Here is a 135,114-nt window from a genome sequence, read left to right as displayed (position 1 = left end):
ATCCTGTCCCTTCCCAGGAACGCCGAGGAAGGGATGTGGGTGACCGTGCCGCCGGAAACCTTCAGTTTAACCATGAAGGTCCAGCCCCCCGACCAGATGCCAAATTCGTCCCTGTTCTTTTTGGGGACCTCGGTGACTTCCCCGTAATGGGAAAGCCACGTCATAATGTCCACGCCGGCAAGTGACTTGTTACAAGTGACCATGGTCACTCGCTTGACGGAATTTTGGCGAGACACCGCTTGCGCAACGATGTCTCGCCATCCGGGCTCTTCCCGCACCAGCTCATAGTTAGAACAGAAGAGCTCAAGCCCCTCTGGCCGCACAAAGCTGACGTCGAAGATGCGGGACGCCAAAGGATGTATCAGGGCAAAGATGTCATTCGCCCAGAAGCCCATCTTAAGGAGGAGCTCCACCACCTTGCTCCTAGGTGAACGGCTTCACTGCCCCCCCACCTAAGACGGACCACATTCCTCCGCCCCTGCCCGGCTGTGGGGAGAGACCAAACAGTCCCTCCCTCCCTTTGGTTTTGGAAGGCAGCAAGGCCGTGTCTCTCTATCCAGAAAGACAAGTCCACTGTCCTCCCCTCTACCACTATCGACCTTTCTCCTTTTTTGAGGGCCTCCAGGAAATGGTGGTGCAAAGCGCCGTCCCTGGAGCCTGGAGGCGAGGAGACCCCCACAGAACCACCCCAAGGACCACCCCGACCCCCAGCCGCGGCCCCCGCATAAGTATGTTGGGGTCTTGCGGCCGGGGGGGCAGACGGGCCAGCCCTCCCACCACCACTCGTGCTTGCACCCTCATTTATCCGCCCACTCACTCTCCCATTCACGCTTTTATTATTGGCATTCACTCCAGCACTTTCAGACCCATTCACACCTGCACTCACTCCCTCATCCATGTCACTCATATCTCCATTCACCTCTGCAAACATCTCTTCAAAAATATCCACGCCACTCTCATACTCACTATCACTCACACAAATGGTGCTTGCATTATTTACAGTATTACTTTTTTCCCCGCAGTTCTCCCTCCCACCTGCTGGGGGCCCTCTCTGGCTGCCCGGTGCTCCTGGTCTGGCCTGGACAGTGCTGCTGGCCAGGAGTGCTGCTGCTCCTTTAAGGGCCTCCATGTTAGCCTGCATGTTACTCTGGCTGGGCCTGGGAGCAGCAGCTCCTGGTTTCCCCAGCTCATTTTTTTTTCTTTTATCCAAAGCACCACAGTCGTCCTTTCCCGTTTGTACTCTCTGGGCAGGGACGGCCACTGGCACCACTCCCTGCCCTGCATCTCCTCTCTCCGCCCCCGCCACTGGCATCCCAGGAAGAGCCGGAGTCCCCGCACCCCCAGACAGGGTCGGACTGGGGTGTCTAGGGCCCACCAAGGGAATTAATTTTAGGGGCCCACCTACAGTAATGTACAACTCAACATTTAGGCTTTGAGACCGCGGAATTACACCATGGGTTCTTTTGCCGTATATCCCACGCCAAATCTGCATCATTTCAGCATCCTAATTCTACTAAAAGCTGCACCGTTGTTCATATGCTGCAGATCTTTCCGCACTACGATTCATTTAATCCTTTAGGGCCGCAGGCCTGTTTTCACCTTAATGCCCAGGCCATTTTTTGCAAATCTGACCTGTGTTACTTTGAAGTTAAAAAGTGACCCCATTTTGGAATCTACACCCCCAAGGATTGAAGTAGGGGGTATAGTGATCACTTTGTCCCAACAAGAGTTCCATGGTAGATGCTACACAGCCCAGCCAATCGAAGCGTTCGGATTTGCAGGGGGGGGGCTAAAATTCGCCCGGACCAGCCAGGCAGCATTGCTGCCTGCCGGTCTTAGCGGCGAAAGCCTCCCGGTACCCGTGCGATTAGCTGCCCCAATAGGCAGCACAGGTCCCCATAGGCAGCATTGGTCCCTATAGGCAGCACAACTCCCCAATAGGCAGCACAGGTCCCCAAAAGGCAGCACAGGTCCCCAATAGGTAGCACACGTCCCCAATAGGCAGTACAGGTCCCCAATAGGCAGCACAGGTCCCCAATAGGCAGCATTGGTCCCAAATAGGGAGCAAAGGTCCCCAATAGGCAGCACAGGTCCCCAATAGGCAGCACAGGTCCCCAATAGGTAGCACACATCCCCAATAGGCAGTACAGGTCCCCAATAGGCAGCACAGGTCCCCAATAGGCAGCATTGGTCCCAAATAGGGAGCAAAGGTCCCCAATAGGCAGCACAGGTCCCCAATAGGCAGCACAGGTCCCCAATAGGCAGCATTGGTCCCCAATAGGCAGCATTGGTCCCAAATAGGGAGCACAGGTCCCCAATAGGCAACACAGGTCCCAATAGGCAGCACAGGTCCCCAGTAGGTAGCATTGTACCCAATAGGCAGCACAGGTCCCCAATAGGCAGCACAGGTCCCAATAGGCAGCACAGGTCCCCAATAGGCAGCATTGTTCCCTATAGGCAGCATTGGTCCCCAATAGGCAGCACAGGTCCCCAATAGACAGCACAGGTCCCTATAGGCAGCACAGGTCCCCAATAGGAAGCACAGGTCCCCAATAGGCAGGCACAGGTCCCTAATAGGCAGCATTGTTCCCTAGTAGGCAGCACAGGTCCCCAATAGGCAGGCACAAGTCCCTAGTAGGCAGAAAGAAAGGAAAGGAAAGAGGGGAAAGGAAGAACAGAGAGAAAGAAGAAAGAAAGAAAAAGAACAAAGAGAAAGAAAGAGTGGACAGAAAAAAAGAACAGAGAGAAAGAAAGAAAGAAAGAAAGAAAGAAAGAAAGAAAGAGGGGAATAAAGAACAGAGAGGGAGAGAAAAAAGGGGAAAGAAAGAAAGGAAAGAGAGAAAAAGAGTTGACAGAAAAAAAGAACAGGGAGAGAGAGAAAAAGAAGGAGGGGAAAGAAAGAACAGAGAGGTAGAGAGAAAAAGAAAGAGGGGAAAGAACAGAGAGGAAGAGGGGAAAGAAAGAACAGAGAGAGAGAAAGAAAGAGGAAAGAGAGAACAGACAGAGAGAAAGAACAGAGACAGAAAGAAAGAGAACAGAGAGCGAAAGAACAGAGAGAGAGAAAAAAAAGATTAGAGAGAACGAACAGAGAGAGAAAGAAACAGAGAAAGAAAAATTCTATAAAGATACTATAGCAGCCCAGCTCCCATTGTAGTGCCTACCTGAGCCTCCTGGTGCAGGACATATCATGATCCGCTCACATGGCCGACATCCCCGATTCCAAGGCGATCTCGCTGTCCGCTGTCAAAGGAGGACACGGTGATGGATCTGAAGCATTCCATGAAGTGCCTCCATGGTTCCGTCACAATCTCCTACTGAAATGACCTAATTTCTGGTCAGCTTCCAGCACGTCACTTCCGGTAGAACGTTACGTGCAAGTTTTAAATTGCTCCTTGGGGCTCCACTGTGTACTCCTGTGTCCCGCGGGGAAAGTAAGCTCCCGGCTGGGGCAGTCTCTCTCTCAAAATCGGGACTGTCTCGCTGGATCCGGGACAGTTGGGACTCGGGAGGTATAAATGCTCCCCACCATACACCTCGTACACGCATGGCTCCGCTTTGTATGCCTCGTACATACACGGCTCCGCTCCGTACACCTTGTACACACGCAGCTTCACTCCGTACACCCCCCGGCTCTGCTCCACTCCATAAACACACGGCTCAGCTCCGTACACACAGGGCTCCGTTCCGTACATCTCGTACACACACGGCTCTGCTCCATACACCTCGTACACACACGGCTTCGCTTCGTACACACACGGCTTCGCTTCGTACACCTCGTACACACACGGCTCTGCTCCGTACACCTCGTACACACACGGCTCTGCTCCATACACCTCGTACACACACGGCTTCGCTTCGTACACACACGGCTTCGCTTCGTACACCTCGTACACACACGGCTCTGCTCCGTACACCTCGTACACACACGGCTCTGCTCCGAATAACTTGTAAACTCCTCCTGACCCCACCCAAGAACACACACGGCTCTGCTACATCCACCTTGTAAAACCCCTCCCTGACCCCACACAAGTACACACACGGCTCTGCTACATCCACCTTGTAAACCCCTCCTGACCCCACACAAGTTCACACACGGCTCTGCTACATCCACCTTGTTAAACCCCTCCCTGACCCCACACAAGTACACACACGGCTCTGCTACATCCACCTTGTAAAACCCCTCCCTGACCCCACACAAGTACACACACGGCTCTGCTACATCCACCTTGTAAACCCCTCCCTGACCCCACACAAGTACACACACGGCTCTCCTACATCCACCTTGTAAACCCCTCCTGACCCCACACAAGTGCACACACGGCTCTGCTACATCCACCTTGTAAACCCCTCTTGACCCCACACAAGTACACACACGGCTCTGCTACATCCACCTTGTAAAACCCCTCCCTGACCCCACACAAGTACACACACGGCTCTGCTACATCCACCTTGTTAAACCCCTCCCTGACCCCACACAAGTACACACACGGCTCTGCTACATCCACCTTGTAAAACCCCTCCTGACCCCACACAAGTACACACACGGCTCTGCTACATCCACCATGTTAAACCCCTCCCTGACCCCACACAAGTACACACACGGCTCTGCTACATCCACCTTGTAAAACCCCTCCTGACCCCACACAAGTACACACACGGCTCTGCTACATCCACCTTGTAAACCCCTCCTGACCCCACACAAGTACACACACGGCTCTGCAACATCCACCTTGTTAAACCCCTCCCTGACCCCACACAAGTACACACACGGCTCTGCTACATCCACCTTGTTAAACCCCTCCCTGACCCCACACAAGTACACACACGGCTCTGCTACATCCACCTTGTTAAACCCCTCCCTGACCCCACACAAGTACACACACGGCTCTGCTACATCCACCTTGTTAAACCCCTCCTGACCCCACACAAGTACACACACGGCTCTGCTACATCCACCTTGTAAACCCCTCCTGACCCCACACAAGTACACACACGGCTCTGCAACATCCACCTTGTTAAACCCCTCCCTGACCCCACACAAGTACACACACGGCTCTGCTACATCCACCTTGTTAAACCCCTCCCTGACCCCACACAAGTACACACACGGCTCTGCTACATCCACCTTGTAAAACCCCTCCCTGACCCCACACAAGTACACACACGGCTCTGCTACATCCACCTTGTTAAACCCCTCCCTGACCCCACACAAGTACACACACGGCTCTGCTACATCCACCTTGTAAAACCCCTCCTGACCCCACACAAGTACACACACGGCTCTGCTACATCCACCATGTTAAACCCCTCCTGACCCCACACAAGTACACACACGGCTCTGCTACATCCACCTTGTAAACCCCTCCTGACCCCACACAAGTACACACACGGCTCTGCAACATCCACCTTGTTAAACCCCTCCCTGACCCCACACAAGTACACACACGGCTCTGCTACATCCACCTTGTTAAACCCCTCCCTGACCCCACACAAGTACACACACGGCTCTGCTACATCCACCTTGTTAAACCCCTCCTGACCCCACACAAGTACACACACGGCTCTGCAACATCCACCTTGTTAAACCCCTCCCTGACCCCACACAAGTACACACACGGCTCTGCTACATCCACCTTGTTAAACCCCTCCCTGACCCCACACAAGTACACACACGGCTCTGCTACATCCACCTTGTTAAACCCCTCCCTGACCCCACACAAGTACACACACGGCTCTGCTACATCCACCTTGTTAAACCCCTCCCTGACCCCACTGTCCCACACATAAACGTTACCTCATCCATCCAGACCAGCACCATAATGAAAAGCGACCAGCACAGCAGAGTCCTGCAGCCACCCTGATCATGTGACCCGACTCCTCCCCTCCTGTGACCTCATCACAGGTCCTGTGCTGGCACCGCACACAAGATTACAGCCGAAGGAAGCGATGATTATTGCTGGCTGTAAGGGGCTGCGTCACTGCGTGGGTCCCTCGCGGAGGGCTCAGGATGGGGTCAGTACATGGGGGGCGTGGCAGAGGCCGGCGGGTATCCCAGACAGCGTGAGTGGGCCCTCCCATCTCGCCAGGGCCCCGGCACTTGCCCGGGTGCGCCGGGTGCTGACGCCGGCACCTGCCCCTGGGTACGAGCGACCAGTGAGTGACAGTGACGTTCGGGGGCGGGGCCCACCGAGGGATCCAACGGTACCTCGGTGGGCCAGTCCGAGCCTGCCCCCAGATGACGGTAGGTGGGCTGGGGACCCCGACAACTCCCAACCAGTTTCTTGGGGCCGTGCTACATTGCTGGGAAGGGTGGGTGGGACAGAGGGCAGCGGGCACGCCGTGGCAACGCCCCCCCGCCGGTCGCAGTCACTCCAGGCTGGGCAGTGACCCCTTGCGAGACCACGCCCCCGGGTGACTCAAGCACAGCGGGCGGAGCCGCGACCGCCGAGGCCATGCCCCCCCCCGCCAGCCACAGCCACCACGGGCAAAGCAGCGGCCCCTTGTGAGGCCACGCCCCCCCGGGTGATGCAGACGTAGCGGGCGGGACCATGGCCGAGGAGGACACGCCCCCCCGCATGCCGCAGCCTTTGCAGGCTGGGAAACACTCGGGGAGGCCTCGCCCCCCTCACGGACCACCGCCGCCACCCTGTGCCCACGGGCAAGGCCGGCCACTCCCCCTCGTCACCCAATGGCGGCAGAGCCCCCTGCACGGACCCCTTTTTGGGTCGACGTGCCGGAGACCCCCTCGCACCACGGGCGCCAATAGGGGAGCTACCAGCACCTTGCACCGCTTGAGCTGCGATTTAATTGCTGGATCGCCCTTTCTTGGCTTCTGGACCCCAACCAGCGATCCAGACCTAACGGATCCGTACGTGGGGGGCCCAGAAGCCCCAGCACTCGCCGCCGGAGGTGCGGCCCTGGCTGTACCAACTTTACCTGGTGCCAGGCCAGCCCCCCCTGCCACTGAGGGCTGAGCCTGGACACCAACACCACAACCAGCACCGACCTCCATGTCACTGCCCTGGTCTGAACTGTCACCAGATGCGACAGTCAGGTCACAACAGTCATCTCTCTCCCCGCTCCCTCGCTGCGGACCCACCACAGGGCCCGAGCCGGGGTGATTACCGAGTTCCACACAGCGGGACAGAGGGGCCCAGGGAAGAGGAGCAAAAACCAGTTGTTCCTCCACGCCTTCAGAGGCCTTACGCCTGCGCCTCCTGTTTCTCCTCTTCCCGGTTGCCTCATCCTCCGGGCAGACTTCATACCCAAACAACAGCGTGCCAAACCGTGCTGGGGATTCTGTCTGCCGTACTTGTTTAAGGATGAGGCAGCCTCCCTCAGAACTACTCCCGCTCCCTCCATCCTCCCGCTTTCCTCCGCGTTACTGGAGTCCAGCGGGAGGGCCACCTGCTCGGGGGCTATCCCACTGCATGTTACCTGGCTCACGCTGGTGTCCATCAGGTCTTCAGGTGGAGGCGGCCCGGGTGTGGTGTGGGCGCCATCTTGCTCTTCCTCCTCCTCGCTTTCCTCCACCTGGATGAGGACTCCTGACCCCCCAGGAGACCCACCGGCCATGGCCCTGAATCGGTCCTCGTTGTGCAGCTTCTCCTGGAAGGGGCCGCTGTCGGTCATGATGGAACTTCGCCGTCCTCCAGGGCCCGAATCACCCCTTTCAGCCGCTTGACCGTGGCGGTGACCTCCGCTCTCTTTGAGGCAGGGAGCCTGTTTTTACTGATGACCCGGGCTCCCTCCAACTCCCCCCGGAGTCTCCTGCTCTGCTTGCCGGCCTCCTCGTACTCGGAGAGGTGGGCATGGATGCGGGAGGCGTAGGTGGTAGCCGACTCTCCCGCAACCTTGGAGCCCCAGATGTTAAGGGGGGGCCCTGCCTCACCTCTGCCGGCTGCTGCACCTCCGGGGGAAGGGCCCGCCACAGCCTTCACTTCAGGTGTCCCGCACCCTGGAGCCTTGCGGCCCCCTGGGGTCTGCTTTTTCCCCATCCCTGGGACTGGCTGGCTGTGCCTTGGGCCTCCTGATGGTGGATGAGGCCCCCCCACCCCCAGCTGGCTTGCCGGGGGGTGGGAGCCAGGGGCACAGCCCCGGCGCTCAGTCCCAGGGAGAGTCCTCTTTCCCGGGAAGGGGGCAGATGGAAAGTCCTTGCAGGAAAACACCTCCCTTCCCAGGAGCTTAGCAAAACCCCAGCCTGCAGACGCTCAGCTGCGACGCTCCTCCTCTTCCTGGGCGTGTCCAGAGCTGCACTCAGTATGCTGCTGGTGCAGTCACTATGTACAGACATTACATTACTGATCCTGAGTTACCTCCTGTATTATACCCCAGAGCTGCACTCACTATTCTGCTGGTGCAGTCACTGTGTACATACATTACTGATCCTGAGTTACATCCTGTATTATACCCCAGAGCTGCACTCACTATTCTGCTGGTGCAGTCACTGTGTACATACATTACTGATCCTGAGTTACCTCCTGTATTATACCCCAGAGCTGCACTCACTATTCTGCTGGTGCAGTCACTATGTAAATGCATTACATTACTGATCCTGAGTTACATCCTGTATTATACTCCAGAGCTGCACTCACTATTCTGCTGGTGCAGTCACTGTGTACATACAGTCATATGTTAAAGTTTGGGCACCCCTATTAATGTTAACTTTTTTTTTTATAACAATTTTGGTTTTTGCAACAGCTATTTCAGTTTCATATATCTAATAACTGATGGACTCAGTTATATTTCTGGATTCAAATGAGGTTTATTGTACTAACAGAAAATGTGCAATCTGCATTTAAACAAAATTTGACCGGTGCAAAAGTATGGGCACCCTTATCATTTTCTTGATTTGAACACGCCTAACTACTTTTTACTGACTTCCTGAAGCACTAAATTGGTTTTGTAACCTCATTGAGCTTTGAACTTCATCGCCAGGTGTATCAAGTCATGAGAAAAGGTATTTAAGGTGGCCACTTGCAAGTAGTTCTATTTGATTCTCCTATGAAGAGTGGCATCATGGGCTCCTCAAAACAACTCTCAAATGATCTGAAAACAAAGATTATTCAACATAGCTTTTCAGGGGAAGGATACAAAAAGTTGTCTCAGAGATTTAACCTGTCAGTTTCCACTGTGAGGAACATAGTAAGGAAATGGAAGAACACAGGTACAGTTCTTGTTAAGCCCAGAAGTGGCAGGCCAAGAAAAATATCAGAAAGGCAGAGAAGAAGAGAACATCAAGGACAATCCACAGACCACCTCCAAAGACCTGCAGCATCATCTTGCTGCAGATGGTGTCACTGTGCATCGGTCAACAATACAGCGCACTTTGCACAAGGAGAAGCTGTATGGGAGAGTGATGCGAAAAAAGCCGTTTCTGCAAGCACGCCACAAACAGAGTCACCTGAGGTATGCAAAAGCACATTTGGACAAGCCAGTTACATTTTGGAAGAAGGTCCTGTGGACTGATGAAACAAAGATTGAGTTGTTTGGTCATACAAAAAGGCGTTATGCATGGACGCTAAAAAACACAGCATTCCAAGAAAAACACTTGCTACCCACAGTAAAATTTGGTGGAGGTTCCATCATGCTTTGGGGCTGTATGGCCAATGCCGGCACCGGGAATCTTGTTAAAGTTGAGGGTCGCATGGATTCAACTCAGTATCAGCAGATTCTTGACAATAATGTGCAAGAATCAGTGACAAAGTTGAAGTTACGCAGGGGATGGATATTTCAGCAAGACAATGATCCAAAACACCGCTCCAAATCTACTCAGGCATTCATGCAGAGGAACAATTACAATGTTCTGGAATGGCCATGCCAGTCCCCAGACCTGAATATCATTGAACATCTGTGGGATGATTTGAAGCGGGCTGTCCATGCTCGGCGACCATCAAACTTAACTGAACTGGAATTGTTTTGTAAGCAGGAATGGTCACAAATACCTTCATCCAAGATCCAGGAACTCATTAATAACTACAGGAAGCGACTAGAGGCTGTTATTTTTGCAAAAGGAGGATCTACGAAATATTAATGTCACTTTTATGTTGAGGTGCCCATACTTTTGCACCGTTCAAATTTTGTTTAAATGCAGATTGCACATTTTCTGTTAGTACAATAAACCTCATTTGAATCCATAAATATAACCGAGTCCATCAGTTATTAGATATATGAAACTGAAATTACTGTTGCAAAAAACAAAATTGTTATAAAGAAAAAAGGTTAACATTAATAGGGGTGCCCAAACTTTAACATATGACTGTACATTACATTACTGATCCTGAGTTACATCCAGTATTATACTCCAGAGCTGCACTCACTGTTCTACTGGTGAAGTACATGTGTGGCTCAGTGCCTGTCTCCATGCTTGCTGACTGTTTCCTCCAGTATTCCAGCTGCAGCTGGTGAGGCTCACTTTTTATCTCCACTGTGTGGGAGTGTCTGGCTTGGCTGTCTCGTCTCTATGGTCAAATATTTTAGCTACTCCTATCTAGGCGGTTCAGTGCTGAAGTGACTACTAGATCGGAGTTGATTCCACTGCAAACTCACAAATTACTAAGTAATGCAACCTACTGTGTTAAAACATATGTCTTTTTCTGTAAATGGACGTCAGAATGTGAACTCTGGTTTTATTATTCTACACAGCACGTGCCTCCATAGTACAATGCTCTCACAGCCCCAACCACACACAGTCCGATGCCCCCAGAGCTGCCCAACATAATTTGATGGCCCCACACAGACAGTATGATGGCCTCGTAGTATGATGGATCTCACAGCACCCCCATACACGGTTCGATGGTCATCACAGCCCCCCACACATAGTAATGGCACCCATATACCCCCACAGACAGTAATGATGTTCCTCAGCGCACCCCACACACAGGACGGTCCTCAGACAGCCGCACATGGTATTACTGTCCTCACAGCACCCCACATATTGTATAACGGTTCTCATGGGCCCCTATACACAGTATAATCCCCAACACCCCAGAAAGTATTATGGTCACCACAGCCCTCTATATAGCATGAGTCTTCACACACATAGCCACACTCACAGCCCCCCTATATACCAATGAGACCGCACACACAATAAAATACCTTGTTCCCATTCTCCTGCTGCTCTGCACCTGTCTTTCCTGTGTGCACGCACGTTTCGCACAGCAGACACAATGTAGTGACATTATTGCGTCTTCTTTCAGTTGCTTGTGCCGAATAGTGGGAGGATCCACCGGCGGCCTTCTCCTCCAATAGATTCACTCAGGCAGGCTTGCCTCTACCATATATTGGGAAGTCGGTAGGGTTCAAGAAAAAAACAAAAACAGGCAGAGATGCTTACCTGTCTAACTAGGCCTCAATATAAATGCACTAACAGGGTGCAGCGGACCCAAGTAAAATGGCAACTGCACAGGTGCAATAATGTCAAATGAGACATCCAGCCTACAATCAGGGATTGGCTGTGTGGCACACCAGTGCAAAAAAATATAATCCGTATGTGGCAATGTTCACACAGGGAATGCAGAGCATCTGGTTAACAGCCTTTTTGTGACGCCCTATGGCGGGCTGCCCAGTACTAACTATAATATATCCTGTGTGAACAGAGGCCACAGTAAGCAGAACCATTTGGGCCCAACTGCACCCTGAAAATATAAAAAGTGCACAAAAACATCAATATATGTTAGGTATTGGTTAATATTATGGCCATAATTCGTAAGCTGGCAACCAGCGTCAAGGGTCCTTACACTTGCCAGTCCTACTCTAACATAAAAACTGCAAAAAGAGGAAAAAATCCTCCAGTATTCAAGAAAATCCCAAAACAGGCAGAGGTGCTTACCTGTTGTGAGTTCATTCTCTGGTTCCCCTTCTGAACTCCCTCTGGTGGTGTCGGGAGGTGATGCGGCTAGTTTGATCGGTGGAGATCTGCCACCTGAGGATGGGGATGATGATTGGATCTCGGGATTCTCAGATTGGATTTAAGACAGCCGACGCCCTATTCAGTTGCTGGTGATTCCTTCTGGCTTGTCAGCTCTTGGTTTTCAGCTCTGTTCCAGTCATCTAAAGCTAAGTTTTTCTGCTATTGTTCACACTTGATTTTGTTGGTCTATTCATTTTTTTGTGTGGTCTGCCAGCCCCGGCTGGGGGCTGAGCTGAATTTCCACTCTTATTTATCAGTATTTTGCCAATTTGCTTTTTGTCCCATACTAGTTCGGTCTCTTTTTGCTCTGTCTCAGAATATTCCAGAGTGCTGATATAGTGGGAGAAGTCTAGTGACTTCAGGGTTAATTTTGCTATCATAAATGTTGGACATTATTTTTGTAGGGTTTTTTGCAGGTTGCAGACAGTGACTTGCCTTTCCTGTCTAGTTAGTTTGGGCCCCATCATTTGCTCAGCCTATTTTCCTGCCTGTGTTTGTGCCTTCATCTTGTTTCACCGTCAATACATGTGTGGAGGCTATCTATTCTCCTTTGGGGTCTGCACATTCCAAAATTGTGATATGAAGACAATAGCTGAATTCACTATAAAATTATGAGAATTAGTCAAAATTATCTGCATAAGTTTCTTCAGATTTTAAAAAAAAAAAAATTATGGCCACCTTCAATTTTTTTTTTTTTATAGAGAGGGCAAAAAATTGCCATGCTTTCATAGACTGTCCTGGAATTTCTGGACAGTTGGCAAGCTTGGTCGCCGAGAAATCAATTGCATGCGGCTGCAATTTTAGGACCCTTTGGCTGCCTCAGTCCACGTGCCAGACAGGAACGGTTAGAGGGCCGGATCTCCTGCGTGCTGCACTATGCCCAGGTCTAATGTATACTATGTACATAGATTTGAGTTACTGCAAATTACGTCCTTCTTGGCTAAAAAATACTCTTCAAAATGATTAAGAGGACTATTTTTACCCCTTTGTAAAATATGTAGTGTGACCTCTGGAAGAGTATGTGCTATGGAGCAGCAGGATCAGGCGAAGTCGGACCCGCAGCAACGCATGGCCCTTTAATAAACATCCATAAAAAAAAAGTCCTATATGACTTCTAAAACGGACCAGGTTGTATGGGTCACCGAGAATGGTGATAAGGGAAGGCTGACATGCACTGAGAAACACCGCTGGGACCTAAGATATTGGTTTCATAAGCGATTATCATGTTTTTTTATTTACTGTAGTTTTCACACCATAAGAGGCACCCCAAATTTTGGTGAGGAAAATAGAAAAAAAAATTTTTTTGATAAAATGAGGATCTTACATGGGAAGCGGTGGATTGGGGGTCACAGGAGGCAGAGCCGGTGTTGCACGAAACCAGCGGCCTTGGGACAGTGCTGTAGGCCCTGGGTGGGAGGAAAGGGTGTCCCAGCGCTGCAAGGCTGCGGATTCTCGGCTGAAAGAAGTGGTCAGGCTTCAGGAAAACGGCCACCTCAGGCGGTTCGCGTGTGCGGATTGAGATCTCGGCTGAGGTCCTTCAGCCTCGCCCCACTGCTGCTGCTGGCTTCCTGCAGCAAGGACCCTGCTACACATCTGTGCCCCCCCCCCCCTCCTATATTCAGACTATAAGGCACACCAATTTTTCTCCCAAACTTGGGGGTAAAAATTGCCTCTTCTATCTAGTTAGACAAATATGCTACATGCTGCTGAGGACAGGAAATAAATGGTCAGTGAGATGTGAACAATTTAGTGCTGGTCTAATGCAGATTGTTTCCCCAACAAATTGCAAGGTGTGAACATACCCCAAGCTCTAGAAATATACAAATAAAAATTAAATCCATAGTTCGCAAACAGTTTTATTAAAAACACAAATAAGTCTAACAAAAAGGAGAAAAATATAAATATATTTATACATACAAGTGTATAACAAATTTTACAAAACAATATTTAGAACTAAGCCACGTGTGAAATAAAAAGCACAAGAGTGACAGCACCCTCTCCCCCCCCCCCCCCCCCACACAGCCCCACCAACATGCAGCCTCACAAGTGCGACATGACCCACTTCCCGACACAGCCACAAGGGATTTCCAAATGTAAAGAAATTGCTACATTTATTGGAAAATAGATGAATAATGAAAACATACTAAATTGCAGAGACAGCATAAACGCATTTCAGATGCACATGGCCTGTGTTTGAAACGTGTTGTTATTCTGTCTCTGCAATTTAGTATGTTTTGAAATTTTCTTTTTCATTATTTCTTTTTTATTTCCAACAAGCTGGATTTTCTTCATATTTTACTTACATTTAGTCCCTGGGATTCCGTGCTTCTGTGTATCTAGAGCTTGGCTAAGCTGTTTTTTCTATTTTATGTACAAGGGAGTTACATCAATATTCACCATGCAGCAAACCAATATGTGTGATCTACCCTTCCCCACACAGCCCCCTCCTCCTCGTTACCTCCTTCCCCACACAGCCCCTCATCATCCCCAATTCCCTGAAAAGCTGATCACCCCCCATTCCCCACACAGCCCCTCATCACCCTTCTCCCCACACCCCCTAATCATCCCCCCATTCCCCACACAGCCCCTCATCACCCTTCTCCCCACACCCCCTAATCATCCCCCCATTCCCCACACAGTACCTCACCTTCCCTATGCAGCCCCACTCAAGTAACATCAACCCCTTTCCAAAATACATCCTCAGAGCGATCACTGCGTCCTTACTCCCATTTGTACAAGGGTCTATGGTGCAGCCCCTCATTCCTCTCCTCACAAGGCTCCATAGTGCAGCCCCTCATTTCCCACTTCTCTTCTCCAGCCGCCGCCAGTGCCTCAGGAAACCGCCTGCTATCAAATCTTCGCTGGACTGAAGGAGGCCCCGCCCCTTCCGGTGACATCATTACCACAAACTCCGTTTTAAGTGGATACCGTCACGTGATCTGTGGATGCCGGAAGTGGTTTCGCCGCCTTTGCGGCTGCTGGGTCTCTGGCTTGTTCGTTGTTGTCATGTCCAGGAAGCAGAGTGTCCGTTCCCGGCCCGGGAACAAAGCGGATCTTGAACGGAAGAGGGATGAACGAGCAGCGCGGAGAGCTCTGGCGAAAGAGCGGCGGAACCGGAGCGGAGAGTCTGGAGACCCGGAGGAATTCCTGAGCTTCGCCAACCAGCTGCAAGTTTTGGGACTGCGACTTCGAGAGGTGCCAGGAGACGGGTGAGGAGCATGCGCTGCGAGCTGAGGAGACATATTACTGCTCCCAGCGCCATATTGGTGCTCTTGTTTTTACTGCTGAAGCCGGAGCTGCCATATTGGTGCTCCCATAGGCACAGGATGCCTAGAGCCCTGCACTGTCTGCACATCCATACTGTCCCCATCCTGCAGCATCTACGCCTAGAGCCTGAGCCCTGCATTGTCCACACTTCCATATTGCAGCATCTACGCCTAGAGCATGAGCCCAGTATTGTCCACACCTCCATACAGCTCCCATACTGCACCATCTACACCTAGAGCCTGATCCTTGCACTGTCCGCACCGCTATACTGCACCACCTAGAGCCTGAGCCCTGCATTGTCCACACTTCCATATTGCAGCATCTACACCTGAGCCCTGCATTGTCTGCACCTCCATACAGCTCCCATACTGCACCATCTACACCTAGAGCCTGAGCCCTGCACTGTCCGCTCCTCCATACTGCAGCACCTACACCTAGAGCGCAAGCCCTGCACTGTCCGTACTGCCATACTGCTTCCATACTGCAGCACCTACACCTAGAGCCTGAGCCCTGAACTGTCCGTACTGCAATACTGCTTCCATACTGCAGCACCTACACCTAGAGCCTGAGCCCTGCATTGTCCGCTCCGCTATACTGCACCATCTACACCTAGAGCCCGAGCCCTGCACTGTCCACACCACCATACTGTACCATCTACACCTAGAGCCCGAGCCCTGCACTGTCCGTACCGCCATACTGCTTCCATATTGCAGCATCTATGCCTAGAGCCTGAGCCCTGCACTGTCCGCACCTCCATACTGCAACATCTACACCTAGAGCCTGAGCCCTGCACTGTCCGCACCACCATACTGCACCATCTACACCTAGAGCCCGAGCCCTGCACTGTCCACACCGCTCCCATACTGCACCATCTACACCTAGAGCCCGAGCCCTGCACTGTCCATACCGCCATACTGCTTCCATATTGCAGCATCTACACCTAGAGCCTGAGCCCTGCCTTGTCCGCACCTCCATACAGCTCCCATACTGCACCATCTACACCTAGAGCCTGAGCCCTGCACTGTCCGCTCCGCCATACTGCACCATCTACACCTAGAGCCCGAGCCCTGCACTGTCCGCACGGCCATACTGCACCATCTACACCTAGAGCCCGAGCCCTGCACTGTCCTCACCTCCATACAGCTCCCATACTGCACCATCTACACCTAGAGCCTGAGCCCTGCACTGTCCGCACGGCCATACTGCACCATCTACACCTAGAGCCCGAGCCCTGCACTGTCCTCACCTCCATACAGCTCCCATACTGCACCATCTACACCTAGAGCCCGAGCCCTGCACTGTCCGCACTGCACCATCTACACCTAGAGCCCGAGCCCTGCACTGTCCTCACCTCCATACAGCTCCCATACTGCACCATCTACACCTAGAGCCTGAGCCCTGCACTGTCCGCACGGCCATACTGCACCATCTACACCTAGAGCCCGAGCCCTGCACTGTCCTCACCTCCATACAGCTCCCATACTGCACCATCTACACCTAGAGCCCGAGCCCTGCACTGTCCGCACCGCCATACTGCACCATCTACACCTAGAGCCCGAGCCCTGCACTGTCCTCACCTCCATACAGCTCCCATACTGCACCATCTACACCTAGAGCCTGAGCCCTGCACTGTCCGCACCGCCATACTGCACCATCTACACCTAGAGCCTGAGCCCTGCACTGTCCGCACCTCCCATACTGCACCATCTACACCTAGAGCCCGAGCCCTGCACTGTCCGCACCTCCCATACTGCACCATCTACACCTAGAGCCTGAGCCCTGCACTGTCCGCACCTCCATACAGCTCCCATACTGCACCATCTACACCTAGAGCCCTGCACTGTCCTCGCTCTCATACTGCACCATCTACACCTAGAGCCTGAGCCCTGCACTGTCCGCACCTCCTACTGCTCCCATACTGCACCATCACACCTAGATATCCCAAGAAAAATGGAAGAATTAGGCACATCACAAGGAGAATAAATACAAATAGATTTTATTAATGCCCATATGGCATAAAAGCAAGAGAAGAAACATACAGGTGTGAACACCACATCAGTGATGCATCAATCCATAAAAAAGGGTCGCATGACAAAATTTTTTTGTACATATACACAATGTAGCAGATCAAGAATAATGACACATAGGCGCATGTGCGCTAAACAAAAAGTGCTACAAAGCAAACAAGCAGGGATAAAGTGCTGTGTGCATATCTGAGTAGTAATGTACACAATACATCCAATCTTAACAAAGGGTAGTGGCTGATTAACTGGATAGTTATTATTATCTTTCAGCCACTACCCTTTCTCTTTCAGGCGTGGTTCCTTTAAATTTTTACCATCGGCCGATCCGCTGTCCACCGTTTCTGTCAGTCCTCCTGCGGATCCATTTTCCGCTGTTTTGGCGGATTTAGACTGACAGAAACAACTGAAGTGTGAAACAGGCCTAAGCAGCTACCTTGGTGTTCACTAGTTCCTCTGATGGTGAGGTTAGACTTGTGCGGCAGGGAGCTGCCAGGTACCACTCCTGGGCGGTGTCTGGCTGTAGCAGCTGATCCCACTGGGGGAAGGAACACTAATGACAGGTGCGGGCAAGTACAGATTGGCACAACTGGTACTCTGGCAGGCGGGCATGGTTGGCACTCTGGTAGGCAGGTGGGCACGGCTGGCACCCTGGCAGGCACAGATAGGATAAAAGAACAGGTAGGAATCCGTTCAGACTGGAGGGAACGGAACCGTAGGACGCGGGACGGAAGCAGAGCAGAACCGCAGAGCCAAGCTGCAGTGTTGTGAACTCATTTTCTGGTCTTCCTCTGGTTTCTGGTGAGGGAGCTGGTTGTGCTGACAGAGGAGTTGTGAGTTCTCTTTCCGGGCTCCCTCTGGTGGTGGCAGGAGGTAGTGAAGGTGAGCTAATTAACAGAGGCCTGCCACCGGATAATGAGGAAGAGGATTGAACATCTGGAGTCTCAGAATGGATTAAAGACGGCCTACTCCCTATTCCCATGCTGGTGATTTTTTTTTTTTTTCCTGCCTCCTGAGGTCTTAGTTTCCAGCTCAGTTCCTGCCTTCTCAAGCTAAGTTGTCTTTGCTAATGTTCACATTTGATTTGGTTTGGTCTATTAAGTTTTTTGTGTGGTCAGCCAGTCCCGGCTGGGGCTGTGCTGAATTTTCACTCTTATGTCACTGTGTGTGCAAGTTTGCTTTTTTGTCCCTTATTGTTAATAATAGTAATAATAATAATACATTTTATTTCTATAGCGCCGACATATTCCGCAGCACTTTACATTTCAGAGGGGATTTGTACAGACAATAGACATTACAGCATAACAATAATCACATAGATTATAACAAATACCAAGAGGAATGAGGGCCCTGCTCGCAAGCTTACAGTCTGTGAGGAAAGAGGTAGACACGAAAGGTGGGTGGTAAGAGTTGCCCTGATTGTATGGACCAGCTATAATGTTAAGTGTGTAACAGTACAGACACAGAGGGCTAATGGATGCATAAAGCATGTGGAAACATGATGCTGGGAACCTTATTAGATTGGCCTCTTTTTGCTCTGTTCTCAGAATATGCCAGAGTGCTGATATAGGGGGAGAAGTCTAGTGACTTCAGGGTATTTTTTGCTATCAGAAGTGTTGGACATTTTTGCAGAGTTTTTTGGCGTGATTGCAGACAGTATCTTTCCTTTCCTGTCCTTTCTAGCTAGTGTGGGCCCCATCGTTTGCTCAGCCTATTTTCCTACCTGTGTTCGTGTTTTCGTCTTGTCTCACCGTCAATACATGTGTGGGGGCTGTCTATTCCTTTGGGGTCTGCTCTGGGGCAGTTTTAGATTTCCCCTTTTCTTGCTTTAAGCTTATTTAGTCCTCCGGCTGTGACGAGGCGTCTAGAATCATTGTAGGTACGCTCCACGGCTGCTGTTAGTTGTGTGGTTAGGATCAGGGGTCTGCAATCCGCGTAGTTACCAACCTCTCTGGTTTTCTGTGACTTGGCTTGGTCTTGTTTTCCTCCTCGGTGACCCATTCATAACACCGCAGGGTGCAGAGCAGAAGGAGTAGACACAAGACTACACACAGCTGAGTAGGGAAGGAAACAGACAGGGACACGAACAGGCACAATAAACGGACTTAGTACAGACAAGAACCGATACAGGAACAAGTACAGGACAAAGGATACAGGCCTGGGCATGCAGCCCCCAGGGAGGCGGAACACAAGACACACAGAGCGCAGAAATGGGTCTGGGTATGCAGACCCCAGAGAGGCAGAAAACAGGACAGGACCTGGCAACTTAGCAGCAAAGTAAAGACTTACAGAGTTTGTTGCTCAGGCATCTCCCTATGGGTGGAGACACCTTAAGTACCTGATACCTCTTGGCAATAGGTTGGGACCAAATTAAGGGTGTGCACTCTGTTTCTATAAAACTCAGGAAGTGCCATTGCCCTAAGCATACCGTCAGGAAGTATGCAGTGAGCAAGGACATGAGGCCCACAGCATGGAACAGGCAGAGGACAGAACTCACGGCATGGCCCGGAGTGGTAAGTGAGATGTGAAGCCATGCAGTGATGCCGGCAGGGATGTTACAATCTGTACCTAGAGCCTAGGTTTAGACTGTGAGGGATGAGGGAAACTCTGTTTTGGATTAAGTAATTCAGGCCCAATATATTGTCCAGAGATCTTCCTCCACTCCTTACAAGTGGCCCCCACCCCTGAGAAAAGTACACAGATCCCCACAAGAACAGAACTTCGCCATTTGGCCAGAGAATTGGAGGCTACGTGTTAATGAAGGCAAGGAGGAGCAGAGGTAGGATCGAAATCAATTACCTATGAAAGGAAACTCCAGACCGAGCGTCACTGGCATCTAAAGATGAATTATGAGAGTACTATGCATCTCAGAGTTAAGTCCAATATACCACATCTCCCTGGGAGCCCTCTGCACGCACCCCTACGTCTCATATCTCTAGTGGTCCCGGATAACGAGCTATTGAGAATGGCTCTCCAGAACCACTTAGCAGACCCAAGTTTGGACTCTCCATATCGGTCCAGCCCCAACAAACCCATTCATGTGTGTTTTCATTACATAGACCCTACCGTGGGACGTCTAGAACGTACCTGACAAGTCCTCATCCTGGCGATGTCCATAGCCTCAGTCCCGGCTCCGTCCAATCCCCGCCATTCCATTGTCTTCTGGTTATATATTTCCCTTGTGTCTTCACAGTAATTGCTTGTTTCACGCTCTGGGGGATCAGCTGGAGGGACATTCACGGAATCACCTGAGGCACCGACAGGAGACTGCCGATTACATGGTGAAGCATCGCCACGACTTTGAGCCCTTTGTGGAGGACGACGTTCCATTTGACAGACACGGTGAGAACCACAAACATTGCATCTTATCACCCCTCTTTATTCTCTTCCTTGTTGCTCCGCCTCCCCCTCTTCTTCCTCGTCGGTGCTCCGCCTCCCCCTCTTCTTCCTCGTCGGTGCTCCGCCTCCCCCTCTTCTTCCTCGTCGGTGCTCCGCCTCCCCCTCTTCTTCCTCGTCGGTGCCCCGCCTCCCCCTCTTCTTCCTCGTCGGTGCCCCGCCTCCCCCTCTTCTTCCTCGTCGGTGCCCCGCCTCCCCCTCTTCTTCCTCGTCGGTGCCCCGCCTCCCCCTCTTCTTCCTCGTCGGTGCCCCGCCTCCCCCTCTTCTTCCTCGTCGGTGCCCCGCCTCCCCCTCTTCGCCTTTCCCGGCCCCCCCTGCCTCATCGCCCTCTTCGCCTTTTCTGATTCCCCGCCTCATCACTTTCTTTTTTACTTCGTTTTTCTTGCTCTTTCTTGTAGTTCTGTCCTCACAATCTTTTTCTTTCTTTCTAGTTCAGAACCTGGCGCAGCCGGGAACCTTTGCTGGTAATGATGCGATTGTATCTTTTGCACGCAACAACCAAGTGAACGTGGTGATTCACCAGCTGAATAACCCGCTGTGGCAGGTAACGGATCTACGCTGCTTGGCATGGTTCATAGATCCTGATGCTGAGTCGACAGTCTTTTGTGTATTGTTTTGCTGCCCAGCATGAACGACATGATCACTTTACTGCTTGGCGATTGTAAATTTATATTATGTGTAAAAGCATTAAAGCAAAGAAAGAACCTCCTGCCGTTCATACTACACGGACGACGCCATAAACACTGAAAATACTTTGTTCCAATGCATACCATGAGCCGCTAAAGGCTGCCACGAAGAAACGGAAGATCAGCCTGCGGAGATATAAAAGAGGCAAAAACAGGTCCAGTTGCACCACATTCCTCAAGCATCGTGCTGGGTAAATGGAGGTTGGAGATATGTAACTTTCTTTTTCTGCCTTTTGGGCGGAGGGGCAGCTAAACCTGTAAGTTCTGCTGAACACTTACATGTCCCGAGCACTCAGCGGAGTCTGCTCTGTCCGTACAGATCCGAGGCTCTGACAAGGCCAATGCCCGGGAGCTGCACATCGCCTATCGCTATGGAGAGCACTACGACAGCGTCCGCCCCATCCACGACAACACAGAGACTCCGGCTCATCTGCAGACAGAGGTAGCCAAGACGACACGTTGTATCACTGGGGACGGCGACTAATTACATCGTAGTCTTTTGAAATAAAGAAATCTGATAGTACTCACCATCTCGGGTCCACACCCACTCTGCACAGCTGCGCCGAACATATCGTTGACATTGCTGTAGCCAATCACTGTCTCAGTGGCTCATATTGTCTAACCGCAGCAGAGGTCAGTTATTGGCTGCAGCGGCGCTGTCACGATCAATACACCGAGACCGCAGCAGTGTCGGGCAGTAGATGTTTCACCCAGGGAGGGTTAGAACTGTCTGATCTTGTTACTTTACATGTAACAGTTGGGTTCCTTGTTTCTTAAAGGTAGAAAACTCCTTTAAGAAAGGGCAATCTTCCTACATCACTGCCATCTTCTGCTCCTTGATTGTGGTTCTTCCTCCACGTACAGATGCTTTCCAAAGACGTCTCCAATCGGAAAGGAAAAACGAAGTCAAACTTATTGGAGGAGCGGGCAGCGCTGCAAGGAGACGCGGTGCAGAAAGTGCGAAACGCCACCGGCTGCGTGGTAAGATGATTGCGGAAACCAGGGAGGAAGTTCTGTGATATTTTATGTTTTGGAGTACCCTGAACGACGTCCATATCTGCTGTAACAAAGGATTAGAGGGCACCACACAAAAGGGATGCACAAGAAGTCTGTATACTACAAGCCATGAAAAATAGAGAAAAGCTACAGACTTAAGGCCCTTTTACATTTAGCAATGCACCAGCGGTCCGACGAGCGATCCGACCCGGTCAGGATCGCTGGTGCATCGCTAAATGATCGCTAGTGAGCTTTCACACAGAAAGATCTCACAGCGATGCAGCAGCGACGCAGCCGACGATACTCACCTTTCACACACAGCGATCCTGGCGTCCTCCCGCCTCCACGCGTCGCTCGTCTCACACAGCAGGAAGCTGACGACGAGAAATGGAGCCGCCCAATCTCGCGCGATCAGCGATGGACAGCGGGAGAGCCGGTCGTTGGTAAGTATCACACATAGCGATATCGCTAGCAATATCGCTATAACGTCACAAAACCGGTGACGTTATAGCGATATTGCTAGCGATATCGCTTAGTGTAAAACCCCCTTTAGACCAGGATCACCTGGATAAACAAATAATTTTATTGGATACCATAAAGACATAACCAATTAAAAACATTTAAAAGGTCATAAACATGACAAATAACAAAACCCTATTCGCCCAAAATGGAGCTAAAAACTCCCCCAAGCAATTGATGCACACATGCGGTTTATAATGGCTTATATCCCATATGACAATACAAAAATCAAAACCATAGATGTTAATATCAGTTATGATAACGTACACAGTATAGTCGGTAGATATAACCAATTCGCTCCACCCAAAAGGGAGTGAAACAACACCTAATTACCTGTCACCAACATACTAGTAAGAGCCACAGAAATCCACAATAGAAATTCCCAATGGCTCCAACCGCCATGTGTGGAGCTATAAGACACAGTCCACAAATAGAGGAATGAGTATTTCCCAGAAATACAAAGTTAAAAGGGCTACACGCGCCGGGCGTCTCCACAAGCTCCCCCAGTATCAGATATTCATAGATTACCGCATTAAGCTTTCATTTGGTGGGATCAGTACCCTATTCATGTGAATTGGTTTCCTCATGTATGTCATTTGTGACATTTAAACTTTGTATTTCTAGGAAATACTCATTCCTCTATTTGTGGACTGTGTCTTATAGCTCCACACATGGCGGTTGGAGCCATTGGGAATTTCTATTGTGTATTTCTGTGGCTCTTACTAGTATGTTGGTGACAGGTGTTGTTTCACTCCCTTTTGGGTGGAGTGAATTGGTTATATCTACCGACTTTACAGTGTACGTTATCATAACTGATATTAATATCTATTGTTTTGATTTTTGTGTTGTCATATGGGATATAAGCTATTATAAACCGCATGTGTGTGTATCAATTGCTTGGGGGAGTTTTTAGCTCCATTTTGGGTTAATAGGGTTTTGTTATTTGTCATGTTTATGACCTTTTAAATGTTTTTAATTGGTTATGTCTTTTTTGTATCCAATAAAATTATTTGTTTATTCAGGTGATCCTGGTCTAAGTCTGTAGCTTTTCTCTATTTTTCATATCTGCCGTATCCGCATGCTGTTTGTAGGACGTCCGCCTCATCCTGCAGAGTCTGGAGGCCGAGAGCTACGACATCGAGTCCACCATCCAAGTCGTCCTCCAGATCGAGGAGCTGAATCACATTGGTGAGTGCCCCCCCTACAAAATTGACCTATCAGACCAAACCGCTGACAGGTCGCTACAGTGTATCAGTGACGTCCATATTTTCTTTAGATGATGCGGACTGTGCAGCTGAAGGAAGCGACTGCTCATACTCATCAGCAACATCTGAGCTGGGTAACTGTGAAAGGCTAGACCCCCAAAGAAGACCCCAGCACCCTCCGGCCCCACAGAAAGAACAGGCCACGCACAGTATGCAGGGCCGGCAGCCAAGGCCCAGAGATGACCCACAGGAACAGAACAAGAAAAACATAAGCCAGAAGGTAAATGTCTTCCCTGGATGTTTCCAGTATCGGGTCCATGTACTCCGGGTCCTGAACACTGTCGCCTCACATTCCCAGACTCCTGATCTGCAGATCGGACATTTCCGAATGACTAGTTCTCCTTACTATCCCCCTGAAAAGCTGAATAATGGCAAGAATGGTGGCACGTCTGCTGTTCTCTTTACAGCATCTCTTGGGGTCATCACCCAGCTTTCCCAGACTCCTTAACAATAGATCCTGTCCAGCTCCTTGATTGCTGCATAACCTGCTGGTTTGGCGTTCGGGCTCCTGGGAAAGCTGAGTTACGGCTCTTGAGGAAGTTTTTATAGGGCCACACTGCAGCCTCGTATAATTAACCCCTTAATGTAGGCCTCGGCAAAGTGCAGCCCGCGGGCCACATCCGGCCCTCTGACTGTTTCACTCCGGCCCGCGAACCGATACAGCCGTGCGGCTGGAAACCAGAGGTCTGCGGGCCACACTGCCCAACCGCTGGCTCTCTCCGTTTTCTCCCTAGGCGCAGTCAGCATTGGTGGAGGAGGGACCTTCAGCCACTTCCTTCACCAATCAGCGTGTGAAACAGCTGACACTATGACGTCATCTCATCGCGTTAGCTGTGTACCGCCGGAGTGTCAGGGCAGCGGAGGTAGAGAGAAGAGCGGAGTGGGACTGAGGGGAGTATGTGGTGGTCTTTCTTTTTTTCATGTTTATGTACATGGGGATTCTATTGAGGTGACAGATTATATGGGGATTCTATCGGGGTGACACAGTACATGGGGAGGCAATGGAGCGGTCATGCTGCACATGGGGAGGCTATGGGGGTGACATGCTGCACACGGTGAGGCTATGGGGGCCTCATGCGGTATATGGGAAGGCTGTGTGTGGCTCAGGCAATATATAGGGAGGCTGTGTGGGGCTCAGGCAGTATATGGGGAGACTGTGTGGGGCCTCATTCAGCATGTGGAGAGACTGTGTGGCTCATGGTGTATATAGGGAGGCTGTGTTGGGCTCATGCTATATATGGGAAGGCTGTGTGGGGCTCATGCTGTATATGGGGAGGCTGTATTTAAGGTGCTGTGTGGGTGTTCATATGATATATGATGTATATGGGTTAAAAAATATATAGGGGGGTGTCAGCGTACTTAATCCTGCTCAATATTAAGTTATACAATTAATATTAATAAATTAATATTGAGTAGAATTAATTTCAAGCTATTAGTTCGGCCCTCCACAACAGTCATGGTCCCTCATGTGGCCCCTTGGGAAAATAAATTGCCCACCCCTGCCTTAAAGGGAACTGTCAATCATCAGGAGCAGGAATCCGAGAGGGGAGCGGTGTGCTCCTGCTGATTGTAGACAGGAATAACCTGTAATGGTTCAGTGCTGGTGGATAAGAATTTTTTATTCTCCCTGGAAATCTGTGTTGATAAAATTTTGTAGGTAAGCAACAAGCAGAGGAAAGATCAGCAGCGGCAGGAGAAGAAGAAGCGTCAGGAGAAGAGGCATCGGCAGAAGGCGCAGGAGCAGCTGGGCAATAACTTGGATAATAACCGGCAGGAGGAGGATGCCTCCGGGGTGACCATGGTGAAGGCGTTCTCCACCCTTAACATCTGAGCCTCTCCCCTCTTCCTGTGTCCACACCCTCGCTCAACCAGACTCCACCCCTGCGCAGCTTTGTCTGCTCTCTGGAGGATTGCAAGCATTCATGCTGCATGATGGGAGATCACAATAAATCCATTTACTCAGAGTAAAGGTTAGACGTGAGACTACAAGCCCCAGCAGCCGCAGGACTCATCCCCTGACTTTAGGGGGAGCTAACCTTTAGAACTTTTTCAGTATATTTTTAATTTAGAAAAAAAACTAAAATCTATGAGTATTGAATGATTTCTCCCAGGTTTTACTGATCTATGCAAAACTCACACTTTGACGGTACACCTGCTGGTGAGTAAGAATACAATGAATTGTTCTGTTATCAGCTCGACGCACAGTATTGCTCCTAACTGAACCTTATATTTAATCCACAAATGTTGAGTGACTTGTCCCAACCTGTGCTGCACTCCAGTCACCTCCAGAGCTGCACCAAGAGTGACTTGTCCCAACTTGTGCTGTGCTCCAGTCACCTCCAGAGCTGCAGCCGCCATTCAGCAGATTGTCATTGTTTTGTTTTTTCATAAAAACTGCACTTTATAATTGTATGTTCTGCATTTCTTTATTTCTCAATTTCTGAATACAGAAGCGCGTGGTGCCAACAGAAGGATAAGATTACACGTCGTCTTAAAATCACTGTACTTAATATGTTCTGATTCCAGTCACGGAACCCATCAGCAGGTAGGTATGGAAGTGGCGGCATGGCTGTGTACACACCCGCACCTAATAAAATTGACACCGTTAATGTAGAGATCCAACCTGCCAGTCATGAGAAATCCAGTATAGAAGCCATATGTAAATCAGGCTGGAAGTACACTGGGGGCCTGACCTGCCTCTCCCAAGCCACGGCCCCATGTTCACTTTGAGCCTCATTTGCATATGGCTTCTACAGTGGCTTTTTCAGGACTAACACATCCGCTCACTACAAAAAAGTGTCATTTTTATTGGGGGGGCCATACTGTGATTTCCATATGTAAAAACACCCTGATGTGGTTACCTTTAAATTTCCTCAAGTTAATGTAGGGGCAAAGGAAAAGAGGAGGAAACTTGTGCTTGGAGTTACAATAAAGGGTAGAAGGAACATAAAGATTGTACTGGGTGTTGCTATACATGCCGTACTTCTCTCCGAGTAGAACCCAGGAAAGGAGTGAATGTGGCCCAATATTGCCATATAACAGGGGAATGGGGTTGTATTGTGACCCCCAGGGGTCCACCACCGTCATTTGTGACTGTGGTTTGCTTGTCCCGGTTGCACTGTGATCCCATTCACACTAAGATAAAGGGGAAAGTGTGGGCCACACGACCTGTCACGGCCGACGTCGCCTTGTCTATTGTCTTAAAGTGCTTATCTGTTCCTGACGACTTTAATAAGAAACTCTGCTGGCTGAACACCCACCACGCATCAGCTTCACACAGAGAATGGCTTCCCGCAGTGCTCACATGGGGGCTGCGGCCCCTCGCATCCCTTCCTTTCCATGTTCTTGCTGTGGCACTTGGAAAATCGATGATCGAATGTCTGGAAGCAGAGGGCGGCCGCCCGGTCACACTCACAGCTCAGTCTCGCACATCCATGAAGATTCTGGTCATCTGTGCCAGAGAAAATAGTGATTATTATAAGGGGCCTGACCTAAGAGATGATGCATGATGGTACATAGAGTGGGGATGTCCCTGTATGACAGACGGATAATTGGGTCTCTGTTCAGCCTGGGCCTCCTGGGTATTGGACAGAATGCTAGAGCTGCAATATAGACTGACATATATAGGGGCAAATTATGAAGACCCATGTGTCTCAGCTCCGGGGTCTCTGACAATCAGGTGGGAGCAGAGGTAAGTATTACCGCATGAGATGTTTCCAGCAACACCCGAGAACATGTACGGCTCATACAGCGGGAAGCAGCCCATCTGGGATAGAGCACCGTAACAGCAGTCATGTCTCTGACAGCACCTGCAATTAACGGGAGCGTCACTGATACAGAGGAACGGAAATCAGCTGCAAACACAATCATCTGTTTACAGGAAATAACTTACAGTATGTGTGATACTGACAGCTGAGTCCTGTAACTAATCCTTTCCTGTGTGATACCGTCTGCTCAGTCCTATAACTAATCCTATCCTGTGTGATACTGACTGCTGAGCCGTGTATCTAATCCCATCCTGTGTGATACTGACAACTGAGTCCTATAACTAATCCTGCCCTGTGTGATACTGACAACTGAGTCCTATAACTAATCCTGCCCTGTGTGATACTGACTGCTGAGCCGTGTATCTAATCCCATCCTGTGTGATACTGACAACTGAGTCCTATAACTAATCCTGCCCTGTGTGATACTGTCTGCTGACCAATGTATCTAATCCTTTCCTGTGTGATACTGTCTGCTGAGCCGTGTATCTAATCCCATCCTGTGTGATACTGACAACTGAGTCCTATAACTAATCCCATCCTGTGTGATACTGTCAGCTGAGCCATGTATCTAATCCCATCCTGTGTGATACTGTCAGCTGAGCTGTGTATCGAATCCCATCCTGTGAGATACTGTCGGCTGAGCCGTGTATCTAATCCTATCGTGTGATACTGTCTGCTGAGCCGTGTAATCCTATCCTGTGATACTGTCGAGCCGTGTATCTAATCATCTCCTGTGTGATACTGTCTGCTGAGCTTTGTATCTAATCCTATCCTATGTGATACTGTGATGAGCCGTGTAATCCTATCCTGTGTGATACTGTCTGCTGAGCCGTGCATCTAATCCTATTCTGTGTGATGCTGACTGCTGAGCCGTGTATCTAATCCTCTCCTGTGTGATACTGTCTGCTGAGCCGTGTATCTAATTCTCTCCTGTGTGATACGGACTGCTGAGCCGTGTATCTAATCCTATTCTGTGTGATACTGACAGCTGAGCTGTGTATCTAATCCTATCCTGTGTGATACTGACTGCTGAGCTTTGTATCTAATCCTATCCTATGTGATACTGTGATGAGCCGTGCAATCCTATCCTGTGTGATACTGTCTGCTGAGCCGTGCATCTAATCCTATTCTGTGTGATACTGACTGCTGAGCCGTGTATCTAATCCTCTCCTGTGTGATACTGTCTGCTGAGCCGTGTATCTAATTCTCTCCTGTGTGATACGGACTGCTGAGCCGTGTATCTAATCCTATTCTGTGTGATACTGACAGCTGAGCTGTGTATCTAATCCTATCCTGTATAATACTGACTGCTGAGCTTTGTATCTAATCCTATCCTATGTGATACTGTGATGAGCCGTGTAATCCTATCCTGTGTGATACTGTCTGCTGAGCCGTGCATCTAATCCTATTCTGTGTGATACTGACTGCTGAGCCGTGTATCTAATCCTCTCCTGTGTGATACTGTCTGCTAAGCCGTGTATCTAATTCTCTCCTGTGTGATACGGACTGCTGAGCCGTGTATCTAATCCTATCCTGTGTGATACTGACTGCTGAGCCGTGTATCTAATCCTATCCTGTGTGATACATGTCCCCCACATGATCTTCGGACACTGCTTTGTGTTGACTTCATGATGTGGAAAATATTTACAAAGTCAACACCAATGTTTATCTGTAACTTGAGGCGGGTGCCATGTAACTTGCCGCAGTGATTCCAGGTTGTCCCACACAGTGTATGGACGACGGGGACGGGACAGGTAGCTGTTTCTCTGCTCTGCCCCTCACTGCTTTTCAGATGGCTGAGCCTCTCCACGTGGTAGTCGGGCTGAAACACATCGCCAGACCTTATGGCATTGCTATGACCTGCATTGTACAGATAGAATGCGTAACAATGTCTGACAACCCATTTCCTGCTCTATTCTTGGGGAAAAAAAACAGCAATTCCCCCAGTGGTTTTTGGGGATTTTGTTTGTACGTCTTTCATACACTCCCTGACAGAAGTTATGTCGCTTATCCATGTTATGTAAATAAAAGCTTATAACCTGACGCTAATTTCTTCCATTGGGTGTATAAATTATTCTTTTGAAAGCTGAAACCCTCTGACATGTGGTTTAGGTTAAGAAAATAAATTGGCATCAATGCAGAAATATTGATCATTTAATGGACACAGAATGGTCAGATTTTGGCAAGACAAAAGTTTTGTCGGCCACAGAAAGTAATGTGATATTCAAACAAATAATTAACTTAAAATACAAATATATGTTGCATAACATTGGTGAATGAAGTTGTGGTTCTATTAAAGTCATTTAATATTTTGTGTGACTTCCATGAGTTTGAAGGACTGCATCCATGTGGTTCAACAATGATTCATACAATTTATTAATGAAGTCATCAGGAATAGCAAAGAATGCAGTCTTACATGCCTCCCAGAGTTCATCTAGATTCTGGTTTTGTCTTCCAAGCTTCCTCGTTCATCTTACCCCAAACATGCTCAATTGTTGAGAGTTCATTTTCCCCTTCACCATTGAGGTCTGATGAACTCCCTCTTCTGGTGAAGGAAGGTAGTGAGGCTGATTACAAAGCACCTGAGCAGAATGATGATGACTGGGTGACTGGGATTGCTGACTGGATATAAGGCAGCCGACTCCCTTCTGCATTGCGAGTGATTACTCTGAGGGATTCTTGGAGACCAGTCTGATTCCTGCTCTTCAAAAGATAAGTTTTCTGCTCTACTTTTTGCATTTGTGTTTTGGTTTTGTTTTGCCTTGTTTTTCTGGATTTCTGCCTTTCCCTGCTGGGTGAGCTGAATTCCTTTTTGCTCTGTCTTCAGATAATACCTGAGTACTGATATAGTCTTTTTGAAGCCTAGCGTCTTCAGGGCTTTTTCCCTATCAGTCTGTTGGCTCTTGTTTTTGAGAGGGTTTTGGCGTATTGCAGACAGCAGCTTTTCTATTCTGTCCTATTTAGTTAGCTTGGGCCCCATCATTTGCTCAGCCTATCTTTCTATCTGTGTGAGTGTTTTTTCATCTTTCTTCACCGTCATCATATGTTGGTGGCTGCCTATTGCTTTGGGGTCTGCTCTGGGGCAGTTTAGATTTCCCTTTCTGTCTTTAGGCTATGTAGTTCTCCGGCTGTGATCGAGGGGTCTAGGGCACCGTAGGAACCCCCCACGGCTACTGCTAGTTGTTGTTAGGTTCAGGGGTCTGCAATCCGATAGCTGCCAACTTCTCTGGTTTTCTGGACTTAGCTAGTATTTCTGTTTTTGCCTCCTACGGTGACTCATTCATAACACTCAATGATCATGTCTGGTGACTGGGCTGGCCAGTCCTTGAGCACCTTGATCTTTTTTGCCTGGAGTAACTTTGTTGTAGAGATGGAGCACCATCCTGCTGCAGAATTTGACCCCTTTTATGATTTGGAATATAAGAGGTAGCTAATACTACTTGATATTTTAGGCTATTGATATTGCCTTCCACCTTGCAAATGTTTCTCACACCCCCATACTGAATGTAACCCCAGACCATGATGTTTCCACCACCAAATTTAACTTTTCTGGGTGTATTTTGGATCCATATGGGCTCCAGTAGGTCTCCTGCAGTATTTGCGGCAGCTGTAGTGTAATTCTATTGAAGATTGATCAGAGAAATCCACCTTCTGCCACTTTTCCAGCGTCCATCTATTTAGCAGGCTGTGGAACTTTGCAAATGCCACACGGTTTTTTATTTGCCTTTTGTTTAGTGCTGGCTTCTGGGTACTGATTCGACCATGGAGGCAATTTCGAGACAGAATCCTACAAACTGTTCTAGTTGACAGGGACTTGAGGTGACCAGGCCTGTTGGAGCTCTGCTGCAGTGGAAGAGGGGCTTGCTTTGGATTTTCTAACCAACAAACGTACCTCCTGAGCAGTTGTCTTGCAGGCTCTGCCGGACCTAGGCTTGTCAAACACATCACCAGTCTATTCAAATTTTTTTTTAATTCTTTGTACTTGACGCAGTGAATCTAGTCTTCAGCCTCTTGATCATCCAGGCTTTGGTCGCAGGGTGGATTTTTGACATGTCAGAGCTCAAGTTGCAGCTCAAGTGAAGGTCTGGGGTGCTGGGTTTCTTTTTTATACACACCCACTAATTAACCGATCATTTACTGAGCACAGGCAGCAAAACTTTTGTCTTGTCAAAATCTGACCATTCTGTGTCCATTAAATGATCAATAATTCTGCATTGATGCCAATTTATTTTCTTAACCTAAACCACATTTCAGAGGGTTTCAGCTTTCAAAAGAATAATTTATACAACCAATGGATGAATTTAGCGTCAGGTTATAAGCTTTTATTTACATAACATGGATAAGCGACAAAACTTGTTTATTGTTTGGACCAGCCCTAGTGTAAGGGGCCCGTTACACATTGCAATATCGCTGTAATGTCACCGATTTTGTGACGTTGCAGCGATATTGCTAGCGATATCGCTACATGTGATACCTCCGACCAGCTCCCCCGCTGCTCATCGCTGGTTGCGCGAGAACGTCCTGGACAATTTCTCGCTGGGCGCTTCCTGTGGCGACGCGGGCGGGAGGACGTCAGGATCGCCGCGTCTGACAGGTAAGTAGCGACCCCCGGCCCCTGCTATGTCGCTGGTGAGATCTGCCTGAGTGGCAGCTCACTAGCGACCACTTGGCGATGCACCAGCGATCCATAAGTGTAACGGTACCCTAAGAATCGGGTGTTCCTGTTGCTGCATGAACCAGTTAACAGTCTAAATATATAACAGTACAGACACAGAGAGCTATTAAATGCATAAAGCATGTGAACATGATGCGAGGAACCTGGTTATGGTAAAAGATTTTGAATGAGCCACACAGGGATATTTAGGTTATTGCGTAGAGGCGATAGGCCAGTCTGAACAAATGCGTTTTTAAGGCCCGCTTAAAACTGTGGGGATTAATCGTATTAACCTGGGTAGTGCATTCCAAAGAATTGGCGTAGCACGTGAAAAGTCTTGGAGACCGGAGTGGGAGGTCCTGATTAATGAGGATGTTAACCTCAGGTCATTAGCAGAATGGAGGGCACGGGTAGGGTGGTAGGCTGAGACGATGGAGATGTAGGGTGGTGCTGAGCCATAGAGTGCTTTGTGGGTGAGGGAAATCAGTTTATACTGAATTCTGGAGTGGATGGGTAGCCAGTGTAATGACTGGCACAAGGTAGAGGCATCGGTATAACGATTGGTGACGAATATGATCCTAGCTGCAGCATTCAAGATGGACTGGAGAGGGGAGAGTTTGGTAAGAGGGAGACCGATTAGTAGAGAGTTACAATAGTCCAGACGAGAATGAATACGAGAAACAGTAAGAGTTTTTGCAGAGTCGAAAGTAAGAAAGGGTCGAATTCTAGAAATGTTTTTGAGGTGCAGATAACAAGAGCGAGAGAGTGATCAGATATGGGGGTAAAAGAAAGCTCGGAATAAAGTATGACCCCAAGACAGCGGGCATGTTGCTGGGCAGTAATGGTGGAACCACAGACGGCAATGTCGGGCATAGGTACGTTAGCAGAGGGAAGAAACACAAGGAGTTCAGTTTTTGACAGGTTCAGTTTCAGATAGAGAGAGGACTTGATGTTAGAGACAGAGGTAAGACAATCACTGGTGTTTTCCAAAAAGGCAGGCGTAGTATCAGGAGAAGAAGTGTATAATTGGGTGTCAAGCATAGAGATGGTACTGGAACCCAAATCTACTAATTGCTTGATCAATAGGGGCAGTATACACAGAGAAGAGGAGGGGGCCTAGAACCGATCCTTGAGGAACCCCAACAGTAAGGGGAAGATGAGAGGAGGAGGAGCCAGCAAAAGGTACAGTAAAGAAGCGGTCAGAGAGATAGGAGAACTAAGAAAGAATGGTGTCCTTCAGGCCAATGGAACAGAGCAAAGTATAGGAGTAACCCCGGCACACTAATAACATGAAAGTAACTTATACACACACCTCAAAACCAAGGATCTAGTCATATCCCTGATGAAAGCTCGAGATGTAGAGCTGAAACGTTGGATTGTAACACCACCCTTTTTTTTCACAATCAATAAAATCACAACAATTAAAGACTGTCGTTGAGAAGACTTTACTTTCATGTTATTAGTGTGCCGGGGTTACTCCTATACTTTAGTCTTGTTTTTTCCCAGAGCACCTAAGTTGGGGTTTGAGCCTGTCATATCTACTTTATATAATGGAACAGAGCATAGTGAGGATGATCCACAGTGTTGAATGGTGCAGAGAGATCCAAGAGAATTAGCATGGAGTAGTGACCAATAGTTTTAGCTGTTAGAAGATCATTAGAGATTTGTGAGGGCAGTTTCAGTAGGGTGTAGAGAGCGGAAACCGGATTGTAGAGGGTCGAGGAGAGAGATAGTGGATAAGACGGGCGTGGACGAGGCGTTCCGTGAGTTTAGAGATGAAGGGAAGATTAGTGACAGGTCTATAGTTAGCGGCACAGTTTTGGTTGAGGGATGGTTTTTTAAGTAATGGCTGTATGATGGCATGCTTAAATGAGAAAGGAAAGATACCGGAAGAGAGAGAGAGGTTAAATATTTTAGTTAGGTGAGTGGTGACAGCAGGGGAAAGGGACTGGAGGAGATGTGTTGGAATGGGGTCACTAGTGCAAGTGGTAGGGCGAGAAGATGCAAGGAGCCTGATTACTTCTTCGGTTACTGGTTCAACTTAATTTTTCTATTAAAAAAATTTGGTTTGTGTCGCCATTTTCTGAGACCCCCAACTTTGGAAGCTTTTCCATCAACGAGGGCTCGTATTTCGCATGCCGAGTTGTACTCTTAAATGCTACCATATTGGGGTGCATACCTCATTTTAATCACTTTTTATTTAATTTTGTTGAGGGAGGTGCGTCAACCAAATACATCAATTTTGGAGATTTAATTTCATTGACTGTTACCATATGAGTTAAAAAAATTTATAGTTTGACAGATCAGACTTATAGTTGCATTATTGCTGAATATGTATTTTTCTCTTTATTTTTTAACAAGGAAAAGTAAACACATAACATTTTTATCTTTTGTTTACTATTATTTTTTATTTTACGTTATTTTTTCATAGTCAAGCACGACGTTGCGATCTTACGTCACTTAACTACAATCTGCTCTGTAGTTCCTCGGCATAAGATGCTTAATGACTAAGGCTGAATGTACACGGTGTGACCATCAGTGAACTCACCAGTCAATCTCGTCTACCGGCCAACCGCACCCTCCGATCCCACAATAGCAGCCGTAGAAAACGTAGGACTTCAGAGGAGACCGCCCTGTCATGTACTGCACCATCTGTCCAAACTCCAGTATTCCAGCTCGTGTTCCTACCGCCATCACTAGACACAGAGAGATAGAAAGCAGGGTCACATCTGGACTTCTGGATGACAACCGCAATCAGAACTGCCATGGAGACCTTACTGGTTGTCACACAACCTCCTCAGACGGTCGGAAAGACGACATCGTGCCCAGGACCTACAGGATTATGTCAATTTAACCTTTTCTGTAATGCACGGCACCCTTCTGTCAGCAGGTGCCAGCGGCGTTATTTAGCTGCACACTGCTATTAAACCCCTTAGATGCTGCAGTCAGTTACCGACCACAGCATTTAAGCAGTGTGATACAGCTAGTGCACCAATTCCAACACCAATCACACCTCCCTAAAAAACGTGATCATCCAATGCCAATAGGTTGCCATAGCAGCTGGGGGTATAGCGAAGACCCTGTCGCCTGCATCTTTAATCTTCTATGAACCCCAGACTGTGACCAGACATCAGAGATCAACAGAGTTATATACTGTAGTATATACTATAGTATTGCAGTATATACAGTGGTTTGTAAAAGTTTGGGCACCCCTTGTCAAAATTAATGTTATTGTGAAGAGTTAAGCAAGTTGAGGATGAAATGATCTCTAAAAGGCCTAAAGTTGCAAATGACACATTTCCTTAGGCAAAAAAATGTCGTTTTTTACATTTTAAAAATTACTAAAAGGAAAATGGACAGATGCAAAGTTTGTGCACCCTGCACGGTCAGTACCTAGTAGCACCCACTTTTGCAAGTATCACAGCTTGTAATCGCTTTGTGTAGCCAGATAATAGACTTCCTATTCTTTGAGGGATTTTCATCCATTCTTCCTTGGAGAATTCCTCCAGTTCTGTGAAATTCCTGGACCGTCTTGCTTCCTCTGCTATTTTGAGGTTTAGCCACAGATTTTCAATGATGTCCAGACCAGGGGACTGTGAGGGCCATTGTAAAACCTTCAGCTTACACCTTTTGAGGTTGTCTATTGTGGATTGAGGCATGTGTTTAGGATCATTCTCCATTTGTAGAAGCCATCCTCTTCTTTTCACCTTCAGCTTTTTTATAGATGTGTTATGTTTGCATCAAGAATTTGTTGAAATTTCATTGAATCCATTCTTCCCTTTACCCGTAAAATGTTCCCCGGGCCATTGACTGCAACACAACCCCAAAGCCTGATTGATCCACCCCCATGCTCAATGGTTGGCGGGATGTTCTTTTCCTGAAATTATGTGCCCTTTTTTCTCCACACATACCTTTAATCATTGTGGCCATAGAGTTCTATTTTATCATCATCGGTCCTCAGGACTTATTTCCAAAATGCATCAGGCTTGTTTAGATGTACTTTTGCATATTTCTGACGCTGAATTTTATGGTGAGGATGCAGGAGAGGTTTTCTTCTGATAACACTTCCATGAAGGCTGTCACGCTCGCGCCTTGGCTGAATGGCGCGAGCCGGGGGTTTGTGGCCCCACAGACTACCCTGGAAGGGGCGTGACTACGACAGCTGCCTCGGTCTTCACTGGAGCCTCTGATGGTGAGGTCAGGCTTGTGCGGCAGATAGCTGTCGGGTCTGGCTGTGGCTGCTGATCCCACACGGGGACAAGTCACTCGGACAGGTGTGACTAACAGGCAGGCTGAGACACTGGGCAAGAGGGCACGGCTTGGAGACACAGGACAGGCGGGCACGGCTTGGAGACACAGGACAGGCGGGCGTAGTAAGAGAAGGGGCAGGTAGGGACCTGTTCACACAGCAGGTATAGGCAGGAGGGAGTGGTGTATGAGAGAGCAGGTTTGGACCTGTTCACACAGCAGGTGTAGGCAGGAACGAGTGGTGTATGAGAGAACAGGTTTGGACCTGTTCACACAGCAGGTATAGGCAGGAACAAGTGGTGTATGAGAGAACAGGTTTGAACCTGTTCACACAGCAGGTGTAAGCAGGAGGGAGTGGTGTATGAGGTTTGGACCTGTTCACACAAGAGGTGCAGGTATGGATATAGGCAGGAAGGAGTGGAATATGAAGGAGGGGTTAAGACCTGTTCACACAGGAGGTGCGGAGCAGGCAGAGCTGCAGAGGTACGGAGCAGGCAGAGCCGCAGGAGTGCGGAGCCGTGCAGACAGAGCGGCTAGGGACCCGTGCAGACAGAGCGGCTAGGGTTCAGATGCACAGATAAAGCTGCGAGGGTGCAGATGCACAGATAAAGCTGCGAGGATGCAGATGCACAGATAAAGCTGCGAGGATGCAGATGCACAGACAGGGGGGACACAAGGAAAGACACGGCAGAGAAGGAACCACAAACAAGGAGACTGACAAACAGAGGTAAGACTGAGTTCAGACAGAGACACCGGGACAAAGACACAAGGACCAGGATATTCTGCCTCCTGGCAAGCGGACAGAGAACAGACAAGGCACTGGGAACAAGACTCAAGGGCCAGGATATTCAGCTTCCTGGCAGGCAGACAAGGTACAAAGCAAGACTAGAGTAATCCTCCAGAGAAGAGGACACACAGAACAGGGCCTGGCTTCCTCAGCAGCAAGGTACTAACTGAGTATAGACATTGCACAGGCCATGTTTCAGTGGGAGTGGCGAAACTAAATAGTCAAGGGCTCCAGGTGATTGGTCAGGGACAGATTACACAGGTGCACCCAGACTGCATAAGAACCAGAGAGTTCAGGCGCCGCCCCCCTATACACACAGTCTGGAGACACAGAGCTGGCAACAGGCAGAATTCACAGCATGGCTTGAAGCAGAAAGTAAGTTGGTGTGTGGGGGATGGGAGACCATGCAGTGATGCCAGCAGGGTTGTTACAAAGGCCATATTTGTGCAGGTGTCTCTGAATAGTAGAACAATGTACCACAACTTCAGAGTCTGCTAAATCTTTCTGAAGGTCTTTTGCAGTCAAGCGGGGGTTCTGTTTTGCCTCTATGGCAATCATGAGCAGCTCTCACTAAAATTTTGCTTGGTCTTCCAAACCTTATCTTGACCTCCACTATTACTGGTAATGGCCATTTCTTAATTACATTTCATACTTAGGAAAGAGCAAGTTAAAAATGCTTTACAATCTTCTTATAGCCTTCTGCTTTGCAGCCTCCACCATTTTCACTTTCAGAGTGCTCGGCAGCTGCTTAGAAGAACCCATGGCTGCTGTTTGTGGCACAAGGGTAGAGGAGGCTGGGTTTTTATAAAGCTGCAAAATTTGCATTACTTGGCCTTTCCTAACAATGATAGTGAACGAGACATAACCCTAATAGGCTAAGTAAGGTCTGAAACCTTGGTCATACTTACAGGTGCAACTCACAAAATTAGAATATCATCAAAAAGTTAATTTATTTCAGTTCTTCAAATCAAAAAATGAAACTCATATTCTATAGAGTCATTACAAACAGAATTGTGAGGAAACGAGGGGTCGGCGGGCGCCCAAGTCTGTTATCCGAAACCATGTGGACCAGGAATCGTCCTGCCTAACGCCCACTCTCCCGTTAAACGTGGGCATAATGCTACTCAAACAACGCAGGGTGAGGATAAAATAGTATGGCAATGCCTTATTGAACAACAAAAAAGTCAATTGTTCTTGGCTTGCAAAACAGTCGTCTGGGTAATTAAGATATAATCTGGTTTCTTCACAAGAATGATTTATTTCAAGTTTTTATTTCCGTTAATATTGATGATTATGGCTTACAGCCAATGAAAACTCAAATGTCATTATTAGAGATGGGCGGACACCTGGATGTTCGGGTCCGATGGACTCAGGTGAACAGTTACAAAAAGTTAGAGTTCAGGTGCCAGAACAATACAAGTGGGAAGAGCAAAAAAAGAGGAAAAAACATTCTGCCTACCGTACATCAGTGTCCATATAGTCCATAAGTGGTCTGATGCCAGGAGATGTCCAGTGCGGTTCAACTGGCGCTATAAATCCAAATCCAAAGGATAAAAGAGGGGGTCTCCAGCACCAAAATTAGTGAAAAAAGATAAAACATATTTATTAGGAAGGTTTTAAAATCATATTAATAAGCCACCATGACCGGCAAGGCTACCTTACGCGTTTCAGACAGATATTACATGTCCTTAGTCATAGGTATATCTTATCAAAACTAGGAAGCTTAAATAAATGAATACATGAGGAGACTGCAGAGTGAACACCCAGTTTCAGGTAATTAGCTCCACCCTAGTCAGACCTAAGCAATTAATGCTGCTAAACAAAGCTAACATATAAATAAGAAATATATGTTTGCAGACATAAATGAATACATGCAAGAACAGCAATAAATCACAATACACATAAATAGATGAGTAGTGCAAGAAAAAAAAAAAACATATTACATTATATATTGCAAACCTGATCAATAATTTAAACCCTTCGGTGCATGGGCATCAAGAAGCAGGATCCATTTAGCCTCATTTAGCTGACAATAGTGCAGCAAACCAATCACCACCTCGCTCCGCTCTGTTAATTCTCTCTATGCCCCTCACGGACAACGTAGGTAGATCACCTCCATGCACTTCTGAGAAGTGTTTTGATAAACCAGAGCTAGGTCTTTTATTGCTATAGCGATCAGTAGTCTCCACAGGGGAAGAAGCAGAAATATGTTCAGCTAATTGTTTCTTTAACTTGCGTGATGTACAACCAACATAATATTTACTGCATGCTTCACAGCTGGCTAAATACACTACATAAGTTGTTGAACAGTTTATAAATGTTTTTATCTTATAAATTTTACCATTATTATCCAAAAACTTTACAAGTAGTCATATATCTGCATAGATTACATCTGGAGGTACCACACCCAAATGAACCCACTGTGCTGAGCCACATATTACTGCTTCTAGGGGTGATATACAAACTTGGTGATAGCAAATTGCCCAAATTTGTGGATTTTCTAGCTACAAAGTTCACACCATTTGACAGAATTTCTTTCAGAATTGGATCCTGTTCCAACATAGGCATATATTTAAGAAAAGCCTTTTTTATGTTAATAAAATCCAGACTATATGGGGTAGAAAATGTAAGCAGATTTTTATCATCTGATCCTGGTTGATTATCCCTCCACAAATCTGATCTTGATTTCTTAGTAGCAATAAATAAAGCCCCCTTAAGAGATTCATTAGAGGACCCTCTCTGTTTCAATCTATCAAATATAACTCCACATTCTGAATGAAAGGAAATTTCAGTCGAACACAATCTACGTGCCCTCGCAAATTCTCCAATAGGTAAATTACGGATGGTATTAGCCGTGTGTGAACTAGTAGCATGTAATGTAGAATTACCGCTTGTAGATTTTCTATATAAAGCAGTGGTGACCAAACCTATCTTATCATCTCCATGTGGAAAAACATCCAAAAAAGGAGCAGAATTTTAATGAATATCCACCTCGAATTTCAAATTTAGGGGGTTAAATCATTCAGATATCTTTGAAAATCCACACAAGACATCTGTACATCGTGTTGTGAGTTAGTACGCCAGATAATCACCAAATCGTCTAAGTATCTGGTGTACCAGCAAATTTTGCCACAAAAAGGGTTAAATGACGAATGAATATGTCTCTTCCCACCATGACATATATAAATTCGCCAAAGATGGTGAAAAAGATGATCCCATAGGGCAACCACACACCTGAATATAAAACTGCTTATTAAAAATAAAAAAATTATGTTTAAGCAGAAAGTCGGCAACCTGTAGAATCTACTCAGTGTGGGAAGCCTCAAAATCCCCATATTGTTCCAAATGGAAAGTGAGAGCTCTGATAGCTAAATGGTGGGGGATATGAGAATATAGGGCTTCAACATCACAGGTAACCCAAATCGAACCTTTGGACCAAGACATATTTGACAGTGCTTGTAATAAGTGTTTCGTGTCTTTGATATAACCCACTGTTCTCTTAACAAATGGCTGCAAAATCTTATCCAGCCAGGCAGATAGTCTCTCTGTGCAAGATCCTATGCCAGCCACAGTAGGACGAAAGGCAGGAAGAAATACCTCTTTATGCACCTTAGGCAGGCCATGAAAAATAGCACACACAGGGTTTTCAGACACAAGATAATCAGTCATTTTTCTGTCAAAAATGCCCAAAGCTTCCCCTTCACCTACTAAACATCTTAATTTCCTATTAATTTCTGATGTAGGATCAGCGTCCAACTTTCTGTAAGTATTACAATCTGATAACATACTCTGAATTTCTCATATAAGGTATTATCCAAGATAACCAGAGAGCCCCCTTTATCCGCAGGGCGGATCACAACATTAGGATTACATGATAAATCATTTAAAGCCTTTTTCTCAGCTTTTGTTAGATTGTTTACAGCTCCTATGTCAGTAGTTAGAATATCTCTTATTTCCTTCTCCAACACATCCTGAAAGCTGTCCATGATGGGAACCCTTGCTGAAACAGGATAAAAGTCTGGATTTGGAGTTTGTATCGGTTTTAGTTCCATAGATTTAACAATCCTCCGATTAGTATCAAGGTCCATCAAGGTTTTAGATGCTATCTGTTCAGTCAAAGTCATAGATAGCGGAATAACAGGAAATTCAGACGCTGTATCAGCAATAGATGTTGACATAATAGCAGAATCCGCCACAGATTGATGAAAGTGTTTTTTCACTGCTAACAAGCAGACAAACTTATTGACGTCTTTAATAGTTTGCAACATATTGGCACGAACACTGGGTGCAAGCTTGATTCCTTTCTCCAACACTTTAATCTGAGTATCAGTACATATATTTGCTGATAGATTAATCACGGAGTATTTAGACACCTCAGACAAAGCTTTGTCTAATATCTGCGGCAATGTGACTGTCTCTTGGGGATTCTTTTTTCTCCCACTGTGCCTCTTCCCTGCCCTATGCCATCTCCGGCAGAATATTTTTTCCTCTTTTTTTGCCATTTACTTCTGGCGGTTTTTTCTTGCCTCTGTGTCAGTGTGCGGTGTTTTGAAAATACCTGTGTGCAGTTAGATTTTGGGCGATTATCCTCTTCCTTCGCTGCATTCTTTCAACATGGATTTAACCACAAAGGTTTTGTTTAATAATGAGGATAGACTTAAAAAACTGGATTCTATGTTCTCCAACTAATCTAATTCTGATTATTCAGCTGGCACAGATTTGGATAATATTTTCTTTGATCTGGAAAAAACTATGCAACAAAAACTGAGGACCTGGTGGGATTCAACTATTTTGCAAAAATATGTTGATAGATCAGTGATCCCTAGAGGTCTGAGAATCAGGAAAATGCCAACATATCCTTTTCCAGAGTCATTTATGACTGAATGGAATAAAATTCTTACGGATTGTTCATTGCAACTAATGAAACTTATTATTAAAGAGGAAACTAAGGCTATGTGCACACATAGTTTTTTGGGTGTGCGGATTTTGTTGAGAAAACCGCAGGTAAATCCGCAGGACAAAAGTCCTGCGGTTTATCTGCGGTTTTGCCCTGCAGTTTTACACCTCATAATGGATGAGGTGTAAAACCGCAGCGTTTCTGCACCAAACAATTGACATGCTGGGGATTGTAAACCGCAGCAAAACCGCGCGGAAAAATCCGCAGCATGTGCACAGCTTTTTTTTTTTATTTCCATAGGAAATAAAGGTACTGTACAACGCAGCAGAATCTGCTGCGGACCCGCAGCTGTGGAACGGCAACAGAATCCGCACCGTGTGCACATACCCTAATAAGATCATTGAGTTGGAAAAATCCATTATGGAATATCATAATTCATTGAAGGATTTTGCTGGGAACCCTGAATTCAGTGCCAAAAATGATAAATTGCTGTATAGAATTAATAAAGAAGAGGAGAAGATTATTAGTATTAAACATAGCAAATTTTCACCTGATTGTATTGATTATGAAACGAATAAAGTTTATAATTGGAAGTCTCCAAGAAAAATTAAACCTATTCTTAAGAACAAGAAGGGTCAATCTCCAAATAAAACAGTGGAGTTTGTTACAGATCAGGAGACAGCTGGTGATACTACTGATCTCTCAGATGTGGATACTAATCCCCCTACCCCTCCATCTGCTGGAGTGCCCAATTTAGGGGTACCGTCAACGTCTAAAAACGGAGATGGCACAGGGGGAGAAAAAAAAATCTCCACGAGACAGTCACATCGCCGCAGATATTAGAAAAGGCTTTGTCTGAGGTGTCTAATTACTCCGTTATTAATCTATCAGCAAATATATGTACTCATACTCAGATTTGGAGAAAGGAATCAAGCTTGCACCCAGTGTTCGTGCCAATATGTTACAAACTATTAAAGACGTCAATAAGTTTGTCTGCTTGTTAGCAGTGAAAAAACACTTTCATCAATCTGTGGCGGATTCTGCTATTATGTCAACATCTATTGCTGATACAGCGTCTGAATTTCCTGTTATTCCGCTATCTATGACTTTGACTGAACAGATAGCATCTATAACCTTGATGGACCTTGATACTAATCGGAGGATTGTAAAATCTATGGAACTAAAACCGATACAAACTCCAAATCCAGACTTTTATCCTGTTTCAGCAAGGGTTCCCATCATGGATAGCTTTCAGGATGTGTTGGAGAAGGAAATAAGAGATATTCTAACTACTGACATAGGAGCTGTAAACAATCTAACAAAAGCTGAGAAAAAGGCTTTAAATGATTTATCACGTAATCCTAATGTTGTGATCCGCCCTGCAGATAAAGGGGGCTCTCTGGTTATCTTGGATAATACCTTATATGAGAGAGAAATTCAGAGTATGTTATCAGATTGTAATACTTACAGAAAGTTGGACGCTGATCCTACATCAGAAATTAATAGGAAATTAAGATGTTTAGTAGGTGAAGGGGAAGCTTTGGGCATTTTTGACACAAAAATGACTAATTATCTTGTGTCTGAAAACCCTGTGTGTGCTATTTTTCATGGTCTGCCTAAGGTGCATAAAGAGGTATTTCTTCCTGCCTTTCGTCCTACTGTGGCTGGCATAGGATCTTGCACAGAGAGACTATCTGCCTGGCTGGATAAGATTTTGCAGCCATTTGTTAAGAGAACAGTGGGTTATATCAAAGACACGAAACACTTATTGCAAGCACTGTCAAATATGTCTTGGTCCAAAGGTTCGATTTGGGTTACCTGTGATGTTGAAGCCCCATATTCTCATATCCCTCACCATTTAGCTATCAGAGCTCTCACTTTCCATTTGGAACAATATGGGGATTTTGAGGCTTCCCACACTGAGTAGATTCTACAGGTTGCAGACTTTCTGCTTAAACATAATTTTTTTAGTTTTAATAAGCAGTTTTATATTCAGGTGTGTGGTTGCCCTATGGGATCATCTTTTTCACCATCTTTGGCGAATTTATATATGTCATGGTGGGAAGAGACATATTCATTCGTCATTTAACCCTTTTTGTGGCAAAATTTGCTGGTACACCAGATACTTAGACGATTTGGTGATTATCTGGCGTACTAACAACACGATGTACAGATGTCTTGTGTGGATTTTCAAAGATATCTGAATGATAACCTAAATTTGAAATTCGAGGTGGATATTCATAAAAATTCTGCTCCTTTTTTGGATGTTTTTCCACATGGAGATGATAAGACAGGTTTGGTCACCACTGCTTTATATAGAAAATCTACAAGCGGTAATTCAACATTACATGTTACTAGTTCACACACGGCTAATACCATCCGTAATTTACCTATTGGAGAATTTGCAAGGGCACGTAGATTGTGTTCGACTGAAATTTCCTTTCATTCAGAATGTGGAGTTATATTTGATAGATTAAAACAGAGAGGGTCCTCTAATGAATCTCTTAAGGGGGCTTTATTTATTGCTACTAAAAAATCAAGATCATGAACCAGGATCAGATGATAAAAATCAGCTTACATTTTCTACCCCATATAGTCTGGATTTTATTAACATAAAAAAGGCTTTTCTTAAATATATACCTATGTTGGAACAGGATCCAATTCTGAAGGAAATTCTGTCAAATGGTGTGAACTTTGCAGCTGGAAAATCCACAAATCTGGGCAATTTGCTATCACCAAGTGTGTTTATCACCCCTAGAAGCAGTAATATGTGGCTCAGCACAGTAGGTTCATTTAGGTGTGGTACCTCCAGATGTAATCTGTGCAGATATATGGCTAACTGTAAAGAGTTTTCGGATAATAATGGTAAAATAGATAAAAACATTTATAAACTGTTCAACAACTTATGTAGTGTATTTAGCTAGCTGTGAAGCATGCAGCAAATATTATGTTGGTTGTATATCACGTAAGTTAAAGAAACGATTAGCTGAACATATTTCTGCTTCTGCCCCTGTGGAGACTACTGATCGCAATAGCAATAAAAGACCTAGCTCTGGTTTATCAAAACACTTCTCAGAAGTGCATGGAGGTGATCTATCTACGTTTTCCGTGAGGGGCATAGAGAGAATTAACAGAGCGGAGCGAGGTGGTGATTGGTTTGCTGCACTATTATCAGCTGAGGCTAAATGGATCCTGCTTCTTGATGCTCGTGCACCGAAGGGTTTAAATTATAGATCAGATATCCAATATATAATGTAATATGTTTTTTTTTTTCTTGCAATACTCATCTATTTACGTCTATTGTGATTTATGGTTTATTGCTGTTCTTGCATGTATTCATTTATGTCTGCAAACATATATTTCTTATTTATATGTTAGCTTTGTTTAGCAGCATTAATTGCTTAGGTCTGACTAGGGTGGAGCTAATTAATTACCTGAAACTGGGTGTTCACTCTGCAGTCTCCTCATGTATTCATTTATTTAAGCTTCCTAGTTTTGATAAGATATACCTATGACTAAGGACATGTAATATCTGTCTGAAATGCGTAAGGTAGCCTTGCCTGTCATGGTGGCTTATTAATTATAGTGCTTTTGAAAAAAGAACTATATTGTAATCCGAACGCTGCTAACTTATTCTTCTTATTATTATTCAGTTGATTTCGGCAATTAATGCGGCCCGAACCGCTACACGCACAGACTCTGTTGAGGTGTCGTTTCGAAGCCAGCTGTCATGATCCAGTGTTGGATCTGGCAGTATTAAAAGCACAAAGTGAACTTTTTTTACTTTGGTTAAGTTCAAAGGTGTTTTGACTGTCCCCGGTGGTGGTGAGTGGTATCGCACCTTAGCTTTAGTTTTAGGTTAATGTGCACTTAATTATAATTCAGGTGTTGGACTCTATAATTGGGTCTCAGGGTGTTCACTCACGGCTGGTGATAATGTCATGATCACGTGTGTCAGGACGCAGATGATGTCGCAAGGCGAACCCATAACACACGTGACCCCGGATACAGCGCCTCCAGTGGGGCGAATTTAAATAATAATACGTGCAGATGGATACACTGCCTCCACCTGGCGAATTTAGGTATTACACGTTAATAAACATTCTGGAAACCCCACCTCCAGTATGGCAAATTTAAATAATAAGGGGGACCTGGGAAACATTAACAGTGGTGGGCCCTGCAATAGGGAAAAGGGAATTGGAGACCTCCTGAGCTCCCCTGAGCCAGTGTCCCTGCACTCCTAACGTTCCCTATGCCGGTTTCGCACCGGGCGCCGCACGCGTACCTCAACGCCCTAGCTCGCCCTGAACCTAAACCCTCACTAGGGAATAGGTCGGTGCGGAAACTAATCCCACCACTGCACTAATAACACACATGAGGGAAAGAGACAATACAGGGGAAACACCACTTAGCTTTATGCTCTGTGCTTATGCTCCTGCAACAGAGCCCTCCACCTGTGTGCGTCTTCTCCACCCGGATCCATCACCATAACAGGATCCTGCACCATAGTGCTGCCTAGGAGCAGAGTCCACCACCAGTTGCTGCAGCTTAATAACAGAGTCCCAAGGATAAGTTCAGCTTCTGCCACGAAGTCAAGCATGCTTGAGTCCAGCTCAGCAGCCAAGTCCCACATGGTGAGTGCCACTCTCCATAGTAACCACTCCACCAGACCATGCAGACACTTCCCGCTGACACCATCACTGCGACTCCACCACGCCATGCCAGCCCTTCGTCCAGACACCATAGCTGACACACGTCCCCCCTGGCTAAGCTGCGCAGGACTCCTCCTCAGCTCCATCCTTCCACCAGGCTCACACCAACTCAAATGAAAGAATCAATATCACCAGCCGTGAGTGAACACCCTGAGACCCAATTATAGAGTCCAACACCTGAATTATAATTAAGTGCACATTAACCTAAAGCTAAAGCTAAGGTGCGATACCACTCACCACCACCGGGGACAGTCAAAACACCTTTGAACTTAACCAAAGTAAAAAAAGTTCACTTTGTGCTTTTAATACTGCCAGATCCAACACTGGATCATGACACCAGCGGCCACGACTGGTGTGCTAAGTATTTTTCGTGTCGATCGGATTTGTAGTTTTTGCGCAATTTGCGTTTGAAAATTTTTTTTCCCGTCATTGGAATGCACTATCTCAATGCATTTCAATGGGAAATGGGAAAATGTTGCCACAGGGAAAACATTCCCTGAGGCGATTCAAATGGCAGTTAAGCTTATTGATATGTGTAGGCACACCCAGTTACTATGCCAACGCCTACGAACTTCACATGACCCCAGCAGGACACAGTTTCTGCCAAACCATTTCAGCTCTTAAAGCGAAACCCACAGCACGAATGCAAATCTAACTTCATCACATGACGCATGCCCCTGAGAGAGAATGTGCGCCAAAGTGGATTTAGAAGCCCAGTGAGCCAAACTGGCTCTTAAAGGGCCGACGCGCCAAAGTGATTCTAAAAGGGCCGCCGCACCAAAATGAGTCTTAAAGGGACGGCGCACCAAATCAAAAGCTGAGTGACCCCAGGCCCCAAATCGGAGGGTGATTGACCCCGGCCTCCAAATCGGAGGCTAAGCCACCCAGGCCTCCAAATTGTAGGCTGATCGACCCTGGCCTACAAATCAGAGGGTGAGCCACCCTGGCCTCCAAATCGGACCCAGAGTGGCCCTGCCCACCAAATCGGACCCTGAGGGGCCCCGCCCACCAAATCGGACCCTGAGGGGCCCCGGCCACAAAATTGGACCCTGAGGGGCCCCGCCCACCAAATCGGACCCAGAGGGGCCCCGCCCACCAAATCGGACCCAGAGGGGCCCCGCCCACCAAATCAGACCCAGAGGGGCCCCGCCCACCAAATCGGACCCTGAGGGGCCCCGCCCACCAAATCGTACCTTGAGGGGCCCCGCCCACCAAATCGGACCCAGAGGGGCCTCGCCCACCAAATCGGACCCAGAGAGGGGCCCGTTCACCAAATCAGACCCTGAGGGGCCCCGCCCAACAAATCGGACCCTGAGGGGCCCCGCCCACAAAATGGGACACAGAGGGGCCCCGCCCACCAAATCGGACCCAGAGGGGCCCCGCCCACCAAATCGGACCCTGGGGGTCCCGCCCACCTAATTAGACCCGGAGGGGCCCCGCCCACCAAATCAGACTCTGAGGGGCCTCACAGGCCAAAGTGTACCCTGAGAGGCACCCACAGTTAAAACGGATCCTGAGTTGAAAGTCTTGCAGGGGCAGCAGGCAAGTCTCTTTTAAAGGGGCAGCCCGGGCACCATTTCAAAGCCCTATCTGTACTTTCTTCAGGAAATACACATCTAGTATGATTTTAAAACCTTCCTAATAAATGTGAGTTTTATCTCTTTTCACTATTTTTGGTGCTGGAGACCCCTCTTTTTTCCTTTACAAGTGGGAAGAATCGGGCAAAGCGCCAGAATTAGCGCATCTAATAGATGTGCCTTTGTTGGGCAGTTGCGGGCTGCTATTTTTAGGCTGGGGGGGCGAATATCCATGAACCCTTACCAGCCTGAGAATACCAGCCCCAGCTGTCTGCTTTAGCAAGGCTGGTTGTCAAAAATGGGGGAATCCCATGTTGTTTTTTTAATTATTTATTTTAAATAACTTAAAAAAACATTATGGGGACCCCTCTATTCTTGATAAATAGCCTTTCTGAAGCTGACAGCTGAGGGGAACCCATGCCGTTTTTTTGTTTTTTGTTTAATTATTTACATTGCAGGAACGGCTAATGAATACTACCATCCGCCGCTCCTGCTCTCACTATAATTAGTGGTAGCAGGTGTCAGATGATGGGATCAGTAGTCCCATCAGCTGACACCAGTGACTGGAGGTAAACTTTATAACTCCGATCACAGCTGAGCGCTCAAGCTGTCTTTTGACAGCGTTTGAACTGCTGCTCTCTGACCGGCAGGGATGATTTCACCGCCGATCAGAAGCGGTGTTTGCCGCGCTGCCATACACATGACAGTGCAACAAACACCTGGTGTTTGGGCAGCCATACCCAAACAGTAACATGAACTTCCTGTTGAAGTCTGTGTTTGGTGTTCGTGCCCGAACAGTAGGTGTTCGGTACTGACGCCGAACTTTAGTGTTCGGGTTCACCCATCTCTAGTCATTATCTCAGTAAATTAGAATACTTTATAACACCAGCTTGAAAAAATTATTTTAAAATTCAAAATGTTGGCCTACTGAAATGTATGTTCAGTAAATGCACTCAATACTTGGTCGGGGCTCCTTTGGCATCAATTACTGCATCAATGCAGCGTGGCATGGAGGTGATCAGCGTGTGGCACTGCTGAGGTGTTATGGAAGCCCGGTTTGCTTTGATAGCAGCCTTCAGCTCGTCTGCATTGTTGGGTCTGGTGTCACTCATCTTCCTCTTGACAATATCCCATAGATTCTCTATGGGGTTAAGATCAGGAGAGTTTGCTGGACAATCAAACACAGTGATACTGTTGTTTGTAAACCAGGAATTGGTACTTTTGGCAGTGTGGACAGGTGCCAAGTCCTGCTGGAGAATAAAATTTCCATCTCCAAAAAGCTTGCTGGCAGAGGGAAGGAAGCATGAAGTGCTCTAAAATCTCCTGGTAGACGGCTGCGCTGACTTTGGTCTTGATAAAACACAGTGGACCTACACCAGCAGGTGACATGGCTCCCGAAACCATCACTGACTGTGGAAACTTCACACTAGACCTCAAGCAGCTTGGATTGTTTGTCTCTCCACTCTTCCTCCAGACTCTGGGACATTGATTTCCAAGATCTGATGTGAAGTACCCACAATCAGTGATGGCTTGATGAGCCATGTCATGTGCTGGTTTAGGTTCACTGTGTTTTATCAAGACCAAAGTCAGCGCAGCCGTCTACCAGGAAATTTTAAAATGGTCTCAATAAACACATCAGCTCAGGACAAAAAAAACAAGCCCTCACAGCGTTCCATCAACGAAAAATAAATATGCTACCGATCTCAGAACATGGCAATAAGATTTTTTTTTTAACAAATTTCTGAATTTTTGGTTTTTTAACCATTTTAATATTTAAAAAAAAGCCTATACAAGTTTAGTGTCGTCGAAATCGTCCCAACCTGGAGAATCATCTTACCTGGTAATTTTCACCAGTAAAAGCAAAACCCCAAAACTAAAGGCAAAATGGCATTTTTTTCACCCTTTCACCATACTTGGAATGAAATCATTAAAAATTACAACTCATCTCACACAAAAAAAAACAAGAGTTTATATTTCTATGGGGATGGAAAAAAAGTCATCTAATATATAAAGCTCAAGTGTGTGTATATATGTATGTATGTATGTATGTGTGTGTATGTCCGGGATTGGCATCCACACCGTCGCAGCTACAGCCACAAAATTTGGCACAGTCACACGTCTGGACCCCGAGTGTCCTAGGCTATGTTGTGAGGCGAAATTTTAACCCCACGCGTTCCAATTCACCAAACAATTTTACCCCTATCTACATAATGGGGAAAAAGTGTGTGTGTGTATGAAGCCCCGCCCCTCATTATGATGTCATAATGGTTGCCGTGGCGACGCTGATGTCATCATAGGTTGCAAGCCTCGCCGCTCATTATGATGTCATAATCGTTGACTATGGGATGGACTATGTGTGATGGGTATATGGGCACTGGAGTATGGGATGGAGGATATGTATGACGGGTATATGGGCCCGGGACTATGGGATGGAGGATGTGTGATGGGTATATGGGCACTGGACTATGGGATGGAGGATATGTATGACGGGTATATGGGCACGGGACTATGGGATGGCGAATATGTATGATGGGTATATGGCCATGGGATGGAGGATGTGTGATGGGTATATGGGCATGGGACTATGGGATGGAGGATGTGTGATGGGTATATGGGCACTCGACTATGGGATGGAGGATATGTATGATGGGTACATGGGCACGGGACTATGGGATCGTGGATATGTATGATGGGTATATGGGCATGGGACTATGGGATGGAGAATAATTATAATTTGCTATAACTAACCACAGTTAGTTACTATGCCCGGGCAGCGCTGGGCTCTTCAACTAGTGGCTTTTTAAAGAAAGAGAGAAAAAACAAAAACAGAAGAGAGAAAATTGAACAATGTCCTCTATATCTACAGGAGATCAATGTGCTGAATGTACAGGCTGTAAATAAAGTTTTTTGAAAGCAAGATACAGTAGATTACATACCTGTAGTAGTTTGATTACCATGTATAATAACAATGGCTTAATTTACTATTTACTAGGCCCGACTTACCATAGCAACCAATCACAGAGCAGCTTTCATTTTTTCATATTAGTTTACAAGTGGCAGCTGATGTCTGATTGGTTGTTGTGTGCAGTGTTTCATCTTCAATAAACTTTATTTGTAGAATTGTGGAGACACGCTTTCTAGCATAGGGCCGTACTCACAGATTACAAGGAGGGTGAGTTGTGAGGAAACCATGTTCTTCCGGTCACAGCAGACTGAGGCAGAGACGGGGTGACGATTCTGTAAAGGTGAGAAATAAACCAATCCGATTATGACATATATTGCTACTAAAGGCCATCATAGTGTCATACAGCGGGATCAGTCAACAGCAGAGCAGCAGCTCGGCAATGCCAGTTTGCAGCAGGGCCGCTCATGCAGTAGAATCAATATTATTATTGCAGTTGTACATTAGTCAGCCATACAATAAATTCAGTTGTACAGCAGAGTGACTCATGAGGACTCGTTCACATGGCCGTATTTTCGGTCCGAGACCAACAAAACATTGGATCACACTCAGACCAATGTTATTCTATGGGGCGGTGCAAATGTCTGCTTTTTTCCTCAGACCGAGCCTTCCCGAGGATAAAATCGTGTGCAAGCACAATTTGTATCCATTACTCAGATCACACAGCCATGTAAGTCAATGAGTTTGTGGGGCAGGGCCGCAGCTATAATGAGCCAAGTTGAGCCAGGTGCTGAAGCGGCAGGCAGCAGGGGGCGGCATTATGCGCTCCTCTACCCGCAGCCATTTAGCCTCTGCACGCTGGTGCTGCAGTCATGCAAGAGGCTGTAATTGATGAGGACACAGGTGGGAAGTAGTCAGGGGCCCCCTGATCATGTGACCCCTGACTCCTCCCCTCCAGTGACCTCATCACAGGTCCTGTAGTCGCTCCTCTCCTCATCTGTAGCGTCTTCAATCCGGATATCATGTGACCCTGACTCCTCCCCTCCTATGACCTCATCACAGGTCCTGTGCACATCAGCCCTTGTTTTATGCAGGACTCTGCTGTCTGTGCTGGCTGTCATAGTCCTGGATGAGGGAAGTTTATTTGTGGGGTCAGGGGGGTTTACAGGGTGTATGTTGGCAGAGCCTCGAGTGTGTGAGGTGTACGGAGCAGAGCTGCAAGTGTACGAGGTGTACAGAGCAGAGATGTGTACGGAGTGGAGCCGTGTGTGTGTGTGAGGTGTATGGAGCAGAGATGTGTACACGGAGTGGAGCCGTGTGTGTGTACCAGGTGTACGGAACAGAGCCACAAGTGTGTGAGGTGTACGGAGCGGAGCTGTGTGTGTGCGAGGTGTACGGAGCGGAGCCGTGTGTACGAGGTGTAAGGAGCAGAACCGCGTGTGTACGAGATGTAAGGAGCAGAGCCCTGTGTATACGAGGTGTAAGGAGCAGAGCCGCGTGTGTACGAGGTGTAAGGAGCAGAGCCGCGTGTGTACGAGGTGTAAGGAGCAGAGCCGCGTGTGTACGAGGTGTAAGGAGCAGAGATGTGTACATGGAGTGGAGCCGTGTGTGTGTACGAGGTGTACGGAGCAGAGCCGCGAGTGTGCGAGGTGTACAGAGCGGAGCTGTGTTTGTACGAGGTGTGCGGAGCGGAGCTGTGTGTATGAGGTGTAAGGAGCGGAGTCGCGTGTGTATGAGGTGTAAGGAGCGGAGCCGCGTGTGTACGAGGTGTAAGGAGCGGAGCCGCGTCTGTACGAGGTGTAAGGAGCGGAGCCGCGAGTGTACGAGGTGTGCGGAGAGGAGCCGTGTGTGTACGAGGTGTAAGGAGCGGAGCCGCGTGTGTACGAGGTGTAAGGAGCGGAGCCGCGAGTGTACGAGGTGTAAGGAGCGGAGCCGCGAGTGTACGAGGTGTAAGGAGCGGAGCCGCGAGTGTACGAGGTGTAAGGAGCGGAGCCGCGTGTGTACGAGGTGTAAGGAGCGGAGCCGCGTGTGTACGAGGTGTAAGGATCAGAGCCGCGTGTGTACGAGGTGTAAGGATCAGAGCCGCGTGTGTACGAGGTGTAAGGATCAGAGCCGCGTGTGTACGAGGTGTAAGGATCAGAGCCGCGTGTGTACGAGGTGTAAGGATCAGAGCCGCGTGTGTACGAGGTGTATGGAGCAGAACTGCGTGTGTATGAGGTGTATGGAGCAAAGCCGCATGTGTACAAGGTTTACGGAGTGGAGCCATTTGTGTACAAGGTTTACAGAGCGTGGCCACGTGTGTACAAGGTGTACGGAGCAGAGCCGCATGTGTACGAGGTTTACGGAGTGGAGCCATGTGTGTACTCAGTGGAGCCGTGTGTGTGCGAGGTGTACAGAACGGAGCCGTGTGTGTATGAGGCATAAAAAGCAGAACCGTGTGTGTATGATGTATGTGGAGCCATACGTGTACAAGGTGTATGGTGGGGAGCATTCATACCTCCCAGCAGGACAGTCCCGATTTTGAGAGAGATTCTGCCCCACTGCCCCGGCTGGAGCTTACTTTTCCCGCGGACACAGAAATACACGGCGGAGCCCTGAGGAGCACTTTAAAATTCGCACGTGACGTTCCACCGGAAGTGACATGCTAGAAACTGGCTGGAAATGAGTTAATTTCGGGAGTAGATTGTGATGGAACCATGGAGGCACTTCAGGGAATGCTTCAGATCCATCACCGTATCCTCCTCCAACAGCGCGGACAGCAGGATCACCGTGGACTCGGGATGCCTGCCATGTGAGCGGATCATGATATGTCCTGCATCGGGAGGCTCAGGTGGGCACTACAGTGGGAGCCGGGCTGCTGTAGTATCTTTATAGAATCTTTCTTTCTCTGTTTCTTTCCTTCTTCCTTTTTTCTTTCTCTGTTATTTCTTTCTTTCCCCTCTTTCTTTCTCTCTCTGTTTTCTTTTTCTCTCTGTTCTTTCTTTCTTTTCCTCAGTACAAGTCAGTGTGCCCACAGTACCAGTCGAATACGAGGGGTAGGAAACTAGGTGGCACTGGTCACATTGAGCCTCTCATACTCTTTACTGGTGTATAATCATATGCCCTGAGCACCCCCATAAAGTGGGCCAGCCCCAGACAACAGGGTACAAACAAATCACTATTACTATCAGTCCAAGGAAAAAGTGGTTTGGTACCGTGTTAGCCAGTAGAAAAAAATATATAAAGTGCTCTCAGTGAATCAGTCCAAGTGGACAATTATATAGGTAAAGTTAATGATGTCCCTGTGGCAAGCACTGCGGAGGATCAGAATACACTGAGGAGACCAGAACAGCGGGGTTTGGGTAGAAGAATTATATGGGGCCCATTACACTGTATGAAGTAATATATGGTGCCCATTATGCTGTATGAAGTAATATATGGTGCCCATTGTACTGTATGAAGTAATATATGGGGCCCATTATGCTGTATGAAATAATATTTGGGGCCCATTATACTGTATGAAGTAATATATGGTGCCCATTATACTGTATGCAGTAATATATGGGGCCCATTATACTGTATGAAGTCATATATGGGGCTCATTATACTGTATGAAGTCATATATGGGGCCCATTATACTGTATGAAGTAATATATGGGGCCTATTATGCTGTATGAAGTCATATATGGGGCCCATTATGCTGTATGCAGTAATATATGGGGCCCATTATACTGTATGCAGTAATATATGGGGCCCATCATACTGTATGAAGTAATATATGGGGCCCATTATGCTGTATGAAGTCATATATGGGGCCCATTATGCTGTATGCAGTAATATATGGGGCCCATTATCCTGTATGCAGTAATATATGGGGCCCATTATACTGTATGAAGTAATATATGGTGCCTATTATGCTGTATGAAGTAATATATTGGGCCCATTATACTGGATGAAGTAATATATGGGGCCCATTATACTGTATGAAGTCATATATGGGGCCCATTATACTGTATTAAGTAATATATGGTGCCTATTATGCTGTATGAAGTAATATATGGGGCCCATTATACTGTATGAAGTAATATATGGTGCCCATTATACTGTATGAAGTAATATATTGGGCCCATTATACTGTATGAAGTAATATATTGGGCCCATTATATTGTATGAAATAATATTTGGGGCCCAATATACTGTATGAAGTAATATATGGGGCCCATAATACTGTATGGAGCATTATGTGGGGATAGGGGATGACTTTCTGTTTGTTGTGGATCAGACCACTGGGACCCCCATGATCCTGGGAAACGTAGCTTTGAAGAGCACCATGTAAATGGAGCTGTGGTCAGTCATACGCACTGTGGTGCCATTCACATGTGGCTCTTCAAATAACTCCTTAAAGAGAGTTATATGGGGACGACAAAGTATAGCAAAAATTCACTGATCGGGGTGAGGAGTGTTATAGTTTGTGGGCTGGTGGGGTTTGTGTGGCAGGGCTGCATTTTTGTCCCAGTCCGGCCCTGTGCCAGGCCTACCATTGCCATTATTGACCCTTGTTCTGGATACTTACAGTACGTGTCTTGTATGTGCGTGTGATGGCGCTGACATCCTTGTATTTGGACAACTTTTTTTTCTATTTATCTAAATCAAAATGTCCACTACTGTACTCAGTTTTACAGGCTAGATATGAAAATTTACTTTGTGTGCGGGGGGGCGTCATTTTGCTGTTTGCCTCAGGCAGCAGATAAGCTAGGTTCACCCCTGTGTGGGGGGAAAAAAAAAAAATCAGACTGCACTTGGATGGTCCGATTTTCATGCACTGATACAATAGAGAAGATGGAGTAATTTTTTTCCCCATCTTCTCCTTAGTCAAGAAAATCATATCACGCTCTGATCACACTGATGAGAGAATATGTTCTGTATCCGCTCAGCCTTAGTCATACATTACAGTCAGTCATTTATTAGTCAGTAGGGATGAACAGACCCATGGAAGTTCGGGTTCTGGTACCCAACCTGAACTTTATTCAAACTGTAGAGAGAGAACTGTGCCCAAACTTGAACTACAACCCAAACCCCATTGAAAACAATGGGAACCCGGACATTCGAACTGAAAAAATCTCTCTATTAGTCAGTCATACATTACAAAACCTAAGAAAATGAGCAAATAACCTGTAAGTAAACAAATAGTAATAATGCATGTGAGCAACATGAGGGGACTTAGTCCTTAAAAGCCTTCCAACTGCGACAAGATGTAGCCATATGGATAGCACTGCCTCTAGTATTTACCCTCTCCATGTGTCAGAAGACCTCATTATTGATGTGGACAGGGCAGGACTCAGGCCGACTGTTCATACACCTGCCCGTGGGAAGCCATATGTATGAAATATCTTGCTAATAAAGGGGGAGCCTTGCCCCTGTTTCTACAAACTACAAAAAACTACCGCAAAACCAAAGAAATGAGCCGCAAGAAATGTTGGTATAAGTACAATGTGTAGTAATAATGCTATTTATTTATTTTCTTACTACATGGCTTTTGCTAAGTTTGTTTTTATCTTAGGTTATGTCTGTTTGCCACAGCGTGAACATGCACTTACACATTGCAATTATACCAACATATGTTCCGGCTCATGTATTTGGATTGGTCATACATTAGAGTCAGTCGAACATTACAGTAGTCAGTCAAACATTAGTCAGTCATCCATTTGTGACAGTCGTGCAATAGAATATCAAAAAGAATGACCGGCACATCGACCGGCACATCCATACAGAACAATACAAGTGTGAATAGGAGCAATCTGGGCTCTCACAAATTGGCCAATTTGTGCGCTAAAGGCCCCGTCACACTAAGCGACTTACCAGCGATCCCGACACCGATATCAAGGTGTCAGGATCGCTGGTAAGTCGCTATGTGATCGCTGGTGAGCTGTCACACAGACAGCTTCACCAGCGATCAGCACAGCGATGCCGAGCGTGCGGCATCGCTGGCCATCGCTGTAAAAAATAATAAAAAAAATAAAAAATATAGTTATTCTCACCTTCCGACGTCCTGTTCAGCCATCCGGCCTCTCTCCACGCTCCGGTCCCAGTGATCCTTTGCATGAATGACCGCGAGACTTTGTTATCCCTCGAGACCGTGACATCTCGCGGTCATTCATGCAAAGGATCACTGGGACCGGAGCGTGGAGAGAGGCAGGATGGCTGAACGGGACGTCGGAAGGTGAGAATAACTATATTTTTTATTTTTTTTTATTATTTTTTACAGCTGATCGCTGGTCTCCCGCCTGTCACACGCAGCGATGCGTGCTGGCCAGCGGGAGACCAGCGACCAAAGAAATGTCCAGAGCTTTCTTCCAGCGATCAGCGATACCGGCAGGGGGGGCCGCTCGCTGATCGCTGTCACACACAGCGATCTCGCTGGTGAGATCGCTGTTACGTCACAAAAGTTGTGACTCAGCAGCGATCTCGCTACCGAGATCGCTTAGTGAGACGGGGCCTTAAGTACATTCATTTTTTACATATTTTCTATAGCTGTAATGCAATTCCAATTTCATATATTCTATGTTTGCATAATATAGCATTTCAGAGCACAGCTGGTTTTTCTTAGTTGTACAGTCGAGTCAGTTATATATTAGTCAGTTGTATTACTCAGACATACATTAGCTTCAATCATACAAAAGTGTCAGTCATTCATCAGACACAAATTATGTCTCACGGTACTATAGAAAAGATCTTGTAGTAACATCTGGGAGGGAGGTGATTAGCATACCCTTCTAATATTTCTCATTGCCTGTAAAGCCCCCCATACACAGAAAATGGCTGTCGGCTGAACAATGGTTTGACGGTTTCGCAGGAGAGTGCGGCTCGGCTGATTCTTCTTGTGCTCTCTATGATAGATTCGCTGGTAAACTCCTTTGTATTTTCCAATCTCCTCTGACAGCTGCTAGTCTCAGGTTATGTGAAAATTCTCATCGGACTTAAATTGGACGCCTCCTTTCCCCCATTAGTCTGTTGTCTCGCCAATGTCAGTGGGTTCAGCCAACATTTGTCTAATGTGTACGGGGGGACTTTATATTTAGCGGAGAACCACTACTTCCCCCACATCATCTCTTATATGAGAGCCAGTCATGGGTCAGAGTCACTCATACATTAGTGTTGTACCATATGGTGTAATAGAAGTGTCAGTAATACAACATTATCATCAGGCAGTGTCAGTCGTACATCGTCATCAGTCAGACATTACTGTGACAGTGTCAGTCGTATACTAACGTCAGTCATACGTCATTGTCAGTTTCACGGAAGCATTGCCAAGTAATATTACCAGCGCTCTGAAGATCTGGTTATTCAGCACAGTGCCGCACTGTTACATGTATCAGGATGTTGATACAATGTATCCGGCAATCTCTTCTCTACAGGGAACTCCTGTCTTATTGTAAGTGATGAAAAAATCAGAAGAAATCAAAATGTAACCAGGAGTCCGACGTACTCACACCTAAGAAGTGCACGGATCCTAGCCAGTGAGGGGGGCACTCTGCCAAATTATCAATTTTCAGGTAGGAGGAGTCACTTTAAATGTCAGAACTTTTCTCTGCAGTTACAAAATCAGTAGTCTTTTGTCTCCACCAGTTCTCAAGAGATACAAAGTATATCGGGCTAATGTTATCATCAAATGGCAGATAACAGCGGCCAACAGCACACTTCTCACTCAATTTACTACCTTAAACAAAGAGAATAGTGTAAAGTCCTACACTAAAAAGTTTGCCTCATACTCTTTGGCCCCAATGGAAATACTTGGATCAGGGGGCAGACATATCACTGGTGCAACCACATAGGGGCCTGAGAGGTCAGGGGGCCACATCCACCTCCAAAATAGGTGGAATTATGCATTCTGCTGGGCTATTGGACTATTCTTGCACAGAAGCCTCTTCTGTCGGTGTCCCCAGTGACTGAGATACTTACTAATAGAGAGTTTGCATGGGACCTTGTGGAGGAACGCACACAGACCCGTTCCTCCCACATCACCACCGTGACGTAACTACACAGGCACAGCTCTTCGGCGCCCCCTTTGTCTCGCAGGTCAGTAAGGGAACTGCAACTAGAGCAAATGGTCGCCGGGGAGGAGGTCCTGTTACCCGCTGGGGGTTCTAAGATTCGTGATCAGAGTAAAAGCATCAGCCCAAGATTAAGTTTATAGTTTAATTGCCTTAAGGGCGCACTAGATAATTACAGAAATATACAGTAAATTTTCAGTCATAGAAAAGATATAACAATAATGGTACAAGACTTAAGATATTAAGCTGGAGGTCAATTTACCAGATTGTAGGGTCATGTGGGTGCTGGGGAGCTCTGCAGTCCACAGGTACAAGAATCTTAGTTGCCGGATAGATCCCCAAAGCATGGGCCACTGCTCCCCTCGGCAGGTCTGTCCCCAGGTCCTTCTTAGATCGTCATCGTCTGGATCTTCTGTGTGAAAGAATGAATATCTGCCAGGGGCTGCTAGTCCTTAAACACGCTAGGTTCCTCCCCCTGTGTCAGAGGGTGGGCTATTAATCCATGCTCCTAGGATGGAGCCAAAGCGTTTGGGACACACGAAGGACGTATATTCCTGCGTCTGCTAGCAGGTACATTCTAATTGAAGCCCTAGGCTTTTTTCCGGCCCCCTGCTGGCACGGCTCCGTACCTGAGCTTTGAAGCTCTGTTTTCGGCCTATCCTCATTATCACATCAATGGCCCTGGCTATTTAGCATTGGAACACTAAATCCTGCTTGTATTTACTAAGTACACTGGACCTGGGGGTATAGAAGCCGTTAACTGCCTGTAATTCCTGAACTTAGACCAAAATGGATGCCAAGCTCAGACATGTGGCCCCATATCTAAGATGGCGGCTGCTCCTTCATCACAGACCTCATTTATGTGACTTATTTCAGAAGTTTGTACAGTGACGTATACCAGAGTAGGCCGGTGTCACACTTGCGAGAAACTCGCACGATTCTCGTGCGAGTCTCTCGCATCAACACCCCGCATTGCCGCCGGCACTTGGACCGGAGCGTGCGGCTGCATAGAAATACATGCAGCAGCACGCTCCGGTCCAAGTGGCGGCGGCGAGAGACTCGGACCAGAGTTTCTCGCAAGTGTGACACCGGCCTAAGCCACATGAAGTTACACATTTTCCAGCATTTGTCTACAGAACATTGCTATGCAAACCCTTGCAACATCACAGGATCCATAACAATGATTAGCAACTTTTTCTGTACACTGTGCATAGGCAGAAAGCTGCATTTTCTCTGATTTTTGCAGCATTTTTTTATGCCTTTTCCCCCTTATTTGATGCGTTTTTGGTGCAGATGTGAAGCCGCCTTTTTATTTGCTTTTTATAGTATGGAAAACCTTTGATTCTGCACTTAATAAAGTTTTTTCTTTGTGTTTTTTTACACTCCACACAGAAGACAAGATAGAAACAGTTACACACAGCAGAATTTCAGTGCAAAAAAAGGAGAAAAAATGCATCATTTACACTACATGTGAACATGGTCTAGATGTCCAAGCAAAAGTGGATGTGACTCCATGAAATCTCCGCCCTCTGTGCGTCTAAAGATGCTGCTGAACTCTGCTGTTTTGGTGCATTTTTTCTCTATAGGCTTCTATATGGAACCTGAAAAAACACCAGTTAAAAAATGCTGTTGCATTTGTAGGCGCAAAAGCAAAGCTTTTCTGTAGTATTAAAAATGCAAATTCACATCTGCCCCAAAAAAGCATCAAATATGGGCGAACACACATATTTTTAATAAAGAAAATTAAAACTGAAATTATTATAATTGTTTTTGTAAAGAATATTGGAGATCTAATTCCATGTCAATCATTTGTATCCTATTTGGCATAGAATTATAAAAACCCCTTCAATCTGCATTTGTAACAAAACACCTAGCAGTAGGGAGGGGTCGAGAGTCATTGGGCTGTGAATGCAGATTTCATACTTTGACCAGCTCAGAGCAGAATAAAAGTCTTGCTTGCCATGTGTATACACAGGGCCGGCATTAGGGGCAGGGAGACCAGGCAGCTGCCTTGGGCCCCCACTCCTCCAGTGGGCCCATCATGCACATCATGCCGCCGCTATGGGGCCCCTGTAAGGCAGGGGGGCCCGCCTGCCCCCAGTGCCGACCCCCCCGCTGCCGCATTGAACTGTACCGGCGTCATAGACGCCAGTACAGTTCAAAGCAATGATGGAGGAGAGAGCGTCAGCTGACACTCCCTCTCCCATCATTCCCCACTCTGCCTCTGACACAGCGCGTGCGCAATGACGTCATCACGCTCTCACTGTGTGCCAAGCAGAGCAGGAGACAGGAGTCGGGAGCAGTGGGGGCATGAGGAGAAGATGAGGAGTGTTTTTTTAATATATCATGTGTGGGGGGGGCGTTATATACCATGTGGTGCTGGACTATATACCATGTGGTGCCGGGCTGTATACCATGTGTGGCTGGGCTATATACCATGTGGTGCTGGGCAGTGTACCATGTGGTGCTGGGCAGTGTACCATGTGGTGCTGGACTATATACCATGTGGTGCCGGCCTGTATACCATGTGTGGCTGGGCTATATACCATGTGTGGCTGGGCTATATACCATGTGGTGCTGAGCAGTGTACCATTTGATGCTGGGCAGTATACCATGTGGTGCTGGGCAGTGTACCATGTGGGGCTGGGCTATATACCATGTGGTGCTGGGCTGTGTACCATGTGGGCTGTGCTATATACCATGTGGTGCTGGGCTGTATACCATGTGTGGCTGGGCTATATACCATGTGTGGCTGGGCTATATACCGTGTGTGGCTGGGCTATATACCGTGTGAGGCTGGGCTATATACCATTTTGGGCTGTGCTATATACCATGTGCTGGGCTATATACCATGTGTGGCTGGGCTGTAAACCATGTGGTGCTGGGCTATATACCATGTGGTGCTGGACTATATACCATGTGGTGCCGGGCTGTATACCATGTGTGGCTGGGCTATATACCATGTGTGGCTGGGCTATATACTATGTGGTGCTGGGCAGTGTACCATGTGGTGCTGGGCAGTGTACCATGTGGTGCCAGGCTGTATACCATGTGGTGCTGAGCTGTATATCATGTGGGGCTGGGCTATATACCATGTGTGGCTGGGCTATATACCATGTGTGGCTGGGCTATATACCGTGTGAGACTGGGCTATATACCATGTGAGGCCGGGCTATATACCATGTGGGGCTGGGTTATATACCATGTGTGGCTGGGCTATATACCATGTGTGGCTGGGCTATATACCATGTGTGGCTGGGCTATATACCATGTGGGGCTGTGCTATATACCATGGTGGGCTTTGCTATATACCATGTGGTTCTGGGCTATATACCATATGTGGCTGTGCTATTGTGGCTGGGCTATATACCATGTGGTGCTTGGCTATATACCATGTGGGCTGTGCTATATACCATGGTGGGCTGTGCTATATACCACATGGTGCTGGGCTATGTACCATATGTGGCTGTGCTATATACCATGTGGTGCTGTTCTGTATACCATGTGGTGCTGTGCTATATCCCATGTGGTGCTGGGCTATATACCATGTGGACTGTGCTATATACAATGGTGCTGTGTTATATACCATGGAGCTGTGCTGTATACCATGGGGTGCTGTGCTATATACCATGTGGTGCTGGGCTATATACCATGTGATGCTGAGCTGTATACCATGTGGTGCTGGGCTATATAGTGGCTGTGCTATATACCATGTGGTGCTGGGCTATATACTATGTGGCTGTGCTATATACCATGGGGGATACATTTTACATTATATTCTATGGGGGAGGCTGTGTTATATAATATGGGGGGCTACATTATATTCTATGGGGAGGTGGGCTGTATTATATTTTATTTGGGGCTACATTATAATCTCTAGGGGGGGCTGTATTATATTTATTGTATTCTATGGGGGTTGATTGCATCAAACTCTATGAGGGGGATACATTGTATTCTATGGGGGAGCTGCATTATATTCTATGGGAGACTATATTATATTGTATGGGGGCTTCATTATACTTTATGAGAGGGCTACATTATATTCTATTAGGGCTGCATTATACTATATGAGGAGGGCTGCATTGTATTCTATGGAGGGGCTATATTATGCTATATAAGGGGCTGCATTATATTCTATGGGGGGCTGCATTATACTCTGAGGGGGCTGTCATATATTCTATGGAAGGGCTGCATTATATTCTTTTGGGGGTTACATTATATTCTGTGGGGTGGCTGCATTATACTATAAGAGGGGGCTGCATTATATTCTATGGGGGGGTTACACTATATTGTATGGTGGGGCTGCATTATACTCTGTGGGGTGGCTGCATTATGCTCTATGGGATGGCTGCATTATACTATATGTGGACTGCATTATACTGTATCGAGGACTATGGGGAATACTATGTGAAGTATACTATGTGAAGAACTATGGGGTGCATTATACTATGGGAAATGAATTGTATTACATGGATGACTGTCGGTGTATTATACTATATGGAGCACTATGAGGAGTGTATTATACGTGTATTATACTATATGGAGGACTGAGATACCAAAAAGAGACAAGGTGTAGATCCCATATACATAAAAGTACAATACTTTATTAGAAAATGCAATACAATATCATAAACATGATTAAATACATAAGACGAGGGAAAGGGTAAGCAAAATAGTATGTCACACCGGGTCTGGTACTAAGAATAACACGCATTGGGGCTGCGTGTCTTGGGACTCTGGGAAGAGGGACTATGGGTAAGAGCGGTATTATTAATATTCGTGACCTTTTCCTGTAATTTACTTAGATATTGTTCACCTTGAGTGGCTTGCTTTTAGCCATCAGGCCAATCTATTTAAAACCTTTAACACCGGTCTGTTTATGACCTGGATGTGCAATTGCTAGTTTGATATAGCATATATTTCTTAGCCATATGCAATGGGTGTTTTTCTTGAACCTTTATTGGTAATTACGACTGATTTATAGTATTTGCCGCTCTCCTACCTCTCTACATATATTCTTAGTACCAGACCCGGTGTGACATACTATTTTGCTTACCCTTTCCCTCATCTTATGTATTTAATCATGTTTATGAAATTGTATTGCATTTTCTAATAAAGTATTGTACTTTTATGTATATGGGATCTACACCTTTTCTCTTTTTGGTATCATAGTATCTATGGGTGTCCCGATTGTTAGATTTGGTCCTTTTTGGTTCTAGTGTATTTGACTCTGAGAATCAGTAATATGTCTACATAATGGAGTCTGTTCTAATTTGTTTCTATATGGAGGACTGAGCAGTGTATTTTAATATATGGAGGACTGAGTGTATTTTAGTATATGGAGGGCTATGAGGAGTGTATTATACTATATGGAGGACTATGGGGAGTGTATTATATATGGAGGACTGAGGAGTATATTATACTATATGGAGGACTATGGGGCACATTATATACATTATATTATATGGAGGACTATAGGGAGTGTATTGTAATATATGGAGGAGTATGGGGCACATTATATTATATGGAGGACTATGGGGTGTAAACTGTAGATGTGCTGCTGATAACATGATACTGTATGGGGGCAGATTGATCCATTAGTGATTGTTCTGTCCCCATCATTCTTTCTCAGATGGTGGAAAGAGGCCAGGAAACAAGTGTTGAATGACTTCAATATTGTCGATCACACTCATTTAGCGGCCTGAACTCAGCGCATGTAAATACAATCGAAATGATTCTGTGTGATGTGCAATATGTTAGCATTTGGGGCCCCATTTTAAACTTTGCCTAGGGTCCCACTTTGCCTAAAACTGGCCCTGTGTATACCATGAGGTATAAATTGCTTTATTAAGTCAGCTATAATTCTATAGGTAGTTATGGAGATACTATACGTCCTAGCCATATATTGTGTGTATTTCTGAGATCCCCAGAATCTGGCAAAAGTCCTCCTGATTTACAACCCCTTATAGCACCTAAGAGTAGGGAGATACATAGATTAGTTAGTAGGAAACAGATACAAAAGCTGTGCTTGGTCCTTATGCAAGGACCTGGCTGGATCCGATGGCAGCAAATCCGCCTCCTTAGGACCGTCCATTAAGGAGTCATGACCCATCTGAAGTTTTGGAGTTTTTAGATACCGGAGGCACAGGTAGGGGGCTTAGTTTCAGACCAAATGGCAGGAGAGGAGACCAGAAGAGGATAAAAGCTAGTGTAAGACTATGTGGTCTCTCTCTGATGCATGCGGCCCACATAAAATGGAGGGGCACGTTGAGAAGTGTGCTGTGAAGGACCTATGACCCAGCTGGAAGTCAATGCCCCTTGAGGCCCAGTGCACACATGGTCGGATGTCACACCGTTAATTGACATGATCCATCTGCTTATATCTTTTGTACTGTATCCTGTATTTGCATGTCTGACCATTCACATAATGCATAACCATTGTGTATCTAGTGTTTTGTCTAGTGTGCCCTTAAGGCAATTAAATATAGAATTTAACCTTCGGCTGCTCTTCTATCTCGATCCACAAATCCACATGATCATTTCTCGGTTTAACTTTCCATGCTACCGGGGCTGGTTTCTGGCCAGATATAATTCCTATGAATGGACCGGGCTTATATCGAACAAGGAACTGGTGGCAGTTCTACCAGACTGATAAAGTTCTGTTTCTCTTGGGCTATAGAAAGGGGCCTCTCAGCCTGTTTGGGTTGTGGGGTTAGTGTGGTGCCACGTCAGTGACTGTGTAGGGCCTCATTCTCTCACTCCTTGTGCCTTCCTGGGCTCATGTGGACAGGGGGTGTTGGTGTGAAACTGTACCAAGCTGACCATATGTGACCCCAGGGGGTGTGGAATGTCACATTGGAATAAATGGGGAGACCTTACCATGCGATCCCGCTGATGTAATGACATCAGGCGGGGTGGCAAGGTGCGGATCCTTCACAGTTTTTCATTATATTTTATAGGAAAAAAAAGACTTTTATTCTCTCTCTAGAAGCCAGGCAAATAGAAATACTATGCTGTGTACAATGTGTCAGTACATTGTGCCTGTGGAGTCAGAGCCTGCAATACAGATCAAGTATACAAAATTATTCCAGTGACATCACCAGAGCCTCTGGCTCAGTAGCCTTAGCTCTTGGCTGTATTGTTAAAGTGAACCTGTCAGCTGTTTTGTCCACTATAAGATATGGCCACTGCCTTTCAGGGCTTATCTACAGCATTCTTGCGGCGCCGCCCTCCTGCTTGCTTCATGGCTCCTCAGCATCGTTCTCCTTCACAGGCAAAATTCTCTGCCCTACTGAGGGCAGAGAAGTACACCTGCACAAGAGCGTGATGCCGGGGCTCCATGAAGCAAGCAGGAGGGCGGTGTCGGAGAAAGATGGGAAGCGCCGGACCCGGCCCTGCGACACCCATCGGACCAATCCGCACTAGACGGCCCCCCGGGTGAGTATAATGAAGCTTATTTTTCTTATCTTGCAGGTCGGATCGGGGCTTACCTACAGCATTGTAGAATGCTGTAGATAAGCCCTGAAAGGCAGTGGCTGCATCTTGTAGCGGCCAAAACAGCTGACATGTTCCCTTTAAAGGTTGTGTGTTTGAGACCTGGGGAGTCTTACAAAAAAAGAGAAAATCAAATTTTTGGAAATGCTTTTTATTATTTTTAGTAGTTTTATAGGAGTATATAAAGTCTGACTTTTTCTTCACTTCAGTATTTATGTACAAAGAAATATACTGTAAGATGAGGTGGTGCATAAAGATGCATCACGTGGCAAGGCCATTGTCATGAACCGGGGGTGTTTGGCTGCCCCAGTTTGTCAGGGGATTTATTATATCCCCCTTTCCAGTTCCAGTTTGGAACTTGAATTAATATTCCCAGTCTCAGGTGGGAAATACACATGTAAAACCTCCGTTCCGTCCCTGCCAGAGTCTACCAAATACCCCAGAACACACTTTGCTGTCACCAGCTCCTAGTTCTGATATTAGAATCAATATTGGGTCAGGAGCCAACCCAACAGTAGTGTAGTTTTAGCACAGAGGTCGGGGGGGGGGGGGTACGTTTAGAGCAAGGAGAACAAAGCTAGTAAAGCTTTATAGATTTTACTTAAAAAAGAATAGGTAGTGTTTACAAAAGTAAGATGTTACAAAGAGAGACAGATACAATATATACACCAATTATAAAATAAAAATAGACTAAAGATGAACTTACATATTTCAGTCAATGGCACGACATGTGGATTGGGGGAGGCGAACCTTCCCAAATCATCAGGTCAAAATGCACAGCCTCCCCTAGCTGGTTCCCTGGGCAGAAAGACACCCTCCCGGCCAGAAAAACATCACTGGGTGGGCGGAGCCGCGACATGCACTCCCCTGTTGAAAGTTACTAAAAAGCTCATGAGTGCCATATCTCTGGGTGAGATCCTTGGACAGAGACGACAGAGATATCATAGGTTTGCTTACGAGTTTTCCTTTCATTTAAGACTACACATGCCGTGGCTGGCTGGCTCGGTTGGGTCCAAATCCTTTTCTTGGCTCCTACTGGTCGCCGAAGTTTCACAACCCACCGGTGGGTCGCTCTAATTATGCTGATGCCAAAAATGTAGGTTTCCCACCTCTATCAGTAATCGGTATTATTAATTTTGATTTTTAAAGGAACACTGCACTAGATAAAGGGCCTGTCATGGTCACTGTGTGTCTGGACGCAGATGTTACCGCAAGGCGAACCCATAACACACGTGACCCTGGATACAGCGCCTCCAGTGGGGCGAATTTAAATAATAAAACGTGCAGATGGATACACCGCCTCCACCTGGCGAATTTAGGTATTACACGTTAATATAAATTCTGGAAACCCGCCTCCAGTACGGCGAATTTAAATAATAAGGGGGACCTGGGAAACATTAACAATGGTGGGCCCTGCGATAGGGAAAAGGGAAGTGGAGACCTCCTGAGCTCCCCTGAGCCAGTGTCCCTGCACTCCTAACGTTCCCTATGCCGGTTCCGCACCGGGCGCCGCACGCGTACCTCAAAGCCCTTGCTCGCCCTGACCCTAAACCCTCACTAGGGAATTGGTGGGTGCGGAAACTAATCCCACCACTGCACTAACAACACACATGAGGGAAAGAGACAATACAGGGGGACACCACTTAGCTTTATGCTCTGTGCTTATGCTCCTGCAACAGAGCCCTCCACCTGCGTGCGTCTTCTCCTCCACCCGGATCTATCACCATAACAGGATCCTTCACCATAGTGCAGCCTTGGAGCAGAGTCCACCACCAGTTGCTGCTGCTTAGTAACAGAGTCCAAAAGATGAGTTCAGCTTCTGCCACGAAGTCAAGCATGCTTGAGTCCAGCTCAGCAGCCAAGTCCCACATGGTGAGTGCCACTCTCCATAGTCGCCACTCCACCAGTCCATGCAGACACTTCCCGCTGACACCATCACTGCGACCCCACCACGCCATGCCAGCCCTTCGTCCAGACACCATAGCTGACACACTTCCCCCCTGGCTAAGCTGCACAGGACTCCTCCTCAGCTCCATCCTTCCACCAGGCTCTCACCAACTCAGAATCCATGAACGAATATCACCAGCAGTGATTGCACACCCTGAGACTCATTTATAGAGCCCCACACCTGAATCATAAATACAGAGAACTTTAAACTGAAAACCTAAGGTGCGATACCACTAACCACCACCGGGGACAGTCAAGTCACCTTGGCAACTTGCCAAAAGGAAAAAAAGTCCACTCTGTGCTTTTAAAACTGTCAGATCACTTCAGATCATGACAGTACCCCCTCCTTAATGAGGGGCCTCTGGACCCTCAAGACCACTCCTCATTAGGGAAACACCTACAGCGGGGATGCCCAGATCCTGAGTTCACCCCACCACTACCTGACACTTCAGGTTTATGACAAACGCACCGCTGGTATTGGCAAAGTATGTTCTGGAGGCACCACTCATCTCCACAGCGCCGACCTGGGGAACGAGTTTATGTATGTGTATGTTTGCTAAGAGCTGATCAGACTCCACAATACACTTCCACAAGATGTTTTTTGGTGGCACCCATACACGCTCGTTCACGCACAGGTCCAGACCTCAACGTTTATTGCCACACATTCGTTTGTCATATTTAGGTGAACTCATTCTGGACTCGACAACAGAGGCGTCCCCTGTGTCACCACACTCACACCCCCGCTATTCACCAAGAGACACCACCCTCCAACCCTTTCACCCTGAGGTCTGCGCCTCACAGGGTTGGTTAATGGCGAGGGTTGAGATTTGTCCCTACTCCCCCGCAGCACACTTGCTGCTCACACCTGGAGGAGAAGGGGACAGGAATATGGAGGAAATATACACTCGCTGGTCGCCATCCTCCAAACGACCAGGAGGGGGTGGCCTCTTCAATGGTATGGAAGATTTGGCGTAAACCCCGCAGACTATCACACCAGTCTGCTCACCACAGGGATGTACCCCTTCACCTCAGGGAATACCAGGCAGCTCCGTGGGGCACCATTCCTCCCACCTGCCTGGGTACCTCCCCCTGCATGAGCAAGTCCCGCTCCCCAGCAGCGACTCTAGGGGCTCTTAGCCAGATCACAGCTGCCATTTTTTTTTTAATTTTTTTTTTCTCAGCAGAGACCCCAGACCCAGATAACTGCTGCTGCAGCGGCTTAAACACACCATGCCGCTCCCAGTCACCTCAGTGAAGCCCAGCAGCAACTGCTCACAGGTCACCACATGGCCAAAGGCCCCAGACCCTGACAATTACTCACAGGTCTCCACATGGCCAAAGGCCCTAGACCCTGACAATTGCTCACAGGACTCCACATGGCCAAAGCTCACCAGAAAAAAAAAACTGTAAGGCTGGTGATAATGTCACGGTCACTGTGTGTCTGGACGCAGATGTTACCGCAAGGCGAACCCATAACACACGTGACCCTGGATACAGCGCCTCCAGTGGGGCAAATTTAAATAATAAAACGTGCAGATGGATACACCGCCTCCACCTGGCGAATTTAGGTATTACACGTTAATATAAATTCTGGAAACCCGCCTCCAGTACGGCGAATTTAAATAATAAGGGGGACCTGGGAAACATTAACAATGGTGGGCCCTGCGATAGGGAAAAGGGAAGTGGAGACCTCCTGAGCTCCCCTGAGCCAGTGTCCCTGCACTCCTAACGTTCCCTATGCCGGTTCCGCACCGGGCGCCGCACGCGTACCTCAAAGCCCTTGCTCGCCCTGACCCTAAACCCTCACTAGGGAATTGGTCGGTGCGGAAACTAATCCCACCACTACACTAACAACACACATGAGGGAAAGAGACAATACAGGGGGACACCACTTAGCTTTATGCTCTGTGCTTATGCTCCTGCAACAGAGCCCTCCACCTGCGTGCATCTTCTCCTCCACCTGGATCCATCACCATAACAAGATCCTTCACCATAGTGCAGCCTTGGAGCAGAGTCCACCACCAGTTGCTGCTGCTTAGTAACAGAGTCCAAAAGATGAGTTCAGCTTCTGCCATGAAATCAAGCATGCTTGAGTCCAGCTCAGCAGCCAAGTCCCACATGGTGAGTGCCACTCTCCATAGTCGCCACTCCACCAGTCCATGCAGACACTTCCCGCTGACACCATCACTGCGACCCCACCACGCCATGCCAGCCCTTTGTCCAGACACCATAGCTGACACACTTCCCCCCTGGCTAAGCTGCACAGGACTCCTCCTCAGCTCCATCCTTCCACCAGGCTCTCACCAACTCAGAATCCATGAACGAATATCACCAGCAGTGATTGCACACCCTGAGACTCATTTATAGAGCCCCACACCTGAATCATAAATACAGAGAACTTTAAACTGAAAACCTAAGGTGCGATACCACTAACCACCACCGGGGACAGTCAAGTCACCTTGGCAACTTGCCAAAAGGAAAAAAAAAGTCCACTCTGTGCTTTTAAAACTGTCAGATCACTTCAGATCATGACAGGGCCATGTGCTTCGAGAACTGCTTTCAACCAGTTTAGGGTCTTAAACGACTCTTTGTGTGACTGGCACACTGGTTTCATGTTACATGGCTATATAACAGTGGAGAGGGAGGGGGTCGCAGCTTAGTGAGGGGGGATGTGTGTTAGTTGTGCTGGCATGTCATTTACAAAACCAAATAGATGTAGCTGAGTGCTGTATATGTGACTGGAACACTAGGAATACAAATAACAGAAAAACTGACGGCACATCAAGAACTAGTCTGAATAGGTGCATACCAAAAACAGCTTACATCTCAAAATGAGAAAAATTTTTGCACTCAATTGCATTTAGACATGTCAATATGAAATCTATGAAGTGTGAATAGTATAATGGCTTTGGAAATTTAGAGAAGACACATGAGATACTTAGCACAAAATTTGGCCAAAAATTGTGAGCCCATTCACCAACGTCAAGGTAATCTCAAAATCGAATGGGTCCCTAATCTAACTGCCTAGTGTGAACACTTACCTCTGGCTAATAACTAGGTAAAGCCTATATTTAATTTTTGGCCAAATTTTGTGCTAAGTATCTCATGTGTCTTCTCTAAATTTCCAAAGCCATTATGCTATTCACAATTCATAGATTTTATATTGATATGTCTTAATGCAATTGAGTGCAACCATTTTTCTCATTTTGATATGTAAGCTGTTTTGATATGCACCTATTCAGTCTAGTTATTGATGTGCCGTCAGTTTTTCTGTTATTTGTATACTAGCTTTCTGACTGAGCACTTCGCCCTTCACCAAGCTTTGATTTTAATTACATCCAATCATTTGGTTCCTATCCTACTATAAATATAGGCTTTACCTAGTACACTACAGGTGAGGCCCATGCGGTCTTAGACCGTTGAATCACCCCCTGCTGCAACATCTCATCGATCTTCTGGTGCATAACATGCTGCACCTCGTCAGAGATCCGATATGGTGTCCACCGTAGTGGGACATGATTCCCAGTGTCCACTTTGTGGACCGCTATCTCAGTCCTTCCTGGTCAGTTGGTAAACACAGCCCGGAAGTGTTTCAGCATGGCTCGCAGCTGCGACCGCTGCTGTGCGGATAGCTCGGCGCTTGCCTCGACGTCCTCTATGGACCCACCGGCCTTAGCTTGGGCCAGCATGTCCAGGAGGGGTCTTCCTCCCCGTCCTCGGGAAGGTTGCAGACCAGTAGGACGCAGGCTCCACGGTCCTGATGAGCCTTCATCATATTGACGTGGAAGGCCTTGCGCCTACCTCGAGCGTGGTCAAGAGTGATCACATTGGTGACTGAGTTGAGCTGTTGGTGTACAACGTACAGGCCTTCCGAGGCTGCCTGAAGCTTATCCTTTGGTACAGGGACCAGCACCCACACCTTCTGACCCACCTGGTAGGTCCGCTCCCGGGCGTTCTGGTCATACCAGTGCTTCTGGTCAGCCTGAGCCTGCGCCATTTTGTCATGCACCAACTGTGTCAAGGTCTGCATCTTGTCACAGAAGCGCATAACATAATCCACAATGGACACTTCTGAAGGGTTCGGCTCTTCTTCCCAGGATTCCCTTACCAACCCAAGAGGTCCACAGACTCGCCTGCCGTACAGGAACTTGAAGGGGGAGAACCCCGTCGAGGCCTGCGGAACCTCTCAGTAAGCGAATAGCAGGTGTGGGAGGTACCACTCCCAGTCGCATCCTTGGGTCTCAACCAGCATTCTTAGCATCTTTTTGAGGGTACCGTTGAAGCGCTCACACAAACCATTGGTTTGGGGGTGATATGCGCTCGGTACCAGACGCTTCACCTGCGTTTTCTTACAAAGAGCCTCCATTAGGCGAGACAAAATTGAGTCCCCTGATCGTTAAGCATCTCCCTGGGAAATCCTACTTGTGAAATGATGGCCAGCAGGGTGTATGCCACCTTATGCTCCCTAGTCGAGGACAGAGCCACTGCCTCCGGGTACCAGGTAGCGGAGTCTACCACAGTTGTTTTCCAGAGCTGTACTGCTTTCCAGAGCTGCTGGGGATTGCCAGTGGGCCTACAATGTCCACCGCGATCCACTGGAAAGGCTCCTCTATCACTGGTAGTGAGATCAGGGGAGCCTTGGGAACAGGCCCTGACTTCCCCACTCTTTAAAAGGTGATACAGGAGCGGAAGTAGTTTGTTACATCTGTCCCCATCTTGGGCCAATAGAAGTGTTTAGACAGCCGGGCCCAAGTGTCCAGCGAATGGAATCTCATGAGCAATCCGCAACAACTCACCCCTAAATTGGTACAGGACAACCAGCTGTCTTTGCCTCAACCACTCCTGTTGGGATTTACTGGGAACTGTCTTCAGGTACAACTTCCCTCATTCCCAGAACACCCTCTCTTTATCAGTCTCGGAGGTGGGCTCCTGGGCGAGGCACCTCAAGGTCTCCAGGCTCGCATCTGAGTGCAGAGCAGCCTGGAACTCCTAGCTTGAGGCAGCCAGAAGTGAGGTCAAGGTCCCTTCCTCACAGGATCCCTCTGGGACCTGCTCTGGGTCAATCTCTGGTTCAGTCAACCCTCTGACTGCAGAGGGTCCAGAAGGCAGGGCGTTACCTACATTCTGGCTACTCTGACTGTGGGTGACAGCGGCTACGTAGGCTATCTCCCCGGGGATTTCCATCGACCCATCAGCTTGCGCTGCTATGGGTACTACCTCGCAATCCATCCCCAATACCTCAGGAGCAGTGCTATATATGGGGCAGTTACCTTCTTCTGTGGTACTTTCCTCGTGGTTCCAGTGCATCTCTCCATTTCTATTAGCACTGTGGCTTGCACCTGTAGACACTTCATCATTATCAGATAATCAGGTAAAGCATTATCAGGTAATTCACTGTCAGGTAAAGCATGCATATTCACATCATTATCAATAGCGTCAGCATTACTCTTAGGCTGCATTCACACGTTGCTTTTTTTTTTAGCGTTTTCACGGCTTTTTTTATGCGCGGAATTGCGGCAAAAATACAAAAAAAAAGCATCCCATGCAATCTTATGGGATTCTGCACATGCTGTGCTAATGCTGCAGATTTTTCTGCTGCGGAATTGCATAGCGGAAATATCTGCAGCATGCTCATTCTTTGTGCGGAATCGCGGCAATTCCGCACCCATAGGATTGCATTGAAATGCTCACTTTACGCATGTGGCTATGCCCACCATGCGTAAAGTGAGCGTTTCATGTGCGGATGGTACCCAGGGTCTGGAGGAGAGGAGACTCTCCTCCAAGCCCTGGGTACCATAATCCTGTGAAAAGTAGAATAAAAATAAAAAATCATGATATTCTACCCTTCCGGCATCCCTCGCAGCATCCCTAGGCCTCAGCGATGTTCCCGTTCCCAGCGATGCGTTGTGACAATGACCTTTGATGACATCGCTGAGGTCTGGGGACGCTGCGAGGGACGCCGGAAGGTGAGTTTATCAAGATTTTTTATTATTTTTAACATTCTTTCTGTTTACTTTTGATGCTGTATAGGCAGCATTAATAGTAAAAAGTTGGTCACATTTGTCAAACACTATGTTTGACAAGTGTGACCAACCTGCCAATCACATTCCAAGTGATGCTTCAAATCGCTTGGAATGCGCTTGAATTCCGCACGTGAAAATCGCGTGAAAAACGCTTGTTTTCCATGGGAAAAACGCATGCGAATTCCATGCGTTTTTTCACGCGGCGGGAGGTGAGAAAATGCGGAAATTTCCGCAGCATTTCCGCAACATGTGCACTTAGCCTTAATGTCAGATCGGGGAGGGGTGTCAGTGACATAATGCGCGAACATCCTTCCCAAATCAGTCCACAACAAAACATTGGAGGGTAAGTTTTCAGACAACCCCACTTCCATCACCCAGCTCCTGGCACCCCAGTCTAAAAAAACCCAGGCCCAGGGGCTGGCTGGCACTTTTCAGCCTGGGAGGCAATCACAAGGCAGTGGCCCTCCAGTTGCACTGCTTTTGCCTTGCTTATCTCTGGCTGCTGCATTAAAGCAGCAGAGATAACAGGCTTTAAAAACAGGTTCCCATAGATATGGGAACAAAACGGACCTAGCTGCATATACATGGAAGCAGAACCAAGCTTGCTGCCTACATAGATACTGTAACAGAAGCAAGCTGATGACATAGACATGAGACGGGAACCATGATTGCTACATAGACAAGGAAACTGACTGTAGCTTAGGGCCCCGTCACACTTAGTGACTCACCAGCGATCCTGACAACGATATGAACTTGTCAGGATCGCTGGTGTGTTGCTACCTGATCGCTGGTGAGCTGCCAAACAGGCAGCTTCACCAGCGATCAGCACCAGCGACGACGAGCGCGCGCGTCGCTGTGTACCTTAGATACCAGCGCACCGGTGCAGGGAGCTGGTAACCAAGGTAAACAGTGGGTTTCTAAGCGTCGCGCGGCGCTTAGAAACCTGCTGTTTACCTTGGATACGAGCTGGGAGGTCGCTGATCGTTGCTCTCCTGCCTGCCACACGCAGCGATGCGTGCTGGCCAGCGGGAGACCAACAATCAAAAAAAAGTCCAGGGCTTTTGAGCACGATCAGCGATACCCAGCAGGGGGGCCGGTCGCTGATAGGTGTCACACACAGCGATATCGCTGGTGAGATTGCTGTTGCGTCACAAAACTTGTGACTCAGCAGCAATCTCGCTAGCAATCTCGCTGTGTGTGACGGGGGCTTTACTACAGAGATATGGGAGCAGAACCGAGCTTACTACAGAGATATGTGAACAGAACGGAGCTTATTACAGAGATATGGGAACAGAACGGAGCTTACTACAGAGTTATGGGAGCAGAACCGAGCTTACTACAGAGATATGGGAGCAGAACCGAGCTTACTACAGAGATATGGGAGCAGATCCATGCTTGCTACAAGATAAGGGAGCAGAACCGAGCTTACTACAGAAATATGGGAGCAGAACCGAGCTTACTTCAGAGACATAGGAGCAGAACCGAGCTTACTACAGAGATATGGGAGCAGAACCGAGTTTACTACAGAGATAAGGGAGCAGAACCGAGCTTACTACAGAGATATGAGAGCAGAACCAAGCTTACTATGTCTACTACAAGATACAGAAACAGAACCAAGCTTACGGCATACATATCGTACCAGAATCTAGATTACTACATTCATACAGTACCAGAACCAAGGATACTGCTTAGATATGGTACCATAACTGAGCTTACTTACAAACATACATACAACTCCAGAAACACGGACATGTAAACACACAGTATGGCAGGGGCATTGCTAGTGTCCTTAAAGCCCCAAAGTGCATGTCTCCCCATACGACCACCCTATAGCCATTTAAAATAGCATGTATATATAATTACAGTATACCACTGTTGCTATCCAAAAAAACACAATGCAAAGACCAATATTATCAATATTACTACTATAAAAGGCCAAGACAATACGGCTGCACAACGCCCCACTACCATCACCACCACACCGCGAATACATAATATAATGACCATTACCTCTACATAACAAAACACTCCATACACCTTCTACGACATAATGACTGAAACACATTAAGCTGTTACTAAATAAATTAAAACAAAGCTACAAAAAAGTACAATATTCCCACCTTACAGGTACCATATATTTGTAGATACCAGTCCTGCAGAATACACACGATTACAGTACAGTTATATATAGTAATTTACACCAGACGTTCTTTCTAATTTGGGTCGCTTACTTTTCCCGTCTTTTCCATCTGGCCCAGACCGACATGACAACTTCTTCAGCTACGACTAGTGTTGAGCGATACAACCCGATACTGAAAAATATCGGATCGGAATGGATCGGCCGATCTAAAAAAAGTATCGGGTATCGCCGATTCCGATCCCGGAAGTCCCATTCAAGTCAATGGAACAGAAATATCGGAATTAAAAAAAAAACTTTTTTTCCCTGTAGGTTAATTCTACATGAAGAAAAACAACTAATAATAATGTAGAATGTATTGTGGGAGGTGTAGGAGACATTAAAGCCATAGAGGTTTAGCCCAATCAAATGGAATAGCAGTAATTTGTTTTTTTTTATAGACGTTCGTAGTTACAAAGATATTGACTATGTTAAAGTCTTTAATATTTTGTCAGATATGTATGTTTCACTACTTCCATGCTCTTCACCTCCTTTTTTACTTCTCCAACACTTTCTCCTTCATCATCCTCAGCAGCATCTTTTTCATCAACTTCTTCTTCACCTTATTCATCTTCTTCTTCTTCGCCTTCTTCCTATTTTTTTTTTTTATTCTTCTTATTCAACTATTATTCTTCTTCTTCATATTCTACTTCTTCATCTTTTTCCTATTCTTCTTCTTCATCATATTCTTATTTGTGTCAGGCATTCCTGTATTTGTAATCTATAAAAGTTTGAAGATTACACTTTCCGTTCAGCCTGTCACAAAAGATTTACAACAAGATTTGTCCGCGTTCAGTTTGGCCTGCAGCAGCAGGCCTTTTTCAGGGGCACCACGAGGAGGAACGGACTCACCCCCATACACTGCTTAGTCTTCTTCTGCTTATAAATTAGATAATATCATTTGCTCAGATTTTTAGTCTTATGCCTAATGTTCTTCTGCTTTTGGTTTTTATGCTTCTTGTTCTTCTGTCTCTTGTTGTTCTGCATCTTGGTGGTTGTCTTCATGTTCTTTGTCCTCTTGGTCATCTTCTACAGGGTCATCTTTTAGATACTCTTCTGTGTGGTCTTCAGGGTCGTCGTCTTCAGGGTCATTGTCAGGGAGATCCAGAGTGAGAATCAAAACCCATTTCCACAAGCTTGAACTTGGAAAAGTAGCAGAAGGTACAAGAAGGCTGAGGAACTGCCGAGAACCAGCTGACGGTGCTGGAACCCGGATGGGTAGCAGACGGAACAATAGCAAATGGAACTAGCGAGGACCAGCTGACGGTGCTGGAACCCGGAGGGGCAGCAGAAGGAACAAGAGCCAATGGCACAACTGTGGACCAGCTGACGGTGCTGGAATACGGTTACTAAGCAGGAGGTACCTGTGCTACAAAGCACTACCAAGGACCAGCAGACGTTGCTGGAACTCGGATACCAAGAAGGAGGCACCTAGGCCAAAGGCTCTGCCGAAAACCAGCTGACGGTGCTGGAACCCGGATGGGTAGCAGAAGGTACCCAGGAAAAAAACTAAGTTGCAAGGCTGTGAGTCAGCCGCAGTTACAAAACCCACAGTCCTACAGGGGATGCTTGTCCTATTGGCACTACGGAACCAGCCTTTATTACCAGAACCCACAGCCCACATAGGAAGCACCGAAACTGCAGGCACCATAGACTCAGCTAACCCGACCGCAACACGACAGGACAACGTATTGGTGGCAAAGTGACGTTGACACTACCCGGAAAAAGCAGGCGCGCTGGAACCAGGCTGGGCAGGAGGGAGTACCCGTGCCAAAGACACATCTGAGCAGCAACTGGCGATGTTGGAGCCCAGGATCAATCACGGAGCAGGCTGAGGCCTACTTGGAGCAAGTTTTAGATCAGTTATATACTACAACTGATTGTAACCGTGCTCCACTTAGGCCTCTGGCTCTACTGTCTCTAGTATTTCCCCTGGCCTCCAGCCCCGCAAGTTGCTGCTCTGAAGTGGTGTCTGCACAATCCACACTTGTTCCTGGGTTACAGGGGCTCAGTCACGTCAGTGGATCCCCTGATGTGTGTCCGGCAAGGTTTCCTGCTCAGTCCTCATTCACACTACTAGTAATGGGAATGTGGACAGAGCAGGAGACATTGCCGGACACACATCAGGGGATCCACTGACGTGACAGAGCCCCTGTAACCCAGGAACAAGTGTGGATTGTGCAGACGCCACTTCAGAGCAGCAACTGGCGGGGTTGGAGGCCAGGGAAAATACTAGAGACAGTAGAGCCAGAGGCCTAAGTGGAGCATGGTTAAAAATCAGTAGTAGTGTGACTGTGTAGGCAGCAGGAGACTTTGCCATCCGCACAGCAGGGGAGCAGCTGGCGTAACTGAGTCCCACTGACACAGGAGTGAGTGTTTCTATCTGTGCGGATGGCACTTCCAAGCTACAACTGGCTGTGTTGGAGCCCAGGATCAATGCTCCGAGCAGGTTGAGGCCTACTTGGAGCAAGTAGAAAATAAGATGTTGCATGATTTTGGAGGCAGCAGGAGACTTTTCCATCCGCACAGCAGGGGAACAGCTGGCGTTACTGAACCCCACTGACACCGGAGCGAGTGTTTCTATCTGTGCGGACGGCACTTCCAAGCTACAACTGGCTGTGTTGGAGCCCAGGATGAAGCATGCAGCAGGCGGAGGCCAACTTGCAGCTGCTTTTATGGAGGTTGTAGACTACTACTGATTGTAACCTTGCTCCACTATGGCCTCCGGCTCCACTGTCTCTAGTATTTCCCCTGGCCTCCAACCACGCAAGTTGCTGCTCTGAAGTGGCGTCTGCACAATCCACGCTTGTTCCTGGGTTACAGGCGCTCAGTCACGTCAGTTGATCCCCTGATGTGTGTCTGGCAAGGTTTCCTGCTCAGTCCTCATTCACACTACTAGTAATGGGAATGTGGACAGAGCAGGAGACATTGCCGGACACACATCAGGGGATCAACTGACGTGACTGAGCCCCAGTAACTCAGGAACAAGTGTAGATTGTGCAGACGCCACTTCAGAGCAGCAACTGGCGGGGTTGGAGGCCAGGAGAAAAACTAGAGACAGTAGAGCCTGAGGCCTAAGTGGAGCACGGTTAAAAATCAGTAGTAGTTTGAATGTGGATGGAGCAGGAGACATTGCCGTCTACACAGCAGGGGAACAGCTGGCGTTTCTGAACCCCACTAACACAGGAGCTAGTGTGTTGTTCTCTGGGAAGACGACACTTCTGAACACCAACTGGCGTTGTTGGAGCCCAGGATGAAGCATGGAGCAGGCTGAGGCCTGATGTTGTTGGCATGTGGAGGCAGCAGGAGACTTTGCCGTCTACACAGCAGGGGAACAGCTGGCGTTTCTGAACCCCACTAACACATTAGCTAGTGTGTTGTTCTCTGGGAAGACGACACTTCTGAACACCAACTGGCGTTGTTGGAGCCCAGGATGAAGCATGGAGCAGGCTGAGGCCTGATGTTTTGGGCATGTGGAATCGGCAGGAGACATTGCCGTCTACACAGCAGGGGAACAGCTGGCGTTTCTGAACCCCACTAACACAGGAGCTAGTGTGTTTTTCTCTGTGAAGACGGCACTTCTGAACACCAACTGGCATTGTTGGAGCCCAGGATGAGGCATGGAGCAGGCTGAGGCCTGATGTTTTGGGCCTGTGGAGTCAGCAGGAGACATTGCCGTCTACACAGCAGAGGAACAGCTGGCGTTTCTGAACCCCACTAACACTGGAGCTAGTGTGTTGTTCTCTGGGAAGACGACACTTGTGAACACCAACTGGCGTTGTTGGAGCCCAGGATGAGGCATGGAGCAGGCTGAGGCCTGATGTTGTTGGCATGTGGAGGCAGCAGGAGACTTTGCCGTCTACACAGCAGGGGAACAGCTGGCGTTTCTGAACCCCACTTACACAGGAGCTAGTGTGTTGTTCTCTGGGAAGACGACACTTCTGAACACCAACTGGCGTTGTTGGAGCCCAGGATGAGGCATGGAGCAGGCGGAGGCCTGATGTTGGCATGTGGAGGCAGCAGGAGACTTTGCCGTCTACACAGCAGGGGAACAGCTGGCGTTTCTGAACCCCACTAACACAGGAGCTAGTGTGTTTTTCTCTGTGAAGATGGCACTTCTGAACACCAACTGGCATTGTTGGAGCCCAGGATGAGGCATGGAGCAGGCTGAGGCCTGATGTTTTGGGCCTGTGGAGTCAGCAAGAGACATTGCCGTCTACACAGCAGAGGAACAGCTGGCGTTTCTGAACCCCACTAACACTGTAGCTAGTGTGTTGTTCTCTGGGAAGACGACACTTGTGAACACCAACTGGCGTTGTTGGAGCCCAGGATGAGGCATGGAGCAGGCTGAGGCCTGATGTTGTTGGCATGTGGAGGCAGCAGGAGACTTTGCCGTCTACACTGCAGGGGAACAGCTGGTGTTTCTGAACCCCACTAACACAGGAGCTAGTGTGTTGTTCTCTGTGAAGACGGCACTTCTGAACACCAACTGGCGTTGTTGGAGCCCAGGATGAGGCATGCAGCAGGCGGAGGCCAACTTGCAGATGGTTTTATAGAGGCTGTAGACTACTACTGATTGTAACCGTGCTCCACTTAGGCCTCTGGCTCTACTGTCTCTAGTATTTCCCCTGGCCTCCAACCCCGCCAGTTACAGCTCTGAAGTGGCGTCAGCACAATCCACACTTGTTCCTGGGTTACAGAGGCTCTGTCCCATCAGTGGATCCCCTGATGTGTGTCCGGCAAGGTCTCCTGCTCTGTCCACATTCCCACTACTAGTAATGGGAATTTGGACAGAGCAGGAGACCTTGCCAGACACACATCAGGGGATCAACTGACGTGACTGAGTCCCAGTAACTCAGGAATAAGAGTGGATTGTGCAGACGCCACTTCAGAGCAGCAACTGGCGGGGTTGGAGGCCAGGGGAAATACTAGAGACAGTGGAGCCAGAGGCCTAAGTGGAGCACGGTTAAAAATCAGTAGGAGTTTGAATGTGGATGGAGCAGGAGACTTTGCCGTCCACACAGCAGGGGAGCAGCTGACGTTACTGAACTCCACTAACACAGGAGCTAGTGTGTTTTTCTCTGTGCAGACGACACATCTGAGCAACAACTGGCTGTGTTGAAGCCCAGGGATTATAGTTCAGGTGGTAGAAACATGAACACAACAGGAGACCTGGATACAGTTGCCAACCAATTATTTAGTTGGGAAGAGGACTGGCAAATTCTGGAGAGATCCAGGCCTTGTTCATTTTCAGAAAAGTAAGCCGGTCGACGTTATCGGAAGATAGTCGCGTGCGACGGTCTGTTAGTACACCACCTGCGGCACTAAAGACGCGTTCCGATAATTCACTGGCAGCAGGGCAAGCCAGCACCTCCAATGCATACTGGCTAAGCTCTGGCCATGTATCCAGCTTAGAGACCCAAAACTTGAAGGGGGAAGAGCCATCTGGGAGTACACTGACAGGGCAAGACATGTAGTCTGTCACCATCTGGTGGAAACGTTGCCTCCTGCTGACTGGAGCCGTCTGTGATGGTGTAGACAATTGTGGCAGACACACAAAACTTTGCCACATTTAGGCCATAGTGGTCTTGCCTTGTGCTGAGGCACTGCCTCTGCTGCCTCTTTGTGCCGAGTTTCCTCCACTGCCTCGACGCACAGAGCTGCTTTGTAAAGCACTAGCACCACTGCTGTCGGGTGGAATGGAAAACATGATGGACTGCACCAGTGTATCTTGGTACTCCCGCAGTTTACACTCCCGGTTCAACGTTGGTATGAGGCTTTGTAAGTTGTCCCGGTAGCGAGGACCTAGGAGGGTGTACACCCAATAATCAGCCGTGTAGAGAATGTGGGCGATGCGGCGGTCGTTTCTCAGGCACTGCAGCATGAAATCAACCATGTGCTGCAGACTCCCAACTGCCAAAGAACCGCTGTCCCTTGCTTGAGGCGTGATCTCTGCCTGCTCTGCATCACCCCACCCTCGCTGTACATACTGACTAGAGCTTTGTGTACCTCCCTCCTCTGGAGTGATGTCTTCCTCCTCCATCGACTCCTCCTCATCCTCCTCACAAAGTGTCCCCTGCCTAGGCCTTTGTGAGGAACCACGTAGCGCAGACTGTCCAGAAGCAGATGGCATTTGGGACTCCTCATCCTCCACCTCTTCCAAAACCTCATCCCTTAGTGCTTGCAGTGTTTTTTGAAGCAGGCAGATAAGGGGGACAGTCATGCTGACTAGTGCATCATCTGCACTCGCCATCCACGTGGAATCATCGAAGGCACGCAAAACGAGGCAGATGTCCTTCATAGAGGCCCACTCAGTGGTGCTGAAGTGTGACCGCGCACAGTGCGACTTGTTTGCGCCTGATGCAGCTGGTACTCCATGACTGCTGCCTGCTGCTCACACAACCGCTCCAACATATGTAACGTTGAATTCCACCTGGTGGGTAGGTCACATATGATGCAATGTTCCGGAAGGCATAATCGGCGCTGCAGAGCAGCAAGGCGCGATCTTGCCGTGCTGGAACGCCGCAAGTGAGCGCACTCTATGCGGACCTTGTGCAGCAGTGCATCAAGATCCGGATAGTCCCTCAGAAAGCTCTGCACGACCAAGTTCAGCACATGTGCCAGACATGGGATGTGAGTGAGGTTACCTAGGCCAAGAGCTGCCACCAGATTTCAGCCATTGTCACACACTACCAAGCCCGGCTGGAGATTCGCTGGCACAAACCACACGTCGCTCTCCTGCTTGATGGCATTCCAGAGCTCCTGCGCTGTGTGGCTTCGATTCCCCAAAGAAATTTAATTTGAGTAATGGCCTGTTGACGTTTGGCCACGGCTGTGCTTATATAGGTCGTAACAGGCTCCTGCTGCGCTGTTTTTGAGGAACTTGAGTAGGAGGAAGAGTCTATGTGTACAGACTGGATTCCTGCAATCCGTGGAGTTGGCAGAACACGTACAGCACCACTCTTCAGATCTTTACCCGGCTCCACAACATTGACCCAATGGGCAGTGAGGGAAAGGTATCGTCCCTGTCCTTGGTTACTGGTCCACGCATCGGTGGTCAGGTGGACCTTGCTGCTAACGGCGTTTAGTAGCGCATGTTTTATTTTTCCCTCCACATGTTTCTGCAGGGCAGGGACGGCTCGCCTGCTGAAATAAAAGTGGCTGGGCACGGTGTATTTTGGGACTGCCAATGCCATGAAGTCCAGGAAGGTGTCAGTCTCCACCAGCCTGAATGAGAGCATTTCAAGTGCCAGTAGTTTGGCAATGCCAGCATTCAGAGCCTGTGCTCGGGGATGGTTTGCCTAGTATGGCCGCCTTTTATCCCATGCCTGTGCTACCGATGGCTGTCGAGTGGCCTGGGAGTGTGAGGATGACTGGGAACGTGGTGCTGTGGGTGGAATATCACAGGGTCTCCGGACAACAGTGCCAGAGGTTCTTCCTTGGCGATCCTGTGAGGAAGCCGAACCAGCTGTGTGTGAGCTGGAGGAAGAGGCCCCAACACGAGCTGAAGAGGTGGTAGGTGGTGCTGTACGTTGGCCTACGTCTTCAGTGTGTCTGTGTAACTCCACCTCGTGCTTGGTCCGCACATGTTTCCACATATTAGTGGTATTGAGGTTGCTGACATTTTTCCCTCTTTTGACTCTCTGATGACACAGCTTGCATTTGACAAAGCAAATGTCATCTGCAACTGTGTCAAAAAAGGACCACGCACTGCAAGTCTTGGGAGCGCCCGTTTTGCCTTTTGAAAGAGGAATGCTCCTACCGGGTGCCGAAGTGGAGGCTACAGGCAACCAAGTCTGCCCCCTCCCTCTCCCTCCTGTTTTGGTCGTACGGGGAATCTCTTCCTCAGAGCTGCTCCCACCACCTTCCTGTTCCTCATGCCATGATGGGTCAAGGACCTCATCATCTACACTCCCCTCTTCAAACACCTGCTTCTCCTGGGTTGTCTCACCAGCACCGTACGCACCAGAAAGTGGCACCTGTGTCTCGTCATCATCTGATGTGTACTGAGCTGTGCTGACCATAGGCACTGGCCCACCCGCCTCTTCAGATTCAGAGGGACAAAGAAGTTGTGCATCACTGCATACTCCCTCTTCTTCACATTCTGGAATGCTGCTTGGCTGGCCCCCTCTTTCCAAGCCAACAGATTCAGAGAACAGAAGTAGAGACTGCGATGGCTCCTGTCCAGGGCTCTCTGACTGCCTGGGCACTTTGGCAGGTTGTGAAGAGACAGATGGTTGCTCTTCGGTGCTCTGGCCCTGAGAGGATGTGGAAGTCATTGAAGTCGATGCGTTAGCTGCCATCCATCCGACAACGGCTTCAATTTGTTCCTCCCACAGCAGTGGGGTACGGCGAGGTCCTACAAAGCTGCGCATAAAGGACTGTTACCTGCTAAAACTGGGGGCTGCTGACTCATTGGTGCCCGCAGCAGGCACAGAATCCCCACGTCCTCTCCCTGCAGAATCCCCAAGTCCTCTCCCTGCAGAATCCCCACGTCCTCACCCTGCTGAAACTCCACGCCCACGCCCACGTGCCTTACTCCCTGCCTTCTTCATCTTGTTAGGCTGATAAAGATAGGCAGAAAAGTACAAAAGGGGGGCTTAGTGTGCTTATTCCTAAACAGCTGGTTACAGGTAGAAGAAACACTAATTTTATGAAGTGTGTGTGTGGACTAGACTTTAATAGGAGCTAATGTGGCCTACACAACTTTCAAATGTAGTGTTTGGTGAAGTTTATTGTTTTTCTTTGTGAAAAAATGCTAAAAGGATGTGACCAAAGATTTGAAAGTGTTAGTATCACCAACTTTTTGGAGCTATTACAATGCAAGCAGGTAACCTACAATGCAAAAGATGAGGCTCCAAAAAAATTGGGTAATACTAATCTGGCTGCAGATGAAGGGCACAAGCCAGAAAAAAGGCTCCTCTATCTACTCCTATATAGTGTTTGCAACCAACCAATGTAGATGGATAGGGATGGATGCACACTAATAGGAGAAGAAAAAATGAGCTGCAATTAAAGAAAAATATGTGTGAGGCAGTGACGCACGCTGAGCGGCCTACAACCAGACGTAGCTGCAGGACACACTACTCAGCGTGAGCTGCACTCACACACAGTCAGAGACCTCTCAGACAGCCGTGAACAGTGCAGCTAAGTGGGCACTAGCATTGAAAGGCTGCAGAAAGGCTCCGCTGTCTACTCCTAGAGTGTTTGCAACCACCGTATATGGATACGGATGGATGCACACTAATAGGAGAAAAAATGAGCTGCAATAAAAGAAAAATATGTGTCAGACAGTGACACGCTGAGCGGCCAACAACCAGACGTAGCTGCAGGATACACTACTCAGCATGAGCTGCACTCACACACAGTCAGAGACCTCTCAGACAGCCATGAACAGTGCAGCTAAGTGGGCACTAGCACTGAAAGGCTGCAGAAAGGCTCCGCTGTCTACTACTAGTGTTTGCAACCAACGTATATGGATACGGATGGAAGCACACTAGATAGAATTTTTGAAAAATAAGCAGCTCAAAAAGAAAAATATTAATGAGGCAGCAGTGAGGCACACTGGGCGGCCTACAACCAGACGTGGCTGCAGGACCCACTCCACAGCGTGAGCTGCACTCACACAGCCCTTGCAGACAGCTGTGAACACTGCTGCTAGGGAAAAGAAAGCTACAGTGGTGGTTTATGTAGCCTGGTTAAAGCACAATATGTTTGGTAGAATCGCTATTTCTAACTGTCCCTCAGTCTTCAACAGCAGCCTGTCCCTAACTGAATTCACAGCAGAGTGACCAGAAATGGCGGCGGCGACTTTTATAGTGCATCATGACATCATTTCCGCAGCCAATCACAGCCATGCCAATAGTTAACATGCCTACATGCCTAACAGGATGTGCCCACACTTCTGAGGATTCCCATTGGCTGAATCAAAGTGAGCGGGCTCATAGCATTATGGGAACTTCCGAATCCGGTATCCGATATGAAAAAAGTATCGGAAGTCAGTATCGGAATTCCGATACAGCTAATATCGGCCGATACCCGATACTTGCGGTATCAGAATGCTCAACACTAGTCAGAATTTTTTTTTTTTATATATATGTATTTTCTCCTCTTTTTCTCTGGGGCCGTAGGATTCTTTCTTGGAGATTAAGCAATTGTCTGATCGTGTGGAGCAGCTTGCTGCTGAAGTGCGGGGAATTTCCACCTATCTCGCTCAGTCACATGCTGTTGAACAAAAAATCCCTACTCCTGATGTGTTTTCTGGGGATCGTTCTAAATTTTTGAATTTTAAGAATAATTGTAAATTATTTCTTGCCTTGAAGCCTAACTCATCGGGGAGCTCTGCGCAGCAGGTTAAAATTGTCATCTCCTTGCTGCACGGTGATCCCTAGGATTGGGCTTTTTCTTTGACACCTGAAAATCCTATTCTGACTAATGTGGATGCAGTTTTTCAAGCCTTGGGGTTGTTGTATGATGAACCTAATGCTATTGATCAGGCTGAGAAAGCCCTATTGGCATTGAACCAGGGTCAGGATTCTGCAGAGTTATACTGTCAAAAATTCCAAAAGTGGGCGGTCCTTACTACATGGAATGATGGTGCATTGGCAGCTCTCTTTCAGAAAAGTTTATCAGAGACCGTAAAAGATATTATGGTGGGATTTCCTGTTCCCTCTGGTCTTGATGATTCTATGTCATTAGCCATTCAAGTTGATCGGCGTTTACGTGAACATAAAACTACACGAGAGGTGTTGCCATCTTTTGAACAAACGTCTAAACCTATGCAATGTGATAGGGTTTTGTCTAGCGCGCAACGTCAGGAGTTTAGAAGGCGTAATAAGCTGTGTTTTTTCTGTGGAGACGCCTCTCACACTATTTCTGTCAGCCCTAAACGAGAGAAACGTTTTGCACACACATTTGCTGTGGGCAGTGTACAACCTAAGTTTCTTTTGGCAATTACTCTGATCTGCTCCTTATCCACATTTTCTGCTAAGGCTTTTGTAGATTCAGGAGCAGCTTTGAATCTGATGGATTTGGACTTTGCTAAACGTTGTGGTTTCCCCATGATACCCCTGCAGACTCCTATCCCTTTGAGGGGTATTAATGCTACTCCTTTGGCGGAGAATAAACCTCAGTTTTGGACCCAGGTGATAATGCGGGTCGCCCCAGACACCAAGAAAATTGTAAATTTTTGGTGCTGCACAGTCTGCATGATACTATTGTTCTGGGTTTTCTCTGGCTGCAAACTCATAATCCAGTTTTGGATTGGAAATCTGTGTCTGTGGTGAGTTGGGGTTGTCAGTGTGTTCTTAGGGACACTCCTGTTTTCTCCACCTCTCCTCAGTCTCATGATATTCCTGATTATTTGGCTGATTTTTCTGATGTATTAAGTGAGAGTAAGTCCGCATCTTTGCCTCCTCATAGGAGTTATGACTGTGCAATTGAGTTGATGCCTGGGTGTAAATTTCCCAAGGGTCGGCTTTTCAACTTATCAGTACCCAAACATGATGCTATGCGATCTTATATTAAGGAGTCGTTGGAGAAGGGTCATATTAGACCATCCTCTTCACCCTTAGGTGGTGGGGTTTTTTTTGTGGCCAAGAAAGATGGTTCATTAAGACCTTGTATTGACTATCGTTCCCTTAACAAAATGACGGTTAAATATCAGTACCCATTACCCCTGATGTCTGATTTATTCTCCAGAGTTAAAAGTGCCTGCTGGTTTACTAAGCTTGACCTCGGGGGGCATATAATCTTATTCGCATCAAGCACGGGGATGAATGGAAGATGGCGTTTAATACTCCGGAGGGACATTTTGAGTACCTGGTGATGCCTTTTGGGCTCACTAATGCCCCTTCTGTCTTCCAATCCTTTATGAATGATATTTTCCGGGACTTTGTGGATACGTTTTTGATCATTTATCTGGATGATATTTTGATCTTTTCCAGTGATTGGGATTCTCATGTGGAACATGTCCAGACTGTGTTCCGGATTTTGAGGGAGAATTTCCTGTATGTTAAGGGATCGAAATGCCTCTTTGGTGTACAGAGGATTTCATTTTTGGGATTTATTTTGTCTCCGTCGACTATTGAAATGGACCCGGCCAAGGTACAGGCTATTTATGATTGAGTTCAGCCCACTTCTTTGAAGGCTCTCCAGAAGTTTTTGGGTTTTGCTAATTTCTATCGTAAATTTTTAGGTTTTTTCTGGTATTGTCAAACCACTGACTGATCTGACCAAGAAGGGCGCTGATGTGCTCAATTGGTCTCCAGAGGCTGTCTCAGCATTTCAGGAGCTTAAGCGGAGATTCACTTCTGCTCCGGTTTTACGGCAACCTGATGTCTCACTTCCATTTCGGGTGGAGGTAGATGCTTCTGAGATTGGTGCGGGAGCTGTTTTGTCCCAAAAAGATCCTGTGACTTCTAAAATGAATCCCTGTACCTTCTTTTCTCGAAATTTCTCCCCATCTGAACGCAACTATGACGTGGGGAATTGGGAATTGTTGGCCATGAAATGGGCATTTGAAGAGTGGAGACATTGGTTGGAGGGAGCTAGACATCAAGTTGTGGTCCTCACCGACCACAAGAATTTGATTTATCTTGAGTCGGCCAAACGCTTGAATCCTAGACAGGCTAGGTGGGCCTTGTTTTTCACGTGTTTTAATTTTGTGTTCTCTTTTCTTCCTGTCACTAAGAATGTTAAGGCTGACGCCCTTTCTAGGAGTTTCTTTGCTGATTCTCTTATTGTGACCGAGCCTACTACCATCTTCGGTGAGGGGGTAGTTCTTTCTGCCATCTCGCCCGATTTGAGACGCGCCCTGGAGGAATTTCAGGAGGATAAACCTGAGTATTGTCCTATGGGAAAATTGTATGTTCCTGACCAGTGGAGGAAGAGAGTGATGTCTGAAGTTCATTGCTCCGCATTGGCTGGTCATCCAGGTATTTTTGGTACCAGAGATTTGGTGAGTCGGTCTTTTTGGTGGCCTGCCTTATCTCGTGATGTCAGGAATTTTGTGCAGTCCTGTGGGACTTGTTCTCGGTCTAAACCCTGTTCTCGTTCTAGTGGGTTTTTGATGCCCAAGAGGCCATGGACCCATATCTCAATGGATTTTATTTCTGATCTTCCTGTCTCTCAGAGGATGACTGTTATCTGGGTGATTTGTGATAGATTTTCTAAGATGGTCCATCTCGTACCACTTCCAAAGTTGCCATCTTCCTCAGAGCTGGTGCCCTTGTTTTTACAACAGGTGGTTCGGTTGCATGGGATTCCTGAGAACATTGTATCAGACAGAGGAGTCCAGTTTGTTTCCAAATTCTGGAATGCCTTTTGTTCCAATTTGGGAATTCAGTTATCTTTCTCCTCTGCGTTTCATCCTCAGACCAATGGGCAGACTGAGAGAACAAACCAGACTTTGGAGTCCTATTTGAGATATTTTATATCTACTCATCAGGATGACTGGGTCTCATTTTTGCCCTTGGCCGAATTCTCGCTAAACAATAGAGCTAGTTCTGCCACTTTGATGTCGCCCTTTTTCTGTAACTTTGGGTTTCATCCCCGATTTTCTTCAGGGCAAGTGGAATCTTCAGCCTGCCCAGATGTGGACACTGGTAGAGAGAATGCAGCAGATTTGGGACCAAGTGGTGGATAAGTCGTCCCTCTCTCAGGAAAAGGCCCAGCGGTTTTCCAACCGGCATAGGACCATTGGTCCCCGGTTTAAAGTGGGTGATTTGGTTTGGTTGTCGTCAAAGAATATCTCTATGAAGGTTGCATCTCCAAAGTTCAAGCCAAGATTTATTGGACCTTATAAGATTTTGGAGATTCTTATTCCTGTTTCTTTTTGATTGGCTCTTCCAGTTACGTTTAAAATCCATAGCGTGTTTCATAAATCTCTGTTGAAGAGGTTTGTTGAGCCAGTAGTTCCTATGGCGGCACCTCCTGACCCTGTATTGGTTAAAGGCAATGTGGAATATGAGGTAGAGAAAATATTGGATTCTCGTTTGGCTAGACGGAGACTCCAGTATTTGGTCAATTGGAAGGGTTATGGCCAGGAGGATAATTCTTGGGTCTCTGCCTCTGACATTCATGCCGATAGATTGGTTCGTGCTTTTCACTGGGCCCATCCTGATCGGCCTGGTGGTGTGGATGAGGGTTCGGTGACCCCTCCTTAAGGGGGGTACTGTTGTGAACTCATTTTCTGGTCTGCCTCTGGTTTCTGGTGAAGGAGCTGGTTGTGTTGACAGAGGAGTAGTGAGTTCTCTTTCCGGGCTCCCTCTGCTGGTGGCAGGAGGTAATGAAGCTGATCTAATTAACAGATACCTGCCATCTGATAATGAGGACGAGGATTGGACATCTGGAGTCTCAGACTTGATTTAAGACAGCCGACTCCCTTTTCCCATGCTGATTTTTTCCTGCCTCCTGAGGTTCTAGTTTCCAGTTCAGTTCCTGCCTTCTCAAACTAAGTGTTCTCTGCTATTGTTCACACTTGATTTGGTTTGGTCTATTCAGTTTTTGTGTGCTTAGCCTGCCCCGGCTGGGGCTGTGCTGAATTTCCATTCTTATGCCACTGAATGTGCCAGTTTGCTTTTTGCCCCTTATTAGATTGGCCTCTTTTTGCTCTCTTCTCAGAATATGCCAGAGTGCTGATATAGTGGGTGAAGTCTAGTGACTTCAGGATTTTTTTGCTATCAGAAGTGTTGGACATTTTTGCAGGGCTTTTTGGCGTGATTGCAGACAGTATCCTTACCATGTGGTGGTAATATGTGGTCTGGACATGGTGCGGTGGTATTTGTCCCTTGTATGTGCTATTATTTGGTCACTTTGTGGTGGTAATATGTGGTGTGGTCATGGTGCGGTGGTATTTGTTCCTTGTATATGATATTATTCAGTCACTAGGATAGTAATATGTGGTCTGGTCATGGTGTAGCGGTATTTGTTCCTTGTATGTGATATTATTGGTCATTTTAAAAATTGAAAAATAAATAAAAATATACCTAAATTGTATTGCATATTTTAACAAACATTTAATAGGTTACAGTAGAGTAGAGCCCGGCCAAAAGTGTCTACCCTGTTATGGTGGCGGCTTAAAAAAATCTTTTGTTCAAAGCAAAAGCTGCCGGCTATATGTGTGATCTGGAGATGGGAACTGTTAATGTTTGATAGGTGAAAAGTGGAGTTTTTCCAACAGAGAGCGGTGGGACTGTGGACAGTTTGAGGGGTGGAGGCGGGGCTGGGTGGAGCCTGGGTGGAGTCTCAATGGGGCCCTGAAAATTTTGCTAGTATGGGGCCCCGAAATTCCTAGTGGCAGCCCTGACACCTGAGCCCTGGAGGCGAAAAAGAAAAGAAAATCCTTTTGGTCTGTAGGAGAAGACCCGAACTATTAACCCTTTCTCGACCGGGTAATTTTTCTGTTATTGTTTTTTAACCTTCTTTTTTTAACTATCTTTGTAGCTGTAATAGTGTAAAACAACCACTAAACTACAACAGCAATAATTATGTCCACTGCTAGGTAAGAGAAAATAGCAATACACCTACAAAACTAAATAAGACACCAGGTAATATAAATAGGAAGATAACGACAACCACAGAAATCTGTATTACATGGAATCAACAGATTGTAATAAAATATGTAGAATGGGAATAAATGATAGAAGAAAAAGAAGAAGTGGAAAGAAGAAGAAGAAGAAGGAGGCGACATCACTAAAGGGAGAACAAGAAACAAAGCCGAGAATGCAAGAAATAACATTAAATAGCAGAAGAACATTAGAGGGCAGCAGCCAATGGTGAGCAGCGCCTGAGATGGAGGAGCTCAGGTATGGGGATGGTGTATGTGCAAAAGTGCACCTGATGTCACCTGCAGTCCTATGCAACATCACAGATAACACACTGATAATTACAGATAATGTAGTAGATGTCACCTGCAGTCCTATGTAACACCACAGATAACACAGTGATAAATCTCTGAGTACAGGTAATGTAGGATGTCACCTGCAGTCCCATGTAACACCACATATAGCACAGTGATAACTATCTGAGTACAGATAATGTAGTAGATGTCACCTGCAGTCCTATTTAACACTAGTGATGAGCGAACGTGTTCACAACTACTCGTTGCTCGCCTGAGTTTCAGGGTATATGCACACGTTGTGGATTCTGCTGCGGATCCACAGCAGATTCTCCTGCGGTGTACAGTACCATTATAGTCAATCTAAAATAAAAACGCTGTGCACATGCTGCGGAAAAATCCACAGCATAAACCCTGTGGGTTCATTTCCGCAGCATGTCAATTCTTTGTGTGGATTCCGCAGAGTTTTACACCTGCACTATTATAGGAATCAGCAGGTGTAAAAATGCAGGTGAAATCCGCACAAATTCCGCAGAAAATCCGCAGGAAATCTGCACTAAATCCGCAGGTAAAATGCTGGTCATTTTTCCTGTGGATTTAGCAAAATCCGCGCTGAAAATTCCGCAGCAGAATCCGCAACGTGTGCACATACCCTCACGGTACTCAGTGAGCACTTCAGGTGTAACAGGCCAGATTAACCCCCCGCCCAGAATACATCTGGGATTAAAGTGGCCTAGGCCAGTTTATACCCCTCTGGGCCAGACTATACCCCGGGTTTATTATGGCCTAGGCCAAACTATACTCCGGAGTTAAAGTGGCCTAGGACAGATTATACACCTCCGGGTCAGAATATACCCCAGCTGCTGTAGATCAGATTTTTCACACTTTTGAGAACCATCAAAAATGGGCCCCCAGGCAGCGCACAGGGGGCAGAGACAGCGAACGGGGTCCCAGGCAGCACATGGGGGCCCCAGGTAGCGCACAGGGACCCAGGCAGCACACAGGGGGCAGAGACAGCGAACGGGGCCCCAGGCAGCACACAGGGCCCCAGGCAGCACAAAGGAGCCCCAGGCAGCGCACAATGTCCCAGGCAGCACACATTTGCCCCAGAGCACATGGGGGCCCCAGGCAGGGCACAGGGCCCTAGGCAGCATATGGGGCCCCAGGCAGCACACGGATCCAAGGAAGCGCACAGGGCCCCAGGCAGCGCACAGGGCCCCAGGCAGCGCGCGGGGGCTCAAGGAAGCACACAGGGCCCCAGGCAGCACATGGGGGCCTAAGGCAGCACACAGGGCCCCTGGCAGCGCACAGGGCCCCAGACAGCACAAGGAGCCTCATGCAGCACACGGGGGCCCCAGGCAGCACACAGGGCCCCAGGGGCAGAGACAGCGAACAGGGTCCCAGACAACACACAGGGGCTCCAGGCAGTGCACAGGGCCCCAGGCAGTGCACAAGGGCCCCAGGCAGCTCACAGGGCTCCTGGCAGCATACAGGGTCCCCAGGCAGCACACAGTGGCCCCAGGCAGAGCACACGGAGTCCCAGGCAGCGCATAGGGCCCTAGGCAGCATACGGGGCCCAAGGCAGCACATGGGGGCAGAGACCGCGAATGGGGACCCAGGCAGCACACGGGGCCCCAGGCAGCACACAGGGGGCAGAGAGTGAACGGGGTCCCAGGCAGCACACGGGGGCCCCAGGCAGTGCACAGGGCTCCAGGCAGCACAAAGGAGCCCCAGGCAGCGCACAGTGCTCCAGGCAGCGCACATGGCCCCCAGGCAGCACACCCAGGCAGTGCACTATGCACCCGACGTGCCGACGCTGCTACGAAATGCAGCAGACAGACAGACCCGATGACCTAGAGGCATGGGGCTAGCTTAAGAGAAAGCGGGCAAGACAACAAAGATTTTTGCACTAAATCCGCAAGTAAAACGCAGGTCATTTTTCCTGTGGATTTAGCAAAATCCACTCTGAAAATTCCGCAGCAGAATCCGCAATGTGTGCACATTGCCATGGTTAGGACATGATTAATGTCCTGTTCTCAAAGGGTTAACTTTTGCCGGCCTCTCTTTGGATCTGGGAGGGGTATTTATACTCACTTCAGACTAGGATTCCCTGTCAGCTATACTGTTACTCTGGCTATGTGTCTGACCCCCCTGGTGTGCCTGTATACTGCATTGCTTGTTTGATTCCCGTGTATGATCCGGTCTGTCCCCACACTCTGTACTCCATCTCTCATTTTGGTGCTATTGTCTTCTCCAGTTCTGACTTCCTGGCTTGGCTATTGTTACTCCATTACAGTTTGTCCCTATTGTACCATCCATTGCCTGTTCTGGTTTTCTGATCTATTGCTATGTCCTGACTATTCGCTCTGTCTAACCCTTTGGTACTGTCCTGCTATCTCTAGCTCTGTGGAGCTTAGATCAGACCCGTGCTTCAGGTCCTGATAGTCTGAAGCATGCATCATCACCGCTGCTGCCCCGCTCCACAGGTATCTTTGAGCACTGTTTTTGTACTCAGGACACGCACACTGGCTCAGTGAGCAAGTGCAGTGCGGTGTTCCTGACATTATAGCTGACCATTTCAGGTTTTTTCCTCTGAAGAAAAAAAAAAGTGTGTTATCCTCATGGATCCCATACAAGCTTTGGCTGATCAGGTCAAGCACCTGACCCAAATGTTCCACAAACTTAATGTGGAACAGTGCACGATGGCCCCATACCCAGCAACAGTTGGTGGATACTGTGCAGGGGGCTGTCGCTGCAGGGGCTCCTAGTGCTGGGGATAGAGATGTGTCATTGGCATCCCCCGAATCTCTGGTCAAATTGTCAGACCCTTTCTCAGGGGATAAAAGGGAGTTCAGGTCGTTCTGAGAAGGATGCAAGCTTTTTTTCCTCTGAGGCCCCGCTCCTCCGGGGATGAGTTCCAGAGGGTGGGGGTCATCATTTCCCTACTTCGGGGGGCTCCACAGGCATGGGCTTTCTCTCTCTCTTCCTCTGCTCCTGAATGTACAGTGGGGCAAAAAAGTATTTAGTCAGTCAGCAATAGTGCAAGTTCCACCACTTAAAAAGATGAGAGGCGTCTGTAATTTACATCATAGGTAGACCTCAACTATGGGAGACAAACTGAGAAAAAAAAATCCAGAAAATCACATTGTCTGTTTTTTTTTCATTTTATTTGCATATTATGGTGGAAAATAAGTATTTGGTCAGAAACAAAATTTCATCTCAATACTTTGTGATATATCCTTTGTTGGCAATGACAGAGGTCAAAGGTTTTCTGTAAGTCTTCACAAGGTTGCCACACACTGTTGTTGGTATGTTGGCCCATTCCTCCATGCAGATCTCTTCTAGAGCAGTGATGTTTTTGGCTTTTCGCTTGGCAACACGGACTTTCAACTCCCTCCAAAGGTTTTCTATAGGGTTGAGATCTGCAGACTGGCTAGGCCACTCCAGGACCTTGAAATGCTTCTTACGAAGCCACTCCTTCGTTGCCCTGGCGGTGTGCTTTGGATCATTGTCATGTTGAAAGACCCAGCCACGTTTCATCTTCAATGCCCTTGCTGATGGAAGGAGGTTTGCACTCAAAATCTCACGATACATGGCCCCATTCATTCTTTCATGTACCCGGATCAGTCGTCCTGGCCCCTTTGCAGAGAAACAGCCCCAAAGCATGATGTTTCCACCACCATGCTTTACAGTAGGTATGGTGTTTGATGGATGCAACTCAGTATTCTTTTTCCTCCAAACACGACAAGTTGTGTTTCTACCAAACAGTTCCAGTTTGGTTTCATCAGACCATAGGACATTCTCCCAAAACTCCTCTGGATCATCCAAATGCTCTCTAGCAAACTTCAGACGGGCCCAGACATGTACAGGCTTAAGCAGTGGGACACGTCTGGCACTGCAGGATCTGAGTCCATGGTGGCGTAGTGTGTTACTTATGGTAGGCCTTGTTACATTGGTCCCAGCTCTCTGCAGTTCATTCACTAGGTCCCCCCGCGTGGTTCTGGGATTTTTGCTCACCGTTCTTGTGATCATTCTGACCCCACGGGGTGGGATTTTGCGTGGAGCACCAGATCGAGGGAGATTATCAGTGGTCTTGTATGTCTTCCATTTTCTAATTATTGCTCCCACAGTTGATTTCTTCACTCCAAGCTGGTTGGCTATTGCAGATCCAGTCTTCCCAGCCTGGTGCAGGGCTACAATTTTGTTTCTGGTGTCCTTTGACAGCTCTTTGGTCTTCACCATAGTGGAGTTTGGAGTCAGACTGTTTGAGGGTGTGCACAGGTGTCTTTTTATACTGATAACAAGTTTAAACAGGTGCCATTACTACAGGTAATGAGTGGAGGAAAGAGGAGACTCTTAAAGAAGAAGTTACAGGTCTGTGAGAGCCAGAAATCTTGATTGCTTGTTTCTGACCAAATACTTATTTTCCACCATAATATGCAAATAAAATGAAAAAAAAAAACAGACAATGTGATTTTCTGGATTTCTTTTTCTCAGTTTGTCTCCCATAGTTGAGGTCTACCTATGATGTAAATTACAGACGCCTCTCATCTTTTTAAGTGGTGGAACTTGCACTATTGCTGACTGACTAAATACTTTTTTGCCCCACTGTATGTATGTGAATTTGTTCTTTGAGGCTCTTTTATGATGAGCCTGATAGAGTGCGTCTGGCAGAGGATATGGTGATGAGTGTGACACAGGGGAGGCACTCTGCTGAATGGTGCTGTTCAGAGTTTTGACGTTGGACCGCCGAAGTATCCTGGAACGACGCCGCCCTGAGGGGGTTGTTCCGCAGGGGCCTGTCTGACCATTTGCAGAACGCTCTGGCATTACATCCCCCCCTCATACCCTGGAGGATGCCATGATGCAGGCGGTCCGTATGGACCGGAGACTCCGTGCTAGAGGAATGATGCAACAAGAGTCTCCCTTGTACCCCAAATTGTGTGACACTGCACCTGTATCTGAGCCCATGGAGGTTGGGTCAGTCTTGGTTAAGGAGAAAGAGAGAAGGCACCATAGAGACAATCTACTATGCTTTTACTGGAGAGCCTCTGGACATTGGAAAAGGAATTGCCCCTCCTGCCCTTCTTCAGAGATACCATCAGAGAAACGACTGAGTCTGGGCAACAATCGAGGAGGTTGTCCAGACTCCCAGGTACATTTTTCTCATGTACAAAGATGGTGCTCCAGGTTGAATTGGAACTTGCTGGCAGTCCTGTTATGACCACCGCCTTTGACTGTGGTTCCTCCATTAATCTGAATAATGCCCAAGTTGTGACTCTTAATAAGATAGGGACAGTCAGGTTAAAAGACCCTGTTAAAATTGTGGCTGTGGATTCTTCCCCTCTTACCCAGGATGGAATTTGCTTTATGTCTGAAGTTTTTTCTATGAAAATGGGTTCCACTCTGGTGGAAAATTTAAGTTGTTTCATTATGAATAATCTGCCTGCAGGACAGGTATTGGGGATGCCCTGGTTGCAACACCACAATCCTCTCATTGATTGGGTGAAGGGGGAGATCATCCGATGGGGATGTAATGATAATGGTCTGTGTTGTAACCCGGTTCCTTTTGTCAATCCGATAAGATCTGTATCTGTGTTGTCTGTCAGTCTGGAGGGTATTCCGGAGTACCTGAGAGACTTTGAAGACGTGTTTTCCGAAAGCAAGGCTGAGGCATTCCCACCACATAGACCATTTGATTGTGCTATCGATTTAGTACTTGGAGCCAAATTACCCAAGGCTTGTTTGTTTAATTTGTCCGGGCCTGAGCACCAAGTTATGAATGAGTACATCAAAGAGAGCCTTCGCAAGGGGCACCCGTGGCAGTGGGGTTTTTCTTTGTAATGAAAAAAGATGGTGGGTTGTGACCGTGCCTCGACTTTCGGGAACTGAACAAAATTACTGTTAAGAACACGTACTCTCTCCCATTGATTCCTGATCTATGCAACCAACTCATGGGGGCCAAGTGGTTTTCTAAGCTCGATCTATGAGGGGCTTATAACCTTATAAGGATCCGGGAGGGGGACGAATGGAAAACAGCGTTCCTGACAACTGAGGGGCTGTTTGAAAACTTGGTTATGCCCTTCGGCCTCACTAACGCTCCTGCTGTTTTTCAGAACTTCATTAATGTTGTTTTTTTTTTACTTGATTGGGCGTTATGTTATGTAATCATCTACTTGGATGACATCTTGATATACTCTGAGGACAGTCAGTCACACTTACCCCATTTACGTACGGTTCTTATGAGACTCCGGGAGAACCATTTGTATGCTAAGCTGAAGACGTGCTAATTTTTTATGACAAAAATGGGGCCCCAGGCAGCACACGGGGGCAGAGGCAGCACACGGGGGCCCCAGGTAGCGCACAGGGACCCAGGCAGCACACAGGGGGCAGAGACAGCGAACGGGGTCCCAGGCAGCACATGGTGCCCTAGGCAGCACACGGGGGCCCAAGGCAGCGCACAGGGCCCCAGGCAGCACAAAGGAGCCCCAGGCAGCACACATTGGCCCCAGGCAGAGCACATGGTGGCCCCAGGCAGGGCACAGGGCCCTAGGCAGAATATGGGGCCCCAGGCAGCACACAGGGGCCCAAGGAAGTGCACAGGGCCCAAGGGAGCGCACGGGGGCCCAAGGAAGCAGATGGGGACTCCAGGCAGCACATGGGGCACTAGGCAGCATACTAGAGCCCCAGGAAGCGCACAGGGGGCAGAAACAGTGAACGGGGTCCCAGGCAGCACACAGGGGCTCCAGGCAACACAAAGGAGCCTCAGGAAGTGCACAGGGCCCCAGGCAGTGCACAGGGGCCCAGGCAGCACACTGGAGCCCCAGGAAGCACACAAGGGGCAGAAACAGTGAACGGGGTCCCAGGCAGCACACAGGTGCCCCAGGCAGCGCACAGAGCCCTGGGCAGCACACAGGGGGCAGAGACCACGAACGGGGTCCCAGGCAGCACACGGGCCCCAGGCAGCACACAGGGGGCAGAAACAGCGAACAGGGTCCCAGGCAGCACAAAGGAGCCCCAGGCAGCGCACAGGGCCCCCAGGCAGGGCACTATGCACCCGACGCGCCGACACTGCTGCGAAATGCAGCAGACAGACAGATCCGATGACCTAGAGGCATGGGGCCAGCTTAAGAGAAAGCAGGCAAGACAGCAAAGATTTTTGGCATTGACAAGCAGCGCATAGGAGACTGATTAGCGTGCTCCGTTCTTAGAGCAGTGGCGCTGCAAAGGACTGTTCCCGTTGTCTACCGCCACTAAAAGCACTACTGCCATTTAGCAAGGCACAGTTTGCCCATTAACCGCCAGAGAGCGAGGCGCCGTGCGCTCCTTGACCATGAGTACAGCGTTCATGCGCAGTAGAGAGAGCCAGTTCATGCCACGTGTTCAGTGTGGATAACCAATAATTATAAAGCACGAGAAATGACAGAGGACGTTGGTATGGTCAGCAAGGAACTAACTCAGCATTTTCAAAAACTTTACATTCCTTGTGAGAGTCCCCCGCACCTCAGGGACAGGGCGATGGGAGGGTCTGAGAAAACTCTCCCCAAGCTTTGCCAGTGTTCCACTGCCTTTGCTGGCTTGGAGTTGTGTCTCTCTCACCTGTACTCCTTGCTTGGCCAACAAACTTTGACCTCCGCTGCCAGCATTTTCAGATGTGAATTTTTTTAATAATTCCGCAAGAAGTGCCCCTTGTTCCTCCACAAGAAGTGCCCTCTGTTCCTCCAACATTTTAATAGATCTGTCTGTGTTAGAATCTATTTTGTGCTGACCATCTGCCATCTTGTGGTTTCAGGCTGCTGGTCTTTTTTCTCTGGTGCTGGGTTTGTCTTAGGTCAGGTGTTTGTATCACCCTTTATTACTCAGCACCTGCCTCCCAGTCCTTGCTGGACAACAGTGTTAATGCGCTAGTGTTCTGGCTTGGTGCCTTGTTTACGTTCGGTGTGTGATTTTGTGCAGTTCTGGGATCTCTAGTTCTGCCAGTTTTGTTTTTGCTATTTCGTTCGTTTCTGCAGCTTCCTCTATTTTTCTACTAGGAGGTTACCTGTTTTTATTCCCAGTCCCTAGACCGTACAGGGATACCCTCCCCCCTACCTATAGGACTTTGTTTGAGTTTAGTCTAGGAAACATCGGTGGGTTTATTCAAAAGGAATAGGTTGCCCACTCCATTGTAGGGGCTAAGCCTAGTCCAAGTGCAGGGTCAGCTCTCCCCCCTTCTACCCTAGTCCTGAGCTGCAGATCCATAACAGTCTGCCTCTGGAATAAGAGATGTAAAGTTCTCCTTCTAGAGTGGGTCTAGAAGTGTCACCAATCAGTATTGTCCGTCACCCAAAATTTTGATAACACGAGGGTGACGGGAAAGGCAGCGTAACATAAACTCAGCCATGTGTGCAAGACTGCTAACAGTCAATACTTCCGTGTCCTCACCAAGAGGATGAATGACCATGCTCTCCTCCTCCTCCTTGTCCTCAGGCCTCCAACACTTAGAACTAACCTCAGTAATATCATTGTACAAACATCATTGTAAATACCTTCTTGTAAATACACCCCTGTATTTTTTTTTATCTCCCCCACCTCATTTTAGATTGTAAGTTATGACAAGCAGGATTGTTTTGTGTGGGTTTAATAATTATTATCGTTGTTACATAGTGTAAATTGTAAGCTGTTACTAGCAGTGTAGTTTTATTTTGGTTTAATTATTGGATTATTGTTATCGTTGTTACTTAGGACTGTTGTGTTTTAAACTGTTAAACTGTAAATATGTTTTTGCTCTATAATAACTCTCAATCTTCAAATTAGAACACAGATAAGCAGGATGGAGATGTTAATTATGGTGTAATTGACGCTCACCCTCTTGGTGGATTCCTCAAAGTTTTGGAGGATGTTACATATGTCAGACATCCATGTCCACTCCTCAGATGTTATGTGTGAAGACAGAACTGAATACTGGCAACCTTGTTGATGTTGGTAGACTAGTCACCAACTGCCCTCTTCTGCTCACAAATCCTTTCCAACATCTGTAGTGGAACGTTCCAAGGCCTGGAGACATCACACAATAGTCAGTAAGCCAGAAGTTGCAAGCACTGCTGAATCACAGCAAGGGCAGATGAAGCTGTAACTGACTTTCTAAAATGGGTATTTAGAGCGTTGTACTTTTCCGATCAGATCTGCCAGCTCCGTGTGTCAGTGGAGTTTCAGTCTTCCAATTAGAAATTGTCTAGACCTGAATAAGTAAGATATTTTTTTATTGATCATGCCGACATGAAGAGAGAATGACAACCACACCAGATGTGAGCAGTCATCTGTCTGACTCAATACATATTCTTAGAGTTTAAATAGAACAAGAGGAGGGCATTCAAAATACAACATTTGTAAAATAGTACATATGTTGGAATATGCTTAGCTGTTAGCAATCCTTATCTGCGTTACCAGAGAAGTAAAGATATGGCATTTTATTTGCACGTAAGACAAGGAAAGCCAGCTAGCGTTCACAAAAGTAACACCCAAAGGTAACACTCATATGTTCCATATGTTCACAATACGTCAGCTGAAAAGAGTTTCTAAGTCTAAGCATAATAATGGCATATATGCAATCATGTGTGTGTATATATACTGTGTGTGTATATATATATATATATATATATACACACATACCGCACATACATGCACATAAAAGAAAGGACCTTATTACATTTATAACATTGTGTCGCTTTTCAAACAACATTGACCAATTAGGTTAAGCACATGAGCCAGGCATGGCACGTGTGTGAGCTCGCCTCGCCACAGAGCAGCCACCAGGTTCCAGCCATTGTCACACACAACCATGCCTGGCTGTGGGTTCAGCGTTCTCAGCCACCAATCTGCCTGCTCTTTCAGAGCTGTCCACAACTCTTCTGCATTGTGGAGTTTGTCACAGAAGCATATTAGCTTCAGCGCAGCCTGTTCCCGCTTTGATATGGCAGTGCTGCAGTGCTTCCAGTTTGTGACTGATGTGCTACCTTTTGTAGCTGGAGGCTGAAGAGGAGGCAAAGGTGGAGGAGGAGGTGCAGGAGCTGTACACTATGGGGGCAACCCAGATTGACGTAGGGCACGCAATATTCAGTGTTTGGGAGGACGGGCACCGTACAGAGGTCGGAGTGGGACCCAGCTTCCACTATGTTAACCCAGTGTACCCTCAGTGAGATGTACCGTCCCTGACCACAAGCACTTGTTTGTGGTTAGGTGGACTTCCCAAGTAACAGCATTGTGGAGGGCACGGGTAATGTTGTGGGACACGCACCTGTGTAATGCCGTGACGGCACACCGGGACAAATATTCCTGCATGTTCGTGGCCTCGGGGTGATCCTCGACTCTGCCCTCTCTTTCAAACTACATATCAAAGCCCTTGCCTCCTCCTGTCCTTTACAACTCAAAAACATTTCCTGGATCCGTACATTACAAGAAACTTAAAAAATGTTTGTGCACGCCCTCATGATCTCCCGCCTCGAGTATTGCAACCTTATACTCTGTACCCTCCTATCTAGCACTATTGCATCACTCAAATCTATCCAAAACTCTGCTGCCAGAGTAATCCAACTGTCCCTCTGTTATTCCACAGCCTGTCCTCTCTGCCATGCCCTTCACTTCCTTCCTATTGCCCATAGGCTACAGTTCAAAACCCTAAATATGACATACAAAGCCTTCCCCAAACTGTCTCCTCCATACATCTGTGACATGGTCTCCCAATGTCTGACTGGGTTATGACTTTTTCTAAGCAAAAGGGAGAGAAAGACGCGCACTCTTGCTATAATGGAGGTGCAGACTAGACATGGATTTAATCCACAAACGACATCATAAAGAGTCACACTCAAAAAATCATATCTTAGTAAAGAAAAATTTATTTCAATCACAAAAGTGCAATAAATTCACCGCAGTCAGGTCGAATGAAGAAAACAAAGGGTCGAAACGTTTCCTATCTTGGGTCTTTTTCAAACCTTGCTCATATGTAAGGTCATGAAGAGAAATTGTGTACAAATGGTACAAGAATCCCGTTAGGGGCTTGTCTTCTTCATTCGACCTGACTGTGGTGAATTTATTGCACTTTTTTGTGATTGAAATAAATCTTTTTCTTTACTAACATATGATTTTTTGAGAGTGATTGTTTATCTTTTTCTACGCAAACACAGTGTGCCGTCAGCAAGATGTACCGTCCCTGACCACAAGCACTTGTTCATGTGTCCGTGGTTAGGTGCACTTTCCCTGTACCAGCATTGTTGATGGCACAGGTAATGTTGTGGGACACGTGCTTGCTTGTCTAATATCGTGACGGCAGACTGGTAGAAATAGTGCCGGGTGGGGACCGAGTACCTTGTTATGGTCACCACCATCAGGTTGTGGAAAGCGTCCATTTCCCAAAAGCCTAGAATTCAACATTTCAAGCGCAAGCAGAACACAAATTTGTGAATTTAGTACTGTTGCCTCTGGGCCGTTGGCTGCGTCTTTCCGCTTACGGTCCCATGACTAGGGTGTGGACAACTGAAGGCTGTACCGGGACAAGGACGTGGACGTGCTTGATTATGGTGTAATTTGACTGTGGTCAATGACAGCTGCAGGGCAGGAGTCATCTTCACATGCACTGTGGACAGGGGATTGGCTTGCATGCACAACAGCGGAAGAAGCAGTGGTATCACCCGCAGGCACTGTTCATGGAGCCTGTTGTTCAACCAACAAAGTCTGTTGCTTTGCTGCCATGTGCTTGATCATGCTGGTGATGGAAAGGCTGGTAGTTTTACTACCCCTGCAGATGCGGCCATGGCCAGTGGTGCAAATGTCCTTTTTGGGGTTATCGGCAGAGTCTTTAAAAAAACAAGACTGGTAGGGGGACATTCATTGTCTCCCTCTACCACTCCACCTCCTCACTTCGACACCTGTCTTTCGTTGTTCCCCAAGGCTCTGTTCTAGGATCCATCTACACCTTTGGCCTGGGACAGCTGATGTAATGGCACAGTTTGCAATATCATCACTACGCCAATGACACGCAGATCTACCTATCTGTACCTGACATCACCTCCTTACTGACCTAAGTCACACATCTTCCCGCATAATCATCCTTTTTTTCAGCTTGCTTTCAAAAAGTGGACATGGACAAATCAGAATACATCATCTGTCAAGCATCTCACGCTGAGTATACAATAGAGCTGGGTATGCCTCATTTGGTACCACTTTAGTAAAAGGTAAATTTTGACCTAGAGAAAATGATTTTCAAGACATTCACTGCCTTTTTGGAACATTTTTTGCAGCTGTGATCTTCATCTTCTTGGTGTGGATGTGGAAAATTTCTAAGTTGTCATAAATACCATCATCGTCCATATGTTGTAAAGAGGAAATGAGGTTTTTCAAAGGGTCGTGGTTATTTACGTTTTGTGGCATTCCTTTAAGGCTGAGTTCACACGTGGTGTTTTTTTCGCGTTTCCGCGGCAGTTTTAACCACGCGATTTTGCCGCGAAAACGCGAAAAATAAGCATCCCATGCATTCCTATGGGATTCCGCAATGCTGTGCTAATGCTGCGGTTTTTACCGCGGCGGAATCGCTTCGCGGTAAAAACCGCAGCATGCTCATTATTTTGCGGAATTGCGGCGATCCCGCACCCATAGAAATGCATTGTTCCGCTTATTTCCCGCATGTGGCTGTGCACACCATGCGGAAAGTAAGCAGAACAATTGCGGATGGTACCCACGGTCAGGAGGAGAGGAGACTGTCCTCCGGGCTTTGGGTACCATATCCCTGTAAAAAATAGAATTTAAAATAAAAAATATTGTTATTCTCACCTTCCGATGTCCCGCGCAGCCTTCCCGCCTCTCTCCACGCTCCCGTTCCCAGTAGTCCTTTGCGAAAATGCCCGCGATGGCGTCCGATCTCGCGGGATCGCGAAGTCTCGCGGTAATTCGCGCGACGTCATCGCGAATTACCGCGAGACGTCGCGTTCCCGCGAGAACTGACGTCATCGCGGGCATTTTCGCAAAGGACTACTGGGAACGGATGCGCGGGACGTCGGAGGGTGAGAATAACACTATTTTTTATTTTTTTTTTACATTCTATCTTTTACTACTGATGCCGCATAAGCAGCCTCAGTAGTAAAAAGTTGGTCACACTCGTCAAACACTGTGTTTGACGAGTGTGACCAACCTGTCAATCAGTTCTCCAAGCGATGCTACAGATCGCTTGGAGAACGCTAGCATTTTGCAAGCTAATTACGCTTGCAAAATGCTAGTTTTTCCGCGGGAAAATCGCGGGAATTTAAAATGCGATTTTCCCACGGACTGGAATTCCGGAATTCTCGCGGTAATTGCCGCGAGAGTTCCGGTACGTGTGCACTTAGCCTAAAAGTGTTGGTTACACTCGGACAATTAATTTTAGACTGTGACCTTTGTACACTCACTGGCCACTTTATTAGGTACACCTGTCCAACTGTGTGTTAAGACTTAATTTCTAATCAGCCAATCACATGGCGTCAACTCAGTGCATTTAGGCATGTAGACATGGTCAAGACAATCTCCTGCAGTTCAAACCGAGCATCAGTATGGGGAAGAAAGGTGATTTGAGTGCCTTTGAACGTGGCATGATTGTTGGTGCCAGAAGGGCTGGTCTGAGAATTTCAGAAACTGCTGATCTACTGGGATTTTCACGCACAACCATCTCTAGGGTTTACAGAGAATGGTCCGAAAAAGAAAAAAAATCCAGTGAGCGGCAGTTCTGTGGCCGGAAATGCCATGTTGATGCCAGAGGTCAGAGGAGAATGGGCAGACTGGTTCGAGCTGATAGAAAGGCAACAGTGACTCAAATTGCCACCCGTTACAACCAAGGTAGGCAGAAGAGCATCTCTGAACGCACAGCGCGTCGAACTTTGAGGCAGATGGGCTACAGCAGCAGAAGACCACACTGGGTACCACTCCTCTCAGCTAAGAACAGGAAACTGAGGCTACAATTTGCACAAGCTCATCGAAATTGGACAGTAGAAGATTGGAAAAACGTTGCCTGGTCTGATGAGTCTCGATTTCTGCTGCGACATTCGGATGGTAGGGTCAGAATTTGGCGTAAACAACATGAAAGCATGGATCCATCCTGCCTTGTATCAACGGTTCAGGCTGGTGGTGGTGGTGTCATGGTGTGGGGAATTTTTTCTGGGCACTCTTTGGGCCCCTTGGTACCAATTGAGCATCGTTGCAACGCCACAGCCTACCTGAGTATTGTTGCTGACCATGTCCATCCCTTTATGACCACAATGTACCCAACATCTGATGGCTACTTTCAGCAGGATAATGCGCCATGTCATAAAGCTCGAATCATCTCAGATTGGTTTCTTGAACATGACAATGAGTTTACTGTACTCAAATGGCCTCCTCAGTCACCAGATCTCAATCCAATAGAGCATCTTTGGGATGTGGTGGAACGGGAGATTCGCATCAGGGATGTGCAGCCGACAAATCTGCGCCAACTGTGTGATGCCATCATGTCAATATGGTCCAAAATCTCTGAGGAATGCTTCCAGCACCTTGTTGAATCTCTGCCACGAAGAATTGAGGCAGTTCTGAAGGCAAAAGGGGGTCCAACCCCTTACTAGCATGGTGTACCTAATAAAGTGGCCAGTGAGTGTATATTATTGGTAATATGTATGGGTGAAGATGAAGAAGCTTGTTGCATGGATGCTTTTATAGTTATGGTCGGTGCACGCCTCTATAAACTTAGTTTTTCACGAGCATCCATCAGTTTGTTTGGTTTTCCTCCTACACTGATCTGCTTTCTATAATTCAGCATCTCAATAACATGTTGCACTTTGCCCTTTATACAGACACGTGCGTGTTTGGCAACATATTTTAGAAGGGCATTTCTTAGGGGTAGTCTCACATGCGCATCAGGTACACAGATCTTATAACGGGCATGAAATCGATGATGGTAATTGATGGTGGCTAAATGACGAATCATTGCTGGCTGTATCCTGGATCTCATACCTCCCATAGCCACTGCTGTTATTAATCATGTACTTTCCCATTCCTGTCATCACCATGCCCCTTTTCCAGATCACTTCATCCAACGATTCATCTGCCATATTTTTACTAAAAACCTGCATCTTCCCAGCAGCAACTGTGTATGAAACCACGTTACAGTTTTGCAAGGTGTTTATGATGCCCCCCCAGAAAAGGCCACGCTATGTTGATATCTACCCCCTGGGGCAAATTTTTGCCAGCCCATATACTTAGTGTATGGGCATTCCGAGTCTAGGAGACACGCTCCTTTAAATTGGGTCTATTTGTTAATCAGGCCTTCCTCCACGACCACTGCCACTAGATCAACAGAGTTAACGTGTTCCATGCTGCTACAGCCAGGGTCGAATTCCGAACAAGGGTGGGTGTTTTTGCTGGGCGTCAAAGAATTGTTATGGAAAAGGTTGAGTTGTAAGCCACAGGGGAAAATGTTTGACAGCCAACACACTTAGTGTATGGGCATTCCGAGTCTGAGACCCCCTCCTTTAAATTGGGCAGAGTTTTTAATCAGGCTTTCCTCCACATCTCATCATCCGCCGTCACTAGATCACCAGCTTTAATGTGTTCCATGCTGCTACAGCCAGTGTCGAATTCCGAACAAGGGTTAGTGTTTTTGCTGGGTTTCAAAAATTGTTATGGAAAAGGTTGAGGTGTACCCCACAGGGGAAAATATTTGACAGCCAACACACTTAGTGTATGGGCATTACAAGTCTATGAGACACGCTCCTAGAAATTGGGCCTATTTGTTATTTAGGCCTTCCTTCATGTCTCATCATCCACGACCACCGCCATTAGATCAACAGGGTTGACATGTTCCGTGCTGCTACAGCCAGTGTCGAATTCCCAACAAGGGTGGGTGTTTTTGCTGGGCATAAAAGAATTGTTATGGAAAAGGTTGAGGTGTACCCCACAGGGGAAAAATGTTTGTCAGCAGAATACACTTAGTGTTTTGGCACTACAGGTCTAGGAGACCTGCTCCTTTTTAATGGGACATTTTTTGTTAAGAAGCCCTCCTACATGTTTCTTCCAAGGGGTGATTGAAGTTATTGGGGTGCATATGACTTGGTAGCAGGGCAGGCTTTGCATTTAATGCAACATTTTTTACGGAAGCCCTCCTGGATATCTCGTGAAGGGGGTATTGGGGTGCGTCGTAATTCTTGGCAGCCCATCGACTCAATGCATAGGCAATAACAGTTTAGGAGACCCACTGTTTAATAATGGCCCTTTTAGAAGATTAATGCCGCCTGATGCCCCTGTAAAAATAGGCTCTGTGATTTTAAGAGTCCCTCCTTCAAAAATGAAACAAGATATGTCTACTTATGTGTCACACCACATGTCCAGCTAGGGTTGGTTAATGTTACAATGACATTTCCCAGCGAATGCATTTCTGTTGGTTGAAAGCAATGTTAAAGTTGAAAAACGCTTCAAAAACGCTGCGTCTGAACATAGCCCAAGTGGTGAAGGAACGTTTTGGTCTGAGGTTAATTATTTTGCCTTATATACAAGTCATTAACCTGGAAAGGATGCACCTTATCATATTTCCCAGCAAAATCCGTTTTGGTTTTATTTTGGTATGTTTTTTGGTGCACTGGTAAAAATGGTATGAAACTCTGACCACATTGTTTAAAGCCGTGACCTAGGAGTCAGGAATGCTTCCAGGTGTGATCCCCATGATGTTCCCGTGTCATTTGAGCTGTGTTTCCATCATTTTCAGACGTTTTTAGACCTAAAAGGACCCCCGGGGGGATCGTGGTAAAAATGCTCGGGTCTCCCATAGACTTACATTGGGTTCGTTGTTCTGTCCGAGTACCTGAGTATTCCAATTTGCTAGACCTGAGCAACGAGCACCCGAGCATTTTAGTGCTCGCCCATCACTATTTAATACCACATATAGCACAGTGATAACTCTCTGAGTACAGATCAGGCCCGGATTGGCAATATAACCAACCGGGCATTTTCCCGCTGGGCCGCTGTCACGTGGGCCGCGGGCGGCACCGCCCGATCATCTGGCCACTTGCCAGCGGCTGCGGCCACTGTTGCTCCTGCCGCCGGCCCTCTACAAACGTGGCAGTGATAGTTTCAAGTTCCTCCCTCACTGCAGGGAGATAAGCCGCCACGCCCCCCCCACGCACCCCATCCTCGCCGTAGCATGAGACCTCCTCCCCCCTGCAGCCACTCACAGCGTCGCACTTGCTTGCCTGCTCGCTCTGTTCGCAGGACCTGTGATGAGGTCACAGGAGGGGAGGAGTCAGGGCGGTCACAAGATCAGGAGCCTTTGTCCAGACCCCCGACATGTCACCCCTGACTCCGCCCCTCCTGTGACCTCATCACAGGTCCTGTGCGCTCAGCCTTGCCTCTACCGTCTGCAAGACTCTGCTTTGCTGTTGTCATGGTGCTGGTTGAGGTAAGTATGTGTGGGGTCAGGATTTACAGTGTGGATATAGCAGAGCTGTGTGTGTATGAGATGTACGGAGCGGAGCCGTGTGTGTACGAGGTGTACGGAGCGGAGCCGTGTGTGTACGAGGTGTACGGAGCGGAGCCGTGTGTGTATGAGGTGTACGGAGAGGAGCCGTGTGTGTACGAGGTGTACGGAGCGGAGCCGTGTGTGTACGAGGTGTACGGAGCGGAGCCGTGTGTGTACGAGGTGTACGGAGCGGAGCCGTGTGTGTACGAGGTGTACGGAGCGGAGCCGTGTGTGTACGAGGTGTACGGAGAGGAGCCGTGTGTGTACGAGGTGTACGGAGCGGAGCCGTGTGTGTACGAGGTGTACGGAGCGGAGCCGTGTGTGTACGAGGTGTACGGAGCGGAGCCGTGTGTGTACGAGGTGTACGGAGCGGAGCCGTGTGTGTACGAGGTGTACGGAGCGGAGCCGTGTGTGTACGAGGTGTACGGAGCGGAGCCGTGTGTGTACGAGGTGTACGGAGCGGAGCCGTGTGTGTACGAGGTGTACGGAGCGGAGCCGTGTGTGTACGAGGTGTACGGAGCGGAGCCGTGTGTGTACGAGGTGTACGGAGCGGAGCCGTGTGTGTACGAGGTGTACGGAGCGGAGCCGTGTGTGTACGAGGTGTACGGAGCGGAGCCGTGTGTGTACGAGCTGTACGGAGCGGAGCCGTGTGTGTACGAGGTGTACGGAGAGGAGCCGTGTGTGTACGAGGTGTACGGAGCGGAGCCGTGTGTGTACGAGGTGTACGGAGCGGAGCCGTGTGTGTACGAGGTGTACGGAGCGGAGCCGTGTGTGTACGAGGTGTACGGAGCGGAGCCGTGTGTGTACGAGGTGTACGGAGAGGAGCCGTGTGTGTACGAGGTGTACGGAGAGGAGCCGCGTGTACGAGGTGTACGGAGTGGAGCTGTGTGTGTACGAGGTGTACGGAGCGGAGCCGCGTGTACGAGGTGTACGGAGAGGAGCCGTGCGTACGAGGTGTACGGAGCGGAGCCGTGCGTACGAGGTGTACGGAGCGGAGCTGTGGGTGTACGGAGCGGAGCCGCGCGTGTACGAGGTGTACGGAGCGGAGCCGCGCGTGTACGAGGTGTACGGAGCGGAGCCGCGCGTGTACGAGGTGTACGGAGAGGAGCCGCGCGTGTACGAGATGTACGGAGCGGAGCCGCGCGTGTACGAGATGTACGGAGCGGAGCCGTTTGTACGAGGTGTACGGAGAGGAGCCGCGCGTGTATGAGGTGTACGGAGCGGAGCCGTGTGTGTATGAGGTGTACGGAGCGGAGCCGTTTGTACGAGGTGTACGGAGAGGAGCCGCGCGTGTATGAGGTGTACGGAGAGGAGCCGTGTGTGTACGAGGTGTACGGAGCGGAGCCGTGTGTGTATGAGGTGTACGGAGCAGAGCCGTTTGTACGAGGTGTACGGAGAGGAGCCGTGTGTGTACGAGGTGTACGGAGCGGAGCCGTGTGTATGAGGTGTACGGAGCGGAGCCGTGCGTGTATGAGGTGTACGGAGAGGAGCCACGCGTGTACGAGGTGGACGGAGTGGAGCCGTGTGTGTATGGAGTGGAGCCATATGTGTACGGGATGTACGGAGCGGAGCCAAGTGTGTACAAAGCATACAAAGCGTGCTTTTCCCATGGACACAGGAGTACACAGCGGAGCCCCGAGGAGCATTTTAAAACACACATGACGTTCCACCTGAAGTGATGTGCTGAAAGCTGACCGGAAATGAAATAATTTCTTGAGGAGATTGTGACAGAACCAGGAATGCTTCAGATCCATCACCGTGTCCTCCTCCGACAGCGCAGACAGCAGGATCGCCTTGGAATCGGGGATGCCGGCCATGTGAGCGGATCATGATATGTCCTGCATCGGGAGGCTCAGGTGGGCACTACAATGGGAGCCGGGCTGCTATAGTATCTTTGTAGAATCTTTCTTTATTTCTTTCTCTCTTTTTCTTTCTTTCTCTGTTCTTTCATTCTCTGTTCTGTCTTTCCCTCATTTTCTTTCTCTCTGTTCTTTCTTTCTCTCTCTAATCTTTCTTTTTTCTCTCTCTGTTCTTTCTTTCTCTTTCCTCTCTTTCTCTCTGTTCTTTCTTTTCTTTACTTCTTTCTTTCTCTCTGTTCTTTCTTTCCTTCCCCTTTCTTTCTCGCTCTCTCTGTTTTCTTTTTTCTCTCTCTCTCTGTTTTCTCTCTTCCTTAGTGCCAGTCAGTGTGCCCATAATGCCAGCCACTGTGCCCTCAGTACCAGTCAGTGTGATCAGCAGTGCTAAATGGGTGCGATTAGGTGTGGACATGGGTGTGGCTGGGCGTGGCCAAAATTTGCAGCGGCGTGCTGTGCGCGCCGCAGTCTTTGTCCATCTTTCCCTTCTTCAAAAGTTGGTAGGTATGATAGGGGCGGCTATGACCAGGGGGTCTGGTTGCCCAATAGAGAGCAGTTCTGCCAGGAATTCTGTAATCATGCATACAAAAGGGGATAGAGATTTGGGAGGAGTACTGTACCTAAAAGCAATAAATAGGACTGAGCTGAAATACTGGGCACAGCTGTGACTACATGTTATATAGTCGTGTTAATCTCCTCTCACTTCTTGTAACCTACAAGTGTACAAAGATATTATATAGTCACCATGTGACTAGTGGGCCTGTGTAACTTCAAATGCCAGGGCTGAATTTTAGTCCCAGTCCGGCCCTGGTACAGATAATGTAGTATATGTCACCTGCAGTCCCATGTAACACAACATATAGCAGTTATAACTCTCTGAATACAGATAATGTAGTAGATGTCACCTGCAGTCCTATGTAACACCACATATAGCACAATGATAACTCTGAGTACAGACAATGTAGATGTCACCTGCTGTCCCACGTAACACCACAGATAACAGTGATAACTCTGTGTTTTATCTGTGGTGTTACATAGAACTGCAGCTCACGTCTTGTACTGTAGATTTTCACTTACCTTTCGATGTGTTCCACATTCTGATTACTTGCAGATGATACACATAAGCAGCCATAAGGAAGAGCACCTGCCATCTCTTGGTTCATTGTTTCCTTCAGCATATTGTTGAAATTTTTGATCGGCAAATTGAATTTGCGGCCTTCCACCGACCCTAGAAGATAAAACCCACCATCACCTTGTGTGACACGGAGCGCTGCATTCACCAGGAATGATGGAGGTTACAGGGAGTATTCCTCCCCTGGGTCAAGGAGCTGCCTGGTGATCAGTCCCTGCTATATTCCCATCACCTGAGAGGCTCCGGATAATATCAGGACTTACCGAGACTGAGGAGGAGCAGCAGCCAGGTTATCATTGTGCACCAGAGACAGAGCGAATATCCAGGAGAAGACGATCTGTAGGAACAGCAGATACGACCAAGGATTATATCCTCCTGATATCTGCACTAGATATTCTTACCACTAGGTGGGGCTGCCGGGCACTATCTGCTATTAGATGGTGGGTTATTTAACTAATAGCATCATATGAGGGGGTGACAGTATGGAAAATATTAACCCTTACCTGAACTGCACATGTGACCATGAGGGCAACAATAGAGAGGAGGGGATTTTCCCATACTACTCACAATGGTATCTGGAAATATCAATTTGGCCGTTATCAAAGATTACAGCTAGGGGGGGTCACGCTGAGCCCACAAGGATGTTATCTAATTTTCACGATCAGCCGTGTGCTGCCTCCTCATCAGGACAATTACACAATTGGCCAACAATTAACAGAGGTGATCGTAGCTGTTTCCACTACTAGGCCGGTTACTGAGAACTAACAATAAGCATATGGTATATATACAACCGATTTAAACACATGGAATATATATATATACTATCTGAAGAGCCCGGCGCTGCCCGGGCATAGTAACTAACTGTGGTTAGTTATAGCAAATTATAATTATCCTCCATCCCATAGTCCTGTGCCCATATACCCATCATACATATCCTCCATCCCATAGTCCCATGCCCATATACCCATCATACATATCCTCCATCCCATAGTCCCGTGCCCATATACCCATCATACATATCCTCCATCCCATAGTCCCGTGCCCATATACCCATCATACATATCCTCCATCCCATAGTCCCGTGCCCATATACCCGTCATGCATATCCTCCATCCCATAGTCGAGTGTCCATATACCCATCTTTCATCCTTCATCTCATAGTCCCATGCCCATATACCCATCATACATATCCTCCATCCCATAGTCCCGTGCCTATATACCCATCATACATATCCTCCATCCCATAGTCCCGTGCCCATATACCCATCATACATATCCGCCATCCCATAGTCCCGTGCCCATATACCCGTCATGCATATCCTCCATCCCATAGTTGAGTGTCCATATACCCATCATACATCCTTCATCTCATAGTCGCATCCCCATATACCCATCATACATATCCTCCATCCCATAGTCCCGTGCCCATATACCCATCATACATATCCGCCATCCCATAGTCCCGTGCCCATATACCCGTCATGCATATCCTCCATCCCATAGAATCATAGAATCATAGAATCATAGAATCGTAGAGTTGGAAGGGACCTCCTGGGCCATCTGGTCCAACCCCCTGCTCAAAGCAGGATTCGCTAAATCATCCCAGTCAGATGTCTGTCCAGCCTCTGTTTGAAGACTTCCATTGAAGGAGAACTCACCACTTCTCGTGGCAGCCTGTTCCACTCATTGATCACTCTAACTGTCAAAAAGTTTTTTCTAATATCTAATCTGTATCTCTTCCCATTCAGTTTCATCCCATTGCTTCTAGTCTTTCCTTGTGCAAATGAGAATAAAGTTGATCCTTCTACAATGTGACAGCCCTTTAGATATTTGTAGACAGCTATTAAGTCTCCTCTCAGTCTTCTCTTTTGCAAGCATATCCGCCATCCCATAGTCCCGTGCCCATATACCCGTCATGCATATCCTCCATCCCATAGTTGAGTGTCCATATACCCATCATACATCCTTCATCTCATAGTCGCATCCCCATATACCCATCATACATATCCTCCATCCCATAGTCCCGTGACTATATACCCATCATACATATCCTCCATCCCATAGTCCCGTGCCCATATACCCATCATACATATCCACCATCCCATAGTCCCGTGCCCATATACCCGTCATACATATCCTCCATCCCATAGTCCCGTGCCCATATACCCATCATACATCCTCCATCCCATAGTCCCGTGCCCATATACCCATCATACATATCCTCCATCCCATAGTCCAGTGCCCATATACCCATCACACATCCTCCATCCCATAGTCAACCATTATGACATCATAATGAGCGGTGGCAGGGCTTGCAACCTATGATGACCTCAGCATTGTGACATCATAATGAGGGGCGGGGCTTGATATGCACACACTGTTTCCCCAGTATGCAAATAGGGGCATTATGACATCATAACGAGGGGCGGGGCTTGACACGCACACACTTTTTCACCATTATGCAGACAGGGGCAAAATTGTTTGGTGAATTGGAACGCGCGGGGTTAAAATTTCGCCTCACAACATAGCCTAGGACGCTCTCGGGGTCCAGACGTGTGACTGCCAAATTTTGTGGCTGTAGCTGCGACGGTGCGGATGCCTATCCCGGACACACACACACACACACACACACACACACACACACACACACACACACACACACACATATACACACACACACACACACACACACACATACATACATACACACTTTGAGCTTTATATATTATACTAGCTGCCCGGGCATAGTAACTGTGGTTAGTTATAGCAAATTATAATTATCCTCCATCCCTTAGTCCCGTGCCCATATACCCATCATACATAGCCACGATCCCATAGGCCCGTGCCCATATACCCATCATACATATCTTCCATCCCATAGTCGAGTGCCCATATACCCATCACACATCCTCCATCCCATAGTCCCATGCCCATATACCCATCATACATATTCTCCATCCCATAGTCCCATGCCCATATACCCATCATACATATCCTCCATCCCATAGTCGAGTGCCCATATACCCATCACACATCCTCCATCCCATAGTCCCATGCCCATATACCCATCATACATATTCTCCATCCCATAGTCCCATGCCCATATACCCATCATACATATCCTCCATCCCATAGTCCAGTGCCCAGATACCCATCACACATCCTCCATCCCATAGTCCCGTGCCCATATACATATCCGCCATCCCATAGTCCTGTGCCCATATACCCGTCAAATATATCCTCCATCTCATAGTCCCATGCCTATATACCCATCATACATATCCTCCATCCCATAGTCCCGTGCCCATATACCCATCATACATATCCGCCATCTCATAGTCCCGTGCCCATATACCCGTCATACATATCCTCCATCCCATAGTCCAGTGCCCATATACCCATCACACATCCTCCATCCCATAGTCCCGTGCCCATATACCCATCATACATATCCGCCATCTCATAGTCCCGTGCCCATATACCCGTCATACATATCCTCCATCCCATAGTCCAGTGCCCATATACCCATCACACATCCTCCATCCCATAGTCCCGTGCCCATATACATATCAGCCATCCCATAGTCCCGTGCCCATATACCCGTCATACATATCCTCCATCCCATAGTCCAGTGCCCATATACCCATCACACATCCTCCATCCCATAGTCAACCATTATGACATCATAATGAGCGGCGGCAGGGCTTGCAACCTATGATGACATCAGCGTCGCTATAGCAACCATTCTGACATCATAATGAGGGGCGGGGCTTGATACGCACACACAAATTATAATTATCCTCCATCCCATAGTCCCATGCCCATATACCCATCATACCTATTTGCCATCCCATAGTCGAGTACCCATATACCCAGCACACATCCTTCATCTCATAGTCCAATGCCCATATACCCATCATACATATCCTCCATCCCATAGTCCCGTGCCCATATACCCATCATACATATCCTCCATCCCATAGTCCCATGCCCATATACCCGTCATACATATCCTCCATCCCATAGTCCCGTGCCCATATACCCATCACACATCCTCCATCCCATAGTCCCATGCCCATATACCCATGACACATCCTCCATCCCATAGTCCCATGCCCATACACCCATCATACATATTCGCCATCCCATAGTCGAGTGCCCATATACCCATCATACATATCCGCCATCCCATAGGCCCGTGCCCATATACCCATCATACATATCCTCCATCCCATAGTCCAGTGCTCATATGCCCATCATACATATTCTCCATCCCATAGTCCCATGCCCATATACCCATCATACATATTCTCCATCCCATAGTCCCATGCCCATATACCCATCATAGATATTCGCCATCCCATAGTCGAGTGCCCATATACCCATCACACATCCTTCATCTCATAGTCCCATGCCCATATACCCATCATACATATCCTCCATCCCATAGTCCCATGCCCATATACCCATCATACATATCCGCCATCTCATAGTCCCGTGCCCATATACCCGTCATACATATCCTCCATCCCATAGTCCCGTGCCCATATATTCATCACACATCCTCCATCCCATAGTCCCGTGTCCATATACATATCCGCCATCCCATAGTCCCGTGCCCATATACCCGTCATACATATCCTCCATCCCATAGGCCCGTGCCCATATACCCATCACACATCCTCCATCCCATAGTCAACCATTATGACATCATAATGAGCGGCGGCGGGGCTTGCGACCTATGATGACATCAGCGTCACCATGGCAACCGTTGTGACATCATAATGAGGGGCAGGGCTTGATACGCATACACTGCTTCCCCAGTATGCAAATAGGGGCACTATTACCTCACAATGAGGGGCGGGGCTTGACACGCACACACTTTTTCCCCCAGTATGTAGATAGGGGCAAAATTGTTTGGTGAATTGGAACGCGCGGGGTTAAAATTTTGCCTCACAACATAGCTTAGGACACTCTCGGGGTCCAGACGTGTGACTGTGCCAAATTTTGTGGCTGTAGCTGCGACGGTGCGGATGCCTATCCCGGACATACACACACACACACACACATACATACACACTTTGAGCTTTATATATTAGATATATTTATATATATGTATATATATATACGTGGTCAAAATTGTTGGTACCCCTCATTTAATGATAGAAAAACCCACAATGGCGACAGAAATAACTTGAATCTGAGAAAAGTAATAATACATCAAAAATCTATGAAAATTAAAGTTAGACATTGCTTTTCAACCATGCTTCCACATACCGTAATTTAAAAATAAATAAAACTCATGAAATCAGCCTGGACAGAAATGATGGTACCCTTAACTTAATATTTTGTTGCACAACCTTTTGAAGCAATCACTGCAATCAAATGATTCCTGTAACTATCAATGAGACTTCTGCACCTCTCGACAGGTATTTTGGCACACTCCTCAAGAGCAAACTGCTCCAGCTGTCTCTTGTTTGAAGGTTGCCTTTTCCAGATGGCATTATTCAGCTCTTTCCAAAGATGCTCAATAGGATTTAGGTCAGGGCTCATAGAAGGCCACTTCAGAATAGTCCAATGTTTTCCTCTTAACCATTCTTGGGTGTTTTCAGCTGTGAGTTTTGGGTCATTATCCTGCTGCAAGGCCCATGACCTGTGACTGAGACCAAGCTTTCTGGCAATGGGCAGCACATTTCTCTCTAGAATCTATTGATAGTCTTGAGATTTCATTGTACCCTGCACAGATTCTAGACACCCTATGCCAGATGCAGCAAAGCAGCCCCAGAACATAACAGAGCCTCCTCCATGTTTCACAGGTGGGACAGTGTTCTGTTCCTGATATGCTTAATTTTTCCATTTGTGAACATAGAGCTGATGTGCCTTGCCAAAAACTTCCATTTTTGTCTTATCTGTCCATAGGACATTCTCCCAGAAGTTTTGTGGCTTGTCAACATGTAATTTGGCAAATTCCAGTGTGGCTTTTTTTATGATTTTTTTTCAACAATGGTGTCCTCATTGGTCGTCTTCCATGAAGGCCACTTTGGCTCATTCAACGACGGATGGTGCGATCTGACACTGATGTTCCTTAAGCATGCAGTTCACCTTTAATCTGTTTAGAAGTTTTTCTGGGCTCTTTTTTTACCATTTGTTTTATCCGTCTCTTTGATTTGGCATCAATTTTCCTCCTGCGGCCACTTCCAGGGAGGTTGGCTACAGTCCCATGGATCTTAAATTTCTGAATAATATGTGCAACTGTAGTCACAGGAACATCAAGCTGCTTGGAGATGGTCTTATAACTTTTACCTTTAACATGTTTGTCTATAATTTTCTTTCTAATATCATGAGACAACTCTTTCCTTCGCTTCCTCTGGTCCATGTTGAGTGTGATACACACCATGTCACCAAACAGCACAGTGAGTATCTGTAGCCCTCTATACAGGCCCACCCACTGATTCCAAGATTGTAGACACCTGTAATGCTAATTAGTGGACACACCGTGATTTAACATGTCCCTTTTGTCACAATATTTTCAGGGGTACCATCATTTCAGGCCTATTTCATGAGTTTTATTTTTTTTAAATGGTTGAAAAGCAATGGCTGACTTTCATTTGTTCAGTTTCATAGAATTTAAATTTATTATTACTTTTGTCAGATTCAAGTTATTTCTGTGACCATTGTGGGTTTTTCTGTTATTAAATGAGGGGTACCATTTTGACCACGTGTGTACCTCGGCACAGTGACTGACAGCTCCACAATAACTCTAAAAAGGTTATTACCTGCCTCCACCAATCATTTATACAGGCCGATTCGACACCTGTCAGGTAGCGTATAGCTTTAGGAGTGTGGTTTACAGAACAAAAGGAACAGAACAATTAAATGATATATTTTATCCAGAAAGATAGGCAGTATTTATAAAAAAATATACAAAAGATTTTTACAAAGGCCACAAAGCAATACAGCATATACAATTACATAAAATAAAAGGATAAACAAAAAAAACTAAACCTGATGTTTCCATACTCTATATAAAAAGACATATCTGCATGTTTTCCTCAATATCTGACATGAAATCAGAGTAAACCTATCAGAAGCTTCCAAACCAATGAGATCATCATATGGGCAGTCCAGAATTGTTTAAAGGCATAGCAATCTTAGTATATGTAAAGTTTTGATTTTGCAATAAGTAATAAAAATGCCTTAAAACATTCTCTCTCTCTCAATATTCTGGCATTTGGCAAATATTAATAATTATTGTAATCTTTATTGACCTAAAACATTAAAGGTTTATTCTGATTTCATGTCAGATATTGAAAAAAACGTGCAGATGTGTCTTTTTATATAGTGGATGAAAACGTCTAGTTTCAACTATATACAGGGTGGGCAATTTATATGGATACACCTAAATAAAATGGGAATGGTTGGTGATATCAACTTCCTGTTTGCGGCACATTAATATTGTCATGTCGGACACTGTTCGCACCAGGGTGTCCGGCAGACAGCGGTAATACCCCATCCTACCACTTGGTTCTCAGCGGCGCTGGTTGGTCTTCTGATCCGGCTTGGATTGGGTTAACCAGGTTGTCATTCTGGCTGAGGGCTTAGCCACGCCCTCTGTCTTTAAATTGTCCTGCGTGACTATGGGCGTCGCCGACTATAGCTCTTGCCTTTTGCTAGCGATACCGGTCTGGAGTGGTGGTCTAAGGAGCATACGGTTTCTGGTGTAGTATATTCCGTTGTTGCCGTTTTGCCTCCCTGTGTTGTATTTTTTGGTTGCCCTTGCACATTATTGTATTCTCCTGTGTGTATGCGGTGTGGTGCGTTTCCTTTATCCCTGTCCATACTTATTTGTGGGTCTGGTGTTTGGTCTCCTCACTGGGTGGAGGGTGGTTGGTTTAGCTTAGGGCTGGACAGGAGACAAGGACAGGGTGGAGGCCCAGGCAGGCACACCTTCAGTGTAAACCCTGGGTTGAGGGACAGACAGGGTCTCCCTTAGTCTGAGGGACACCGCAGGGGCACCAGGGTTTCAGCCTAAAGTTACCTAGGCTTCCCATGACAAGTATACAGTATGTGAGGGGGGGAACTTTTTAAGATGAGTGGTGACCATGGTGACCATTTTGAAGTCGGCCATTTTGGATCCAACTATGTTTTTTCAATGGAAGAGGGTCATGTGACACATCAAACTTATTAAGAATTTCACAAGAAAAACAATGGTGTGCTTGGTTTTAAAGTAACTTTATTTTTTCATGAGTTATTTACAAGTTTATGACCACTTATAAAATGTGTTCAAAGTGCTGCTCATTGTGTTGGATTGTCAGTGCAACCCTCTTCTCCCACTCTTGACACACTGATAGCAACACCGCAGAAGAAATGCTAGCACAGGCTTCCAGTATCCGTTGTTTCAGATGCTGCACTTCTCGTATCTTTACAGCATAGATAATTGCCTTCAGATAACCCCAAAGATAAAGTCTAAGGGGATCAGATAGGGAGACCTTGGTGGCCATTCAACTGGCCCACAATGATCAATCCACTTTCCAGGAGACTGATTATGTAGAAATACTCGGATCTGACACCCATAATTGATGGTATGGTGTGGTATATGAGGTACAAAGATAGTGGGGTCATTCTTCATCAATGGAAACCTCAATGCCACTGGATATCTGAAATTGCTACATGATATTGTGTTGCCCTCTTTATGCACTGATGATGGCACATTCCCTGAGTTTTTCCAGCAAGATGGTGCACCACCACATTATAGGTGTCAGGTCTAAGCATTCCTACAAGGAATCTGACCCCCTTAGACTAACATTTCTTCTGCGGTGTTGCTATCAGTGTGTCAAGAGTGGGAGAAGAGGGTTACATTGACAATCCAGCATAATGGGCAGCACTTTAACACATTTTCTAAGTGGTCATAAACTTTTAAAAAACTCATGAAAGAATAAAGTTACATTAAAACCAAGCACACCACTGTTTTTCTTGTGAAATTCTCAATAAGTTTGATGTGTCTCATGACCCTCTTCCTATTTGAAAAAATAAAGTTGGATCCAAAATGGCTGACTTCAAAAAGTGAAAAGTTTTCCCCCTCCCATACACTATTGTGCGACAAACAGGAAGTTTATATCACCAACCATTCCCATTTTATTTAGGTGTATCCATATAAATGGCCCACCCTGCTTGTGTGTGTGTATGTATATATATATATATATATATATATATATATATATACTGTGGTGTAGTTACCACTATGTCAGCTAGGGGGCGCTGTGTGGGTGTCCCAGGACGGGTGTACAGGCACATTCAGTGTGGTAACAGGAGCAGGGTCCTAAATGACCATTATGGGTCTCAAGGTGGGTGGCCTTGGGATGCAGGCTCCAGGGTGTATTGATCAGCAGAGGTACTGCTGATCTTTCTGTTACACTGTGTCAGGGAAACCTGTGTGTGTCTATACAACCTTTAGTGATGTCATAGCCATGTGATCACCTGTGGGTGTGGTTACAGGGCTATGTAATTGAGGTGTTTGGCACATGTGAGAGAGAGTGGAGGGAGTCTGTCAGAGTGTGGACAGACTTCCATGTGTCCAGGTGGGACACTACAGAGAGTGGTCTGTGTTCCAAGGAAGGAGAAGCCTTCCTGTGTCTGCGGCTGCAGATAGAGCGCTGCTCTGGACATTGCCCTGGCCTATGTATATTAGTTGTATATGGGGAGGACTACACCTCCCAGCATGTGCTGAGACTCTCGGTCCGAGTCTGAAGCCACGGATGTTTATGATCTTTTGTGCCTAAGATAGAGGCTATTTTGGTGATACGCTGAGTTATGGTTTATGGAGCAAATAAACCTCATGAACTTTGGGAAGAACCTGCCTCATGATTGTCTCCCGCTGCACCTGAGCGAGTCGAATCCCTACAATTGGTGGAGAATGCGGGCAGCGACTCCCAGAAGCACGTGTGGCAGTGCTGGCGATTCTGAGCCAGGAGAGCAGACGGTCTGACAACCGTGAGTAATACTGACCGAGGTCAGAGAAAGTGACTGTATTAAAATTTGTGGGATACCTCTGAGGAGAAGAGGCGTCCAGGAACCTGTGTGGCCGACACAGGTAACAGACAGGAGTCTGTGTTGCACTGGGGTCAGTGAGAGACTGTGTTCCTGGAGGGGTCAGTGAGCAAGGTCCTGGAGGGTCAGTGTTGGGAGGTTCTGGGAGAGGAATCGGATCCCTGGAACACGTGCTATGACCTTGGACCTGATGAGGCGTGTGTTGGGCAGTCTCAGGCGGAGACGGATGTCCTGAAGAGCACCCGCTGAGCCCCTGGACCTGGTGAGGCTGGTGTGTTGGGAGACCCTGGGAGGAGGGTCGGCTCCCTGAATAGCACCCGGTGTGCCCTGTGTGTTGGACGGTCTCAGGTGGAGACGGTACGTCCTGAGTGGCACACGAACAGGACATGTGAGAGACTGTGCATGTGTTTTTTTTTCTTTTTTTTTTCTTTTCCTCTGCAAAACCTGAAGGTGCTTGCTGTGGCTCAGTGGGGTCACGAAGGTCTCGCAGCACAGGGACCTGGTGTTTTCTTTAAGGGATCTGCCCTGGGAGCATTGGTAGCAGACGCTGTCTGGCTACACCATCCTGCTGCAGCTTTATTGCATGTGACTAAGCGGATACAGCAGTTGTGGCTTTACACAACTATTAAGGGTGAGTACCCTGTATTATTGCTGCATAACCCAATATACCTGCACTGGTAAGGCCCTATGGGCGCACTTTTGTGGCTTTTCTATCTTTGAGGGTGACAAGCGGCTTCCAGTAACCCGGCGGGGTTACGAAGGTGACAAGCGGCTTCCGGTGGATCGGCGGGTCCACGAAGATGGCGCAGCAGGAGCTGCAGTGACACCAGCCGCTGTGTATGTGTGTGAACAGCAGCCGGAGGTGCCGGTGATCAGTGACAGCAGGAGCTGTGGTGGTGCCAGCAAGGACTTGTCTGGTATCGTGAGAGACAAACTGTGTGGTGTGAACTGTGGCCTAAGAGGTTCTGCAGGACGGACATGGGGAAATCCCAAAAGGGAGTGGTAACCCAAAAGGGGGCGGTGACCCAAAAGGGAGTGGTAACCCAAAAAGGGGTGGAGTCCAAAAAGGGGGCGGTGACCCAAATTGGAGTGGTAACCCAAAAAGGGGTGGAGTCCCAAAAGGGGGCGGTGACCCAAATTGGAGTGGTAACCCAAAAAGGGGTGGAGTTCCAAAAGGGGGCGGTGACCAAAATTGGGGTGGCAACCCAAAGCAGGGTGGTGGTCCAGAAAGGGGCCAAGTGTGAAGAAGTGACAGCACTGGGTGTCTCAGTAGGTATGTCTGGAGTACCGCAGTGTATGTGCAGGTCTTTTTCAGAATGTGGAATATCCTTTCCGGGTAGTAATGACGGGCCACAGATGTGTACAGTGATGCTGCACCGGGAAGGAGCCTTTGGTCGGCTGGACTCAGAGAGTCAGGTGACTCTGACAGGAACGCCTCTCGTTTTCTCTCTGACCGAGAAAAACGTCAGGGTTCACTGTAAACACGGGGTCACGGTGAACTACGCAGTAGACACAGTAGTGTTTGAGGGGACCAAAGGTGGTGAGTGCCAAGGTAGCGGGATACCACGGGACTTAGTCTATGCCTGGGAGAGGGGCCGGGACTTTTTTTTGTTTGATGACATTTGGTCGGATGATGGAGATGCTTCGACTGTGGGGCAAGTAGACACTGAGACAGTGACGGCTCCTGACATGGACAGGTCAGAGGTAGAACTGACCAGAGGAAGAAGTACATCTGCCCAACTGACGGACCTGACGTCTCGTGATAAGACAGATGGTGGGCTGGGAGATGAGACGACTGGACTAGACACATTGGTGCTGGACGGTAACTGGAGGGTTCACTCGACTGGGGTGACTGACCCAGTGGTACCCTTTAACGATATAATTAAAGAGGTAGTAGTGAGACACGTGATGGACAAAAGAGAGCAGGATCGTGAGATACAGCTGATAAAGGAGACTGTAACAGAACATGTCGAACGGGAAAGAGTCCTAAGGCAAGCAGCTGAGCACAGAGTGGATGAGCTGGAGAAGGAAGTCTCTGAGCTCAGAGGTCACCTGTCAGCATGTAAAACCATGAACAAGACCCTGTTGGAAGATATGGAGGTGCTCAGAGAGGCCCAAGAGAAGCATCAACAGGAGATTCTCAGGAGAGAGGATCAGCATCGCTACCTGGCAGAGGAGCGAGATAAAGTTCTGCAAGAACTCAGTGGAGTAGTAAAAGGTCTTCTGCAGAAGAAGTGGATGGGCGAAGACGTACAGCGGCCGTGCCCGACTGATAGCAAGGCAGAACTGCCAAAGCCCATCTTGGAAAAGGGTCCTGAAGACTGTAAATCTCAGGAAGATGGTGAGCCAAGAGCTGCACAAGACAGTCACCCGGTCTTGGCAGATACCTTGAGGGAAGTGTCCGTGGGGAACCCAGAGCCATCTGTCCAGGATGAGAGCAAGTCCATGACCTTCAAGTGCGTGATGGAGGTACCCGAAGACGTGCGAGAAGCGTGTGCCAGCGAAGGTGTGCATGAGACCTTTAAAAAGGCAGTAAAGGCCTATAGTGTGAGCTGGGCACCAGAAACAGACCAGTTGGTGATACTGGCAGAAACGGAAGACACAGAGAGAAGGGTGGCTATCCTGAAGGAGATGCACCTACAATGTCTCCGCATGAAACAGATGCTCGTGGAGCGTAATAGGAAAGCCGCTCGACGTCTGGAGCTTGCAAGGGAAGCACAAAGTCGGCTGGGCTTTGTGGAAGACATAATTCCGGTACCCAGAAATCTGGTGGGGAAAGTCGTTGGCAGACTTGGAAAGGTGATGCAGGAGATGGTGAATCGATCCTGTGTGAAGAGAGTGAGGATCCCACCTGCTGGTGAAATCCAAGTCGTTATTGAAGATGACATGGTTCCTGTCATTGTGGTTGGTTCGGTGGAAAGCATTGGGAAGCTTCGCTTGCTCCTGGAATATCGGGTAGCGTACCTGAAGGAGATTGAGCAGCTAAGACAGGATCGGCTGCAGATGAATAAGCAGATACAGAACGTCAGGTGGCGTCCACCTCCAACCCAAGTTGTAAAGACCCGAAGGGATCCTCCAAAGAATGAAAGGACAGGTAGTCGAAGACAAGAACGTCGAGAGTCCGCAAGTGGCAGTTCTAATCTTAGTAGCATAGGCACGAGACCCGGTGGTGGACGTAGCGACAGAGGGTCAGACTCATACCAGCCAGTTAGCCCAACTGGACGTGGGACTCATGACCATATGAACCGGGAGAGTCAGCTAGTGAGAGAAAGGTCGGGTGATGGAGCGCACTGCAGACAGATGGAGACTAAAGAGTGCCTGGTCACCCTGACGGACTTTGACGGGAAGGCCAAAGCCCAAGGCCGAGATGCTGACCGCTGGGGGCGGGGGAGGCCTAACGTAAATATGATGCAGTATGACTGCCGAAACAGATGGAGACGGTCCTCTCGATTGGTAGGGCAAGGTGACATGAGTGCCCGGTCTCAAGATCCCTGGGTGATGTCATGTGTTCAACCCCACAAGTTTGAACAGAGGGGGGAGGTATGTGGTGTAGTTACCACTATGTCAGCTAGGGGGCGCTGTGTGGGTGTCCCAGGACGGGTGTACAGGCACATTCAGTGTGGTAACAGGAGCAGGGTCCTAAATGACCATTATGGGTCTCAAGGTGGGTGGCCTTGGGATGCAGGCTCCAGGGTGTATTGATCAGCAGAGGTACTGCTGATCTTTCTGTTACACTGTGTCAGGGAAACCTGTGTGTGTCTAGACAACCTTTAGTGATGTCATAGCCATGTGATCACCTGTGGGTGTGGTTACAGGGCTATGTAATTGAGGTGTTTGGCACATGTGAGAGAGAGTGGAGGGAGTCTGTCAGAGTGTGGACAGACTTCCATGTGTCCAGGTGGGACACTACAGAGAGTGGTCTGTGTTCCAAGGAAGGAGAAGCCTTCCTGTGTCTGCGGCTGCAGATAGAGCGCTGCTCTGGACATTGCCCTGGCCTATGTATATTAGTTGTATATGGGGAGGACTACACCTCCCAGCATGTGCTGAGACTCTCGGTCCGAGTCTGAAGCCACGGATGTTTATGATCTTTTGTGCCTAAGATAGAGGCTATTTTGGTGATACGCTGAGTTATGGTTTATGGAGCAAATAAACCTCATGAACTTTGGGAAGAACCTGCCTCATGATTGTCTCCCGCTGCACCTGAGCGAGTCGAATCCCTACAATACATATATATATATACTGCTCAAAAAAATAAAAAGAACACTTAAACAACAAAGTGTAACTCCGAAGTCACACTTCTGTGAAATCAACACTGACAATCAATTCATCCTGCTGTTGTGCAAATGGAATAAGCAACAGGTATAAATGATAGGAAGGTCCCTAACATCCACATGTCTGCTCAAGAGTCCCTAGTGTTCCATTTATTTTTTTGAGCAGTATGTGTATATATATATATATATATATATATATACACACACACAGTGACTACAGAAAGTATTCAGACCCCATTAAATTTTTCACCAATGTAGTGTATACACGGAGGACACATAACCTGGTCAAAAGCCTTTAATTATCACATGACGTCCTATACGGACTGATTATAGTTTGTTTGTCGTTATGCTGACAAGTCTGAAAGGTATATGAAGCAATGATGTGCGGTATCTATGGGGTGAGGGCACTACAGACATGAGGCAGGTCTCCCCACCACTCTATTTGACCTCTGGGGGATCATACCAATAGGTTGCCGATAAGATGCCCTGGGCGATCAGACGTGCGGTGGACCACTTAGGGTATGTGCACATGTTGCAGATTCTACTACGGATCTGCAGCGGTTTTGGCCCTGCGGATCCGAAGCAGAATTAGCTGTGTTGTACAGTACCATTAAAGTCAATGTAAATTGAAAAACGTTATGCACATGCTGCAGAAAAATGCGCAGCATAAACGCTGCAGGTTCATTTCCGCAGCATGTCAATTCTTTGTGCGGATCTGCAGCGTTTCTGCACCCATTGACTTGTACTGAGTCGTGCATATCCGTAGCAAAACCCCAGATCTAAAAAAGATCTGTAGTTTTGCTGCAGATCAGGACGGGGAAGAATTTGGGCGGAGTGTGGGCGGTGACTGTGTGCATGAATGCGGGGGTCTGCGGGGCTGTCCGGGGGGGTCTGGGGTGCTGTCCGAGGGGTCTGCGGGGCTGTCCGGGGGCTGTGCGGTGTTGCCGGGGGATGTGCGGGCTTGCTAGAGGATGTGCGGGGCTGTGTAGTGCTAGCCGGGGGCTGTGCAGGGTTGCCGGGGGATTTGCAGGGCTGTGCCGTGCTTGCCGGGGGATGTGTGGGGATGCCGGGGTATGTGCGGGGCTGTGCCATGCTTGCCGGGGGATGTGGGGGATGCCTGGGGATGTGCGGGGCTGTGCGGTGTTTGCCGGGGGCTATGCGGTGCTTGCAGGGGGCTGTGCGGGGATGCCGGGGGATGGGCGGGGCTGTGCGGTGCTTGCCGGAGGCTGTGCGGAGTTTCCGGGGGATGTGCGGGGCTGTGCGGTGCTTTCCGGGGGCTGTGCGGGGTTACCGGTGGATGTGTGGTGCTTGCTGAGGGCTGTCTGGTGGGTCTGTAAGTAGGCATCGTCCGATGGGACTACAAGTCCCATCGGGCTATGCCTGCTACACTGTCAGTGATTGACACATTAGCCAATGATGAGACAGTAGTAGTCCCATCATCCAGCTAATGTGTTAAATGTAAAAAAAAAATACAGAGCATACAGTATATATAACATACAGAACATAAATGTAACGTACAACACATAATACAGAGTACATACTCACCTATCACCTAATTCCCCGAAGCCATCAATCTCCTGTAATAAAAATAAAATAATAAACCAACCTATACTTACCTCTCCGTAGTCCAGTTAATAACGAGTGTCCCACAACGATCTCAGCTGATGTGACCGCTCTCCATGAAGAAATGACAGGCGGAGGATCCCTGTCAAACAGGGAAATGAACCTACCCTAATTTTTCCTGTCAATGTAGTCTGGGAATCTCTCTTCTGCGTACCTATATCTGAGCGGACTATCATATCTTTAATATTCTTAGCACGTCTATATGAGATCACAGGGGGAGACCTAAACTCTTCAGTCTTTGGATGACATTTGCCCAACAAAAACATTGGCCGATGTATGATTGTCCGCTCAGATATAGGTACGCAGAAGAGAGATTCCCAGACTTGGTGGGACGATACACATGATTGGAATACAAGACTAGAAGGATACAACTTATTTGCAAGAAACAGACTTGATAAACGAGGAGGAGGTGTCGCATTATATGTTAGAAACGCGTATATCTGCACAGAGATTGAAGCTTCAGAGACTGGGAGTTCTGTGGAAACTGTTTGGGTAAGAATACAAGGACAGAACAATGGAAAGGACACCATTGTAGGCATTTACTACAGGCCGCCTGTGCAAGCTGAAGACATGGATGAACTCTTTATGCATCAAATGGCCAAGTTCTCCAAAAAATAAGACATAGTTGTCATGGGAGATTTCAACTATCCAGACATTTGTTGGGAATCTCTCTCAAAGAAAACTAACAGGTCAAGGAAATTCTTATCCTCTCTTGCTGACAACTTTATCTTCCAAAAGGTAGGGGAGAAAACAAGGGGAACTGCTACCTTGGATCTAATCCTTATAAACAGGGAGGAAATGGTTGAGGAGGTAAAAATGGCTGGGACCCTAGGAGGTAGCGACCATGCTATTTTAGCATTTTGGATAACTAGAGGCGGAAGACCTGTGAAGACTCAGACGTCAAGGTTAGATTTCAGAAAGGCAGATTTTAAGGGATTCAGAAAGAGAATTGGAGGGATCCAATGGCTGGATATTCTTAAAGACAAAAATGTCCAGGAAGGATGGGAAATCTTGAAAAATGAAATTCTCAAAGCACAGTTGTTAACAATTCTGAAAAGAGGGAAGAATAGGAAATATTTAAGGAAACCTGGATGGATGAACACAGAACTTAAGGACATGCTAAAAAGGAAGAAAAAAATGTTTATAAATTGGAAAGAGGGAGGCATATCTAAAGAAGAATATAATGCTGTCTGCAGAGCCTGCAGGGCACAAATCACATTATCTAAAGCTGAAAATGAATTGAGGCTTGCAAGAGATGTCAAAAGCAATAATAAAGGATTTTGGGGATATGTCAAAAGTAAAAGAAAAATCATAGATGCTATAGGATTTTTACTGGATGAAAATGATGAAATGGTAAGACAGGATGTTGAGAAGGCTGAACTTTTAAATTCCTATTTTGCATCTGTTTTCTCTCAGAAAGGAAATTTAACATCAACTGTTCTTCACTGTCCTATTAAGGGAATATAAGAATCCAGGATATCTATAAACAGAAAGATAGTGAGGAAACACTTAGCTAACCTAAATGAATTCAAGTCTCCAGGTCCAGATGAATTACACCCCAGAGTACTGAAGGAGATAGCAGAAGAAATTTTTGAACCCCTCTCCATAATCTTTGAAAATTCTTGGAGAACAGGAGAAGTGCCAGAAGACTGGAGAAGAGCAAATATTGTTCCTATCTTCGAAAAGGGGAAGAAGGTGGACCCAGGCAACTATAGGCCGGTGAGTCTGACTTCTATACCAGGAAAGATCTTTGAACAAATTATTAAACAACATGTATGTCAGTACCTGGATAAGAATGAAGTGATTAAACAGTCAGCATGGGTTTGTAACTAATAAGTCATGTCAGACTAACGTAATTTCCTTCTATGACGGAATCACTGATTGGGTGGTTCAAGGAAATGCTGTAGATATAGTATATCTTGACTTCAGCAAAGCATTTGACAAAGTCTCTCATACAATCCTTATTGAAAAAATGACTAAGTATGGAATGGACAAGGCAACTGTTAGGTGGATTCATAACTGGCTTAGTGATCGGACCCAAAGAGTGGTCGTAAATGGCTGCACATCCAGTTGGAAGAATGTCTCAAGTGGGGTACCACAGGGCTCTGTCCTGGGCCATGTATTGTTCAACATCTTTATCAACGATTTAGATGAAGGAATTGAGGGTAAACTGATTAAATTTGCTGATGACACAAAGCTAGGAGGGATAGCTAATACTAGAGAAGAGAGAGAGAGGATTCAAAAAGCTATAAATAAACTGGAGAAGTGGGCAGCAACTAACAGAATGGTTTTTAACAGGGAGAAATGCAAAGCACTACATCTGGGCAATAAAAATGAAAAAAGCATATACAGAATGGGAGGAATAGGGCTAAGTGACAGCACATGTGAAAAATGTATTAACAGAAGCATACAGTCTAGATCACGTGAAGTCATTATTTCCCTCTACTCCTCTTTGGTCAGACCTCCTCTGGAATATTGTGTCCAGTTTTGGGCACCACATTTTAAAAAAGACATCAACAAACTGGAGCAAGTTCAGAAAAGAGCGACCAGAATGGTGACCGGTCTGCAAACCCTGTCTTTTGAGGAAAGGTTGCGGGATTTGGGAATGTTTAGTTTGCAAAAGAGAAGACTGAGAGGAGACTTAATAGCTATCTACAAATATCTAAAGGGCTGTAACATTGTAGAAGGATCAACTTTATTGTCATTTGCACAAGGAAAGACTAGAAGCAATGGGATGAAACTGAATGAGAGGAGACACAGATTAGATATTAGAAAAAACTTTTTGACAGGGTGATCAATGAGTAGAACAGGCTGCCACGAGAAGTGGTGAGTTCTCCTTCAATGGAAGTCTTCAAACATAGGCTGGACAGACATCTGACTGGGATGATTTAGCGAATCCTGCTTTGAGCAGGGGGTTGGACCAGATGGCCCAGGAGGTCCCTTCCAACTCTACGATTCTATGTGTCTATGATTCTATGACTACCTTGACAGGAAAAATTAGGGTAGGTTCATTTCCCTGTTTGAACTGTGTAAACTGCTCTTATATGGAGAAAGGGAATGTTTTTCAACATCCACATAATACACAAGATATATAAAATTAAGCATTTTTTAACATGTTCTTCTGAATTTGTGATCTATCTTCTGAGATGCCCTTGCATTCTATACTATGTAGGTGAAACAACATGCGAGCTGAAAGTTAGGATAAAACAGCATAGATACACAATTAGAAAAAAGAGACAAGATCTGCCAGTATCTAAACATTTTTTAGATCTGAAACATATGGAAAAAGATTTGACATTCAGAATCATAGATCATATCCCCCCTTTGAGGAGAGGAGGTGATAGAGTGAAACTTCTAAAAATTAGAGAATTACAATAGATAAAAAGTTGAATACGTTAAAACCTTTTGGTTTAAATGATAATTATAAATTGCATATTACGCTATAATATTGTTATATATTGCCTCTATTGCTGTTACTTTTCCTTATTTTTCATGGTTATAACTTTCAGGTATTCTAAAAGTCTTTTTCCTTTTCTATGTCTTTCAGATCGTTTAGCGGCAGCTTATTTGAAAACATGACTCCCCCATTTATTTTTTCATTATAATTAAGCATCATTTTCTGCGTAATAAACAATTCAATACACAATTCTTATTCTTGGTATTTTTATTTTATACGTTCTATCTATTGTGGATTTTTGTGAGTGTGCCAGATTTAGGACTTGAACTTATGGTATTGTGGAGGGATTGTCCAAGTGTGGTAGGGGGCCGGGCTTGGAAGGTGGACCACTGCTTACCAGCCGAGGCAAAGACGAGATGGAGATGTAACAGTTCCGGATTTATTTGTCGTCCTCCTGACGACCACCAAACACGCACCGTAGCTTCTTTACACCACTGTATCGCCAGGCCTGGGTACCTATTCTTCATCTCCAGTCGCAGTAACGCACCCCGCGGATCTTTCACTGGGGGCTGTCCTAGACCAATCTACCCCCAGCGCTTCACCTGCCCGAGGTCGTCTTCCAATCGGTACCCCCGGGGGCCTTGTCTGTCCTGCGGTCTGTTAAGTCAGGGCCTCCCCCTGACTGTCTCTTCTCCTTGCCTGTCCGTCGGTTCATCGGGTCAGGGCCACCCCCCTGACCGTCTCTCCTTTGTCCGTCCCCCTGGCCGAGCTCTTCTCCCTTTTCCAATCTTCTGAGCTCCTCTCGGGACTAGTCTCTCCTGGAGCCCCACCTTCTCCTATTTATCCCCGCTCTCACAGGGGAATTTCCCACCTGGGCTCCTATCTCCCCGCCCCCCATGACTAAGCGGATTCCTAAGCCCTAAGCTGATGTTAAGTCCTGTGCTACTCCCCCCCCTGCCATCTTGTGGTCAGTTACGGTACTGCACTCCCTTTTCTGTCTTTCCCTGCTGTTACCTTTCTAACCTGTCAATCTCTGTCCCTAGTGCACAAACTGTCCCCTCCTACCAGTCACGTCTGTCCGTCAAGTCACCTTCCCCACACTAGCACAGGAGGGTTTGAGTGTTGTGCCTTTAACCAGGTTCACCATTCTCCCTGCTACTTGGTTATGGGTAACCTATCCCAGCTCATGGGAGGTGTTCCTGACTCCTATGGACTTATCCCCATACCGAGCTTGTCCCCTTTTGCTATAAGGAACTTATATGGCTTGTCATTCACTTTTCCCCTTGGAACTTCCTCATTAAAGGATTGAACGTTTTATATTCAGTATTTATGCGCATATGTTTCTTTGATTACGATGTTGCTGTGTACTGCGCATGTTGGCTTAACCCCTTTACTCCCAAGGGTGGCTTGCATGTTAATGCCCAGGCCAATTTTTACAATTCTGACCACTGTCCCTTTATGAGGTAATAACTCTGAAATGCTTCCATGGATCCCGGTGATTCTGACATTGTTTTTCTCGTGACATATTGTACTTCATGTTAGTGGTACAATTTCATTCATATAACTTGTGCTTATTTGTGAAAAAAATGGAAATTTGGCAAAAAAATTTAAAATCACAGAGATATGGCACTCAAAAACTTAATAAGTAACATTTCCCACATGTTTACTTTAGATAAGCACAATTTGGGAACCAAAATTTTTTTTTGTTAGGAAGTTATAAGGGTTAAACGTTGACCAGCGATTTCTCATTTTTACAACACCATTTTTTAGGGATCACATCACATTTGAAGTCACTTTGAGGGGTCTATATGATAGAAAATGCCCAAAAGTGACACCATTCTAAAAACTGCACCCCTCAAGGTGCTCAAAACCACATTCAAGAAGTTTATTAACCCTTCAAGTGCTTCACAGGAATTTTTTGAATATTTAAAAAAAAAATGAACATTTAACTTTTTTTCACAAAAAAAATTACTTCAGGTTCAATTTTTTTATTTTACCAAGGGTAACAGAAGAAATTGGACTGGAAAAGCTTTTGTGCAGTTTGTCCTGAGTACGCCGATACCTGATATGTGGGGGGAACCACTGTTTGGGCTCATGGCAGAGCTCAGAAGGGAAGGAGCGCCGTTTGACTTTTTCACTGCAAAATTAGCTGGAATTCAGATCGGATGCCATGTCGCGTTTGGAGAGCCCCTGATG

General features: G+C 47.3%; 2 protein-coding genes across 5 annotated transcripts; one reads left to right on the top strand and one right to left on the bottom strand.

The window, feature by feature from the left end:
• Positions 1-14,840: 14,840 nt before the first annotated feature.
• On the top strand, positions 14,841-26,473 carry OTUD3 (OTU deubiquitinase 3). Its single transcript, XM_073570374.1, has 8 exons — positions 14,841-15,120; positions 20,393-20,541; positions 21,027-21,139; positions 21,601-21,723; positions 22,146-22,262; positions 23,888-23,984; positions 24,073-24,281; positions 25,719-26,473. The coding sequence occupies exons 1-8, from the start codon at positions 14,918-14,920 to the stop codon at positions 25,890-25,892; spliced, it is 1,185 nt and encodes a 394-aa protein (XP_073426475.1). The 5' UTR covers positions 14,841-14,917; the 3' UTR covers positions 25,893-26,473.
• Positions 26,462-113,999, bottom strand: LOC141085174 (phospholipase A2-like). Of its 4 annotated transcripts, XM_073570375.1 has the most exons (6): positions 113,844-113,999; positions 113,526-113,676; positions 51,862-51,940; positions 35,031-35,178; positions 27,764-27,870; positions 26,462-27,512 (listed from the first exon to the last, which is right to left on the bottom strand). In XM_073570375.1, exons 3-6 carry the CDS (start codon positions 51,893-51,895, stop codon positions 27,334-27,336), a joined length of 468 nt encoding a protein of 155 aa, XP_073426476.1. In that variant the 5' UTR covers positions 51,896-51,940; positions 113,526-113,676; positions 113,844-113,999; the 3' UTR covers positions 26,462-27,333. The 4 variants fall into 4 exon arrangements, with proteins under 4 accessions (XP_073426476.1, XP_073426477.1, XP_073426478.1 ...); XM_073570376.1 differs by lacking the exons at positions 113,526-113,676; positions 113,844-113,999 and adding an exon at positions 59,898-60,049; XM_073570377.1 differs by lacking the exons at positions 113,526-113,676; positions 113,844-113,999 and adding an exon at positions 58,906-59,085.
• Between the last annotated feature and the right edge of the window lie 21,115 nt (positions 114,000-135,114).

Source organism: Dendrobates tinctorius, unplaced genomic scaffold (genome assembly GCF_039654945.1).
Source record: "Dendrobates tinctorius isolate UK_male_01 unplaced genomic scaffold, ASM3965494v1 ptg000028l, whole genome shotgun sequence".
In the NCBI taxonomy this organism is placed as follows: domain Eukaryota; kingdom Metazoa; phylum Chordata; class Amphibia; order Anura; family Dendrobatidae; genus Dendrobates; species Dendrobates tinctorius.
The sequence above is the reverse complement of the archived record's forward strand: the minus strand, read 5'-3'. Positions and strand labels throughout refer to the sequence as shown.

What these genes read in the sequence shown, in the direction of transcription:
- OTUD3 (XM_073570374.1), top strand. Translation starts at nt 14,918, where the DNA reads ATGTCCAGGAAGCAGAGTGTCCGTTCCCGGCCCGGGAACAAAGCGGAT. An exon ending in CGAGAGGTGCCAGGAGACGG is followed by an intron (nt 15,121 to 20,392) that starts GTGAGGAGCATG and finishes GTGTCTTCACAG; the next exon opens with TAATTGCTTGTTTCACGCTC. An exon ending in TGAATAACCCGCTGTGGCAG is followed by an intron (nt 21,140 to 21,600) that starts GTAACGGATCTA and finishes CTGTCCGTACAG; the next exon opens with ATCCGAGGCTCTGACAAGGC.
- LOC141085174 (XM_073570375.1), bottom strand. Translation starts at nt 51,895, where the DNA reads ATGGTTTCCTCACAACTCACCCTCCTTGTAATCT. An exon ending in ACTCACCCTCCTTGTAATCT is followed by an intron (nt 35,179 to 51,861) that starts GTGAGTACGGCC and finishes CTCTGTGTCTAG; the next exon opens with TGATGGCGGTAGGAACACGA. An exon ending in TGCTGGAAACATCTCATGCG is followed by an intron (nt 27,513 to 27,763) that starts GTAATACTTACC and finishes TCTCTGGCACAG; the next exon opens with ATGACCAGAATCTTCATGGA.